The sequence below is a fragment of the Polyodon spathula genome, chromosome 4 (assembly GCF_017654505.1).
Source record: "Polyodon spathula isolate WHYD16114869_AA chromosome 4, ASM1765450v1, whole genome shotgun sequence".
NCBI lineage: Eukaryota > Metazoa > Chordata > Actinopteri > Acipenseriformes > Polyodontidae > Polyodon > Polyodon spathula.
The window spans coordinates 84,623,345-84,745,240 of record NC_054537.1 but is presented as its reverse complement, the minus strand read 5'-3'; the positions used below and the strand labels follow the sequence as shown (position 1 = coordinate 84,745,240).

The window sequence follows — 121,896 nt, the reverse complement described above, 5'->3', positions numbered from 1 at the left end:
TTCATACATTCAGCATAATGGTAGTGGTCGTGCATCAATAATGCAAATTTTAAGTGATAAAAATATGTTTATTTAAACAATTTTTTCAGAAATTGAAATTCACGGTGAACTACATATTACATGGCAATGGATACATTTTATAGAAATTGTGAAATCTATGAAAACCATGAAAGAAATACAGCTTATCCAAGAGTAACCAATGATTGCATAGCCCTTTGCAACAGAGGACTTGCTTAAGCTCAACTTGGAAACGTTAGGTTACTTACCGTACCCTGGTTCACTTTCAATTTTCATGATGACCACCAACCAATACTTCTGGGATATGCCTGCCTTAGATAGGTATTTGCTGAGCATTTTATGTCAAGAGCTGCCGATAGGCCTCTCCATGGAATGACGTCCTCGGTTCCGCCTTCTGAGGGAATAAGTAGTCACTCCGTGGAGCTCACTTCCTCTTTTGAATCGAACCCTCGAATGCGAGTGATGTGAACTCGCAAGGTTTGGTGGGCATCTTTTTTTTGACCAAGGTTCCTTTTACCATCGCAAAATAAAGAGCGGGTCAGACTGACGCAGCTCTTATGTCCTATCCACATAACCTCACAATGTCCTTACTGGGCAGAGGGAATTCAGTTTCATATCCTCCTCCGAATCAAAGGGAGGGGGATGGGAGGCCCCACTGTTGAGTACTGATTGGTTCAAGTGGAAAGCTGTAATCACCTTAGGTAGGTTGGCAAGGTTTGTGCGCAAGGATAGCCTGTTTCCATTATCCCAAAGGCGTATACAGGAATTGTGCACAGACAATGCCTGTAGCTCACTGACCCACATGTGGAGTAACCCCAGTTGGATGGCTGAAGAAGGGTTGGCCATCAAACCCAATAGTTTTTGACATAACACCAGTTGTACTGTGAACCCTTGTTGAAACAGTTGCGAATGGCAGCTATTCATCTGACAAATAGGCTTGCATCGTAAGGGAATCCAGCCAGAGACCCAAGTAGACCGTACTTTGCACCTTTATTAATTGGCTCTTGGCAATGTTGAGAGTGAGAACCAGCCTCAACAGATGCTTCGTACAATCACTGTGGGCCACTGCTCCTTTCTGCAATTGCAAACAGTTGTCCAGGTAGTTCATCACCCCGATCCCTTGCAGCTGCAAGGGAGCTAGGATGGCATCCATGCACTTTGAAAACGTGCAAGGGAAGCTAAGGAGAGGCCGAATGGCGCCACAGAAAACTCGAAGACACTCCCCTGAAAGGTGAAGCTGAGATGCTTCCTGTGTGCTGGATGAATAGAGATGTGGAAATACGTGTCCTTTTGGTCCACTGTTGTAAAACGTTTGCCCAGCCAGACTGATTCAATTCAACAGCGGGACGCAGTAGCGACGCCGGTGGAGTCACGCTTTTTTTTTTTTTTTTTTTTAACTGCAAGTTAGTAAAAGAAAAAAACACATACACACACAACAGCAAAGCTGTGAGGGTAATAGAACAGTCACCATGGCAATGTGGGTGAAATTAATTTTTAAGCGCACCAAGAGAGCATGCTGAGACAATCCAGTGAAATCAACTCAACAGTGGGTCGAGGCAGAGCCGGAGCCCGGTGGAAGATCATGCAACTCTTTTTTTATTTGTTTTGTTTTTGCTACAATAGCAGAGGAAAAAACACAAAACATCCAGTGCTGTAAGGTTAGAAAAGCAGACTACACTCGCAAAGCAATGTAAGCTGTTGAAAAGAAAAAGATAAAATGCAGCACAGTTGTGCAGCATTTATAGCTGAGTTCACAGATGCAGAATTTCTGATTCCAGGGAAGTGGCAAGCCAGCTTCCTAAAATAAATTGCAGGGGAACTCCAGAAAACCAGAGAGAGAGCTGTTCACACAGGCTCAATCGCAGCAATTGGGCAAGGGTGTCTAGCCTGGACTGCATGCAGTCACACACCCAAGGAAGCACGAAGCCTACACTACAGTGGAGCACCATATACAGGCAGAGTGCATTGAGGCACAGAGCCCCGTGTCGCGTGCACCAAGCACAGAGGCACCAAAACACCGGGGGGCAGCTCAAGCAACAGTGCCTATCCTACTCGCGTGTAGTCAGCCACTTGGTCAGCGTGCAGCGTGCACCAGGGGAGACACGCAGGCCGAAGACACAGCAGGTGAGAGCACCGAGGTGCTATGCAAGCCTAGGCACCAAAGCACCACATTCACCGAGCACCGTGCGCACTGAGCACCGAGGCACTATGCGCACCGTGTGCATTGAACACCATGCACACCAAGGCACCGAAGTACCAAGGGCTGAGCGTGCACCAAGGTACCGAAGCACCGGGGGCAGCTAATGCAACGGTGCCTACCCAACCGCTTGTAGCAACCTGGTCAGCAAGCTGAATGCACCAGGGGGAGACAGGTGCAAGGCCATGTCCAGTGAGAGCTCAGTTAGTAAGAGAAAAAAAGGAGAATGGAGAACACACTTTTTTTTTTAATGGCCTGACACATAATGGGTGGATCGAGGCAGCCGACGAGGTCTACACAACAGTAAGGCAGGTTAGAACACAACCCAGTGGAGGACACATGGCTGACTGGCTGCTGTTGCTCAGTGGCGGGGGAGGCAAGCCAAACCCTTGCGGAGGAATGGGATTCTCCCTGAAGGTGTTGAATGAAAGACAACACGCACACACCAATACTGCACAGGCAGTCACACTCATACAATGGACAGCCGAGAAAAGACGACCTGTGACACAAGACCGTAAGAAAGAAAATAAAATACTAAAATGGAGCCAGTGATTCCACGAGAGCGGCAAGCCAGCTCACAGCACGAATGGAATGGAACTGCAGTCGACTCAGAGGAGCTCTTTCAAAACACACTCAGGTTAGTGACACAGATTGTTTACCTTACCGTAGTGAGAGGCAAATGAGGAAGTAAGCTCCACGGAGCGACTACTTATTCCCTTGGCAGGTGGGACCAAGGTCGTCATTCCACAGAGGAGCCTATCAGCAGCTCTACTACCTGAGGCAGGCATATCCCAAAAGTATTGGTTGGTGGTCATCTTCAAATTGTAAGGCAATGATCTTTTACATATAGTGCTACGAAAAAGCTTATTTGAATTTGAAATTCACAATTAGGGATAGATTTATCCAATCAAGTTTCAGTCACGACAGCAATGTCAGGATTAAAATGGTTCAGCCACGATTGAATCAGATCAAATTTGGGTAACAAACTTCACATGTTTACATTGACAAATTCTACTACTGCTCTTTCTGAAGTCAGCTGGTAAAAATGAGCAATCAGGATCAGAGGGACCTGGGTTTAATTCCACATTCCCACTGAGCAGTAAAATAAATAAACATTTAGAATCATGCTATTTTGTATGTTCAACATAAAACTCTTTAGAGAAAGAAAACTGACATTTAGAGACATTCCGTCTTGCATAAAAGATGGACTGATGGACTTTTCCAATAGTGTAGTCGAGAGTATACACAGGTAAACAGCGTTTACCCACTTCTCATTTAAAGGATACAGAGTTTATTTGTTTCTACTCTCCTGTGATGTGCAAATCCTGGGTTAAAGACAAGATATTTTAACTGAGCATCTGTGTTGTGTTGCTGCGCGTGAGACTGACAGCTGAAAGCTCTGTCAGAACTGGGATGCGGGCAGGGTGGCATGGCCACTGGACTGAGCGTTCTGAGTGTGTGTGTATGTGTGTGTGTGTGTGCGTGTCAGTGTTCTGTGAATGGTTGTTCTGTGAATGGTTGTTTATATTCTGTTTAGGCACAATGGACCTACAGGGCGGTGCTAGGGGCCTTCATCCTAGGCCGTGAAAAGAAGCGCACGTCGGGGCTGTGACTGTTCAGGTGAATAGCACCTGAGAGGGGAAATAACTGATAGGGGTGGGGGCTCTGGTTGCCCAATAAAAATGTATATGTTGGAGGGTCAATAACAATGTATCTGTTAATGTTTATCTGTTCAACTCCACCCAAAGGGAGTTTACCCACGTTTTACTTACCACTACACGACTGGACTATTATAAATCTCAATGTGGGAAACTGCAGCTTTAAACTCCAGGATTGTGACACGTTTCCTTAATTTTATTATTGCTAAAAACAAATAAATAAACAAATACATAAACAAACTACTACTTTTGGGTTTATTTCCATGCAAATGTCAGCCATTTCCTAGCCAGGTGTGCCTTTTAAATTGGCATGTACTTCTAAAGTTCGCTGTGCTGCACAGAATAATCGTAGAAAGTGTACAGACGTGCTAACTTCACATCGGACACTACCTAGCTGCCTAAAAAGCAAATCTGCTTCATCTTTCTGTTTGATAATTCTTATTTGTTGTTGTTTCGCAAATATTGCATTATACTCAAAGATAAAACTAAAATATACACTTTTAGCATGAACTATGTGTTACAGGAATGTCATGCCTTTGGTATAAAATACGTTTTTTTTTTTTTTTTTTTTTTTTTTTTTTTTTTTAATCAGTGCTAAAGGTTAATAGTCTCTTGTTTGTGTCAATTAGAATATCATTTTCAACTATCTCAGGTGAACGGAAGATTTGAAAAGGGGTGCAGAGCGCACTTGAAGTTCTGAAAGCAACGCAAACTATATTTCCATAAAAGGACTTGCCCCGATGACGCGTGTTGTGTTGAGGGTTCCAGAGCTGTTGTGTGGGGATCTTTCAGTGTTCATCAGCGGAGTTAGTCACTGAGAGGTAGTTGGAGAGTTTCAGAGGTACAACGTGAATGAATGAAGCAAGCTGGACTAGTTACATAGTGCACTGTGGACAGCAGCTCAGCTAATGAGCCCCGTCGTTACCGATCTCAGGATAACTGCTTTTGACTCCAGTTTGAGTGTCTTTCTTTTCTTTTTTTGGGGGGAGGGGGTTATCTCTTGATCATGTATTCTTCATGCATCTGGATGTTATTCCGCCCCGTTTCTTATCTTTTCCTTGTTATGGCTGGAATTGCTGCTTTTAACCTGGATGTTGAGAAGCCAACAGTTTACAGTGGTCCTGAGGGAAGCTACTTCGGATACTCCGTGGATTTCCACAAACCTGTGCCGAACAAAAACACGTATGTGTGCTAAATTCATACAACATGTTAATGTAGACTTTATTAAATCAATATTTGTTACGTTTATAATATGCAGACAGTCCTTATGCAAATGTTGCAACAGTAAACACATTTTGAGGCGCAGGTAAAGCTCGCAGTAACTTGCAGATTACACCTACCTGTAGATGGTTTATCATGTAAGCAGTTATGTACCATTTTCACCTCTAGATATTTTATTATATTGTACCAACAACTCTGCCGATTTTACTAAACGTTTTCATAGTGCTGATGAGCAAGATAATAGAAATATAATGTAATGCAATTGAAACTGGAAACGTGTATAGATGTTTACTGATTGTCATTATTATACATTCCTGCACAAAAGCAATATTTTTTTTTCTTTTCGATTAACAGCATTGTTGCTGCTTTTATGACATTATGTTTTATGATTTCCTCTGTTATTTCAGAATGAGTGTCCTGGTTGGAGCTCCCAAAGCTAATACCTCTCAGCCTGGGATAGTTGAAGGAGGAGCCGTTTATTACTGTCCATGGCCCTCAACAGACTCAGATCGGTGCCGGCAGATACCTTTTGATATGACCAGTAAGTAGAAGCGTAGGCAGATTAGCGGGCTTTTAACTTGTCATTCTGATATGTTGTAAACCTTTAATACTACTTAAATTATATTATTTCTGGTGTGCCATTTTACATTATAAAACACTGAATCTATTTGTGTAGTTATCCTGGGATAGTATTTCTGTCTGAAAGAGTAAATGACAAATAACTCCTTTATTCAAAAGCTTATATATATAAAACTTTTTTCAAATAAAGATTTTGTGAATACAAAGGTAATAGATAGATAACAGGATAACTAATGTTTCCTACAAGAAAGACTATTTTACATGTCGTTATTTTTATCTGTGTGTGTGTGTGTGTGTGTGTGTGTGTGTGTGTGTGTGTGTGTGTGTGTGTGTGTGTGTGTATATATATGTATATATATATATATATATATATATATATATATATATATATATATATATATAGTTAAACGTTTTCAAATGCGTATTATGTGTGGTTAGTTCTTTAATCCTTCTCTTCAAGAAATGGTTAAACATGTTTCATATGGGTTTATTTTAGGTTTCAGGAGCAAATTGATTTCCATATGTTGCAGAAGAAAGCCAGTAATTTTACCACAATGGATATTTTGGCATCATTTAGAAGTTTGTACAAGTAATATATCATGAAAAGTAGGACCTTGCCAGTTGTCATTTGTAGTTCGTGTACTGTTGCATGTATTCTGTTGATACTGGTATAAAGCAAAGCATTTCAAAGACTGTGTACTAAACTCGATCATTTTCAAATGAGAGTAAATTCATTTTCCAGTTCAATTTTTTTTTAAATCTCTTTATGGTACTATGTAGCCCTACACTTTTCTCTGCAAAAAGAAAAAGAGATCATAAATCTGCTACATCAACACTGTGAGGCTCACAGTTGCTTCTGAACAACCACCCTATCTCATTTGAATCCAGGGTCCTCATTCATAAGCTTATCAGAATTATATTTACCTTTATTATCCACACTTAGTGATGATAAATAATTCATTCTGTTTTTGTGATACACACACGCAGACTTTTTATATACGTTTTCACTCATTTTGGTTATATAAAAAAAGATACAAGGATTGTACTGGTGTATTTATTTTCATTTAATCTTAGTGTCATTACAATATATCATTAATTCTTGTGTTATCTTTGTTTAGACACAGAGGGTTGACAGCTTGCTAAATGTCAAATACTGCACCAAGGCCTTTCAATATTATGCTCTTATCAGATTTTGATTGATCCATCAACACATATAGCATCCCCATGTGGTTTCATGAAAACGAGTGAATGAAAGACAGATGTGTAACTGCTTCTTGAGAGGGGCAGCTTTTCCTTTAGCAGGTTTATAGAAGAGACCTGCTGTAGGACATGTTGTAGTCTAATGGCACTTCTGCAAGGTGAAGCAGATAGAAGCACACTATATGAATTGGGGGTGAGGGGCAATTTGAGTTGCAATCAGTTAGAATGTCATTGCCATGAGGTGGTAGTGTGTAGTTGGGGGAGGTGGTCTTTCACTGTGAACGTGTGGGAAATCAATTTGCTCTAGAGGCTTTGGGTGAAAGAAGGGGACGTCTGCTTTTTATTAGGACCTGAATTCATCATAATTGGCCTGTGCTTTCCCCAGATGGTGTTTCCTAGATGACATATGCAAGGGCTGTGATCCACATAGTATAAAAGAGGTGTCTGTGGTGACCAGTCCGTGTGAACATGTAACTCAGTCAAAGCGTTCACTTCATAGTACTAGTAGAGATGTATAAAGCTGGGACACATGGTGCATAACAGTACATCTTGTCATTTGCTTTTTTCCTATATGCTTTGCCTAGCAGGGACAACTTCTTGCAACTAGTAATAAATTCCACCAATGACCATAACGAGTCTATCCTGGTCAGAGCTGGTAGTTTGCTGGTTTTCATCTGGTTATGCTGTTTCAAGAGAATTGGAGAAAAACAAAGGCAATTCCAAATCATTCTTAGGTTAATCAATTATTATATATGTTAGGACCCCAACCCGAAATGCACACCCCTCTAGATCGGGTCAACCCCATCTGGGTTGGGGTTAATTAACATTTTTAGAACCCCAAAATCTTTTCGTGTTAGGGGTGGGATTGCCTTGCGAATTACCCCATCGCAATGCAAAACATTCACTTAAACCGAACTCAATCTGAAGATCATTCCAAAACACAAGCAGTGAGAAGTGAAGCAGTCCGTCTTCTAATTAAAGCTACAGTACCACATTAGCTGCACAGTACACAACAGAACAGGATAAAATAGCACATCAAATAGCAACCTAAATATTCTACTTGTGTTTAAATCTAACAAATAATAACATACGTAAAATAACCTGAACAGTGCAACTGGTTAGAATGCTGCTGAATGCTGCTGCTGCAAGAATACTGAGAAGTACAAAACAAACTGATCATATTACATTATTCTGGAAACCTGCATTGGATATCTTTCAAATATCTGGTTATTTTTAAGATTCTTCTGTTGACCTTCAAGGCAGTCCGGGGAACTTGCCTTAAATATTTGTTGGACTTGCTGCATTAGTACTCTTAAACTTTGGAACTCGTTGCCACTAGTTGTGAGAGTCTCTCATTCTGTTGAGAAAAGTAAAGCACTGCTAAAGCTTTTTCCTAGCTTTTGGTAATCGGGAGATTTTCTTTAAAATGTAAATCGTATTGTAATGTTTGTAATCATGTTTTTATTTTAGTTATGACATTGTACTTTGTGTTTATTTTTATTTTTTTCCTATAGAGCACTTTGGGGTGGCATTGCCATGAAAGGCACTATATAAAAATACATTGATGGATTAACTGATTGATTGATTGATTGATTGAGTGACTGAAATATTGTAACTTGGCCAAAACAATAGAAAATACATTTCAACAATATGCAAGTTTGAAATATCCTTGGAGTAGCCCCCATGTGTCTAACTATGCTACTTTGGAAATAAAATAAATAAATAAATTGCAGACCTTTGTTTTCAAAGAAAATGATCAAACTTTCAGATTTATTTATTTATTTATTATTATATAAAAATGAAGACGATCCTGTATGAAGAGAAATAAAAACAAAACTAGCAAAAGTTCACCCACAACTTTATACACTCAATTTTAAAAGGAAAAGAAACTTCTGTACAATTCTATCCATAGATCATGTTTATTAAGTAATTATTGTTATTATTTGTTAGAATTAAACAAGTGTGGAACATTTAGGTTGATATTTGATGTGTTATTTTATTATTTTGTGTTGTATAGCATTGCTGCTCACTGCTTGTGTTTTCAAATGATCTTCAGATTGGGTTCAGGTTAAGTGAATGTTTTGCATTGCGATGGGGTCATTCGCAAGACAACAAAAAAAAATTTCGGGGCTCTAAAAATTTTAATAAACCCCAACCTGATGGGGTCCACCAAATCTAGATGGGAGCATATTTTAGGTTGGAGTTAAATGGTACAATTTTACCTTCTGTAACAGGGTCATGTGGGTGGGTTGTCTCTGAACAATACTGAGGCAGACACAGAGCATTGAGTGTTGATATGCTGCACAAGTGCGCAAATTTAATGAACACAAGTGCTGACACTAGTGTACCAGCAATGGTAGCCCTAGTGTCACATTTAAATAAAGATCAGCCTCCCCTAAACTAACCTACTTCTAGGCTCCAGGGTCCCATCATCCTGACGGTGACTCTTGCCTCTTCAGATGGCCTCAGCTGGGCAATGCCTTCACGAGCACCGTCTTGCAGTTAAAGGGTTCCGTACTAGTTAATCCTGCAGAGCAGACACTCTCCTCCTTGCTATCAACAAGTGCAACTTTTGCTCTGTGTAGCAATGGCCGTACAGTAGCCCTGAGCTGTGGCACAGATGCTCTGTGCAGCCTCCCCGGGCTCGCCCTCCAGCCAATCCAGACATCCCAATCAGCTCAGCGCCGGGTGAGCCTAACTGCGCAATTGGTTGCCCAGCAACGTCTTTCCTGTTCTGCGTCCCAGCTGCACACATTTGCGCAGGAACCAGTGATAGGGCTCTCCCTGTCACGTGTCCTGCCCTCTAGTATCAGGAAGTCGAATTACAGACCGGACCCTTCTTTGTATATCACACATACCAACTAGGTCCAGTTGGAAAACAGCTCAAAAGTAGTTGCTGGAATTTTCAGCAGGGTTGTATTGCTCTGTACTATGCAGTCATATTAATGCTAATAATAATAATAATAATAATAATAATAATAATATACTGGTTTAAAAAGATCGCGACACATGCAGATTCTGTAAAGTTTGTACAATTATTGTTTCTCCTAGGAAAATTGTTGATGCTTAAAAACAATTAATAAACTCTCAGAGCCAGAATGCCACATTTATACAGTATGTATTACTGAGTGCACGGATTTGGAAGACTGGCTCTTGGTGGTGCGCTAGGTACCGTCTATGGCTCTGTGACTGACACAGTGTCATTTCAGTGTTGTTTTATTCCCCCTTAGCAAAACTGGTACTTTGTGCACTATGTAATTGCTTTGTCATTGTGTATGCAGCTTTCCTGGGAGCCAATAGGCTTTGAGCAATACAACAGGATGATCTCAATTACATTTCCACATGCTAGGTTCTGCCTAACAGTACTTCAGTACAGTACAAGTGTTAGTAGTAATCGTATTGTAAAGCAGTTGCTTTACTTGTTGTTATATTATGGTACAGACAGCTGTTAGTCACCTCCTTTATGTGACCTTCTATGTCACAGGCAAAACATACAAAAAGGTAGAGATCTTGCAGCAGGGGAACTGAAAGATAGGCACTTTAATGGGTGTGGTTTGTGAATGCTTATGTCATGTCTGTAGTGTCTTAAAAAATAGTGTGTGCCACACTAATAAAGACAGAGTTTGTGAAACAGAAAATGAAGCTACTAAACACCACCAAAGGCTAAACTGAAACTAATTTGTGAATATACAATATCAGATTAATAAAGTTCACCCAGTACCCATTAAATGCAGATATAGATGAAATAATTTAAATCTGAGTGTACCTTGCAGTCCCCACCCTATTTCTCCAGTCTTAATAAAGTAATCCTGTTATTAAAAAAAAAAAGAAAGTATAAACAATAACTACTTGCTTCTACAGTACCCACATCACATGGTTTAACACCAACACTGCATGTTTACATCTTAGTTCTAGGATTACTGTTTAACAATATATCAGTTTAAGAAAAACATCTTGTCCACATTTAAAGGATGTGTTATTTTCAGTTTAACTGCACATAAATTATATTTCAAAGTAACCAATGACGAAACAAGCAATCTGCTGCCCTTAAATTTTGTCTGTAATATTAAATCATAGAGCTATTTTTTGAAAAGGTCCCAATAATTCAAAGGTATTTTGTTCTGTTCCCTGTGTTTGATGTTTCGAACAAGGGATTACGGATGTTCACTACCTAAAACATGATTTCCTTTTCCTTTTAGATAACAGAATGGTCCGGCTCAATGGCAGCAGGATACCCATTGAATTCAAATCCAATCAGTGGTTTGGAGCTACAGTCCGAACTCATAAAGGAAAAGTAGTGGTATGTCATTACACTAAGCATTTCACTTCTGAGTCTGTTTCACATCTGACAGTATCTACAGGAAAAACAAGCCTTTACATGCATGCTTGTTTAACTGTGTTTGTTAAAAACTGTGCCCCTGTTAAAAACAAACCTCTCAGTCAGTTATCCAAAATATGAATATCCACGTCTCTGGATTATCTGAAAATTTGCAAAACACCCAATAACCAGAACGAAGAAAGTGGCGTTGGAAGATGAAGATGGAGCTGGAGGTGGAATGTGGTCAACTGGTTATACATACACACTGATCAAGAATAATGGGATCACATGCCCTGAAAATATGGGTTAGGCATCCATCTAGGTGCTTAATTCTTTCATAATGCTCAACTAGAAATGTTTATTGCAACAACAATACAAGGGAACAGGGTATTTAAATTGTCAGGTAAAACTTAGGTCAATTACTGGACTATAATGTGCTGTCCCTTTTGTTTAATAATAATATCATAATAATATTATAATATCCCGTCAGCATCTTGTGAAACAAATCTGACAGAACATGACATAAACAACTCTGAAAATGTTTATCTTTTTTGATGAGTTGTTGTGTTTAAATTCTTAAATGTTGGAACATTGTGTCTTGTTCACTAAAAACTTAACTTGCGCTTCATTTAAAACAAATTTAAGTTTGTTTATAAAGAACCTTTTAAGTTAGAATAAACTGCAAACACACTTTAGAAACAGCCAAGAAAAATTCCAAGAATTCTAATCCCCTATCGAAATCATGTTAAATAATAAGGAATATTATAGAGGATACATCATGAACATTCGTGGAGTTATTCCATGATTAAGGAGCGCCAAATCACATGTCATTGTATGGAAAATAATGCTTAAACCTACCGTGTTTGTTCACGTATAAGTCGAGAAATTTAAACCCAAAACACAATCCTGAAGTTGGGGATGTCAACTAATACATGAGCAAACATATGAACCAATCTTTAATTTATAGTAAAAGCCTATACTTACTGATTGCGATGACCGGCAGCAGCATTAACGCTATGGAGGGGAATAATAATAATAATAATAATAATAATAATAATAATAATAATAATAATAATAATAATAATAATAATAATAATAATAATAATAATACCTTTTCTATTGCGTGACCCTGCAGTAGAGTGCTTCTATGGGAAACAGCAGCACCTCCATTGTTGTGGGAAAATCCTTGTTGCCCTCGTTGACAGAGCAAATGCTTCTAATTTCTCTCAAATCAAAACACAAACATCTCAAGATCTGGCGAAAACGATTCTGTGACATTTGTTTGTTTACATCCAGGAGCTGTCATGTAAATACAGACGCAGTTCCTTTGGATTACAGCCAGACCACACCACCCTCACATTCCACTGAAATACATACTTCTGTGCGGCTAGGAAGGAAGTGGGGGTGGGGCTTGTATACTAAAATAATACTATTGTAGGCTATACAAAAAACAAAAAAGAAACATGTGCTGTATTGTAATTCGCGTCAAAATGACGCGTCTGGCGGTTCTAGGTAGAAGTGTTTATAAAGTTGTTATTTTTGCATATCTGCTGCTCGAACAGCATCAGTCTATCTAATGCATACAGGTAGTGGACAAAAAATGGAAACACCTGGATAAATGAGGGACACCAAGTATATTGAAAGCAAGGGCTTCCACACAGGTGTGTCTCATGCGTTAATTAAGCAAATAACATCCCAGGATGCTTAGGGTCATGTATAAAAATGCTGGACAGGCCTGGTTGCCATAAATTATGGCTAGCATGGCTGCAAGAGGAGACCTCTGTGACTTTGAAAGAGGAGTGATTGTTGGGGCGTGTTTGGCAAGAGCTTCAGTGGCCAAGACAGCTCAACTTGCTGATGTTTCACAAGCAACGGTGTCTAAGGTGATGTCAGCATGGAACTCCGAGGGAAAGACATCATCAGCAGAGGGCAAAAGTGGACGGAAGCGCATACTCCAGGATTGTGATATCCTTGCATTAATTTGAAGTGCAAGACAAAACAGGTGAGCAACTGCAGATAAGTTGACTGCAAGTTTGAACCTGGGGCGCGAGCAGCCAGTTTCATCAAAAATGATCGGCCGAAACTCCAGAGCGGGATACCGTAGTCGGGTTGCAGTGCACAAACTGCTCATCACACCTGGCAATGCACGTTTGCGAGTCCTGTGGTGCAAAGAGCACAGACAATGGACTACCGAGCATTGGAGAAATGTGATACGGTCAGATGAATCATCCTTCACCATGTTCTGTGTGATGCACGTGTGGTGCCAACCTAAAGAACTTTACAGCCCTGAGTGCTTCGTTCCAACAGTGAAGGGTTCTGGTGGTTCCATAATTTTGTGGGGTGCATTTTCCTGGCATGGTTTGGGTGCACTTTGGTTTGGGGTGTGGGGGGGTTGACTTTTACACGAGGTCGACATTTACTTCAGCAAATATGGTAAATTAAATAACTGAAATTCCATTGATCAGGCTTTCCTAAGCAAGTTAAATTAAAACAGTGCAAACATTTCTGTCATTGGATTTAAATGAATGTGAGATAGGAAATATATATATATATAACTTTTTCAAATAAAGATTTTGTGAACACAAAGGTAATAGATAGATAACAGGATAACTAATGTTTCCCACAAGAAATTCCCAAACCTGGTCCTCTGGGCTCTAGTGTCTCCCGGTTTTCATTCCAACTGAGCTGTCAATTACTTAACTAAACCCTTAATTGAACTAATAATTTCCTTCATTTGACCTTTTTAATTGATCTCAGCTCCTGAAAATGTATACAATTTTATAGTTAACTTGAAACCTGCAACTCTTAATCTTAAGACAGTGGAACAGAGCAGGATCAGTTACCTCATCAGGTCAACATATGATGTTCTCCCATCACCACAGAACCTTAATCTATGGGTAGGAGAGGATCCGTGGTGTCCTTTGTGTTCATCGCCAGCTATATTAAGACACCTTTTGACAGGATGTAAGGTGGATCTTAGCCAAGGATGGTTTACTTGGCATCATGATCAGGTGCTGCGATGTTTGGCCTTAGAATTGGAAAACAAGCGCAGCATGACCAACAGGATGCCACCAATTCCAAAAATATATGACACACAAAGAACAACATAACTCTGTACAGGGGAGCAACCACCAAGAAAAAGTATTAAAACCAAAACTCATCTAGGACAACATGAAGCTTCTAGAGACTGGAAAATACTGGCAGATGTTGGACAATGCCTTATTTTCCCACCTGAGTTGGGGACAGAGGGGGTGACGCTGGGATGCCAGAAACACTATTGAACCCTCTTAAAGTGTCGTGGACTAGTCAACGAAACACCAAGGATGGAAGGTGCCCACGTGAAGACTCCAGAGAAGTACTCTACTTAGCTCAGTCCAGACGGTTGTCATGCTGATGCGCTAGGGAGGCCGCACTGTGGTTGATCCCTGGAGCCAGCATTGCAGCCGTTGTGTGTACTGATGCACCAGGATAGCAAAATAGGCTGATCCCTGGAGCCAGCATTACACTTCACCCATCAACACCAGGCAGAAGGATATTGACATCATCAGATCGAAGGAAATGTAGGTGCATCACATTAGTTCAGAGTAAAAGAAGCTATGTCTTAATTGGTGCTTATCTTGGCAAGAGCTGAGTCCAATGTCAACATGAAGTTTTAACACCTACTCTCATGTAATGGAAATTAGAGCTGAGAACAATTTAAAACAAGTAAAATTAAGCAAACTATTAGTTCAATTAAGGGTTTAGTTAAGTAACTGAGAGCTCAGTTGGAACGAAAACCAGAAGACACTATTGTTCCGAGGACTGGGTCTGAGAACCCCTGGTGTAAATGAAGCATTTTTTTTTTTTAAATATGGCCATGATCCCCACATGCTTGCAGCATTTTATCACTCTCTTTACTAGGCATGTGCTCCACTGTATCACTGGAGGACTCTTAAACAAGACAGTGAGAAGGACCCAGTGGGGACCTGTTACGTCGCAGTCCAGAACTTCAGTGCCTATGCTGAGTATTCACCATGTCGCTCCAGTGAGTAACTGTTTCAGCAGTCATATAAAAACATGCATCTCTGTGTTGTTTGTTTACCTAAACATTCATTATTTTTTATATTACTATCAATAGCATGAGCATTTAGAATGAGAAACTGTTTTATTGTTCTGAGATCACAGACTGTATACAGTGCAATGTTACTATAGTAAATTGAATCACTGTGTAATTTAAAGATGTTCTGTGTGATAAATAACAAATGTTAATGCCCAAAAGCTACCGGTATGTTCTTCATTACTGTAGTGAGGGTAATAACACTAAAGTACTGTACTTTATAACTAAAGCCTGATACGTGGTATTGAGTGTACTGATCTGGGTTATTTATAACTGGAGCCAGGTGTCTAGTTAAAGACTAAAGATGAGAACACAAATCTTTGCCTGCAAAATCCATTACATTAGATCTTGTCATTTAGTAATATTTAATTTATCCTCATCTTGATGATTTTATACTGCTTGTAGGAAAGGGAAAAACAAGTGTTTAACTGTAAGACTGCTGAGTAAAACAAAATAATCTGATCTGAACCTCGTCACATAACTCAGCAATCTTTCTGTTTGTCTATTGATTGCAGATAACCCAGACCCCGAAGGACAAGGATTTTGCCAGGCTGGTTTCAGTGTAGATTTCACGAAGGTACGCATTCATTCCATATATTCAAAATACAGGACGATAGCAGCAAAACCCTTGCTTGGAGGAGGATTTGAATCTGATTTTAGCAGTCAGAGAGAATATCAAAACCCTAATCAAATCCAGGTCAAAACTGTCACCTTTCAAACAGGTCACGCACAGGATAGAAGTCTGGATGCATTTCAACTGTTCGTCAAGGGAATAAGGCTATAGTTTGGTCTGTGGGTTCATTTTATAGCATTGCTTTATCATGCCAGCATGGGGCAGTGGGCTAATTCACAATGGCTTTCATGCCTTTCTTTTCTGGAGGCCTGAGTTAAAATCTGGCTCGAGTGATTTGTGGTATGAGTTTTAATGTCTTTACTATTCAGCACAATCAGTCTTTGTTTGAGAGAGGTCCAAGACTGGAGGACAGCACAAAAAATCTTCCGAGGCACTCAGTGCTTAATAAGTTTAAGCATAAACATAAAAAGGCATTCAACCATTCTGATAGCCAACACACATTAAAAACCGTGGTTCATAATTCTGAACATGTATAGCTTTATAAATGTTTGATTTTGTGGTGTGCTGATACTCGTAACTGCTTTTAAGAAGTATTTATCGACAGATATTAAATAAATCCATTCATTAGCAAGCTCCTTCTCTCACCTTTACAACTGATTACCAATCAACGTTAATAAACTTCCGCTTTGTGTTGTAAAAGCTGATTGGAAGCCATTGTCAGTTTACAGCCTCTGTTCGGCAGTACAGCAATAAAAATGTAAGTGACCTGGATTAGGGGAAAATAGAGTTCCAGTACTCTTATTAAATGTTTTTCATTTTTTGTCCTAGGAGGGAAACCTTGTGGTGGGAGGACCTGGGAGTTTCTATTGGCAAGGTAGAGTAGTATGGGTTTTACTTTATTCAATTTAAATACAAAGTTTACAATGAACATATGTCACATTGTTTTTAATATATGACCCTATTCACAAAACTTGAAGACACCTTCAGTAAAAGAGTAGATGTGTATCCCTGAACATGGCAGAACTGAATAAAACTGAAAAACGCTTTCCCCTGCCCTATGTCTGTGACTGGCTGTATCTCCAGAAAAGCTAGGAGAACTTAATATGTCACCACCTTACATAATGAAATTCTAAGTTTTACATGTGTAACAGGGTGGAGGCTGGGAACGAACAGCAGACCCAGCACACCATAAGCAAACGTCTTAACCACAATACAAAAGAGACTCGTTTTACATTCATGGTTTTAGAGCTTTTAACCTCATCTCATCTCACACACGGGACAGAATCTGTAATGTCAGTGGCTCACACATCACTGTCCATTACACATGCTTGTGGTCCTCTGTAAGGTATTGGTGTAGCATTGAGAACTTAATGGCGAACGTAAAAATATTCCTGTGAGTGTTCTCTTGTCAACCTAATACTTTGTTTGCACTTCAGAGAATTTTGTGCAGGCTTTTCCATAACACATACTCCCCTCTACAACCTCCTGGTTCTGGCCACTACGGGTGCACTCTACTTATAACAGATCCCGTTAGAATGGAGTTCAGTTTATAATGTACTGAGGAGGCATACCCCTGCCAAACAACATTCCATGGGACATGGACAATGGGGAATTACTCTGGTTAAAACAGACTCGTTTATAATGTATATACTGTTTAATACATACAGTACGAGCAGATGTTTTGTTTTTAATACATACTGTTGAATACATACATTGTTGGCACAGTCATTGTACAGTATGTATAACACATACAATTTTAATTAAATTTAGCAAAAATATAAATTCATATACCGGTACTACTTATTACATTCTATGGACCACAGGGGAGTGTTTCTTTGGCAGTTAAGCTTTCTTGTAGTGTTGATATTTACCTTCATTTATATATTTATTTGACAGGGACAACATTTTTTAACATTTCGGACATGTCAACAGAGAGTAAATATTTAAAGTACTTATGCTGGCAGGTTACAGACAACATTTTGAATTGAGTACAATGTACTTCATTTATAAAGTGCTGATTTCCATTGTCCCTTGGAGTCTGTTATAAGTGCACCTGTACTATAGATAAGTTAAAGCTCTGTGAATAAGCAAATGATTTATTTGTAAGAAAGCAAAAGAGCACAGTACAGTAACTCCCTCTTGCAATTAGATGAATATTCTCTATGTTTTAATGTAATGTAAAACAAAACATTTAAACATTGAGTCATTTAAGTAAATTGGGTATTTAAAAACCTAAACAAACTACATACAGTAAGGGCACTGTATTGCTAATAGCCTGGTTTTAAATATAACTGTACACATTAAATTAGACTGATAAGTGTGACACAATGAGTACTGTATATCTTAAGATTATGTGCCTAATTTAGACAAAATATATACTTTACAACCGCAGTCACTGGCTGGCACTGCATAAGGAATATTATACATTAAAATGTTAGATGATGAAGGAGTTGGGGAGCTCAGTAGGTGTCATGTCTATTTTATGATATATTCAGATTTACATTAGTAAAGCTAATCACTCCAGTCCCCCTCTTACAACAATCAACCACCTTCTTGATAACAGCCTTGGGATTTCAGTGTGGACATATCACATTTAAACTAGTGCTAGTGATGACCAAATGTAAAGCACCCATAAGTAAATCACTTTGTATTGCAACAAACAGTGGCTCTGAGTAAACTGTCTTAACGGAACTCCAATTATAAATTGTGTTAGTGACATAAAGTAGGGTAGTATTAATGGTTTTGGTCCTGGTAGACTTTTAATTATGATCAGTGTCTTCTGGCTAACTGCTGCTGGAAGCAAAGAAGAGAATTAGATATTTGCAGCTCAGAGTAAAGCTGCGCTCAAGATGGTAATGGACCTCAGAAAAAAAGTGTTTGAATTCCATACAGGGATAAATTACAACAGGAGATTTGGGAGGGCGGTTTGTCAAATTCTTATTGGCCATATTAAAATGAAATGGAACGTAATCAGACAAACCTGATGACAGGATTTTCATGCTTACATAAACAGTGTCAGGAATGATGTGAGCTTCACTGTTTAGGTTTGCTTATAATATGGCTAAGCCAATTCGCTGATCAAAATCTAAATATTTGTGGATGCGACTGTTTGGTGATTTATAACAGCTAAAACCAGGACCCTTGGTGCCCAACAAACTAATTGGGGATAGAAAAGAGGCAGAACACATGTAGGTTTACAACCTGTGCTCTCCTACATTCTACTACCAACTGAGCTCCCAGCACCATTCCTTGCAGAATTTCGCAATTAAGTTAATTAAATATTATATGAGTCATCCCAGGCATTGCGCCAGGTATCTCAGCTATCCGCCTGTCATGGGGAATGAAGGGGTGAATGGTAGCTACTATTGCTCAGTTTTCCCACAGTCATTGCATGTGACACATCATGTAACGTTTCACTTGAAATTGTAACTTAAGTAAAACAATTAGGAACCAGGATGTGTGCTGACAAAGGATATAGCTAAGTGTGCCATATGCTCAGCAATCCTTGCGCATGGCTGATTATAGGATTCTAATTGGATTTAAGGAAATTGGGAATCTCATGTGTTCAGCTGGAGACCGTTAATATACATGTGTCAATTAGGATTTGATGTCAGAAGCCCCAGCAATGACCAGCACTGGTTTGGTTAGAGCTGAGTGTGCAAGTTTTCAGCTGGTTGTTGAACAGACACAAATAGCATTTATCGTAGAGAATAATATTTGTCCCACTAGGGACATGATAGTGGTATTATGATTAAGATTAAGTTATAGTTTGGGGTAAAACCTATTAATTGCAATTAAGGTTAGTGTAGCAGGGCGGGAGCTCCCCTGTGTTATTTTGTGTTGTTTTGTTTTTATTTAGATGTGTTCTGGCAGGAGCGAGGTAGTAGCTCGTTCTCTGCCAGGAATGGTTAAAAAACTTGTGCAGAAGGTGGCCATCTCCTGAATTAATTAAGTGATTCATCTGTTGCTAAATCGGGAGAAGGTCACCTTTATATAAACCTGCAGGTCTCTGCACTCTGGGTGTGAGTGTGTGGAGGAGGAACTGGAGAGCGAGAGGAGAGAAAGAAATTTAAAACAGTCTAGGAACAGGGAAGGCAATTTGCCCAGCCTGACCTGAAGTATTTATTTTCTTTTTGTGTTTGAGACTTTGTTTTTGTTTACCTGTTTCATTTGAGCAGTGTTGTTTGTTTAAATATTTTATTTATTTTTGTGTTAAAAATAAATTGACGCAAGCACCATTGCACCATACCTGCAGTACCTGGTTTGGTTTAGGGTTGTGCTCAGAGGTTCCTGGACTCATGCATGTTACAGGAGCATTTGGCTCTTGACAAATCAACAACATGCATATTTTCATCTTATCATTGTGGAACTTAAAGTCAATCATAGCCATTTAAAAAAGGCTGATTGTAAGTAGGTTTCATAGTAGACATATTTGTCAGGATTAACTGGGATGTCTAACCATTTTGGTTGATATGCTTTTCTGTTCTCATTGCTGAACGACATACAACACATCTCAACTTTTTCATGGTTTGGGAATCAAGAGTCAAAAGTGATGTTTCATGTAAGTTAAATTCTGTTTAATGTGCTTGACAGTTAAACAGATTTCATAGACTTCAACTCTCAGAAGACAGATACTCCAGTGAAGTTTGGAAAAGTGCTTAAAACCTAGTTCTGCTCCTCCTTTTAAAACAGCAATAGAAGAAAAAGGGTTGACCTCTTGAATGAATCAGATCTTTACAGACTCATCATAGGAAGTAGCTGTCATAGCCAGTCGTTACAGGCTGCTGTGCGAGTAGTTGCAGAATTATTCTGAGATTTTAGAACTTGTCATTGTATTCTAGCCAGACAAAAGGAAACCCTGTAAAGGTAACATTACAGAAGGCACGATTGCTTGTTTACCAACAGGATCTTTAAAATGTAATCAGTGTGTAGAAAAACACGTTGGAAGATAAGGAAAGACCGATTGCTAGCCACCTCGCAAAAGCAGAAAGCAAATTGTGACAAAAATAGCTTTGAGTTTGACATCGAACAAAGAATAACAAGTGCATTTCTTTTCACCTAAATGTTAAAAAATGCTTGATTTGGGTATTTTTCATCCTTGCGCAGCTTTCTTGGCAAAATTTCTGTCTTTCTGGTTTAAGTGCTTGGCATTCATCCACCAATTAAACATGCTTTTTATACTCTTCTACTTCTTAATGTATTTTAATTATTAGCAGAAAATAGATTTCTTATCAAATATATAGTGCATACCAGGTTTATTTAGAATATGCTGTATAGTATGAACACATTTGATTGACAGTTATTGTGTCCGCCATGCAAACAGATTATAGAGATACCTTGAATAAGCAGCTACCAGTGTTGAGTCCGGTACAGTAGGTTACCAGTGAATTCAAGTAGCATTTCTTGGGCTATCTGGAGGCTGTTTGAATAAATATAACAACTGATCATTTGAAAGTGATTGAAGGGTTATGTTCTTCAGTAGATTATCTAAGGATATTCGGATGGACACTTCCACTGTATCTCCGGGTCTGATATCCCAGTAAGCATGCTGGCTATTCTGTTTACAAAAATGTATTTCTTTTTTGTGAACAAAGGACAGGTAATCACGACCAGTGTGGCTGAGATCATCAATGGGTTTTCGTTCAAAGAAATCCTGAGAAAAGTCAAAGGGGAAAAACAAACCGGAGCAGCCCCAGACAGCTATGATGACAACTACCTTGGTAAGTTGGCCTTCTGGGATATGATCCTGACATTTACGAAGCCTGACATCACTGACTTTTCCAGAAACTTTATGTGGCTTACAATGCATGAAACCCATATTCTAGCTAGAAACATTCAGCAGATGGATTCTTAGGCTCTTGTGGTACCAACAGTTACTATTGTTAAAATCGTTTCATGCTACCTTTTTTTATACAAGATACAGTAAAATTACAAAACATAATTTGTATACCAGTCCTATTTTTTTCCTGACCATTGCTTTCATAGTTGCATATAACTTTTTTTTTTTGCTCTGTTAAACACTTTGGGATCTCTTCATGAGCTACTGTATATCAAATTAAATGACGCAGTTGAAACAAATGAATTTAAACAATGTACTTCACACAAGCTAGGTGTGTATTGTACTTCATCATTTCATTATCCTCTTCAAAACTGGCCAAATGTTTGCTTTTTAACATTTCAATTTGTACTTAACTTTATTGTTTGTTTGTTTGTTTTTTAATTTATTTATTTTACTTTTAATATATATTATAGATATTGAATTGTAAGGTGCCACTGTATATAGTAGGTCAAACTACAGATAATTATAGACTGTTGAAAGTCTTTCAGCCAGAGTGCCAGGCTAGAGTATCAAAATGGTGACATCACAACAAGCCACATCTCTAATCCACTGAATAGTATCATCTTATTGAACTCTTTTCATTTCTTTACTTCTGCTTAGTCAATAGTCCCTGTTACAAAGACATGCCCTGTCCTATAATCCATTACTAATGTTTACTGTGTCCTACAGGATACTCGGTTGCCGTGGGGGAATTTACAGGAGATTCCGAGCAAGGTAAAAATCCCCTTTTACTAGGATTCCGGCCACACTCAGGATATTATGTATTCACAGAACACTTTTTCTGTACAAAGCAATTTGTAATATGTTGTACAACTATATATGCTCTTGTTATAATTGTTGGATAATTTCCTTTAGCCTTGACCAAAGAATAAAGTTACTATTCCTCAGCGGATGTGAAAGGACTGCTTGTAAATGGAAAAGTTTTCTTTTTCACTCTTGGGAGGGATCACTGAAATATTTACTATTGCATTCTGTCATCGAGTTAGATGGAACAAATTGCAAGTGCCATATCTTCAGTCAGCCTGAATATAGATTTAACTTTAACAGTTTATTTATCGACATGTAGAAATGTATAGGGAAAACACAGTTAAACAATATTAGTGCTATGTTTTATACAGTACTTTGGTTGCCATGGTTTTGGCTCCGATTTGCAACCATTTGAAGTTGTTTAGGGCTTTAAAAGTGTATTTACAAGATATATTTTTCAGCTGCTATTCAATATTGGAAGTAGTTTATTTAATACCGGTAATTGTTGAGCACAAACATAAACAAGCAAGTCAGTAAGTAAATACAGTACCGGTGTTGTTCAAACTGTAAATAACTTCTCAGTCTAACTTCAGTTTCTGTCTTCACCTTTTGATACAGTATCTGGCACTTTATAGCACAGACATCTTATTCAGCATTTGTTTTATAACTAAAGAAATATCAGGCCTATTACGTAGTTATCTTTCTAATGTATTTACTTTTTTGTTGCGAGAGGAGCTGCGGCTTTCTCTGGGAGACGAGACACTTCTTCACTTCAGCCCCGTTCCGGCAGCCGAACCAGGGGCGAGCCCATTCCCTCTTTTCCTTTCTCAACCCGCTCTCCTTCTCACACTTGGTTTGCTTGTCTGTCGCTTCGAACTGAACTCCCGACCACCGATTAGCCAGGATATTTATAATTTAAAAACTGCTAATTAAAATTATCCACAAGTGGGAATGTTACCTTTTTTTATTTATTTTTGTAAAAAATAATATAGCGTTAATAACATGGTGCTTTATGTATGGTTAATTCATGGAAAGTTACGTTTTTGCTTCACTATATGTGCATTATAGAGAGGGAGTTATTTTATTTTGTATTTTAGTCAGATGTGTGTTATTTGTCCCCCGTTTATAACGCTCTTCGGTTATTACGCTCTGAGGCAGTGTGCCCCGCCCATGTGTGGATTTTGTGTTATATGTTGCGTGTGGTGTGTTAATGTTGTTGTATAGGTATTGTTGCACGGGATATAAATGGGTCTATGTAGCTCGAGTGATTTAAAATATATACTTGTATTTAGGCACAGGGATTGCATAATCGCTTCACGTGCAGATAAAGTATGTGAGCACGGGACTGCACAAATTAGTTCATGTGCTGGGATTCAAGAGAATAATGAATTGGTAATTGAATCCCAGCGCTACAGTATATATAGATGCACGTTTTACTCACTTGGGGTTGTGTGTTTGATGAGCGGAGGACGGGTGTGGAGAGAAGAGAAAATAAAAAGTAAGAAATAACAAATGCTACTCGTGCGAGAGGACTCGCACGATACTTGTTTAGTGTTTATCCACTGCCTGTTTTGTTTGTCGATTTATTTTGGCCTCAAGTGCCTTGTGCTGTTTTTTGTTTATATCTTTTATTTGTTTCATTTAATGAAACGTACTGAGTGCTCCAGCGTCTCAGTTTTCACCTGCCAGTACTGCCTGTCTATGGACTCCTTTCTGGCCTGCCATCACCCCTACAGCCAGCCTGTTCACACGCTCTTATTGTGTGTCCCCCAAGACCCACGTTATAGCAAGGGAGCACTGTATATATATTTTTTAATAGTACAGTATAGTACATGGATGAAGGCTATATTTGCATACTGAGCCATTCTTAAAAAAGACATAATATCACAGTAGTGACGTCGAAAAGTGATAATTCCTCTAGAGGAAAATATATTTGAACTTTGACCCATTCGACTCCTCGAGACCATCACTTTCAATTCAAACACAAAATGTCTCGTTTTCAATCACTCAACAACACCCACACTACAGAAATGTGCATTAATGATCAACAAAATGAGAATGTTAAAAAAAAAAAAAGATGTAAAGCTGGTACATTCGTATCTCAGAGAAACTGGAGAAACGGATAACGACATAGAACATCTGTACAGCACTGAAACACTGTTTAAAAAAACGAACTGTTCTGCTGAACCTCGTCTTCTTTAATATTAGCATCACAAGGGTATCCATGTATTATAAAAAAAAATAAATAGATGGGCCTCTTCAGTGAGTTACAGGAAAACAATTCCATCTTGGGTTTCTGTGACAGTTTATACATAACTCAACCTTCGGTCTCGTAATTTATGACGTCACAGAAACCGTAGATGAAATTATTTTCCTGTAATTCACTGAAGACCCTCTATTATTCCATATATTATGTAAAGCTTATGTTGTGATGGTAAAAAATAAAGATGCATTTTGCAGACTGGTGCCCAGTTCCTTTAAGAAAAAAGTTGAATACAGGCATACAGTATTTAGTTTAGCCCCAACTTACATTTATTCATGACTACTGTATATGGACTTCAGAATATTAAATGAGAGTCAGTGTGTGTGTGTTTATGCATTATGTAGATTTGAATGTGTCCTGCCTTCTGATGCACTCCGAAAATGAAACAGAGACATGGTGTCTCCAAGATTGCCTGTTCTAGGAGGCTATGATAAATGTTTGGTGAAAATTTGTAAAAATTCAAGACTGTTATTTTGTCCACCATGCAAAGTGTAACGGACAGAAACAGAGAAAAACAGATGACAGATGCACCCTGAATAAGAAGCTACCAGTGTTGAGTCCAGTAGGTTAGCAGTTCATTTAAGTTTCATTGTTCTCCAACCTGCTAACAGGAAGTTACAATTGTCCATTCTGCGGGTCTTCCAACTTATTGCTGACCCTGGACATTGCCAATGTCATCATTAATTCACCATTTTTACCACTGATTTACGCTGAAGCATTTTTCCGGGCGACAGAGACAATGTGTCTCCAAGGTTTCCTGTTCAATATTTTAAACAAAACCATCATATCACAATCAGTGGTTTGTATGTATGTTGTGTGAAACTGCCGCTGTTTTCATTAATGACATCTCCTTGTATTTTGAAGAACTCATTGCTGGAGTTCCAAGAGGAGCACACAACTTTGGATATGTAAGTACATGTGTTTTAAGGGTGGTTGGGGTGGTCACTTTGTTTATTTATTCTAAACATGTTTTACCAGCCTATAACTCAACTTAGTAGTGGCCTTGTACACAGTTCTAAATTGCTATCCTTACAAAGTGGAAAGGTTTATCTTATCTACTGGAACCCTGTGTGGGTCGTAGACAGTTTCCTGAAAAATGTGGAGCATGGTTGACCCAAGGCATGACCATCACAGTAAAGAATCAGAATCAAACATTAAAGTCTAAAAAAAAATCAGCTTGACCTGACAGAGAGCTCCAATTAAATCAGAGGAGAAAGGACTGAAGGCGCTGGGATGAAAAACAGATATCCATCCCTACTGCACCGTATAGTAGCCAATTTGCAGGCTTTTTAAATAGCAGATTTCATATACAGTATTATCATTTCAGGTAGCAGTCATAAATTCTTCAGATTTGACCTTCATCCAGAATTTCACTGGTGAACAGGTATTTGATTTGATTTTAAATCTTTTTCTTAGATAGGGCTTATCTTTATGCATAACATTCCATAGCAACACTAAAGACAGTATAAATGTTTATTTATTTACATATTTTGCAGATGGCATCATACTTTGGCTACACACTGGCTGTGTCAGATCTGAATGGTGATGGGTAAGTTTAGCACCAGTTTTAGTTATTAAAACGTTCAGTGTACCAATAATAAAAACAGACAGGGAGCATCTCCTGGGACCTTAATGATTTTGAGGATGATAAGAGATCACATTCCCAGATATTGAGTGAAAAAACAGAACCGTTGCTATCTTTTAGACAGTAAAACTAAGATGAGCAATAGTACTGAGTCAACAGTTTTATTGCACTGATTTTTGTTTTGAGCTTTTGATTTTTCAGTGCAAACTTTAAAGCTCACTGTTAACTTACCATACCTTACCTTGTCTCACTTGGCGGGGGGCTGTGTGGTCCCTCCATTGGAGTTGTGTGCATTTGCCTTGAAGCCCAGTGAACAGTAAACAGTAGGAGCAGAGAGAAAAGTGTACATGTTGGAACAGTGCTATGGAGAACACTAATACACTGAAATGCAACAGCAGGGACCTCATAACCTAGTATGGAGCTACTGCAAGTGTGACTATTGTAGGATCAGGCCACTGTGTAATCCTTCCTGTCCAGCTGTTTTTAAACCCATTAGCCAGGCATGAAACCCACACGGAGAACACTTGGCTTAGATTCTGTCAAATTCTTCATGCCCAGTTCCTGCTGGGATGAAGTTGAACCAGGGACAGAACCTTTCATTAGCAGCCAGCTAATTTTGCAATAGATATGAGGATGCCTTTTAAAAGGATTTTTAATGCAGATATATCCTGTATGCTTAAAGAACTGTTTTTTATCATGCCTCTCCACTTAGGGAAGCTGGAATTAGTTCTAAGAACATATTCATGTTTCCCTGCTTTGTGGCCTTGTTTTAATAATTGAAATGCCAAGATTGCAGTTGTTTCTTTTTCCAAATGGAGCCACAAACATACCACCTGTGATGTGTATACCCTGCTTCCAATTAGTTCTCAACAGTCAAGTTTGGTTTCCATTTAGAGGAATTCTAGCATTCCTATTTTCATATACACTATCAACAAGTATTGGGACAGCAATGCATAAGATATATTATTGCACACCAAAACACTATAAAGATACATCTTTATGGACCTTTACGATCATTAGCTTATGTAGCTTGAGTTTCCTTCCCAGATAGGACTTTCTTCTCGTCATTGTGCTACAATAAAACACAATGGCTAGAACTCTGCAAGGAATTCTTTAGTTCATGAGTCTATTTTGGTATCGCCAGAAGTCCAAGTTATTCATTAAGGAAGGTCATGTTGCATTTTTTTCAGTTTGGATGACATATTAGTAGGTGCTCCGCTCTACATGGATCGTGAATTTGAGAGCAAACCCAAAGAAGTGGGACGAGTCTACATCTATCTGCAGGAAGATGCCTTATTTTTTAAGGATGCCATTATACTATCAGGGACTGAAGTATTTGGCCGATTTGGCAGCTCCATTGCCTCTCTCGGGGATGTAAACCTGGATGGATATCATGGTAGGTCATTTTTTTTTACATGTTGTAATAAGGTGTGGGAGTCCACTGCAAATGAGTGAGAGAGGCCGAGGCATGCAGTTGACCAGCACACAAAATAATGTGCCGGTATTATTGCAAGTAACCGCTGCTAGGGTACTTCAGTGCTGCTCCCACTAAAAAGGGAGGTCCTGCTGCAGGAACACCCTCCTAACACACTCTCTCCGTAACCTTATTGTGAGATTGGAAATCCCCTAACCTAGTTCCAGTTCTAAACGTGGCACTTATGACCCTGTTTCCACACATGGTTGCCGCGTACTTGGTTCCCTCACCTTGGTCGGTCACATGCAGGCATGTTCGCTTTTGTTATTTGCTTTTTATTCCAGCAAAAGCCATTTATGATGCAGCGAAATTGAAATATTCTACCTAGGCGTGTTAACAAAGAGGACATCCTAATGTACGCCCCAAGCCCAACTTCCATTATGTTTTCATCACTGGAAAGCTTAAACTCATTGTTTTGGCAAGGAGAAAAGCAAAGCAAATGTTTTAAACCACTCAGAACATTTATCTTCTTCTGTTGTTCCTAAAAGCAAGTTGTTTCTTGAAGTTAGCATTCATAACATTGCTTGTTGTTGAAATTGAGGCCCTATTTCCAGCACAACAAAAAGGCCTATTGTCATCAAGAACAAAATTATATCATAATAACATTTTAAAAAGCTCTAATCCGGACAGACCCTGCACATTTATAGATCTTGTTTTAGAATATCAGTTTTCTGTCAGATTGTTATTCATCTGGTTGTCATGCAATGCAACATACTGCCACGAATGTCATACCATGCTGTAGGGTTTTTTAGCGACTGTTTGAAAGCTCTAAGGGGCAATGCCCAATTTTTTTTTTTAATTGCCACAGTAAATTGTTAGATATCATCTTTGTTTTATGATGGAAATGTATTGAATCTATACTGGACATTCACTTGGCAGGAGCCCTGCATTTTTTAGCTTTTAATTTAGATATGTTACAGCAAGTACATTTTTGACATACTTACTGTAACACATTGTACTATATCCTCTTCTGGCCATGGGGCAGAGCAAAAGGCGTACACATGTAAATAATGTATTGTTTATATTTATAGTTTAAATAAAACACTGAACCGAAGTGTGTACTAGATAGGGCGGGGTTTCAGGGTTTTGCAGTTGTAAATAAAGTTGAAAAGTTTTGAATTTTAGTTTGGCATGGATGGGGTTAAATCCAACTTTGCCAAATCCATGTGCGGAATGTGGCTGGGGCTTAATTGACTAATTGATGATCAGTTAAGCCCAGCTTAAAGGAGCTGGAAAGCCAGTTCTTTTGGTTCTAGTTCCAGCTAGTGTACAGCCTCGCTACTGTGTGGAGAGCCAGGGTGAATGAGTTGTGCAGGGATTAATTTAAGTGATTTTGATCCCACAGCAGTTTATTTAGTGTGTCACAGAGTAGGTTCCGGACTGGGACCTCCCTTTTAGTGGATGCAGCGCTAAGGTAGTGTTTGGCAAACTTTTCTTTTTAGTTGGCAAACTTTTCATTTTTTCTTTTCTCACTGTATTTTGTTTTGCATTTTTGTAGTTAAGGTTATCATTGTTGGTACCCTAGTGGCGGCCACCTGTTAATACAGCTTTTTTTTTTTTTGTTTTTAATAAAACCTGGACGCCTCAGTGGCACTGTGAACTGCATACCTCTGTCTCTCTCTCATCATTCAGTGGACACCCACAACAAAAGTAGCATGAACTAAGACCCCCTGTTACAGGCTACTAAAATGGCCACTCAGTTTTTCACTTATGGATTTTCTCTACATACATAAAAATACTGCCGCTGGGCTGAATGAGAAGTTATTGAGGACTACTGCAGGAGAGAGGAAACCCAGAATCTCTCTAGAGGTTAAGCTTTCTGAACAAGGTATTGACAGAAAGTTGCATCCTGGGAATATGTGCAGAATTAACTAACGATAATGCAAAAAAAAAAAACTGACAAAAACAACTTGGCGTACATATTTCTGCTTAAAACTCCCTGCACCCCTTAACATGCATTATGGTTGTTAGAAAGTCTACATGTATCTACATTCATCAACAAGCCACATGATAGCAGACCCCAGTTTTAGGGGTGGGAGTATTTAGCTCACCCGGTGCTGTAAATGGCATAATACCAATGTCTTCTTATTGGCTTTGAAAAGAACCCACAACATTAACATCTGCTTTTGTGGTAACGCGTGCTAATCTGTTTTCAGACCCATGCACGTTCCAAGGACTTTTACTGGTTTGGTTTTACTGGTATGATTCCTCTCAAAATGCAGAGCCCAGCAACAGGAACTGATCTCATCAAATAACAATGCCGGCATTAACTTTAAATAACCACAGTCATCCATATCATTTTTGTCACTTTGCAGATTAATTAAAAAAAAAAAAAAAGCACCAGACATTACAACTTCAGGAATGAAGTATTAGTAAATTCTAACAGTAATAATATCTGATATTTATATATCTGAGTGTGGATTTCTGTTGGTGGTCACCAACAGCATTTTGAGATTATACATTATGGCATTAAATATGGGATGTAATATAGGTGCTAATACTGTATAAAGTAGGGGTATTAAAGGCACATGTTTTAAAGAATGAATCAGTGATGACTAGTCCATATATATATATATATATCTATATAATATATATATATATATATTATATATATATATGTATGTATGTATGTAATGCTGTTTAAAGAAACTAAAAATATTTTAAGTGATTTTTATAATTTCTAATTGTTCTACTGAAATATATAAATTAGAGATTCAGCTTTATAATAAAACAACAAATTATTACGTAACATGCATACATTGAAAAATAACATGCAAACTAATTTCATACTTTGACAGAAGTATTTGTGCAATCAACATATTTCATATGAAACCCATTCATTGGTAATTATTGTCAATTATCATGATTGAAAACCAGCATCTGATGATAATTATAGAATAAATAGATACATAATTATCAAGTGCTGAAAAATAAATTGGAAATTTGTGATTTGAAAAAGCAACAAAAATGGTTTAAACTAAACAGTCCAGCAACAATCTCAAAATGCAAGTGATACAAATAAATGAAAAAGGAGAACCTACCAGAAAAATAGCAGAAAGACTTGGTTTACAGAAAAGCATTGTGTGGCTATTATTGAAAAACACAGGAGAACAGGAACGACTGCAACTAGCTACAGGTGTGGAAGACCAAGAAAGATTTCTGCAAAATCTATAAGAATCGCTAGAGCAGCCCAGCAAAATACTCAGATTACTGCAAAATACTTGACACAAGAATTGAGAGAAGATGGTCAAGAAATTTATGAGCGAACAATTCAGCGATACCTTAACAAGATTAATGTCCATGGGTGAAAACCAAGATACAAAGCTTTGTCAAAAACAATACACAAAAGAAACCGATTGGAGTTTTCTATTGGTGAAGCCTGATGATTTCTTCAAACAAATTTTGTGGTCAGACGAATCCAAAATATATATATTTTTTTCACTGAGAAAGCAATAATATGTTTGGAGGAAGAGAGGAGAAGAATTTAAAGAAAAGTTCATCATGCCCGGTGTTAAACATGGTGGAGGTTGTGTGATGGTATGGGCTTGTTTATTTCTTCCTCAGGCGCTGGCAACCTTTATATTGTAGAAGGATCAATGAATGCTGAAAAATATCAAGAAATTTTGCACTCTCATTTGTTAACCAGTGCTAGAAGGCTTATTGGACAGAAGCTTGTATTCCAGTAGGATAATGACCCTAAGCATTTTGTAAAGTCTACAAAGTAATTTCTGAAAAAAAAAAATATTAAAGTTATAGATTGGTCATCTCAGTCCACAGACTTGAATCCCATCGAGATGTTGGGGATTGACTTGAAGACTGCTGTTGCAAAAAGCAAACCAATGTCGATTGCAGAACCCAAAGCTGTTTGTTTTAAAAAAATTGGTAAAAATATCTCCAGAAAGATGCCAGAAACTGGTTTCAAAATAAAAAAAGACCGTCAGCTGTAAAGGAAGCAAAGGGTGGGCACACAAAATATTAATGTAAGGGTGCCCAAATACTTTTGTCAAAGTATAAAATTAGTTTTTGCATGTTATTTTTCATTTTATGCATGGTATGTAAAAATGTGTTTTATTATAAAGCTAAGGTAAGAGCAAAAGATTTGTTTTCTCGCCCGTCTCAAAACGGATCAGGATGGCATTGCAAATGCTCCATGTCCACATGACAGAATTTTTTTGTTCAAGTTTGGTGAAAATACGTGTGGTAGTTTGTTGTTAAATTGGTTTTGACAAAAACTGTTTGTGCTAAAATAACTAAAAAAAGGCTGCTTGTTTAAGCACCATATCTGATGTCTTTTGGAATTGTCAGCTCTTACCATCAAGTAAAATATTGTTTTTTGTGTTTTTTTTTTTTGTTAGTCGAGGTTTTGTTTGATTTTAGCATTACCAGTTACAGGTCCTCTTTCTCATGTTGTAGATATTGCAGTTGGGGCTCCATTTGCAGGTGAGGATCGCAGAGGCAGAGTTTTTATCTACAACGGACAGAAGGATGGATTGAAACTGCCTCCTTCACAGGTTCTGAAAGGAGCCTGGGCCTCTCAGTCTATACCAGCAGGATTCGGTTTTACTCTGAGGGGAGACTCAGACGTGGACCAGAATGAATATCCAGGTAAGTAGCACAGTAAAAGAGAAATTCCATCTCCCCCTCTCTGTCTCTCGATCTCGTTCTGGAAAACACATTACACCTTTTTTAGGGTAAAGGTCAAACCCAAGAATAGGTATCAAAAGTAAAAATACAATGTAGGTCTTCCCTTTTAAAGAGCGTACAAATACACAACGTTTACAAAGATAAAAAAAGGTATTTGGTAGTAACAAGAGGTGGATCTGATGTATATTCGCCAGGAGTATCTTTATACACAGAAAATAGGTTTAGTCTGTAAATAATTTATAAAGCAGCAAACTCTATTTTAAGACAACTGAAGATACTGTAAAAAATATATTTTACTCAACCTAAGGATTTTCTGTATTTATAGTGTGCTTTTTCAAGTACATGGAGGACTAATTCATTGGAGGAGAATCCTGAATTCATAATTTAAGTATACAAATCCATTGTTGTCCATGTATTTAGGTCTACGTCAAGACACGCTCCATTTCTGTGCTTTATGGAGCGGCTTACTTTAGGACTCATCCCAACAGAATTAGATCACTGGGGATTTTAAATAGTTTTTTCATTCGTTACTGTGATCCGTTGTCTTTCAAAGGAAACGATAACATCACAGAGAGTTTCTAAAAACCATAAGTCAAGCCTTGACTGTAACCCACTTCCCGGTGAGGGAGACTCAAGATCACCTGGGTTCCTCACTTCCCTCTGTCAAGCCAATCGCATCTTCTTTATTCACCGTCACAATGTCCGTTACCAAGCTCCTGAACTCTGGAGGCAGAAACTTGCCTGCAAGCTCTTTGTCTGGACTCACTGTGCTCCTGACATGTAGGGTTAGGCAAACCTTGATCATGCAGTTCTCCTTCCTAATCCCAGCAAATGCCAATGCAGCCCAAAATCAGGAAGATGATTTTAAGCACACCTACATGCATTACCCTGCACTCAGTTTTATTTATTGCCTGTAAACATGAAAATGAAATTCCCTTATTGTAAAGTACATCATTAACTAATATCACTTTCACACCAAAAGCTTGGACACCTTATCTGCTGTTTGCTTTTGCTAGGGGGTTAATTTTCATGTAGCACTGCAGTCATGTGACTAGAAATTAGGGATTCATGACTGAACAATCAACCATGATTTTATTACATTGTGAATATTTTAAACTATTTGCACATAATGCATTTTAATTTGTAACGCATGCAGTCGCAAAACTTTGGTTTAGATTTTTTTTTCTTTTTACTGGAACTTAAACTTTATTCTTACAAACTTTTAGGTCTAGAAGAATTATAAACTAAGTGCTGGACTTGTATTACCAGAACATCAGATTTTGTTGGTCTCCAAGCAGGAAATCTTGTTTTTATAAACGTCATACCAGTCTGATTCTGATGTGTTGTATGTAAGTGTATCCAGTTGCCAGGCACCATTGGGGATCCAGGTAATTATTATAAGCCAGGGTAGAAATCACCATTTTATAAATCACTCCAACTTTATATATATTTTTCCAATGGATGATTAGAAAAACTGTAAGGTGACAAAAACTGTGAGGTAACAGTATTATAAAAAAAAAAACAAAGCATGTATAATACAGAAACAAAGTAGATTATTGTTGAGGTTCAAAGGTAGTCACATAAACAAAGTGTACTTGTTAAGAAAAGGCTGTACCTTGTTTCCCTGTCATTATACCTAGACAATCACTTATAGTATTGAGTATCAAAGAGGAGTTCATTCCTTAACCTTTATAATGGTTTACATTTCACAAAGCCCTAATCAAGTTAGTAATGCATGCCTGAGTCGTAATGGAGGAGATACCATTCTTAGAGCAAATAGGACCGAGGTTTGATCAGTTGTTTCTCAGATATTAATCTTATCCAACCTGCCTTGCTAATTTGTATTGTACAGTGCTTTGAATGTTTGTCAGACAAGTTTGTACAGCTCATTTGCTGCTAATATCCTGTCTAAATCTTTATTTATAACACCCATTGAAAATGTAATGGCCGAACCATCTTTATTCTGAGAGCATTCTAGTTCACGTTCCCAAAAATATAAATGAATGCCAGAAACTGGAATTTCCTAGACGTTGAAATGGATTAAGTTCTATTTCAAGAACATGGAGAGGTAAAATGTGAAGAAAATAATGTATTAAATATACTATTAAACAGTATTGTGTATAACTGTTACATTTTTGTTAGGATCTAAATCAATGAATTACATTTTTGAAATCTAAACTAAAATGCATAGCATTCTATGTGGTGTACAAGTAAAACATAAACAAAACAGGCCGACTACAATGTACGGTCTTGTGTAGAATCTCCAATCTGTTTACTGGGCAGGGAGTTCAAAGCTCATAAAAAGGCTGCATTTGTCATTAGGTTTTAGTGAGGGTCCTATTTGCTGTGAGCCCTGGATCATGTTATAATACCTGCACAGTTTAAAGCATCAATGTGGTAAAAGAATGTGCTTACAAGGCATGTTTGGCGAATGACTTTAACAGACGTGTTTATTAAAAGTGAACTGCTTGAGTTGCAGGCTTTTCCTTCCTCCTCAATGCAAAGCTCTCACTTAGCTGCAGGAATCTTGTTATAGCAAGTACCCAGAGGGATTTCACAAAATCGTTTTAGTCTCACTTTAGCAGAATTTCATGCCAGTCTCAATGATTTGCAGTTGTGATAACCAGATGTGACTCCCTTCAATGAAATTATCCAAATCTAATCTTGCAGTAGGTGGGGTGTGAAACACTCTGCCACTTCAGTGCCCTAGAAGTCGCGTTTAAAAAAGAGATGAAGGAAAAAGGTACTGTAAATCTGGATACTCAGGAATGGGAGACATGGCAAGCTGTCAAGAAAGTTCTTGATATACAGTATTGACTGAAAAAAAAAATCCTTTGCTGTGCCGGTAAAGGTCCACTGCAAAGGTGGTCCGCATATATTGTGCAGTTCTAGTCCCTTTAGAAATTATTAGATACAATAGATTATGATGCAGTGCAACCATTGTAATACCAATGTACAATGCATGACAGCAATGATGACTTGACTTTGCCTCTTTGCTCCCCAACTCTGGTGCTCTTGGTTCGTTCCAGTCTAGAACTTTGCTCCAAGCAAGCCCTATATTAGTTAGTTCAACCTTAGCAATTTTAATTAAAGGACCTGGTTGGAAAAATACCTGGACCGATAGATCTTGAAGAAACAACTGCTCTAGCAGCATCTTATTTAATCAAAACAATAAATGTGTATTTTATGTGCGTAATCTAAAAACTTGTGATTCATTCTTTGGAATTGTGTAGTGTGCTGTTGTAAATATGAATTTATTGTCTTTACTGAGATAAACTTTAGAAAACAATCCATAGTGTATACATTTATATGAAGGGTTTTTACTGTAAAAGCAGATGACCTAATCCTCCATAGAAATAATACTAATTTGTCTTCAATGTATTTATATAATATACTGAAATTCTGTACTTGCTGTTCTAAATTCAGTGTTACAAATATTAAGAACATAAGAAAGTTTACAAACGAGAGGAGGCCATTCGGCCCATCTTGCTCGTTTGGTTGTTAGTAGCTTATTGATCCCAGAATCTCATCAAGCAGCTTCTTGAAGGATCCCAGGGTTTCGGCTTCAACAACATTACTGGGGAGTTGATTCCAGACCCTCACAATCCTCTGTGTAAAAAAGTGCCTCCTATTTTCTGTTCTGAATGCCCCTTTGTCTAATCTCCATTTGTGACCCCTGGTCCTTGTTTCTTTTTTCAGGCTGAAAAAGTCCCTTGGGTCGACACTGTCAGTACCTTTTAGAATTTTGAATGCTTGAATTAGGTCGCCACGTAGTCAAGTAAAACAATATCAAACCAGACAAGAAATAGATAAGGTTAAATATTTTGAGTATTAGAAAATAGTTTACTGTGGATTATCTGTAGGGTTTGAACTTTTCAGTTTTGATTTTCCAAATCTCTCCCTCCCTTTAAATGTTAATTAATTGTTAAGCTGTATCTGCATCCTAATAAAGAGAAAACTACTAATTAAAAGATCGAGATCTTTGCTACAAATCAAGGAGAATTGAAACGATGCACTTGTTATCAGTGTACACTCTGTACTGGGGATTTTATGCTGAAAAGAATCTGTCAGGACAACTCTGTTGAATTAGTGAAAATAACAAAAGCACAACGACAAACTATGCGACTGCAAGAATGAAATGCAGTTAGGATCAGCGATGAGCAATTTGTCACGTCTGTTCGAAATAAAAAATAAACAAAACAGAATCAGACTCAGTCAAGATATGCAGGTAAAAACAAGTGGCATTGTTTTGTAATTAACAGCTTTCTCTGAGTTTAATTGGGAAACAGAATTGGCTCAAAATAAGATGAAAGTGACATTATGTGATCATTGTTTTATTGCATGGTCTTGGTTACTCACTAATGAAATTTAACATTTTGAGAAATCTAATTCAAAGCATCAAAGACAGTGAATCCAAACAGAACTGTGTTTATAAAACTTAGCGATTCCATTCAAGCTTATGCAAAATCACAAAAGTCTGAAAAGGCTGTATTTGATGAAAATCGGTTCAGACTCTGAAATGATTTCCAGCTGTGTATTTCTTTTGAAGCTAAAGCAATTTACTCTTTCTTTATGACAGATTTGATTGTCGGTGCTTTTGGGGCAGGAAAAGCTGTTGTTTACAGGTATGCAAGTTTGATAAAGTGGTAATTTACTGGTAAGCCCTTACATATACATGTACATAATATTTCAGTGAAAAGTGATGTGGGGGGCTCCTAGTTTGACTCCAGTCAGATTGTATCGGTACGTAGGAAGCATGCTTTTTGACTACATATTAGGCTTAACTGTTTGTAAATGCACATCCAGGGAGTGTGTGTGTTTGTGTGTGTGCACGTATGTGTTGCACTGTAATTCTTAAATGGCTAACAAAACACAGTTATTACTATATACAGTAGTGTCCGGCTAAGAGAACACCCCTCGGGAAACAAGCCAAGTGTTCTTACAGCCGAAGTGTTCTCTAAAACGGAGTTAGCCACAAGACCCAATATGAATAAATAAATACATATTTATCACTTGTCATGACACACATGCATAAACATATGGAATGAACTGAACAAGTAAAAGCAAAATAGGCAAGTGTATGTTAATAAACTATAATAACAAAGTAACAGTCAAACCAAAACAACACGGTCAAAAAGCTTAAATTGCTATTACTATGAAATTAGCTGGTGGGTGTGTTTTGGCCTGTTACAATGACAGAGGCAAAAGTAATGGGTGTTACTTAGGTACAGTTAACTTAATAAACTAACTGCCAAAGTAATAAACTAACTGACCTTAATAAACTGTCAAACTAAAGCACAAATTACAGCACCCCTACACACGTTACAAAATGCAGAGATTACTATAATCTTTTTTTCTTTTTTTTAGAACAACATACTGGTTTAATTTGAAATGAAATTAATCTTTAACAGCTTAGTCTGCTCTTCATATACCTCATTTTCTAGTATTGTCATATTAATGATAGTCATAGCTCACCACGCAACACATTACTGCAAAAGACTGACATCTTTGTTCTTTTTACACAGAGCTCGTCCTGTAGTGACAGTGGATGCTCAGCTCCTGCTGAACCCCATGATTCTAAACCCAGAGACTAAAACTTGCCAGCTGCCAAACTCTGAGACCTCTGTGACTTGGTAAGCAGGCATATTTTGGCTGGAAAGGGCGACCTGGCTGGCATAGTGCCCTGAGAATTTGCTTGTGACATTTGGATGACAGTGGGTTCACCCTTGTTTTCTTCCTTAATTTGTGACTAGTTCATGCCTGTAGGTCAATCAGGGTAGCATCGACCTAAACTGAACAAGTCAATTGGTCTTTAAATTAGATTAGGTTAGTCTGAGCATAAGATGCTTGTGCGTTAGACAATAAAATGATTGCATTTAGTTATAAGGTAAACAAGTGTGACAGCTAATGTTGTTCTTAGCTTAAAGTTTGATTAGTCTAATAAAACCTAATAGATAATCGGAATATAAATATCGTTTGTGTGCCAGTTTTTCGTAGGTCAGTTGGGATATTGAATGATTTTTTCTTTATACAGTGTTGAAATGGACCATTGATTAATTTTGCATGCAACACCCTGAGGACAAAATGCAATAAGAACACTTGATAAGCTGAATCATCACTGTAAAAGTCAGTAAGCAGTCTGGCTGAGTGTGCTTGTTTTTTTTTAATTATTATTTAGATATGGTTTAATAATGATAATGTAGCAATAGTTTCTGGGTATCCATATGGTGTTTTTCTGAGGAGAGGTTTCTTACAAATATTAAAGCCCAGCTGAAGAAAAATCAGCAACAGGCAAATGCTTTCCAAGTCCCTAGGGGTATATTTTTACAGCTTTTGGCCAGCTATGTGACTCGGGTAGAGGCTCCTGGAGCACAGTGGGGGATTAGAGGAGCTGCAAACATGGGCATGGTTTTGATGTCTAACCAGTAACATGTCATTTTGTACAGAGAAGAGCTTAATTTGAGCTAAAGCACTTAATTTGAGCTTCTTGAGTGAAATGTGTGATTTCTTGGGGATTATACAGATAAACACAAGATTAGTTTTCCACTGTGAAGAAGCCTGTTATTGTAGTTTATCTGGGACTGATCAGATAGTCTGCTTGGTTCAAAGCTATATTCAGCTATATTCGTGTCCCATGTACAGCTGCTTAACATATACAGAGGTTTTGTAGCCATACGGTTCCTTTATATTAGTGTATTAGCATATATGATGCAGTAACAAAGGTTTTAACCCACCACTGCCCTTGTCATTGTGTATGTCAGCATTTCAGTTCTAATATATTAATTATGAAACCCCCTTGAATGTAACACTATAGAGTAGACCAACCCTCCTTGCTAATCTGAAGGAGCATATATAAGATTTGCATGTATCATGTTTTTAGTAAAGCTGGATGACACATAATGTTTGTGTGGTACACTTCGCACTACACTCTTTTACACAAGTGATTACCAAGGCTTTATATAAACAGCAATACACAGTAATATGCCCTCTGAAGATGCTGAAGATCTTCTGAGCTTGGTTTCTTAGTCTAAAAGTTAGAAGATTAAACAACTGCTTCCTGAGACCCAATCACTTCCTGTGCTTTCTTTCAGTTAGCAGGTTTGATCGCAGTTTTAGCACAAGCAGTGATTAGGTGACAGGAAGCAACCATAGTTTTCCAGCTACTGTGTACCAAAGAATAAAATCAGTTCTGCATATATGTGTATTAGTACAATTTAGGAAATCCTCAATACAAGAAAAAGGGTGTTTCTAGTGCTGAGAGATAAGAACGTTGATTTTAAAGCCTTGGTTATCATCACTATTTGAATGGGTTAGCTAGTTGCCTCTGTTAGGGACCTGGTCAATAATTTGCTGACTTGTCGCGAAAGTCACATAGTGTGTTACCATCTCAAACAGAAAGTGAATGGTAGTTGCTACTACCATTTTGCAGGATTTAATAGCTAGTGCTATATAATGGCATACTGTATTTTTTTCATAGACAAAAGAGCCCTAGCATTGAACAAAACCAAGACTAGATGACTGCCAAATGGTCACCTATATCTAGTAATGCCACTCCTTACAGTACATGCCCTTAACTGTTCAATGGTGACATTACTGTTTGTGTTAGGAAGTGAAAAGGTCACTCTTGGGGATTCGCAGAGGACTGCAGAAATAAATTACTTTAATAGTCCCTTGAGCGAGTCTCAGAAGTATTTTAAATGATACATGGCAAATAAGTTATCCACAAGGAAAGAATTGAGTGAGGTCACAACATATGTGAGCCCTGCAGCAGAGCTACATTTTAAGTATATCAGACAGTGTAAAATGATTCCTGATAATAGCAGGTTTAAAAGTGGAGGTTTTTACATTGTGGAACATCCACTGGAGTGTACATTGTAAAGTACTGTATATGCATCTGCTTGCATTAAATATTCATGCTGAACAATCAATAGTGCAGTATGTGGCAGGAAAACTGCTGCCATAAACTCAGTGTCTAATGGAGAAGAGTGTCTCTGTATAGAAGGTCATTCTATAGTCTAAATTATATCCATTTACCCTACAGGCCTAATTTTGTAGCAAGTGGATTTTCCTCCGATACATATCAGACCGATCTAGCCACATCCAACGCCAGCCTGAACATGTAAAGGCATTGTATTTGGATATCTCTAAAAGATTCATATTAAACTTGTCTAACAGACTTTTACAGTTTGGCACTTTCCAAATTATTTGTCAGTTTCCCAGAAACTATTTATTGTATTTTATTTATTGTATATGGTGTACCATTGCACTTGTAAAAGTTATTAAATAATTATTGTTACTGTCTGTGTGTCAAAAATTGAAGTCCCCAGAGCACGTTGTGGGGGCTATCAAAAAGGTACAATTAAAATTACCTTTGGAAAAAATAACTTAACATTAAATATAAAGTTTGTTTTGTGTGATTTGTTCTTCACTGTTATGACTTTATATGATAACAGACTCATACTTAAAGCACATTGATTACTCATATGTTCTGCATTCTGTGCAGACTCACATCTATGTGAAATGAAATGGTCTGTAGGAAATTATTTGCTTCCCCATCTCTAGTGGCCTTCTCAGCAGGAAGTCATTTCAGCATAATGAATACTAATTGCAGCTAAAATGCCCTGGTATCCAGTAACAAGCAATTATGTACAAGTTGTGTTCATCATTTCATAAAATATTTAGGCTTTTACTTTACTGTTACACTCTTCGTTTTGATTGTTGTTTTAAATGAAAGCTGCATTCCTTTATATAGTAACTCATTTTTGATAATGTAGTAGTATTTTAATTTCAGGTCAACCCCTTGCATTTCAGTGCATTATAGTTCTGGCCCACCATTTATTGATGCATTTTGACCATGCACAGTATATCAGCAGGAATGTTAACAATCCCAAGATAATAACCCAGTGCTTACTTTTGAATATTTTAAAATCATTTACCTGGAATAAAAGTTAATTTGACAGTGATTTCTGGCTGATAGACCTACTTAATAACTCTAAAAGACCTACTTAATAAAACTATTTGAAAGAATGTAACTTTAATTGAAACGATATGTGCTCTTATGAAGGGCATTTTACTACACACATTGCTGTTGCTATTATTATGAAGAATGACTTGTGCTTGTGATATATTAGATAAAGCTACCTTTCGATTTGGTCAAAAATAATACACGCCTTTGATGTGAAGCTCTGTGAAATGGGAACCTGTATTAAAACAGCATTTTCCACTTTATTCCCAAACAGCTTGACTGTAAGAGTTTGTGCAACAGTATCAGGCCTCGGCATACCAGATACAGTAGGTAAGCAGCTGTTTTGAGTTTATTTTGTTATCAAAGACAGCGCTTTCCCAAAAATGGAAATTATGCATCTGGATGTCAAAGAAGTCAGATGCTCGCAAGCTGAAAACATAGCACTTTATCTACAGGGTAGGCGAATCAAAGCCAAGCAAAAATAGCCTCCCACGTTCAGCTGTGATACAACAAACGTACCACAAAAAACACTTTTCCATGTGTTGTCACTAATTATATGGTGATAACGCTTCACAGCTAGATCAAAGGGGAATCCATTATTATACATCTATGGTATTTCAGAACCAAATTTGTAATTCAATGACAGTTGCATATTCAGAAACTACTTAGAAGCTCAATAACCTTAACATTTCTTGGTGGAATTAAAGTAAAGTCCCTGCCGGGGCAGTAGAATGTAAATGTATCAATTTATCCTCTGCTTTTGTTTTTTTTATCTGAAGATGCACGGCTTTAAATGCTTAATTTCTGTCTCACCAGCTTTACATGCTGAGCTGCATCTGGATCGGCTGAAGCAGAAAGGAGCAATAAAAAGGGTCCTTTTCCTTGAGAATGCCCAACATCAGCACACCTTCCAGCTGCTGATTGAGAAGAGGAAGCATCAGGGATGCCAGAACTTTCTTGTGTACCTAAAAGTGAGTATAGCAGCTAGGATTCCTCGACCACCCTTAGCAGACACTTCATTGTGTACTTTTCCTGCCAAGGAGATATTCAATATAGGATGTTCATCTGCGGGAGATCTATGGGAGAACAGTAATACAGTAATGTACAGTAATACGCCTAAAAATGTTAGTAATGCCATCAACATAGAAAACACTCAACAGCATTTAATGAAGCTACAAAGAGGTGGCATGCTTTGCTTTCTAGTGCAGCACTGAATTAGCTTTGTGAAATGGGAGGTCATGTTCTTGAATCCTATACAAGTCAAATAGAATCTCAATTTGCTTATCTCTGCAAAAAGGTTACCGCATCTGCCTATTAAGGGTTCCTAACTGACTACATTTTATATCTTATATTTATAATCAGCCAAATAATCTGTAATATGTATTCCATACATAGATAGGTTTAAACACTTTCAGAGTAATGTGTTTTATGGCAATTAATCAAAGTGAATGGGTTGTTATGAGTTGGCAATGCTTCACGCTATTGATCCTACTCTCTCATGATTTCCATTGCTGTTGTTTCTGTCAGGATGAAACAGAGTTTCGGGATAAGCTGACTCCTATCAGCATTGGGTTGAATTACAGTCTGGACGAATCCAATCCTCCTGGGGGTTTGACTCTGAAACCAATATTGAATTATTATGGAAAGCCATTTATTCACGAGCAGGTATGGTTGCATTGTTTATGCTCTTCAAAGTGGGCAGTTTATTGATTTATCTGACACCGCTTATTTACGTTAATAAAATGAAGTGTTTGAAAATTTATTAACAACAGAGTAAAGGTGTGGTAAAGCTCAGGCAAGATTGATAAAAGCGTATCTTTAATAAGACATGGATTTTCACGTAAAGACAGAAATAAGTTAGAATGGCTATTCCTCTACTTGTAGTTTTTGATTTAAAAAAAAATACAATAATCAGAAAAAACGTGTATTATGAGAACAATACATGATAGAAAAGGCATTTCCAGAATCGTGTTCCTTACTGCTATTACAGCATACTTAGTAAAAATAAAAGGTTCTCATGTAATGGTGCCTTTGAATATTTCTTAGTTTTTAGTATGTATAGTACTTTGTGAAAAAACATTTCCCGGTTTCAATCATGACATCGTGTTTGTGCATAATATTAATCTTGGCTTGTAATAAATACAATTGTATGTGCATTGAAAAAAAAAATTGTATAATTGTGAAATATTTTGTTTAATTAATAACATAGGTCTACATTCTGGTGGACTGCGGAGAAGACAATATGTGTATCCCAGATCTGAAGCTTTCAGCCAGGATGTAAGTCTCTCAGCATATGTCTAGATAAAACATCTTCTGAGATTTGCTTCTATTTCTGGGGTGCCATGTGTAAAAAAAAATAAAAATAAATAAAATAAAAAAGCATTAATATTTGAACACGTCTTTTTTTTCCAGTTTTTACTTCAATCTTGTATTTTTTCCCAGATGTAACTTAAATCTTTTATTTTTTCCCCAGATTTATAAATGTTGTGAAAATATATATTTTTTTAATTGTGTACATTCAGATATAATTTATAAATCTAGTTATAAGATTTAACATTTAGCTAAATATTTAATTTAATCTAAATCGCTTAACAAGAGTTCTGAGCTCTGCCCGCTTTGTGCTTTCACATGATTTGATTGGCTCTTGTAATGCTAATCGGGAAATATACAAATTTCAGCATTTCAAGAGCCAATCAAATCGCTTGAAAGCAGGCGGGCGGAGCTCACTTGCATACAAACTCCAGATTTTAGATGGCCAGTTAAACATTTAGCTAAATGTTAAATCTTGTAGATTTATAAATTCTATCTGAATGCACACATCTAAAAAAAGATTTATTTATTTTCTCAACATTTATAAATCTGGGGCAAAATACAAGATTTAAGTTAAATCTGGGAAAAAAGTTAAAATATTAACTCTTTTTTTACACATGGCACCCCATGTATTTCTGCCTCCATACAAATCTACAGAGAGTGTAAACCTCTGAAGGGGCAGGACCTTCAGTAAAGAAAGAGCCAGCCTGACTCCCCCCTTTCCCAATATTACACAGGGCAGGTGAAGCATATTGGGATCCCATTTTATATGATGATCCCGGAATCTACATTCTAGTTTGTCGTACTTTGCTGTCTCTGTTTCAGTGATTTCACAGGCAACAGAGCATTCTTCTCTGGAAAAGCGCTACCATGCATCTATAAAGATTTTCGAACTAAAATATATATATATATATATATAAAATATATATATATATATATATATATATATATATATATATATATATATATATATATATATATATATATATATATATATATATATATATATATATATATATGGAACCAACACTATTGCATATCCAACCAGAAGATACTAACATGTCATTAATGTTAGAAGTGAATTCAATGTATCTACCTGTGCTGAGTCTGTTGTCTCAACAGCTGCATGTCATTCGTTAGTATACTGTTATCAATGCAATTTATTAAATACTGTATTTCAGGCAATTGTCACCGAAGTACAAAGTGCATACTTTAGTTAAAAAAAAATAAACAACAATTCTATGCTAACAGATACTGGTGAGAAGAAAAAGCCAAGCTATCCACCAGTTTATTCAAAACAATGGAAACAATAACAAATTAACAAATTATATATAATGTTTGTGATTCCAAACAATGCAGCAACCTTTAGAGGTCACCCTACAGTTACTCTAAGTAAGAATACTGATGGTCCATACTGTTGGTTAAAGTACAATTCAGCTCATTTCGACAGGAACAATCCAGGCATGTTTAATCATTTGGTAATTGATTATAATGGTAACCAATAAGATAGAATTGAATCTTAACTGATTTCTGTAGTTGCCTATGAAATCCACCACTGAAGACTAGCCCAGTACTTGAACCGTCAGTCTAGTGCAATGAATCTGCTGGGGACTAACAATAATTAACATTTCAGCTTTTACAAACAGAGGCTGTTTCAGACGCTGAATACAATTAAATACCAAACAATCTAACTCTTTAGACACGCTTTACAATAGGACAATGTGTAACAGCAAGTTGGAAAGATAAAGCATAATGCCATTCAGAAAAAAAAAAATCAATCTATTTATCCTTTAGACATGGTTTCTAGTGGACAGCTCTTATTTTGAGTGGATTAAGTTTTATGAATCCCCTGTGTTTTTGTTGGTAAAGGTGTACCACATCTTCTTCAAATTGTATTCACTTCTCAAAGCGCTAATAAAACTTTGATCTGCCCTACAGGGACAGAGAACAGTTAATCATCGGGGAGGAGAACCCACTGATGCTGACTATAAATGCACAGAACCAAGGGGAAGGAGCCTACGAGTCAGAGCTCCATGTGCTCATCCCCCAAGAAGCAGATTACATCGGGGTCGAGCGCAAGAATGAGGTAATCGCATCGGGGTCGAGGGCAAGAATGAGGTAATCGCATCGGGGTCGAGGGCAAGAATGAGGTAATCGCATCGGGGTCGAGCGCAAGAATGAGGTAATCGCATCGGGGTCGAGCGCAAGAATGAGGTAATCGCATCGGGGTCGAGCGCAAGAATGAGGTAATCGCATCGGGGTCGAGCGCAAGAATGAGGTAATCGCATCGGGGTCGAGCGCAAGAATGAGGTAATCGCATCGGGGTCGAGCGCAAGAATGAGGTAATCGCATCGGGGTCGAGCGCAAGAATGAGATAATCGCATCGGGGTCGAGCGCAAGAATGAAGTAATCACTTCAGGGGGTCATGGTTTTTAATTAGGGATTCAATCTATTTCAGCTGGACCCACAATAAATGTATCCTTAAACCATCAGACACGAAGATGACAGGAATTTAGTATGTTATGAGCTCAGCTCCTCAGACATCTTCGCTTTCAGGCTGCTTTTATTATTATTAGTTTTATTGTTGTCTCTGAAGACTAGTGATTGAGAGGCAGAGAAGGGGGTGGGTGAATGTTGAAGGACAGAATTGCTTTTACTGCATGGATATTTGATGAGCCATATCTAATTTAACAGAAGGACAGCACTTGATAGTTCTTGGCTTTTGTAAATGCAACGGTATATTGGTGGCATAACTAAAATAACTTCTTAGTCAAGTAGACTTCAAGTTTTAACAAACTGTTTACATTTTTAAACTCATACTGCACCCACTATATTATACAATAAAATAAACATGAGACTTTGGCTGTTATACTTTTTTCTGTCCTTGAAACTTGGCTCTTGTTCAGAAATGTAAAAGGATTCATTTTTACGTCTAGGTGTCACCAGGCACAGCATGTCTCATTTGCTTTAAGTCGCCACATTTCAAAATGGTTCAGTTTATACAACCTTTAACATGAGAAGTACAGTCAACACTTGTTATGCAAACCAGGGCATACAGAAGTAAGCATAGAAAAGCACATTCACAAGTGAGGTTGAAGCCAGCTTCCCTGAACAGAGTCAAGGGGTTGAATAATGTAGACGGATATTGTTTTGTGATCAACATGTTCTCACAGCTAACATTAACTAGTGAAGATATAGAGATTATACAGCTATTTGTCTGGATTGGGCACTGTTTTTGGATAGTGTTTACTTGAGTAAAATTGGCAAACCATACCACCAGTTGGTCTGCTTTCACAATGCTTTTTTCCCACTTTCCTTAAAGTAATTGAAGCTAACAAAATCGTTCCATAAAGTGTCTCCACAATGCTATTATAATCTGTCCATTATGTAGGTCTTAAATGTGCAGTTTTGAAAGAAACATATGTATTGTCATTTGCAAACATTATCTGGTACTACGCTAGATTCAAGAAAACTGTTTAGAAGCCACACTTTTACTGCCTGGGTACTTTCACCTTCTTTCAGCCAGTAACATGGTTTGAACTAGAAGACACTGCTGAGCTGAAACAACCCAGGGAGAACAAGTGGAAACAGATAACCCAAGAAAAAGGCATAGAAACTGACGCTATCCTTTAACCTAAAGCAGTGACCTATATAATCTGCTTTAATGTGTTTCTTATAAAACTGCACATTTGAGACATAGTAGCGAATGGAAGGGCAAAAAAAGAATTATGGAATTATGTTCTTAGCTGCAATTACTTCAAGAGCTTTATAAGAAAGTAGAAAAGGAAAATATAGCTGTAAGTGATTTAAATGTATTCCCGTGTAATTACAGATTATCATGATAGTGTGGCCTTGACTGCAACACACATTCCAAATGACTTTTTTGGCTTCCCCCACATCAAGTATGGTGTTTATTTTCTCTTGAGCAAAGTAAAAAGAATAGCAGGACTTCCCTGGGGTGCCTCGGGTTCTCTAGAACAACTGTGGCCCTTCTAATTGGGTTTTCTCTAACAATAGGCTGTTTTCATTACAGTGGTATAAAATATCTAACAGAAAGGAGCTTTTCTTGCGAAAGCGTTACTCATTCCGACTAGGTAGTATCACTTTTCTCACTATGGCTTTGGATACTGTTAAATTAGATTAGGCCCAGGCTCATCATGCTGTCCAAATGAAAGAAGACATAGTTTCAAACCAAACATGCCACAGGCTATCCTGTACACGAATGGCTGACCTTTCTCAGGTGACTGAAATCCAACAGTTTCACAGCTGCAGATGCAATCAGGCAGTGCCAAGGAAGAAGCACGCTCAGGAGTGTACATGGCTGTTAATACTGCCTGCTTGTCTTTTCTTTTTCTCCTAGGCTTTACAGCGACTGAACTGCGAGTACAGGATGGAGAATATAACCAGAATGGTGGTTTGTGATCTAGGAAACCCCATGGTAGCTGGAACGCAAGTAAGAGAAAAACCAAGATGCATTTCATTAATTCCCATGTAATTCAATTTCAGAAAGAGCACTAAAGGAGAGGTTACACTTATGGTGCTGTTTCTACACAGCCCCTGCTAATCTCCCCAGAACAGGAAATTGTTTGCGTAATAAGATACAGCTACAGCAAAGAGACTCAGTGATGGATCACTTGGGATCCACAGATCAGTATTTAACACCTGTTAAATATCAGCATTTTTTTTTCCACAGCTCCGTCTAAAAACTCTGCCGTTAAAAGGCCATCATGCAATTATCAGAATGATGGATTTAATAGATTTTATTATCCAGGCAGGTGACACTTTTCAAGTATCTGATTCTGTTGAGAGTGGGGGGGGGTCTGATCGTTCAAACCAGGGCGTTGACTCTGCAGAATCCGGTTATTAAGATCTTTCTTGTCCAATGGCAACACCTTCGGTACAAAGTGAAATTCATCCTGCATAAATTCCCTGGCAAAACAAATGCCTGAATTCAATTTATGTGCTACTTGTAAAGTATCTATTGACCCCTTTGCATTTTCACAATCTTCTGTTTGATTGTCACACAAACACAGTCCTGTGCAATTGTTGGCCCTTTATTGCAAACATGTGGAGTCACTGCTTTATAAAAAGGCTTGGAAGCTTTTACTATTTTTTTTTTAATGAACAAAACCAGTATGAAAGTTCATACAGTTGAACCTTAAATTATTAAAACTGGACAGTACATAACTCCTTCATACAAAAGGTAGTTTATGATGTCGAGTGGCTTGGAAAAATAACATACTGTAGGTACTGATCAATGGTGTGGACACATTTGGGTTTTATTTATATATATTTAGCATACTATTGCTCATTGTTAAATACTGTAATATTAATAATAATATTGTAATATTAATATTGTAATAGGCAGCTTGTGACATCTGCAATAATTATCAGACAGCTTATCTCCTCAGTTAACATATTTAACAAGTATGCGGTAAGGATTAATGGGTGATCCTATGTAAAACAATCAGTGTGGCCACTGTACTTTGTCAAAATTGAAACTCGACACCCACATTTGCTGGAACACTTTGGACAAGTGCCCACAAAATCCATCTGTCGTATGCAGTATGATTCCTGTCGTATGGTGGAATGTTACCAGAATCAACACGTGATTGATCAAACCTCAGTGTAAATTTTGAATTACAGATTTTTAAAGTTATAAATACTTACTGTCATGCTCTTAGCTCTGCTAGCGCTCCTAGTTCTTACCTGGACACTGCATGTCCACTTTCAAGCAGGCCAAACTGTGCTAAATAGTGTGGAGTAATACTAGCTAAAAATACCTAATTCCACAACAGCCTTGTATTTCTCACATATACTGTAAAGAAGAGTATTGACATCTGCATGGTCTATAATTTGATCATGTTATAAATCCATAATTCATATATATTGAGGATCAATGACAAGCAGACAGTGCTGACTCCCTGTTGGGCTCAAAATGCTACTTTTATACATTCAGTAAGACACATATATAGTGGGAATTCTGCAATGTAGTGACATTTATCTTACAGAAGCTGTAGCCACTATAAAGTAGAATGCAGCAAAATCCTAAAATAAATAAATATATATTTTTAGTGTGCATGTGTTTGCATTTGAATACATAAGCTTTACAAAACATACAGTTAATTTTGAATTAAACATTTAAAATATGATTTGAATATGGCAATCTGGCATAACCCAATCTTTCCACTATGTCTAGAGCATTTGTAATATTTTAGTCTGCTATTAAGTTGACACACACCAAATATGACAAAAAAAGCAAATACAGTAGAGTATTATTAGGTAGAATTCTATTACACAATTAAAAAGCCATTATGCTTGATTTCCCTAGCTCCACAGATCTAGAGGATACTATGAAGTACTATGAATTAAGACATGCATTTAAAATAAATACTTTTGACATAGATAGATAATTATGCTTGAGAGCAATGGTGGAACTCTGAATGACTTCTGAGTTCTGAAAGAATTCTGTGGTTAAAAAAAAAAAAAAAAAAGAAAAAGCATTAATGTGGTAATGGATTTTTGGAAAATGCTGTAGAGCAGATTGTAACCTTAGAACTAAACTTTAGAAATGGTCAGAGCCAAAAGAGAACACAAAGGGAACAGGCACGCCAGTGACATTTTTTCTCAACCTGTGTGAGACATGTTGAGATGTACTTTATAGTAATTACTCTACAAGGAATTTTACTGTAGAGTTTTGTATGTGGGATTTAGTTGCATAACAAACAGTGAAGGAAAAAACAACAAATTTTAACACTTTCCAGATTTGTTTGTGGGGGGCAGGGGGTTCTGGTTAAGGGGTTAAATACAGATGTGATAAATTAGCATGTCCCCCAGCAATAGGATGATATTACCACAGCACTGTCTCCTATTTTAAAGCTGGCGTCAGTGATTTTTTTAAAAAATAAAATGCCCATGTATTGCATAACGTGTACCACAGATGTGTAAAAAAAAATCGAATTAATTTCACAGGAAATCATCCATGTTGTGGCAGATGTTGAACAATTTTCCTTTAAATGGCAATTAATAGATCATTTTAGGTGGGTATTTATTTTAATCTAAGTAGCACAGGCCTGTAAATGTGCAATGGAAACCAACTCTAATTTCATTCACACAAAACTGTCTGTGCCAGCTCAGCATACATTATTATTAGTATTATTATTAATTAGCCATTTAGCAGACTCTTTTATCCAAAGTGACTTACAGAGACTAGGCTGCTGCAGAGTCACTTACAGTAGAACCTTGTTTTTACGTCTTATTCGAAGGACAGAGCACAAGGAGGTTAAGTGACTTGCTCAGTCACACACAGTAAGTCAGTGGCTGAACTGGGATTGAACTGGGAACCACTGGACCACCAAGTCTCCAAAATTATAGTGAGCAATGCACATAAAGACCCCCCTGCCCCCCACAAGGGACCAGAACCAAACTAAGAGCAAATAGCTTTTTGATTGCTTGAATACAGATCTTACAATACCATGAATATCCTTCAAAATTGGATTTTATTTTACCTTGTTTTTAGGATTAACATGAATTACAAAGAACATTGACCACGTGGACTGCTTATAAACCCACCCATTAGTTATCATTTGATGGTAGTTACAAGGCCATGTTTTTGTGTAACTTAATAAAAAATAAAAAATAAATCTGAAGAATGTATATAAAAAAGTATACTCAGTCCTACTGTTTAAAACTCTCTGTTCAGCCTTTCCAAACCAGCCTGACAGACAGCTACCTCTCCAGCAGATGTTGCCACTCCTGTGTGCAAGATAGGGAGCATGTTTTCATGCCAGAATTGAATTTGCTTGGATTTTCCTCTCCATCTATTATTAAGTGTTTGGCCTAGCTTTGGGACAGAGATAGGACATATCCAATACAGAGACTGGCTTTGTATCAATAAATAGTTAGCTGACTGGGAAAGTATATTGCATAGGTCCATGATGAGTCGCATGTTATTTTGCTCTTCCAATATCTATTGTGTCACACCATTAATTATTAGCATTGCAGTGTCCTTTTCTGACTCAAGACCATAAATACTTTATGGAGTAGAATGGCAGATGATTTATAGTTAGAAAGGGGCTTAAGAGTAAATAGCGGGATTCCAAAAATATAGTGTTACACGTCCCCACGTGTTGCTACAACTGTATACCTGTCATTTTTATTATCATTGTTAACATCCTGACAACTTTTTATACTTTAAAGTCTGTTTCAAAGCTCTTTTCAAAAAGGCTGCTCTAGTGCACTGATAGTGTAAGGATTATTGCCCACATTGTCAATCAGGGAACACAGCAATAACGATCCATGATGTGGTGCGGAACAGAAAAGCCAGAGCACTTGTTATGTTTTTGTATTTTTTAATTGCTTTTCCTCCAGTGATTTAGAAGACAAATCTCAAACTCCAGTGCACTAGAGGTGGCCATTGTTAAAGAAGTTTTGAAACAGACTTTAAAGTTATAAGTATAAAAAGTTCCCTGTAACAGCTGTAGCAACACATGGGGACTTATAATGCCATACTGTTTAAGGATGTAGAGTTATGCTGGTCTAATTGTAGGTAACGTCAATGTTGAATTGCTGTTAAGTATGCCTCGTAGGAGGGCATTTTTGGAACAAATTTTCTTTGATTATGTCATTACTTATATTTCAAATAGTCATACTGTAGCAGCATTGCTAGCTAGTTCTGGTTTGTGAACCAATACATTTCAGTATCTATGAGGATATCAGAAATACCACATAGAACAAACATTTCTTCCTGTACATCCACTGGGGGAAGTTTTGCAGGGGGAGAGGTTAGTGGTCACACTCTGATGTACCAGCTGAACTCAAAGAGAATACATGTTTGGGAGCCCTTTTGAAGCTATAGAGGTGCTACAAAGCTCTGAGTTTTATTCACCATGATGTGACAACTGAAACATAATGATATACTGTAAAAAGTCAACTCTAACGCCCACCCCCCCCCCCCCCCCCCCCCCCACCTCCCCCCCCCCCCCCCCCCCCACCTATGTTTCCATGTTTTTTAATCCAGTTTGCTCCCAGTTCAGACGGGAGCCCCGATCCTGTGGTCTGATTTCACTCCTTGGGCTGGCTTGAATTCTAAAGTCTGAATTCGGGGTGGGAAGAAATTACATCACTAAATGTCAATGAAAAATGTTGTAGGGGTACAAACATACCGTATAACAGGACATTTTGGTTGGTATTAAAGTCGGCGGATTTGCTACTTTGGGGGACTTTGACGATTTTTGAATTGTTGTTTTTCACTTAACAAGACCACAAAGAAAAATGCAATGCAAATTTATACTTTTAATTCCAAAAAGATTCAAATAAATGTTTACTTAATGAAATCTGTCTGTTAAAACAGTATCTTGTTTACAGTAATTCGTTATACTAGCATCTACAATGTCACTACAGCAACTTGGAGAACAACACAGAAGGCCTTCTAGTCAGTTAGACTGGCAAGCACTGGTAAAATCAGCTCTGTTTGACAGGCGTAACATAAAAAAAGAACAGTCCTACTACAGTAGCAGGTGCAATTTGCACTGCCTCTGGGTTTCTGATTGCATCCGATCAATTCCACATTTTTTTTAAATCCTTTGATGGAAATGTCCAGTCTACTTTTTATTTTTTCAAGAAAATTGGCTTCATCACTGCCATTCTCATATCCAATTTGACATCTGACACATTATTTCTCTTGTCCAGCACTTTTTTTTTTCTCCTGTTCTGCATACCAGCCTGCCAGAGGTATATGTACTACATGAAACAAATACTAAAGAATATCTACATGGATTTATTTTTTAATTATTGACGATTTGTCTGTAATACCGTCTGCAGCGAATGCACGTCTTGACCTTTAACTCGCAAGTATTGATAACTCAGGCAACTCGTTAAAGCATTGAAACACCGCCTTCTTCCATCAACTCGAGTTCTGGGAGAATGCAAACCGATTTGAGCACACTCCAGTCGACTCAAGTTGGTTGTCCATGGAAACAAGGTATTTGCGGCTAGGGGCTGTGCTGGGTAGTCTAGACAGAGATTTATGTAGGAATAAGTATTCTGACCTTTCAATTAAATAATATCTTACAGTAAGGATTTTTATGTTCTGGTAGTTTCATAGCAATTTAAAACATGTTTTGCCTAATTATGGCTAATGGGATATGAAAATGCTTGTTGATGGTTACTAGGGTACAAGATGTTTTACCTCTTAAAAATTCTATTGCGCTTGGTACTATTAACAATTTCTTATAAACTGACTTTGTAGTTGTTTAATATTTCCTCTTTCCATATGCAACACCAGTAAGCTTCAATGCAGAGTCTGAACAGTTGTTCATTAGATGTGTCTGAAAACCATTATCACTGGTACAATAATGAACTCCCCCCATATGTTCTTTGTTATAAACTCTTGTATAAATTCCTGTTTTTGGTCTGTGGTGTGTCAGATGCTTTGGATGAGAAAAAAAGGCCTAAAGGTTATGTTAATGATTCTAACATGTGTACACTTCAAGCAAGGGGGTAGTCTATCTGCTCTATTAGTTATTTTAGAAGAAACCATTTGGACGACTTGACAATAAAAGCAAAAACACTTACTTGAGGATTTATCCTGGCATGAAGTTTACAAGGCCCAGGTTCCAAAAATATCCCCCCTGGGGTTCAGTCTGAACAAGGTGAAACTGTCTGGATCAGACAGGCTTTTGAACTCAGGGACCACATTTAATAATTGAAGGTGCCCTTATTTGTGTCCAGAAGGAGTTCTGTGTTTAACATTAGCAGATGCCAATCGCTGACTCTTTGATCCACTCCTTTCCCAGCTCTCTGTAGGTCTGCGCTTTGCTGTCCAACGCCTGGAAGAGGCAGGTTCTGACATTAAGTTTGACCTTCAGATCAAAAGGTAAGATATCCTGTCCTGGGCCATACTGTACAGCTCTGGCCAAAAGTTTTGCATAACCCTATAGAATTAACTAATGTTGCTTCATAAAGTTGAATGAATCCTGCTGAATAATGTTACATTAACATATTGAGTTTCTCATATACTAAACTAAAATCTGACCACAATTAAAGTGTGGCTATATCTGTTCTTTTCTAGACCTGCAGTGTTAAAATAGTTTTAAACACAATTATGTCGATCAATGTTTTTTTAATGAAGCAATGATATAAAGAAGGAGCAGGACACTGGACCATGTGTTCCATTGCTGGCTCTCATATAGGCCAAAAACAGTAATGTATTTGTTAAATACTGTATATTTGTACATTACAGTTGAAGCTTCCTGATTTTCAATTAAATCTTGGTGTAGAATGGATTTTCCATAGTTTATGAAATGCTTCAAGTGTGGATTGAGATGTTGGTTGGTGCTGCTTCCGATGAAACGATTCCCATTAAACTGTATTATCACCGCTTTCATGGAACTGTCAACCCTCTTTGGACTTTTTAAGTACTCTGCTTTGCATGTAGCAATAATGCATTGACAGTGGCATCCTGGTAAATCAATTACAAATGTTCTAGCAACACAGCAGTATGTGTCATACTTGATGTATTCTTTGTTTCCTTTGCCAAAACTCAGGAGTATAAGAAAAGGCAAGATGGCCGAGCACAGCAGAAAACAGGAAACCCTCATTTGATAACACATCTGACAGGGAGAGAAAAAGAACATGCGTGTGGGGTGTGTCAGACATCTGTGACCGTTACATCATTTTTCTAAATGTTTAACTGCGCTACGAAAGGAAGTTGACAAATTGTGCTTACATGGACAGATGCAATTAGAACGCCGACTCCCCCTTCAGAACTGTCAGTACAGCCTTAGAAAAATTTGGTTCATGGTAATCATTTGAGTTGTGTTTTACAAAGCAATGGATTTATAGCAGTGTAGCTCAGTACTTGTGCTTACCTGTGTAGTGATTTAAAATGACTGGTTAGATGTCTGTGGTACTCTCAGCATTGGCATGTAAGGAAGATACTGTACACATCCACCTTAGATGTCAAGTGATATTAGTTGGATTTTCTGTTTTTTATTTGGGTTTGAAAAAAAGACATAATACATATCAATAATGGACATGGATCACTGGTTCTTGGGTATTAAACTGCTGTGTTACACCACCTCAGTAGGGTCTGTCATGGGTAGGGAATCTGTGGATACCTATATTGTACCCGCTCTAGGCAAATAGAGAGGCAACAGGGTTCTCAAATCATCTGCTTCGAACCTGTTTTTATATAAAAATTAAAAAAAAGTTACAAAATTTAGAAATAAATTCTTAAGGGCTGCCTATGTCCTATTGTCTTATTATCCTGCACACTTTTCATTGGAGCAACGTCTTGGTAGAACTCTGACCCTGTGTGAAGAACTGTAGCGAATTTCTAGAACATTATGTCTTGAGTTACTTAAATACAAATTGTAGAACAGGGATGATTGGGGTGGTAGTTCACTTAAGGGTAATAAAGCAGTTTGATTTCGATCTGGGTTTAGAATGACATCAATGTTTTACGTACAGTAAAGCATTCATAATGAAAAAAAAGCAAGGAGAGGCATCTGTAGGGAGAAATGTTTGTGTTGAGTCTTTAGGGATTAGAGCATTTCCAGAAAATAAATAAATCAATACCGCTGTTGTAGGGAATAAGTAGAGCGGGGAAAAAGTAGATTGCGCAGGCGCAGTAAGGCAAAAGGAAGGCGCGGCAGCAGTTTGATTAAAGGCGATGTTAACTGCATGAATCAACATTTTCTGTCTGGTCATTTTATTTGCCAGATTGTATGGTAATATGTTCACACACCACTTTCTTTTTTATTTATTTATTTTCGGTCTGTAAAATATATGTGCGATGCAAAGTGTTCAGTTATACTGTAACTTACATCTCTCTTTATCCTAGGCCTAGTGTTAAACCCTTGTCAGCTTTTTTCTGCCTGTAAAAATGTCATTGTTAAACAGATGTAACTGATGTGTGACCACAAAGATTTATTAACTGTATAGTAAAAGGTTTTACACGTCAAAATGTTGTCAACCTTTAATGAAAATTTAAACTTTTTAGTAATATATTCTAATGACATACAATCATACAATATTATTGTAGTATTGCAAGGTCTATTATTATTTTGTCAGTAGGCCTAGCGTTAACTATCACAGTTTACATAGATGAAATATTAACATCCTAGTTAAAAAAAAAAGACTAAATTAGTAAACATGTTTCATTTTTTTTGTTTGAATAGGAACAGGAGTTTTGTCATGTAGCCTATGTACCCAGGTTGAAAAATAAAAAAGAGTACTGTCTGTAAAAATAAATGAGAGAACAAAGCGCATAATAAATAATAATGCTACAAGTGCATCAGTGATTGCTGTGCATCATGGCCTAAGTTGTCCATGACTGAAAATCGTGCTTTAACCTTCTGATAATCGCTCACATACCTATCCTTACAGTACTGGATACATGTTAAATATGTAACAAAAACATCTCAAGTTGCTTTAACATTTGTTAAAAAAACAGACATATACATGACACTTACAAAGTTGATTTTAAATTATTTAATTTTAGTAAATATATCCAATAAAATTATTCCTGGGCTCGATTAACTAATTCCCCAGACTAGTACTAGTAGTAAAGCTTAGAAACGATGGAACCTCCGCTTTAAATTCTAGATAGCGATCCACTTTTTTCCCCGGTCTACTTATTCCCCAGGACACCGGTTAAAAAAAATGAAACACAAGGACAGAGACAGAGCAGAGTCCTTCTGAGTTTAATCGGCTACATGAAACACCCCTGGGATCTCACAAGACAATTTTAAAGTGTTGTTTTAACAAAGGCTATGTGCCCTTTAGTATTTGCATTGCATTTGAAGCGCATGCTTATTATGATTAATGTGCTTAAAACCTCATTCCCAGGAGCTTGGGCTCGCTGCAAGAGAGACACTGACACAAGAACATAAACAGCCTCATCCTCCTCCATAACGTATTGCAGCAAACATTTTTTTCAGCAGAGACCCTTCGCCGATACGTGGTGTACAGAAATTTGAGTTGATTCTTGCAGGCTGTCCCGTGGAATGTGGTCTGGTGGCTCACTGTAAATCGTTCCAGGTGTCTAATGCTGGCCATATGTCCTGAAGTTAGTGTTTTAAATATTGGTACCCTCGCAGACGGAATCCATGTGATTGACCATTGTGAATCTTTAGAGTCTTGCTAGGATACTTAAAACAAAACAGACCCTGCAACTGAGACAGGTAAGGATTGTAAATTGGTGGTAGGAAGAGTGACAATGTAAAAAAGGCAAAACATTAATGTGGCAGGCATAAAGTGCATCAGAAATCCCAAAGAATGTTTCAAAAACTTCCAGATGTGAGTCCAATCCACACACATTGTAGCAGCCTGTCATACCTCAAGCCCAGAGTCAAATTACACCCTCATGACAGCAGTTATCTACAACAAAACAAACTTGGGTATGCAGAAAACTCTTGGGTTGTATTAGGTGCCTATGCAATGTAAAATCCCATTAGAAATAAAGGGGAGGTGACTTTAACCACGTTTTTCTTTTTTAGGCTGTAGAGTAAGCCCAGCTGCAGGTATCTTAACAGTGTTGGAGTGCATGTTGATTAATAGTTCATGGTGAACTTAACTGACGACCAAAAACATGTTGCGCAATATCCAAACAGCATGTTTTAAAACAACTTTTAATACCCTGAATGGAGTGTTTTTGTATAGATTGCATTGTCTTCAAACTGTCATCCTACTGTATTTTTCTTCTTTTAAAATGTGTGTTTAAAGCATGGTACATCCAAAATATTAGCATAGCTTCACCTAATTATCATAAAATGAGACGACACAGCACTTTGGAGTCTGTCATAAGCACATGTTGTATAAAAAGGGAACACGGTCAAGTGATGTTTCATTGTAAACATAGTCATTCTGCTCAGTTAGTAGAACACTGTACAGTAACTTATATTTCAGAAACCATCTTGCCAGATTTTATTTTTGTCACTTGAATTACATTTGTTCCCAGTTTGTATGACTTTCCCTTTGATGGGTTTTTTGTTTTGTTTTACTGTCTGCGCTACACTGACACTTGTTTACAGTTGCTATCTTTCTGTATATTGCTGGACTTAATAGAAATTGTTTCCATTATGCCTGAGGTTTTCTGTATGGAAAATGGCAAAATGTTGTAATGTCCACAAAGCCTAAATTCAAACAGACATTTATAGGAGGGGAAAGTATGGAATGATTTCATAAGGACTGAAAGATTCAGGTCCTGAGGATGTTCTGTGGCTTCTTTAATACAAAACATTTAGTTTTAACCTAGCATGGGAGTGGAAGCCTTTTGTCATCACAAATAGAGGGCTGCATAATCATTCCTCAGTGAACAGTTCTACAATACATCCCTGACATTGGTTTCTGTCTGATCAGTACCTTGTGATTCAGGTTCCTCCCACTGTCATGCACGTTAGTTTTTTTTTTTTTTTTTTTTTTTTTTTTTTTTTTTAATAAATAAAATAAATACTGTATCTTGCCAGATAAAATGTGATGTTAAAAAAGCCAGAACTTAATAATGTCACAGTGTGTTGAGGGCTTATTTCGCTTCCTGTGAATGAACATTGTCAGAAGTGCTTGGTAATAAGGCTAGGCTTGCTAACAGCTGGCTACAAATTCCCTGATATGATATCTATAGCATCCATATTATATTTCTGTGGAAATTAAACATGACATGTGTCCCATTTTCATTCCAAAGCTCTAACAAGGACAATCCAAGGAGTAATCCAATAAGTCTGCAAATCAACATCACTGCACTGGCCCGTGTTGAAATACGAGGGTGAGCATTTTCTAGTGATTGTTCCTGTTATTTTCATTTACATTGACAACTTGTTGTTGTCAGTAAACATAATTAACATTATCTTCTACCCCACTGATATATATATATATATAATCTCCTGCAATGAATATTTCTGTGTCTCTCATACTGTCTTATTAATTTCCAAGACTATAGGTACACTTCAAAGGTGGTTTTATATTAATTAATTGTTGTTCTGTTTTGTTTTTTTCAAAATATCTGGACTGAGCCATATTTATAACATACTAGCAGTGTTGTGTTTTTACAAGAAGAAACACACCATATGAACACAAGACAAAGTAAACTGATAAATAAAGAGAAACATTACATGTCTTTGCTCACTGCAGAGTGTCCCATCCTGCCCAGATATTTCTGCCCATCCACCAATGGGAACCTAAGGAAAGGCCAGAGAAGGAGCAGGACATTGGACCATCTGTTCAGCACATTTATGAGGTAAAAAACAATTCTTTAGTCCCAAAGTTATTTGGTTTTATAATTTTCTGTGGTGTTTGACGCAAAACTATTTGAACACAGCTTTTATACAGCCCAGTAAAATATGCCTAGAGAAAGCGACCTGCAAGCTCAAATGGCACATTCAAATACACTCTATAAATTACACTAGTGGAATGAGGACGACTGGGGCTAAATAATCCCTGCTTTAGTCTCAGAACTGTGTGGATTCCACTGGCTTATCCTTTGAAATATCAACAGTTCCTTCTCATCTTTTACAACCTATTTGTACAGTCATCCTCAGACCGTTATCCTCTATTTGCTCAGATCTTTGTGACCAACACTGCAGAACTACACAGTTTAGATAAAGAAACCTTGCGCTGTGCCACCACACCTCTCAATGCACACTTAATCACAAGCCTCTTCAGAGCAAACAGCCAGTGCAAGCAAGTGCATAGTGGTTGTAAAAGCTGTTACATGATCAGCGGTGTGCTAAGCTTAATGTAGGTTCCCTTGAAGTAAGAGGCTTGTGCCACAGATCTCTATGTCTTATATGTTGCATACACTAAGAAACTCAATGTTTCCCTCTTTTTAAAATATTTATTGCTGAAGACAATGAATGGGACTTACACCTTCTCAAGTTTGTATGTGCTTGCCAAGTAAAAACCCAGATAAATCGGTCAGCAATGATCCTTTCTGGGGCCTCAGTAACATTTATTATAATCAGTAATGCATATACATATTATTAAAATGGCCCCAGAGTGTATACACAGTGCAAGTTTTGCAAAAATGACTTATTTGCTGATCCTCTTTGGCGGCTCTTGGAGAGCGGTCATAGTTGATTTTTTGTAATTGAGCTACAGCAATAAAAGGTAGTGTGGAGGAGACATCAAAGGGAAAGAAGTCTCGTGGTGTGTGGAATCACTGAGCTGCATGGTTTAATCAACCACGCTTCTATTGTACAAAAGTATTCAACATTAATGAACTCCAGAGTACCAGCAGGCCTGGACAGCCAGTGTTGTTTTAATTAGACCTGTTTTGGCTTCCGCAAAACCTTCACTGCTGTGGTGATATACAAGCATACCAGTCTTTCTTTACAATAGAACAATAGAATGTTTTAGCATTATGTATATTCTCTAGACATGTCCTGACATGAACCTTTTTGTTTTTGAAGACAATCATTTTGCGCAGTGTGATGGATGACTGTTGTTTAGATTGGTAAACAACAGCCTCCGGCATATGGGAATAATTCACAGCTTAGTGTCCAGGAAGGAGCGGAGCAGCTTCAGGGAACAAAAAAGTGAAATAAACTAAAACAAAACAGCAGAGCTCTTACTTAACTAAACTCTGACTCTTAATAAATGTATTAGGTTTTGAATGATCAAAGCAGAACACCTAGAAGTAATTATAGGCAACAAAAAAAAAAAAACAACATATAAACATAAGTTAAAATGAGACTGTTGAGAAATGTAAAGGCTTTTTATAACTTACTTGCTACAGGGCTCTAAGTGAAAGCTCTTTGATGCTTTTCCATAGTGGTCACAGCTGTCTTTGTCTTGCTGTTCTGTATTTTATCACCCTGCTTTGAATCTAAGTCATAGATCAAAGGACTATATTTTAACAAATAAGTTGTTTGTAGAGCTACAGAAGTGACATGTAGATATATAGCTATGGCCAAAGGTTTTTCATCACCCTATAGAATTAACTAATTGTGCTTCATAGTCAAATTAAACCTGCTGGATAATGTTACGTTAACATATTGAATTACACACCACTTTTCCATATACTTAACAAAAAACTGACAATTTTTAAATGTGACATTTCAACATCTAACATGAAGTACTGTACTACTATTTTGGTTTCCGGTCAACTTTTACACTATCATTTTGTAGTTTCTTTAATTGCATAATGTTAAATAAAATATCAAAGTTATGTTCATATAGGTTGTTTTTTTAATGAATTCTGGGTGCAGCAAGACTTTTGACCATAGCTGTACGCTCCATAGCAGATATGTTTTGCATTGGCTTTGGTGTGTTAGCGTGATATTTGCTCATGTGTAACATTAGCTCTTCTTTCGTAGTTGCACAACAAAGGACCCAGTGCTATCAGCAACACCTTCCTGGAGGTGGGCTGGCCCAGTCACTTTAGAGATGAATACCTTCTGTACGTCTTGGAGATTCAGACAGATGGACTCATAAACTGCAGGACAAATACTACTATAAATCAGCTGAATCTGGAGGTGGGTGGTTCTTAATGAGTGTCATCATTCATCACTACACAAAGAAGTAATCACATCCAAGATCAGAAAGAAAAGGAAATGACAGAAGTCCTGTGTGTCATTTAGGGTTAGAAGGACAGAAATAAACTTCATTTTGCAAAACCAAACGTCTTATTTGATTAGATGTTATGAGTGATTAATGCTTATTTTTAGCTTATATAGGAATGGTGTATTTCCTATGAATGAACTTACAGATTGACAAAAAAACATCAACACAGTTACTCCCAGGTGGAAATGCTTCCATCCAGTCAGATGCATTGCATTATTTGGATTTTTAAATTGTGACCCAGGCATGACTTTGGCTAATTGCATCAGATGCTTCAGGAATATGACATTTATAATTAAATTGTACATATCTAGGTTATAAATCTATGTATAGATTGAAAGTTTGTGATGTATTCCAGCAGTATGTAGTCAAGGGGCCTAAGCCTCACTCTTGTAATACCTATAAGTTCATATTGTTATTCTCCTTGACAAACTCTGTCAAACTGCCATAGAATACATTTAGGCAGATTAGTTCTTAAACATATTTTCAGCAACATATTAATATGTAAAAAAAAAAAAACGGATTAAGGGTTATAAATGAATAACTACGATTTACAAGAATAATTTGTAATTCAAAAGATACTCTCTCTGTAGGTATTGCTTTTCAGAATTGTTGGTAAAGCAGGAGGAAAATGTGTGGAGATGTACCATATTTTTGTTTCAAATATAAAACCGCTTTTGAGTATTTCTTCATAATAAAAGACTGTGGCAAAGTGGCTGCTGACTGTGAACAGGTGCAGAGGTGATGCAGTGCAAGAACAAACACAGACAGGAAACTGTAATCCATTTGGAAATGGGGGTCTTTTATTTATACTCCTGGTCTGGTGACCAAACAATAAATCTCTGGCAATACACACCAATGTGTAATGCATGGAGGGAAAAGACAAGGGATTGCAGCCCAAATTATAAGTACACACTATCCACCCCATAATTGTACTGAACACGGTCACCAGTCCAGGTGTGTGCAGCAGTGCTCCTGGTGGGTGATAACAATTTATTATTGATGGTAGTGAAGTGCTGTTCTGGCTTTGTGCTAGCCCAAGGCGACAGCTCCGGAAACGTGTTAGCTGTCTGATGACTCTCACAGAGAGTTCAAGTGTAAACCAAGTGAAGGAGTAGATTGCGATTCTCCTGCCCCTTTTATGCCGTCACGCATGACCCCTTGGTAAACGAGTGCAGCTGTCTCTATAATCTGCAGCTGCCACGTCGTTTCCCTTCCAGGTCAATACGTTCTTGCAACGGAGTCTTGCCTTCTTCCAGACTGGCTGACTTCCCGACCCTGGAAATGAACTGTCAAGCCAGCCCGTCCAAATCACTCTACTTTCGCTGTTTAGCACCCTCACAAGTCGGAAGGGAGATTTACAACCAAGGTTCATTATATTTCTGTCACAAGGACCTATGGAATCATTTCCCATCTCACAAAGTCAATCTAAGACAGATTCAACCTTGTATGATCTTAACCTTTTACTCACCTTTTTTTTTGTCTGACTAAAAGTGTTTAAGCATTCAGTCTAATTGGTATAAAATCAATTTTACTGTGTAGGTGGGGTAGAAGGCAGGATTAAGTGCCAAAGTGCAGTGGGACATCCCATGTCTGGAGTGCCTCGTAAACACTCACACATGATGATCGCTGTATTTTATACAACCTCTGCTATGGGTTTGAGCTGAGACAGCAGGAACCAATTACATAAAAGGGCTTTTTGTGTCTCTTTACATAATGTTAAAATAAATTGGCTGTTAAATTGTTACAAACATTATGATTCATTTATACATTGGGGTGAATGAGGTCCTCAGTCTCCAGGATGCCCACAACAAGGCTGGAAGGGACAATGCTTTTTTCTTCAAAATAAAAGATGTAACGATGCAACTGCTTTAGTTTTTATTCAGAGCTAGGTAGCGTTGTCAAACATTTGTTTTAATGCTGTGAACTAGGTCAGGAAATAGAAAATCTATACTAGACACCAGTCACAGTTTGTTGAATACACATTTATTTAAAGAATAAATATATAAAAAAATAGTTATAAAACACTGAAGGGTAGATGTACTAACGTATTGCGGCGTTCACAATAGTTGCAAATGAGTCGGAAGTCTAGGGTGAAATGTACTAAACAGCAGTTTTTCTTTGCGGTTCCTGCATAAATTTGCAAAAATGGGGTGGAAATGAGGGTTTGCAAATATTATAATGAGATGTACAGAAGCTACAGGCAATTGTGACACTTACAATTGCACAATTTGTTAAGAACTTTTGAAAGCATGTTTTAAACAGTGGCAGTTGTTGCTGGTATTTCAGTCTGTTTTTTCTCCTGCCTTACTAGATGTGCTCAATTGCATTTTTGAGGCGAACACCCAAATACCTATTTTTACCTACTAAAAGCAGGATGTACTTACAAGCATTGAAAACATATTTCTGGTTTCCCAGATGTGTTGGAAGCAATAAACTGCACACGTGTGACGCTAACCCCTCCAGCTCACTCTGAACATCTGTATGGAATAGGACACACCTATTCTATTACTGTGCAAGGTCATAGGCGGAGCGTGAGTCTATATATAATCATTCATTTTGTTGAGTTTGAAAAACTGACGGACACAAATAAAAGCTGTAAACCGGATTCATTCCCCTGCGTCTTTTTGAGAACTTGTACTGTATAACGATTTATAGCACAAAACAAACCTTGAAACCACTCAGGGATGCTACATATATATTTGACACGTTTTTTTTGTTTTTTATTCCAACGGAAGTTGAGTTTAACATAGCACTAGCTTGTACTTTAAAACATGTTATGCCTATTTAAACACATTAGAAAACCAGTAAAGGATAACAAGCTGCACTGTTTTTTTTTAAACCTGTAAATCCGTTAACCTGTTCTCAGTGTTACACACCAATTCCGAACACCATTTCCATCACTTCACACCGATGTAAATCAATTATTAATACTGACTGTTAAGCTTCTAAACACGCACTTACTATCGTACTTATAATCAAGGGGCATTCAATGTATTTCATAAGGTATATTTGCAAAAAAATAAATAAATGAAAACTGCACGCTTACCGTAAACTTTCGAATGTCTATACGGGGATCAATCAGATCGGCGGGAAGAATGGACGTTAAACCAGCCAAGCATTGTCTCCTCGAATTACATTGAAATGCAACTAAATCCCGTATTTTGGACCTTTGTGATACTGCAACAGGACAGTCACAGCCTTGTTTACCTGTGTATCTGAAAACTGTCTTTGGTAAACAAAACGAATTATTTTCATCAGAATATTAAAATACGTTTTCATATTAGAGTTCAGTAAGCAGGCAGATGCGGTTTTCTGCCTTCCTTGCAGACACTTTTTCAGAAAACCCCGCTTTTACTGAAAATGGAGTGAAGGACTGGAAAAATCTAAAGAAAAAACTTCAGAAACATTTGTAATCTGATACCACAAAGAGTGCTCTGAAAGGTGGCATTTGTTCAAACAGTTGAAGAAAGTGTGTTCTGATTGTAGCGTCACAGTTATCAAATTCTCACAAAACGGGGGTGCGTGAAAACAGACAGTATGCTACGGAAATATTTTGCCACAAATTCTGTAAAGTCAGATTCGGATTATTAACCCTAACCCCCCCCCCCCCCCCCCCCCCCCCCCCCCCCCCCCCCTTTATTTGTTAAATACTTTTGTGTCTCACTGAATGTGATCCTGTAAAATAGTAACTCAGACACTTAAAAGATTCAGGATCTATTTGGACTCCATATAGGACCAAAATATTAACTAAATAATTGATTGTCAGTTTATTTATATGTATGAATTCCAAATACTAGCCGGGTGTGTTTGGAAAGAGGAATCTACAACTTGAGGCTATTCCACTAGTAATAAAGAGCATGTGACAGGCACTTAATTTAGAACTTGTGCCATATCCGCAGTTCTGTACAGACTGGAACATTGTTCTGATGTCCACTTTATCATCCACATCACTTTAACAGTCTGTGAATGGCATCATCCTGCTGTGCTGACTGCTTCAGTCAGGTGGCTACTGTATGATGGGAACACGGGTCACTGCCTGTTTCAAAGATTGTTTTCAGGCAAAAAAAGAATTATGATGTTAAGGTCCTTCGAAGGTGGTATACGTTTTCATGGATAAATCCACATGGCCTATCACTTTTCTCCTTGCAGACTTCTGCTCTTCCAGACACCCCTGAACTACTGGGCTTTCTGCGGAACTCTACCGCTGTGCATTCTGTCAGGAAGCGGGAAGTCCCAGTGCCTCTGAGGCAATACAATGCAAAGACCTTGGTAAGAAATTCTAACGAGACCTTGAGCTGTCAGTCCATTTGGGAGTGGCACACAAGTGATATGGAAGCTTCTTTTTTTATGTGAATATACTTGACCAGAATAATTGCCCAAACAAGAGGGGTTCTTTTACTTCCTAGATGTATGGGACTGAAACACAGGATGACTTCCCCCTGCTTGCTCTGTGATACACCAGGATCTGTTTTTTTTTTTTTATATATATATATATATATATATATATATATATATATATATTAATATATATATATATATATATATATATATATATATATATATATATGGTACGGTTTTTAATGTACTGGCTATTCAACATGTCACTTCCTCCTCCTGCAAAACAACACAGGTCATAACAAAGATTTGAAAGATAACAACAGAAAATACAGCTGTGAAAATCAACTGGAATGGTTCCAAACAGGTTGAACACATTAGCACAAATTATCACAGTGTTTCATATAAACAAAAAAAAAGCATCTGTTTGCCTCTAATAATGTATTTATTTGCATATTTATTCAATTACTGGGTGATTTTTCTCTCATATTCTAAACTTTGCTGTCTGTTTAACACTGATTCTCTGTGATTGTGAATCCCAGCTGTGTCGTTGACTCTGGGAATAAAGCACAGCCTGGACAGCCAGTGACCCCCTTATTAAGTGGATTGTGCATGCCAGAAAGGTCACTCACATGGACAGGGAGTTGAGGTTCTTCACCCCTCCCTTTCTAGTTTAAGAAAATTAAACAGGAAATCCTTGTGAATTATTTAGTGCCATTGCTCAACTGGGTCTGATAAGAAGCAGGCATTCTCGTCCCAAGTATTCCAGCAGCTGTTATTGTTAAACTTATCTTCAGACAGTACAAATATTTAAAAGATTAGAGGTTCTTATAGAATTTAGTAAACAATGCATTAAGTGACTCATACAGGGAGCACATTTCAATACGTTTTAGGAATTGAAATTATATTCATCATTGAATTCTAATACATTCACATGCATTCCACACTGACTTGAAATAATAACCCCCACCTCAGCTGACATCAGTTGAGAGAACAGTTTTTCACCCCAGTTAGTACTACAAAAATGTCCTGCCATCCATTATCCACAACACCATATTAATAGACATAATTACAGTAGAAGTTGTGACAATATGATACACTTTTTAATTTTTTGGTTTTCTTAATTTTAAAGTTTGCATTCTCTTCACTTATTCTCAGTTGCCAAGGTTACTGGGCAGACAAGAAGTCATAGGATTCAACTTTAACTATTTACCATCGCACTGTTAAAAATATTTAACAAGAAAATTGCACTGACTAGTCATGCAAGATTGTTTTATCTTGTTTCAATATTTTAAAGAAAGTTTTCTTTTCTTAGATTATACTGTATATATAATATAAATCATAGATAATAAGAGACAACAGTACTCGCTCACCCTATAACTTTTTCCTATATTCTTCCCCAAGTTTATTTTGTGTCAACTTGTACTGCTGTTGTCTTCCAGGACACCTTTGGAAGGGGAAAAAAGTTACTGTCAAAGCATCTCTCTATTGTAAAATAAAGGATAATAAAATATGTCACTTATTAGATACAAATATACATACCACCCTGGGATCAACTTTCCTAATGAGGAGAAATGGGAATTTTGTCAAAACAATGAAATAATTAATATTGCTTGATTCCAACCACCATCACTGTCTAGCAGTGAACTTATAACATGAACTTATAACAACAGAACTTATAACAGCTCAAGCTAAAGTTGTTTCCAATGTGTATCATATACAGTATACAGAAAAAGTTACTCAACAAGATTAAATGATTGCCATTTTATCCATTATAAAAATGTACCGTTGTAAAAGCACAGAGATGTAATAAAGCACCTTAAAAACATAGCAAACCATCATGCATAGCATAACCACAGGGAAAGCAAGGTAGAACTGCAGAATTAACATGAACAGTTCAAAGGGATGTAACGCAGACACTGGAAATGCTGGAGTCGTACACAGTACAGTACTCTGGCTACAAGCTAATTAAGAACAATCCCAACCACAAGGCAAATCCGTTTGAAGTAATCTCCAAAGTCCTAACTGAGACTAATACAATAAATATGTAGAGAACAAACTGCTTCATTAACAATCCCATTCTTCTCCTTCAGAACTGCAGCACCATCAGTTGTTTAAGGATAGTGTGTCACGTTGTACGACTGGATAAAGGGCAGAGCGCTGTGGTTACAGTGAAATCCCGACTCTGGGCACACACTTTCTTACAGGTAATAACAATTCCAAGTGTTTTTCACAAAGTGATGCATTGTTTTAAAATCATTTCCATTTGTGCAAGGAATTTGAAGTTCCATTTTTTTTGCCCAACAGCTAGTATACAGTAATTAGGTTTATTGTTTTTTTGTTATGAGAATCTGTTTTGAATAAATTGCACACATTTACTTTGGATAATAGTCAAACTGCTTCTCTCCAGATCCAAATATTAGTGCACAGTTCTGCATAAAAGTGTGGCAAAGTTTAAATAGAACCATTTTCAAATACAGCGCTTGCAGGAGATTGAGATGTGTGTAGCAGCAGCCTCTATACAGTTTTAACAGAGGCAAATTTAATACATTCGGCATGATTATGTTAAATAGTGCAGGTGTTCCTGTAAGATATTACAAGTTTTATTAGACACATGTTGTAACTTCAATTGAAATGTATTATTACAATTTAAATAAATTACAAAAATAAGTAAGTAAATAAAAACATCACAAATACATAATTATCAATAGGATCAGAATTTATCTAAAAATAAATAACCTTGTTGATCCATTACCTCAGCACTACAGAGGTTTATGCTAAAATACTAAATTAAATAATGTCTGTTAAAAATCAGACCACAATGGGTTTGAAAATGTAGCTGCATTGAACTATGAATCAGATGCAAAAATTAGACACCAAGGCAGACTCATGGATTGTGTTCTGGCACCAGTGGGACACAATATGCCTTCTGGTCTCCATCATGTGTAAATAGCAGCACGAAGGGTGCAGCTTGTTCATATTTTAGCTGTGTTAAATGGCAAAACTTTGACCTCTGCTGTTGGCATGGATTTGCAGTATCCTCCATGTTGCTCAAGGTTCTTCAAAACAAAACTCTAACCAACTTATATAGATTTAAAAAAAATATATATATTATTTTTTACCAAAGACTATACCTGACAAGTGCCCAGACATGTGAACGATTTATTACCTGCTTGTCTTAAATAGATATGAGTGTCAGCGGTGTTAAAGGAAGGAGTAGGGTGTCAACAGCGGAACGAAACTAATTACAGGTACAATAGGGGATGAAGTACAGAGAAGTCAGATCAAATGTACATGTGACTCGGGTTATACGCTCTGAAGAAAAGCCCATCAAAAGAGTTCAACACTGTGGTGAATGGTGAAAGGCTTAAATTAAAATTGAAGAAGTAGCAGGGTTCTGGAATTAAATTAGCTATCCCGGGGGTCTAGTGTATGTAATAATCTGGTATTGTGATTTGATTTTGACTGATAGGTTTTGTTAATAATAAATAAATAATAAAAAAAAGGAAATTACATCCATTCAAAAGCCTGTTATCAGCAAATATAAATCCAAACATGTTTACGTGGGCTTTCTGTGGGAACGGCAGACTCCTTAACGAGGATAGGAGAGGAGAGATGTGTTCATCTGCTTTGATACCAGCTTCTAATGCAAATAGTACTGGCTGATATATTGTCTAAAGGAAGTATGTCAATATTTCAAATAAGCATTGCAGATCTAAGTTTCCTTTCACTAAATACTAGATACGAGATACTGTGCCTACCATTTCATAAAGAAGTTGAATGCCAGTTGGTTTGCATTACTTCTTAATTAACAATTGCTTTTCTGCTTATTAAACGTAATAAGCTGATTGTTTTAGTCTAGTTAAGAGTACAAACCCTACGCACATGCAGCAAGTACATTGCATTCTGTTAACTTTAGCTTGGAAATACAGCGAAGGGGTTTGGATTACTGCTGTTAGAATAGTGAATGACTTTACCACCTTCTCCTATTGATTAGTCTTGGAAATTAGTTTTGGATGCTAAATTAGCCAGTGAGTTATTTATAAATAGGATAATATTATGACAAACTAGACCACATAAGACCATTGCAAATTCCCCATGTTACCAAAATGCAACTACTATATATTATTGTGAATATAATATTTTTGTGTTTACTGTTTTTCTAGAGAAAGAATGATCCGTATGCCCTGCACTCAACTGTATCTTTCAAAGTGATGGACATGCCTTATCGAATCAAACCGGAAAAGCTTCCACATGCATCCTTAGCAGTAAGTGGTGGGAGGGGCATGGAATCTTTGGATAAATAAGGGAGTTAGCTTATCAAAATCTTCAAGATTGCTTCCTTGATTGAAGTACAAATGACAGATACACTCTCATTCTGAACCAATTGGAAACCTTCTCCTGCTGTGAGGGTGACCATTTAATATTTTCTTACACACAAAAATATGCATCTCTTACCGCAGGTTTATTTTTCCACTGAAGCCCCTGAGGCAGTTATTCTTGAAACAACAAATAGTAGAGCTGTGGAAGCATTTGAACTTGGTAACAGATACAGTCCAGTCCTCGCTGTACTGTACGTGCAACAGTATTGCAGAACAGTGTGTTTCTCTTATGTAGAACCTACACGTGTTATTAGCGTGTTTTGTGATATCTATTGAAACTATGTATCAAACATTTAAAGTGCTAAGGTTTTGGGTTGTGCAGATGATTGAGGATCCCCTTGTGTATTTTGTTGTCATTATGAATTGAATTAAACCCCCTCTGAATAACTCCTTAAAGGTGAATTGATTTCAGCCACAATCTTGTTGTAATTTAATGCAATTCTCCACACGAGCATCGCACATAAATTATGTGTATTCAGAAACAAATGTTTCCCTTTAAAAAGGCTGAAAAAAAACAAACATAATCTATTCGAGACTCTGACTTTTATCTCCTTTATGTTATTTTGTTTTCAGATAAAATCCTTGGTGTTATGGGCCACCCCTGACGTGTCATTTGCAATCCCCTTGTGGGTTATTATATTGGCCATACTGCTTGGGTTGCTGGTTCTGGCTATTTTGACTTTAGTCATGTGGAAGGTACGTTTTCCTTTCTTTTCTTAATGAGCATTACTAGATATAGGATGACAGCAATTATTTATACAATTGACTAATGGCCCGGTTTTGTGGTTTTTATGATTTTATCTATAACATAACCTTTTTGTTCCTTAATAACAGCTGTTGAATGAGAATGAACTGTCCTGTTATTCTAATCCTTATACGCTACAGTCATTAGCATCATCTGAGGTTGAATTTGGGGTTATTTTATGGGCTGTACCTTGTGTTGCTCTGCATATTGTCATCCAGCATCAAATACTCCAGGAACATCCACACCTCCACCATACACATAACCCTAATCCTAACCCTAACCCATCTACCATACACATAACACTAATCCTAACCCTAACCCATCCACACCTCCACCATACACATAACCCTAATCCTAACCCTATCCCATCCACACCTCCACCATACACATAACCCTAATCCTAACCCTAACCCATCCACCATACACATAACCCTAATCCTAACCCTAACCCATCCACACCTCCAACCATAACACTAACCCTAATCCTAATCCTACACATAACCCTAATCCTAACCCTAACCCATCTACCATACACATAACCCTAATCCTAACCCTAACCCATCCACACCTCCACCATACACATAACCCTAATCCTAACCCTAACCCATCCACACCTCCACCATACACATAACCCTAATCCTAACCCTAACCCATCTACCATACACATAACCCTAATCCTAACCCTAACCCATCCACACCTCCACCATACACATAACCCTAATCCTAATCCTAACCCTAACCCATAACCCTAATCCTCCACCATACACATAACCCTAATCCTAACCCTAACCCATCCACCATACACAACCCTAATCCTAACCCTAACCCATCCACCATACCTAACCCTAACCCTAACCCATCACCTCCACACATACACATAACCCTAATCCTAACCCTAACCCATCCACACCTCCACCATACACATAACCCTAATCCTAACCCTATCCCATCCACACCTCCACCATACACATAACCCTAATCCTAACCCTATCCCATCCACACCTCCACCATACACATAACCACCTACCCATAACCCACCATACACATCCCTAATCCTAACTATCCCATCCACACCTCCACCATACACATAACCCTAATCCTAACCCTATCCCATCCACACCTCCACCATACACATAACCCTAATCCTAACCCTAACCCATCCACACCTCCACCATACACATAACCCTAATCCTAACCCTAACCCATCCACACCTCCACTAACCCTAATCCTAACCCTACCCATAACCCTACCATACCCTAACCCTAATCCTAACCCTAACCCATCATACACACACTAAACAAATCCACACCCTACCATACACGAACCCTAATCATAACACCCCATCCAACACCTCCACCATACACATCAACCTAATCCTAACCCTATCCCATACACAACACACTGGTCCATAACACATAACCCTTGGGAACCCTAACCCATAACCCTACCATTGTTTTCACCATACACCTACACATAACCCAATCCTAACCCTATCCATCACACAGCCACCATACACATAACCCTAATCCTAACCCTATCCCATCCACACCTCCACCATACACATAACCCTAATCCTAACATAACCCTAACACCTCCTAACCCTAATCCTAACCCATCCACACCCTCCACCAATCCTAACCCTATCCCATCCACACCTCCACCATACACAACCCTAATCCTAACCCTATCCCATTCACACCTCCACCATACACATAACCCTAATCCTAACCCTAACCCATTCACACCTCCACCATACACATAACCCTAATCCTAACCCTAACCCATTCACACCTCCACCATACACATAACCCTAATCCTAACCCTATCCCATTTTGTTTGAGAAATGCCCATTCTTTATCAGCACACATTAAGCACACTGAGTTGATATTTCATCCAAATGTAAAATAGAGTATTTAAATTGTCAGCAAACAGTTGGTAAACATTTAGCAAGGGTAAAATATGTCAATGTTGCCATCAATATGGACTACAAAATGGATAAAGTATATCAAGCTTTTAAAATGTATGCAAATGTAGTACTTTTAGAACAGCCTTTACTATTAATATATTGTAAAATGTCATAAATATATGAATCATGAAAAAAATCCGTAAACACTGAAACTTTTTTTGCAGTCATTTAAAACTATTAAGTTATTATGCCCCCTTGTGGCATGCCTGGCATTGCAATTTTAAAATGTTGCATGTACACTTTACAGCGCAACATAATGCACTTTAGTAGAGATGTTTTTTACCTGAACTGTTTTATACTCAAGCTTAAATGTAATAAAATACAATTTTACCAATCATGTATTATTTGTGGGAAGGTGTAAGACTGCATAATAGGGAAGCAGGCAGTCTGCAGATTGTGCATGGAAATGCTTTGCAGGAACACCGGGCAAAACACAGATTTGATTATAGCAATTTAAACAAAATAGGTCTGATTTTTTTTTTCTACACATGTGCAAAATTTCCTCACAAAAACAATGCTACTGTAGAAAAAAATGTAACTCTAAAGTAAATGTCTCTTTTTTTTCAATTAACATGCTTCAAAGTCTGCCTCATTAAACAATACGAACATTTTGTATTTGAACGAAGGCTTAATAAATGTGACCCAATACCTTATGCTCATTCTAAATCCCTCATTTATAAAGACTAGCTATGAAACAAAATGTTAAAGGAAACACTTTAATACCAGAACAATTTCCTTATACCCCAAAAAAGAAATACTTTATTTTCCATAAAAGACTGATTAAAAAAAAATGTACAACTCAGATTTTAAACAATACTGTAAGCTCTAGCACTTAGATGAAATTTGAGTATTCTCCTTACGTAATATTTTTTCTCCAGCTACAATTCTGTCCAGTGTTATTAAAGATGTAAAGGCTCTGTGATAACTCCAGCTGGCACACTTCCATGGGATATTTTGGCTTTTTGCCAGCATTAATGTAACTAAAATAAAGCCTGTAGGATTTATAGGCAACATTTTCCACATTTTCATCACCTTCTCCTTTATAGAACTTTATCTGGCACTGCAGCCTGGTAACAACATCTGGCAGCAGTCAGAGGTGCAGTAGATACAGGCTCACTAGCTTCATCAGCACTCTCTATCAGAAGGCCTGGCTTTCCTCCACCAGAAGTGAACTGCCTTCCCAATCATCATTTTAAAGACAAGCCTCAAGCCAGTCGACTGAGATCTAGAAACTGTCTGCTTTCTCATGTTCAGGTTATCTGTCAGGACGTGAACTTTTGATACTGGAGTGCAGTGGGTGAAAACTCACATTACAGTACTGTAGTTTAGTCACTGTTCTTATTCTTTCCTGCCAGGATGAACCACCCTCTGCAATGTAAAAAAAAAAGACACGCAATGCGTACAGATGAGATGGAAAGCTGTCTTTATTTTGTCTTTTATATTATCAAAAAAAACCCACTTAATATCAGGCTTATGGTTGTGTATTTGAGGGTTTCCCTAGGAAGAAACAGAAATACAGTAACAAGCAATGAGACAATGTCACATAACAACAATTGTTAGATAGTTCATGTACTGTAGCTGATTAAGCAAAGTTTGTAGAAACCACTGGCTTCAGCTTCTACAAAAATAACTGTCTTGCTTTCCTTCTTTCCCATGTTTACAGCTCAATCATCTATCTTCATTGGTGCTTCCTGACTGGTGGATACAAGTTTGGAGGTTTCTAATAGGATTATTTACCTGTTGTTTTTTATTACAGTGTGGGTTCTTTGACCGAGCACGCCCTCCAAAAGATGACATTTCAGACCAGGAGCAGCTGACATCACAGAAATCCACAGATGAGTGATAAGAAGGCTGACAGTGAGAGAGGTAGAGGAAGAGAGAGGTGGCCTTTCAGATCATTTGGACGACCAAGAAAACTAGCTGGTTCAAAACTTACTTTTGTAATGAAGAACTGAATTCTACAAACAAGCTGCCTTAATATGCTAAGTGCCACGAGACCTGAAACTGTGCAACCTGTTTTTAAACCACACACACACCAAGTGAAACAGCCCAGCGAGGGCCCATCAGCACCTTTCTGATCTCTTATCTACACTTGGAATATGTTATTGTAAAGATTCATTGAACTGAATATGCCTTGGCGGTGTGATAGTATATGTGGATGGCGGAATGGTAAGTCCTTGTACACTTCCAAACTGTTGGCATAATAATTAATGATGTTGATGTTTGATTTTTTTTTATTAATATCATGCTACATGGAACAATGCTGTGGCTTCTCCCTGAAACAAAGTGTTTCGAGACTTCTCTTCACGTGTCAGGGAGACAGACGATTTCATTAGGTGCTGTAATCATACAGCTGCTGTGCAAGAAGAGGACCCAATAGAAATGTCAAACCCAACAAGAAGATGCAAATAGAAGACAAGAAGACACTGCCCTACAGAAACTACCACTATATTTCTTTTGAACTTTAGTGAAAAGGCTTGCAGACTTTTTCTTTTTTTCTGCCATATGGTTTATTCAGCAGTTGTTTAAGCCTGTCAATTGTTAGGGTTAGAAACGCAGCTACATGGAATCATTATGAAGCCCACTCCCACAGAATAGCTTGTCTCGTGATCGTGTCGTGCTGGGTAGAGTTGAATCATTCGTTGTTATATAGGACAGGAGCAAAATGGAAAGCATAGACCTTTGTACAGTGTAAAATATGAATCTATCGTGATGAACTTGAAAATGCAGTGTGCTTTGTCAAATAACTGTAACAGTTGCTGCACCAACAACTGTCAGTCATATTGGGGTAAAGAAGGGGAGGGATTTGTGCTGAAGTAACTCCACTGCAAGGGTACAGTACACCCAGCAATATGGTTTTATGTTCATGTGATTGTGAGATTCATTAGAAAGGTCTGTTACTGTGCCAGGACAGGTAGCATGTGCCATGGTACATTTAAATTCCAACTTGTTTCATTGCCAGGATGCCTTCTAATGGCCACTAAATGGCATGCTGTCCAGCACAATCAACATCCGTATTGCAGCTTATTTGAGAAGTGATGGTATCAACACTAAAAACTGTGTAACGTTACCTTGAGAAATTATCAAATGAAGTTGACATGATGCTTCCTGACCAAACTAAACGATTGCTAAAGTTTTACAGAATATTTACAGCAGCATGCATGGCTCACAAGATTGTCCATGAAAACATTGCTTCTATGAAGAAGTGGACAAATCCGTGTATATGTGCAATAATTTATATATTTAAGTTCCTGAAGCATGTTTACACTGGTAATAATTTGTTATTTGAACTTTTCAGGATTTGTGTATATAGTGTTTAGTAAGTAAATTAATCTGTGAGGCTCTGAACATATGTTATCCTTATTTAGCAGTAAAAGTATATGTATGGGGAGGGGGTAACAGTATTTTATTGTATTAACAGATTACATCATGAATACTTAATTCTCTTTTTCGTTTCTTTTTTTAACCAAATTGGGCAAGCCTGTAAAAACATAAATGGAAGCAGGAGAAAAGTGTCACAGAATTAAGAATTGATGATCAAGCTGTGAAAGCTTTTCTTAGCAAAGATTACAGTACATCATTCACTTTTGAAATACCATCCTGAAATATACTCATGTTCAAACCAGAAGACACAGTAATAGCCATCCAAAGAAAGACAGCTGTGCTGTTTGTTACAATATGGAGACGAATAGCAGCAATGAGTATAGCATGTAACCCGTGATTGAGTTTTGTTTTAATGTTTAACCCAAATGAACTACCCAAATCTTGATACATCACTTTCATAGCTTACTGCCTGCCAGGCTCATAATGAATTGACATGGGCAGGTAGTATTCGTGAGAATATGTGAGCAATGTATTAGCACATGAAACTGAACTTTGTCTAGAGTACTGTGTGTGTGCCTGTGGCTTGTATGAAGAACACTTTCCTTACTAGCATGTCTGAGATTGTAAGAGAGCACAGTGAGTTTTCTTTTGACCTGTTTAAAGCATTTATGTATATACATGACTGTTACACATTTTCTTTTATTATGATTGTAATGATAAATAAATACTGTAGTAAGCCAAATGTACCTTGGTTCTTAACATGCCTTCAGAAATTGTTCACAGACACTTAGTTATATACAGATAACCCTTAAACAGTGCAGTAGAGTAGACTGTATCTAATGCATTGATCAGTCACAACATAGTATTACCTCTGCATTGTGATTTATTGTTTGAAGTTATTTACAGTACTAATACACATGCAAGCTAAATGTGAAGTTTCTTCCACAGTGACCATATACAGAACATGTCTGCTCCATTAGAGGGAGCATGCTGGTTTTAATCCATTATAACAAACATTCTTTGATAGAGAAGGATTGTCTCCTCATTTTCAAAACAGAAGAGATTTACTCAGGCTCATTTACTCAGGCCACTGTGCTTGTATTATTATTCATTATTAATTTGTCATTTGACAGACACTTTTATCCACAGAGACTAGGGGGTGAATTATGTATCACAGCTGCTGCTGCAATCACTTACAATAGGACCTCAGTCTTACATCTCATCCGAAGGACGGACCACCAGGAAGTTAATAGCATGATTTTCAAAAGGGGCAAAATAAGAACTAGGTTGCAAAATCATTTTCAAAGCTTAATTAACGTAACCATATCACTTCATTTATAAAGATGAATACACAACTCATGTCATCTAAACCATTTGAAAGCCATGTTCTTACTGACCCAAATCAGGTTTTAGAAATCACTTTGCAACCTAGTTCTTAAGTTGCCCCTTTTAAAAATCATGCTGTAAGTGACTTGCTCAGTGTCACACACAGTGAGTCTGTGGCTGGTACTGAACTGGAAACTTTCTAGTAGCAAGCGCTGTCCTTTAACCACTGGCCCACCAAGCGCTCACGGAAACATATTTCAAAGGTCTTGGTGTATAGCTTTCATTTCTCTGCAATACTTTCATATTTCACTTTTTTAAATTCCCAGCAGGTGGAGCCACGTTTAGTGCACTGAGGAAACATTAAAGGATCTGTGCTTTCATCTTTCCCATATGGTGCTGTTTCATCTCCATCACATGGTGAAGTTTTGCATATTAACTAGGCTTCAGTCAATAGCACATCTGCAGGTACAAATACCTCGACATTTTAACTCTGCATTAATCCATCTGCCCCCCACCACCACTTATGAACATTAAGAATACACACAATTTTAAAATGTGACATGCAGCTGCATTAAGATGCACCACTTTCAGATCATTGACAGACACACCATAACTGATAACTGTGTGGTCCAGTGGTTAATGAAACAGGCTAATAACCAGGAGGTCCCCAGCTCAGCCACTGACTCACTGTGTGACTCTGAACAAGTCACTTAACCTCCTTATGTCTTTCATGTGAGAAGTTGTTGTTGTTGTTATAAGTGACTCTGCAGCTGATACATAGTTCACACTCCCTAGTCTTGTATCTTTTAAAGTGCTTTGTGAGGGTGGTCTACTATGAAAGGTGCAAAAGTGTTTAAATGCCTTGTTTTTCGTATTTGTTGAAAATATTCTCTGTTGATCCACCAAATTGCATCACACAGATTTAACTCAATCTTATGTTACAAAGAAAAAAAGACCTATCTGACTCAAAGAGAGAGAGAGAGAGATGTGGCAAGCAGATTTCAAAGTGAAGGAAGGAAGGGTTTGTCCCTGCAGCTGAAACAACCTTTTGGGGAATGTAAACATGCTATACAGAAAAAGGTAAGCTTTAGAAAAGTATATGGAATCAATTATACAGTACAATTGCATATTATTGTAACACGTTATGTGAGATAATAAATAAATAACGGACCATTGGTGTGAAATAAAAGCCATTACATTTACAAATATTGTTATTCATTGGGATATGCTGGGGCATCCTCTAAGCTTCAGCTGCTGTTTTTGTTTTTAAATACAGGCTTTGTAGGTTAGTGTGTTCTAACGTATTATTGTACATTGTGCAATGACCTTGATCTATTACCTATTGAAGTCCAGGGGGATTTCTACTGGTTGCAGATGGCATATAAAAGGGGTAGGATTTTACCATACGTATAGTTTTGATATGCTTTCACAGAGTGCATAATACATATGGCTCAAGATCTGCTGATACATTTATATTGATGTTCCGGCTGTCAAAAGGGGATTTGGTTATTGTGCTTCTCCACTATTCCACCGTTCATACCCCCTGTGGTAGGAATATGCTACACCAGAGAAAAAATGGCTTCTAGCTCTGTTGCAGTTCAAACATGTACTGTGGCGACATTTGAAGAAACTTATGTTTTAATTTTCAAATTAGATGTTTGATGATCAAGCGAACTGATTATCATATGCATATATAGTTTGTAAATAAACTGTTTATTTGACCTTATTACTGTTTTGTTTTTTTAAATAATATGTTTCCCTTGTCTTCAATTAATGGTTCATGAATGATTTAAAAAAATCATCTTCCAACACAACAACTTGCTTAATGGCTGTGAAGAAAATAGGGTTAGTAGGTCACTCACCTAAGCAGCCTTCTTGCTGTTTTATCCACTATTGCTTTTATTGAAGATCACAGCTTCCCTCAGGCATTGATCAAGGCCATTTCGTTTTCTGAAAGGAATTAACACTATAGAACTATATACAGTATGGGGGTGCTTTTCACAACACTTGTAGCCAGGGCCCCAGGAAATCTAATTTGGGTCAGGTGGAGGTGCACTTCAACACTGCAACCATGACTACTGAGCTATTTCAAAGTGATCTCATGCATTTTGGGCCAGTGTTGGCTCCTTTAACACCAATATAGAACACAATTTAAATTGTTCTTTATTCATAAAAACAACTGAAAAAGCTTTGTGAATAGGGCCCATATATTTATATGTCTCTATGGTATTGAAATACACATAACCTTAATCTGTATACAGACATCGAAATAAATGTGTGTTCAACAGACGAATGCAACCTTAGAAGTCTATATTTTCAATATCTCTCTGTAGACCTTTTAACATATGAATGATCCAAGCTTATATGTATTTAAGAACTAAATGTGTTGTTGAAAATAAAACTATTCTCATTCATATGAATTCTTTCTTCAACAATAATCCACCAACTTCAAGACTCCATTCTGATGCCTTATCGATTATAATCAAACCAAAATAAACAATTTTTTATATTATATTAGTATATTTTACAAAATGAACTAAACTGGGATAATAATCAGAAAATCTGGGCAGATGAAAGATCAAACATGTCAATAACAATGTAATTCACATATATCACCACATGGTGTCAGTCTAGCACATTATATAGTACAGTACTTAGTATTTTGACATTGTACATCCATCGGTGCAGGAACTCATCTGTTTTAATCTAAAACATAATTTAATCAATGAAGCCATCTTTTAATTTTATTTTTTTATGGACCACCATATTTGTAAAGTTATGTCTTAAAGCAGATTTTGGGGGAAAATAATATTGCACATATATGTTACTTAAATCAATGTTCATAAATACCTAACCTGTTTTATTTCTGAGAAAAATATATATAAACTATTGTCAATCAAGAAATTAAAGCAAATATTGGTAATACAAACTTTGTACCACCTTTTGATTGCATATCATTCATGGTTTTTATATTAGTTTCACACAACTGGTGTCGACTAGAATAGAAGGTTGAAGTCTGTCTAAACCATTACGTTATTTGAAGAACAGAGGCTGTGTGATTCAGTGGTTAAAGAAAAGGCCTTGTAATCAAGAGGTTGCCAGTTCAAATCCTCAAATTACCATGCACAAAGTGTAAAAAAATAGCATACTGAAAAAAAAGGTGTACTACAGTATTTTGTAATGACACAAGGGAAATATCATGCTTTCAGGCTTAGTTTACCTTTGATGTTATCCACTGCCTCTTAAGAGGGTTATTTTTCCTCCTAGAGATTTAATGCAAACAGACAAACTGGTCTTACTGTGATCTGAAGACAACCCATTTGTAATAATTCTAAAGCTCAGAATTGGATGCTCCGGTGTTTTGTTTGTTAATGCGAGGTATGACAGACCCCTGAGCACATTATTCAATTGAAAGACTTGTACATGCTAACACAGCGGTGAAGGTCACAGCGCCCGTAAAAGCTGCAGTAGCTGAGAAGTCTGAAGACCACGCTCATAACAAATCACACAGACACGTCAGCGTCAATAAGACATAAAGAAAAGGTCCTTTCTGCCCAAACAGAAGCAAGCTGGTCAAGCGTAGCATACAGAGAGATTCCTTTTGTCGCAGCGAGCTGGTCACAGTCAGTCACTTCAAATGCTCCAGTGGACCCATGTGTGTGATACTGTCTCTGTAAGTGCATCAAAATAACATGGCGTGACATGAAAGGGACAAGCATTCAAATCCTCCTTTTGTTGGAACCCTCATCTGCTCTACCAGACAGGCACTTACTGCCTGACAATCACATTTTAGTGAAGGCTTTTCTTACAATAATGTTCCCAATACACTAAAAAAAATATACTTCAGTGTGGAGTTATTGGATTCAATAGACAAGTGTCTGAAACATCAAATTGAATTCATCTACAAACTCCTATTGAAACAATGACATTATCAGTGTCTGTAGCAATCCACCCATACATCATATCACCACCGTATGGCAGAATCTGTGGAGAGTTGGGGTATTTTCGTTTTCTTTACCAAGATTTGATTATAAAAAAATTTAAAAAATCAAACACAGCATGCAACAAAAAAGGAATGTCACTTCAAACCCTGGATTTCATTAATCAGCTTGCAAGCACAATATCTAAAGAATATTGCTCAAATAGAACTACAAAACCAGTAAGAAGCATCAAAATAAAGAGAAAAAGAGCAAAAATTACATTAAAAAATTAAACAAAAAAAAAATTACTTGGGATGGCAATTACACCCGAGGTGAAAAAGCCTTCAAAGGATTTGTTACTTTCTAGGACCATGGAGATATAAGCTCAGAAGACCAGACAGAGAAACTGGATAGCATGGTATGACTCTGAACACAGGAAGAAAGGGTTTACTGAAGTGTGCACCGAAAAGGCTGAAATTCAATTCCTCATACAAATGAATACAGCTTGCAACATTATTGTGTTACAGTACCTAGGGTCTGTGTTTTGATCCTGAAATTGAAAAGTACCCTATATTTCTCCATATTTAGTCTGTTTTTCATGTACCTTTCCATGTCTTGCAATGATGGTTTGAGCTTGGCATACCAGTTACTGTGAAGCAAGTGGTAAACAACCTTTCAGCTTTATCGTAATATTGAACTATTCCCAGCAATATTGTATTGCTTGCACTTCAATTATTTACTGTTATAACATTGAAATAATATAATTGGAATGAAGCCTGTTTAAGAATACACTAACTATATCACCGATTCAAGTGCCTGTGAACCAGCATGTGGATTAGCTCGAAATTGTCTTCCATGTATTACACTGTATAAAGGATTATATATAGATATATGAGGTCATATATTTCACAATATGTTGGAGAGTACTAAATATATTATATTGTAGTGTTGCGTTTGAAATAAAAGTAGGCTCCACATAGGCAGGACGATTCAATCAAGAGGTTTACTTAACATGGACAAGTAAACAAATACGGACCACTGTCTGCCGTGGATCACGCCAAGGTAAAATTAAATAATCAAAACATTCTGGGCGTGCAAATGCATGTCCAAGATTGGTGAGTCCAGACAGACTGGCAACCAACATAGCCTATAGGCTGCCAATACTGTTTTTTTTTTTTGTTTGTTTGTTTTTTAATTGAATTAGTATGCAAAATGTGCTTCTTTTGTAATGTTTTTTGAAAGGAAGTTGCTTATTTGATAACTTCCTACACCTTGTAGAATGCCTACAAACATTGATTTCTCTTTAAAATATGTAGTGCTGGGACAAATATCCGAATATTCGAACGAATATATAAAGTATTCTGACATTCTGATGTGTTAGTGTTCGCTACAAATGACAAAAATACCTTGCAATTTGCGCGACAGTTTGAAAAAATGGCAAATGAAAAACAGCTGTATGTATATATATATATATATATATATATATATATATATATATATATATATATATATATATATATATATATATATATATATATATATCCCGTGGCACCGCGTGGGGGGTTTCCGCAAGGCGTATTCCCAAAGGACCTGGCACTGATATCGCCTGGGGCAGATTACTGTGAAACGAATTTCGTTTTGGTAATCCGATCGTACTTTTAATCATGATTAAATGTTGCAATTGTGTTTTTCAGAATTTAAAGAGTAGATCAGGATTACTTTGATCCAAAATACCAGGATTATTGTGATCCTACTGTGGAGGTGGATTTAGCTTTTAAATTATCATAGAACAGAAGGGCACTGGAACTAGGGGTGCTGTTGGTTGCGGCAGCACCCCCTGGCTTTTCATGGCTTCCATCATATACAAAGGTTACAGTTTAGTTCAATGGCTTTCAGCACCCCGACTTTAAAAATCCTTCCAGAGCCACTGATAGAACAGCGATATTGTTTGAATTGTCATAGCAAACACACGTTATGTGTCCAAATCGATTGTTAGAAAATAATATTTACATATTTATTTAAGTTTTGTATCCATGCAAGCAAAAAGGGAAAGCTGTATTTAGTGGTAGAGCTTTAATAAAAAATGATAGAAAGACACATACACCTTCATATATACCTCAATATTGAATTGATAATTGGGGGGGGGGGGTTGCAAACACGTTATTCTAAAATGCTTCGCTTAAACACTACCCAACTTCAAGAAAATGTGTAGTGATTTTTATATAGAGTGACTATATTGTATATTTCTTGTTGTGACTTTGTTATGTGCAATGTAATTAAAGAGAACTTAAACGGTGAGGTTTTTTTTACTTATGGAAACGTGTCTATGGCCACTGTTTACTGTGAAGAAACAGCAATGGCAAGGAATGAAAAAAATACGTGGTTGACATTCTTTTTTTTTTGTAGTTAATTCACTGGGGTAAAGTAAGTCCTGCACAACTTATTCTTTACTCCTGGGATATTTTTCTGTTTTATCGTGTTACAAATTATTAGAAGGTCTTGCTGAATATTTAAATCCTTTAAATACGAAAATCCTTTGTTTGTACCAGTACTACACAAAGTTACTATAAAATATAATTACTACATACAACCACCAGATGGCTTCAAGCACTAAGTAAAAATACCATTAAAATCAAAGGTAAATAACAGCACATTCAAGTGATATGATATTAGCCAGTGATGCACCAGACTAGAGGTATTGACAATGTCGACCCAAGGGACTTTTTTGACCTGAGAAAAGAAACAAGGACGAGGGGAGATTAGAAAGGGGCATTCAGAACAGAAAATAGGAGGCACTTTTTTACACAGAGAATCGTGAGGGTCTGGAATCAACTCCCCAGTAATGTTGTTGAAGCTGACACCCTGGGATCCTTCAAGAAGCTGCTTGATGAGATTCTGGGATCAATAAGCTACTAACAACCAAACGAGCAAGATGGGCCGAATGGCCTCCTCTCGTTTGTAAACTTTATGTTTTTATGTTCTTATGTACCATACATATGCCTCCCTACAACAACATGCTGTCAAATTGTTCTAGAAAAATGATTTTTACAAAATAAGCATAGTTTATTACATAGGACTGTCTATCTGTAAAATAAGCCATCTAAATCATTCCCAGTCTCTACGAGTAAGATAAAAATGCAAGTTTATCAGACTCTTCCCAACATATCTCTGATAAAGTATCTCAATTATAAACTGAAAGACCAGTTACACAAGGCAGCCTGTTTCACAATGTGTACTAATGTGTGTGGGTGAATACAGATGCCCAGCACATTTACATGCCATGATCAAACAATAGACAGGACAAGCAAACACAACTAACTGTGTCAAGCTGAGTGGTAGAGATGGTTTACTTATATTAATTGTTGACTGAGGATTGAGCAACAATTTGGCCCTAACCTAGGCTCCAGAAATGACTTGCTAGACGATTACCACACTTCTCCACTTATATGTTTTATTTTTTTTTAAATACTATCCATTGGAAGCTTGCTCATTACTTATTTATTTTTTAAAGCAATGTCCTTGCTTAAACAACATTTTTTTAATGAAGTAAATTCCTATAAGGAACTCCTGTGCATTTTTATTGATTGGTGTCAAATTAAGGTCACCGTAGGCTAACCAAAATAACTTGCAAAATAATTTTTTTTTGTTTTTATCCCTCCCTTCATTTAATTTAATAAATTTTATTCATAACAAGAACAAAATCAATTATGCATACTAATTAACAACAAGAGGGCAACAAGAGGACATGAAATAATGATCCAATTATCATGGATCCAGGTGAGATTGAATATATTTTATAAACTCAACAACAAATGATACAAATAAATCATACAGATGAAATAACTCATAGGTCCTTTGTGCTTTTTTACATTCCCCATGTTTTTAAGTATTAATATACTGCTTGGATTCTTCTTAGCATGGTGTATATGTAATATGATTAAAATATGTCTACTGTAAATTAAATAATTTTCAAAATGCATTACATCTTGGAAATCAAACAATATATCTATCAGTCATATTTTAAATTGTTGCTACATTTTTCAAAATAAGAAACATTCTACATCAATCCAGAATACTGTGGTATTACAGCATTCATAAAAGAGGAAGCAAAACTGTTACATCGGAAATGTGTCAAAAGAGCAACACCCTCCCTTCATGGTAAAGCCTAGAAGCAAGTGATATGAGTCAACAGAGGTGTCATATCACATGGCCATGGCAATGGAAGCAATTATTAGGGCATCAAAATGGATAGTGGGAGGAGAGCGCTTGGCTTCTGGAATGTGACTACCACCAATTCGAGCATACATGGATAACATGACAATCACGACAACAACAGTAGCCTGCACTAATCGGTTATTGGGCAAACCAATCAATAGCATTGAATGGGCATGAATGCAATTCAAGCCCACTCAATCAAGGAGCATCTCTATAATTAAATCTAAAGTAGTAGATAAAAGGTTCTACATTAATGGTGAGGCAATACCAAAAGTGTATGAGAAGCCAGTGAAAAGTCTTGGAAGATGGTATGACAGGGATCTAAAGGGCACAGTTTGTGTGGGAGAAGTTAGACAACAAGCAGTGGAAGGGTTGAAGAGCATAGACAGCAGCGTGTTACCGGGCAAACTAGAACTCTGGTGCTTTCAGTTGGGTCTACTGCCGAGGCTGCAGTGGCCACTGACTGTGTACGAGGTTTCTTTGAAAACAGTAGAGAAGCTGGAAGCTTTAATCGGTTCATACATCAGGAAATGGTTGGGAGTTCCATGCTGCCTCAGCAGAGTGGGACTTTATAGTAAAAGAATACTGCAGCTAATAATCTCCGCTCTAACTGAAGAGTTTAAGTGTGCCAAGGTCCGACTGGAAATTAGTAGAGTCACGCGACAAATGTGTAATGGAGGCAGCACCTGTGTTGATAACTGGAAGAAAGTGGGCAGCAAAGAAAGCTGTGGAAGATGCTAAGGCTGCCCTTCGAATCAGTGATATCATGGGGCAAGTTCAGCATGGAAAAGGGGGTCTTGGTCTCTGTTCAGCTCCTACATGAAACAAGGCAGCCCCAGCTCAATGGAGGAAGCTGGTAGTCAACGAGGTGCAAAAGCAGGAGAGGATGAGGTGCATAAAGGCTGTTTCCCAGGTCAAGCAGGAAGGATGGATGAGATGGTAAAGTGTGGAACAATGCAAGATTGGCTGGCAAGACCTAAAGACAGTGGAACAGAGCAGGATCAGTTTCCTCATCAGGTCAGCATATGAAGTTCTCCCATCACCAAAGAACCTAATCCTCTGGGTGGGTGAGGATCCCTCATGTCCTTTGTGTTCATCACCTGCTGCATTAATGCATATTTTGACAGGATATAAGGTGGGTCTTAGCCAAGGACAGTTTACTTGGTGCCATGACCAGGTGTTCAGATGTTTGGCCTTAGCATTGGAAGACAAGTGTAACCTGACTAGTTCCATCAAAGAATTACACACAAATGACAACATTCCTCCACCCAGGAGAGCAGCTGCCAAGAAAAGGTGTTAAAACCAAGCCTCTCCCAGGACAATTGGAAGCTGCTAGAGACTGGAAAATGCTGGCAGATGCTGGTCAACATCTTGTTTCCCACCTGAGATTGCCACCACTAACCTTCGACCAGATATTGTCTTGTGGTCTGGATCAGCACACCTTGTTCACCTGGTAAAGTTAACAGTGCCATGGGAGGATGCTGTAGATGAGGCGTATGAGAGGAAGAAACTTCGGTTCGCTCAACTAGCTGCTGAAGCAGAACAGCGTGGATGTAGAGTCCGAGTTTATCCAGTGGAGGCCGGTTGTTGAGGATTTGTGACACGCTCTACAACCCAGTTTCTCAGAGACGTCGGATTCAGTGGCCAAGAGTTGCGTCGCACAGTGAAGAACTTATTTGTAGCAGCAGAGAGGAACAGCAACTGGCTGGTTGGGGATCTCAAGCACAATAGAAAGAAAGAAACGCTGATGTACGGATAAGTAAGCTGGGTTGAGTTAAGTGGGGGATGGAGGGGGGTGATGCTGGGACACCAGAATCACCGTCGAGCCCTCTTGAGGTGTCGTGCCCACTTGAAGACCTCAGAGATGTACCCTAGTTAGCTCAATCCAGACGGTTATCATGCTGACGCGCTGGGGAGACCGCACTGGGTTGATCTCCAGCGCCAGCATCACAGCCATTGTGTGTGCTGATGTGCTGGGGATGCAAAACAAGCTGATCCCTGGATCCGACATTACACTTCAGCAATCAACACCAGACAGAAGGATATCTACATCATTTGATGGAAGGAAACGTAAATGGATGGAGATGCAGATGGATCACGTTAGTTTACTATAAAGCTACGTCTTAGTTGGTGCTTATCTTCGTGAGAGCCAAGTTCAGATCAGCATGAAGTTTTAACATCTGCTCTCATGTAATGGAAATCACCCATTCTTATACTTTACTTTGACTACTGAATGAGACTATTTAATTTTTTTTTTTTATCACCACATATATATATATATCAGGTCATATATATATATATTTTAAGTTCACCCACCCCTCGTTATATCTCCCCTCGATATATTGTGGATTCTGATATATAGTGGTCCTGGAGTTGGCTCCCCAATTGTACTGTCTAACTGTGTATGCTTTAGCTGCAATATACATAATTTCATTTAGAATTACTGTTCATTTTATTACGTAATGCACACTACAAACAAAAATATACAAAAAATTAAAAACAAAGCATTAATATTGTACTGTTATCATATACACATGCATTGCACAATAACACAAAGCAAATTAAATATCTACTTGCTGAAGCGGTTTCTATTTTAACCAACAAGGTGTTCACGTGTGGCAGCAATGCACTCGCAAAAGTCACAGGGCAGTGATGTCAGCTCCCTAGCAACAAGCCTGTTTGGAGTGGATTCTTTTATTTGAGAAAGGAGAGGAAGACTCATGAAATTAATTGAATACTGAAGTTGATGAGAAGCAATTACCCTCTGCAGCATAAATTACAACAGTGTGCTGCTTTTTATATGAAAAATCAGAAAAAGCGGGTTGCATAGAGGACTTATATTGGACCCTGATGCCCCCGATAAAACGAGGGAGTAGTACAGTATTTGTTATCAGCCTATTTGTTTTTCTATGGGTCTCTCGCTATTTCTCGGCCCTCGATATATCGCGGATTTATATTGGACCCCAACACTCGCGATATATGGAGTTGGTGGTGTATTTCATGAAAAGCTTATGATGTTACGATGAAGTGAAATTGGAGGGAAACCAGTAAAGGCCTGGTTTAGTATTTATAAATATACAGTAGATATCATGTTGCTCATAGAATTGTAACTTTAAATGGCTCCAGAGTGGGAAAAATTGCAAAGTAACAAGATTCTCCTCTGTAACCCTGCTGGGCCTCTCTCGGGATGCCTCTCATCTCCAAGTCCTGTACGAGCAATGAGATCTGCTCACCTGCAGTGCCTCCTCGCCACCAGATGGCATCACAGTGGTGTGCCATTTCATTTATTGGAACTGCATCCCCCTAATCAATGCACATCTTGAGCCAACACACACCTGGATCAAAAAGTCACTGTATAGTTTTAATTCTAGTGAGTGGATAGTTCCATTAAGTGGGTATTTGCACAAAACAAAACAGGCAACCTCCTATATTTGTATTTATTTATGCTATATGCACAAGTACACTGAAGTGGTAACTTAATTAACTAAGCTACTTTGCTCATATTTTTCATACACCACAATTAACTCAGAGCTTTTCGGTGACATCCAGACTAAGTCAAACTTGAATTTTACATCTGATACTTTTACAGACAGCCTAATAAAATGAATACAATGCATTTCTCTAACATTCAGTTTATCTCATGAACTTCAAGATCCAGCATGTTGCTGTAAATTATGCAAAATATTAGTCCTAACAGAGCACCAAATACAATTATTACAAGATTTTCAGTTCTGCATGCGGCAGTATAACAATTATTAAACCTAAAATGCTGAGATGTGTTGCACAATGGCTGTTTGTATGCCACAACCATTATAAAAGCCTTAGTGTCAACCCTTTAGTCACTTGTAGTTACTCCTGGAATTTGTTTCCCAAGGTTCTGTGCACTTTAGTTAACAAAACAAACAGGCACAAAATAAACATGGCAGGAGAGCCAAAATAAAAGGTTTGTACAAACAAAACAATACAGGCTGGCCTAGTGATGGGACTGAAGCCTCAGCTGATTTGACCCCACATGAACCAATTGAAACAAACAGTGTTAGGAGGCAAAGGTTCATGTGGTTCATTTGAACCACTAGGTCATGTGACCCGTGAACAGTGTTGAGCAGTAGCTGATAGGAAGGAAAGTAATTTGTTTACCCAATACATACTCTTTTTGTCAGCAGTGCTCACAGTGTGGTGTTTCAGTCAAGCTGAAAGGATTTTTTTTTTTAAATGAAGATGCAGCTTTTTGTTTTATATTTCATAAACATTTACATATTTTTTTCAAATTAACAACAAACAAAAAAGCATTAAGTATGTACAGTCAGAGCTCTTTAGGAACACTATTGTTAAAAAAAATTCCTCTGATATGTTAACATGCTTGTGATTATAAGTTTTGTATTATTCAGTATTTAGTATATTTTAATAAAATAATAAATAATTGGACATTTTCAACTATGAAAAGTACACATAACTTACAGCATTGCTGGTACATTACAAACCTCACCATGACATTTAACACTTTCCTGGCAGCAATAATAAAAATTGAAAATGCAATTAAATTAGGAAAAATGACAATCACCTTTTATTATTATTATTATTATTATTATTATTATTATTATTATTATTATTACTGTAATGCTAATCTAGGCTATATGAAATATAATCACAACAATATTAAAACACTGTCATTGATTTTATAAACTGTAATGCTGGCATTGTAATGGGTTGCTCTGAGGGAACTCTCAATTACATGTAATCAGTCTGCATACTGGGAAATCCTTCCAATATAACAACTCCCTGTGTCTGACTTTCATTAGCTAACTGGAGGATTTTGACCCCGGGGAGAATAATGGATAGAAATAATGGATGTTCTGAGAAACTAGCATATTCAATTACTTGACAGTGTCTTTACACACACACACACGCACATGCACGCACACACACACACACACACACACACACACACACACACACACACACACACACACACACACACACACACACACACACACACACAGGTTGTTCATAACTCTGAAAATTGGTTTTCAGTGGTTTTAATAAATGTGTACATCTGCTATCTACACCCTTAATCTGAAGAATAAATAATACAAGGATACAGTAGAGTAATGAATAATCATATTGTTATGGTTCTAGAGTCTTTAAAACAGTACTAGAAATGGAAAAAGGCTAAATTGAAGTTACCATTGAAATTGTAACTGTAGCAGAAACACAGATTTAAATGTCCAGGAAAACCTGGGATGACATTGTGCTTGTTTTTAAACAAAATGCAGCCGTGTAGCTTGCTCAGTCATTCAGCCTCCTTTGGCTTGAAAAGAAAAAAACTGTGCTTTGTTTAAAACTCAAATGTTCTCAATAAAATTGCCCATACTTGCTTTGAAACCTGCCTCACTTTTCTGGATACATTTGTTGGTACAGTAATTTTGCCTTCTCCATGACCAGCACGCTGCTTATGGGAGTGGCTATCTGGTTGCATTGCACGCATGGTTGAGTGATTGCATACTTCCGGTTGAAAGTGGGGGTTCAATAGATCGGTCAGTTCATAATTTTGGTGTGCGTAACTCTGGGGTTCTACTGAATATAGTTTAAAGAGCAGAAAAAGTGCCACCAACAGATTACAAAATGTCATCCTCTTAAGCTATCTTTTAAAGTAATTCTAATGACATTTTCCTACAAAGCTCCACAAATGCACCTCATTCCTGACCTGAAAAACTATCGCTGCCATTCAGTCCGGCCCTCTATCGAGCAAAGACTTCAGATTATGTCATTATCTTCATAAAAAATTATACAGATGAGTTGTTATGAGAATAATGAATGAACTTAACTGAGCAAGCAAAAAGATAGGCCTTGATAACGTCCTTTTACATAGTGCAGTAACTGTTTCAATAAAAAGACAAACAAAACAATGAAAGGAAGTATTCAGGATGTGGTGGGTAATTACATCAATCTGAACATATCACAAGAATAGAGGGCTTGTGTAACACTTTGGAGAAGAGGGAGCAGATAGAAACATGTACTGTAACACTGTCAGAGGTGCAGGACCACCATGGGCAGACAGAATGGTACTGGTTCAACATGATAAGTCTGCAAGGAGTCTAAATTGCTCTGGAGGGATACATTATGTCACCATATTTCTCAAAATGATCGCCTCCTACTAGGAAGTTAGGGGCGGAAATCTGCAGTGAAGCCTGTTCAAAGTTTGTCAGAACTGCCCATCTTTCTGATTTAATATATTATAAAATACCAGAGTTGCCGTATGAGGGGCAATACAACATGAAAATGTGTGCAAGATAATAATACAAACCATATATAATGAGGCTAACGCTGAAAGAGAAAAGTGATTCAGGCAACAGGAAGCAAAATGAGCCAGACGCTTTGAAGAAAGCACAGATAGCAGATAGGTGGGATTATTAATCACAGAATGGTAACCGTCAGTGACTGAGACATTGTCACAAACTTAGCATGTTGTCCTGTTTTTAACACCCAGCCGACGCTGATTCTCGAAAAACATTTATTTGTCAAAAATAAAATGTAAACACATCCAAGAAAACCTAATTTGACTTGTGGTAAAATCCAGAACAAATACCCATGTCCAAGCTTGACAAAAGTTCATTAAATACAATACTATTCTGAATTCAACACTTGTTATTGTCATTTATGCCTTAGGAAACAAGACAGCAGTGACTATGAACCCAGAAAGGTACTTTCTATTCTGAGTAGTATTGCCTGAAATCTTGAACAACAACATATTTTATCATATTTTTGAAATCCATGTAATATAAAAAAATAATATATGGGTTGCACTGCCTTTTGCAGAAAATATTTCATCTTGGGCTTCGGTCTTGCAGTTTATGGTGACACCGAAACCCTTGATGAAATATGTTCTAGTAACACAATGGAGCCCATGTAAGGTAACTCAGACCAAGGTACAGTATATCATTCAAAGCTCAGCCAATCAGGAGTCAGAACCTTGATAAAGTAGGTCACGGTGAGGAGCAATTTCTGATCACATAGGTTCTGAAGATATAACCTTAATTAGCACAAACAATGAGACACCAGATCTCATGCAGCAGTAGATCATATGACCTAGATTCTGCCCCCCAAAGATGCATATTAATGCATAAACAGTTCCCAATATATAACTAAAGTGTAAGACAGATGCTTTAGGATTCTTCCACTGTGTTGCAGATGTTCAATGGTATAACACATTTTTTGCATGGCGGGGGGGGTGTGGGGTTGGCACTGGGATTCATAGTAACATGGAAACGGAGTAGGGAAGCACTTGATATCAGCACCAGAAAAATTGAGGTGTATGAGGTCCACCATTATGAAACTGTGTTTACATGGGCAAGTGGAATGTCTTGTGTCAGCTTGAGAGGGCAGCACCAATAACATGGATCAACCAAGTGTCATACTGAATGAGCAACAGAATACAGACAGAGATGCTTAATGTGATTAGATGTGTTCACCATTTCTTCAGTGTCTTGGGACTAAGTTGGCAGATAGTACACACCTGCGTTGTGTAAATAGCCATCTTCATGCAATGCACCTTCCCGTCTGACCCTGGAAGTCCCCCCCCCATCATCATGGTACCCAGTATGCAGCACCCTCCCAACACTAATTATAAGCAAACCATGCACAATTTGTTAACCTAACTGAAGTTTCAGAACATGGAAATAACTGAGTCAGTAATCTATTTTTTCCCCAGGTATTCCAATTCTTTGACTCAGTGTCTATAATATTGTAGCTCTAGTCTTTCATGATGAATTATTAATGTGACCAAAGGATAAATAATGTAGCGCTAGTCAGATTAGAGTTGCACGGTTCGCCAGCAGGTGGCGTCTGTTCCTCGACTACAGTATTTACGATGCTGCTGTGAGAAATCCTTGGTAACGAAAGAGTTAACGGTGGTGCCTCTGCTGTGGTTCTTTACAGAAAAAGCGCCTGGGAGACAGAGGGATGCCGAGTTAGGATAGGAAATATAATACTGCAAATCACAGTGAAGGAGGGAGAGGACCCGAGGAAGGAGAAAAAAGCAATATGGAAGGCTGTGGAATGTATCGCCTCGTCGCGGTTTTTTTTTTGATGTGAATACCTGAACTAAAAAAAATCTCAATACACGTTTATTTAAAGCCAAATAATGCGGCTGGAAATGAGCAGGTCCGCAGCCCTCCTGCTCTGTTTACTGGGCTGCAATGTCTGGAAAGCGGTTACCAAAACCTTGCAAGAAGAAATCGCTGCTAAAGGTGGGTGGAGTATATTATTTTACAAACAAATACACTGATAATTGGGTATAAAGATACCAACTACTAATTTATATGAATTAGCATGTTTGAAAAAAGCACAACAGCTGCTTGTGAAAATGCATAGTAGTGAAAAAGTGTTTAGGGTCATATACAAAACCATAAAGTCTGGAAAATACACATGCCTGTTGGCAGAAAAACTAAAATTCGATATACTTTTGGTGAAAGTGGAACTAGTGTTACAAAAAAGCATCCAAAAAGCTACCGTCCTTTCTCCCAACGTACTTTAATGTTTGAAATCAGCCAATCAGTGATTTTTCCAGTCAGCCCCTTCATCAGAACGACAGTCTGAAAACACTTGTTTCTAATTATCAATACAATTGGTGAAAAAAAAAGTTAAAATTTGGATTGCACAAAACTTGGTACAGCTGATATAGATTCCAGAATTAACTCAAATGTTTAGGGGTTGAATTGGTTTTGTTTTATTAGATTTTTTTTTTTTTTTTTTTTTTTTTTGAGGGGCGCATTGCGGGAGCTATATTTGAACACGAACAGCGCGTGAAATAAAAAAACTATAATGTTTACAGGATTATAAATAATACGATATACCAGTTCATGTGCTAAGTTAAATGCGCTATGTTTACACAAATATGTATTAACGTCCGTGCGTAAAAAACATGTACTACACATGTATCCTCACAAATCTCCATTACAACATCCATATTTCTCTTTAACAAAATCCTGCCCCAACCGAAATAAATAGGATGATGTTTGTTTTGGAATATCAATTCTTATTAGCGGTAATGCATTGGGAAAAAAAAAAAAAAAAAAAAAAAAAAAAGTATTGCATTTGACGGTTCCTTCAGCACTGCAATGGTAGAGGTCATAAGGAGGTGGGGGTGTGGAAACATCCCGATTGGATTGCTTGAATATATTCAAATGAGCCTGAAATAATTGGGAAGGGCGAATTGTATATGTTATTGAATGTGACATGTTGTTAATATGTAAATGTGTGGATCGGGCTAAACCCTGTCGCTGGTTGGAGCACAGTTCAGGAAATTTTGTGATGTCTAGAAGCACGGTGGAGACCGAACAGAACTTCAACCGCTTCCTAACTTCAGCTGACTGCACCTGTGCATGCTGCATAGTCATTACTGAACCGAGCGTCATAACAAGATACTTTATTAGATTATGCATATCAACGCTCTGTGTGTAAAACCAATCAATTAAAATGTGCAGCTTATTATTTCATGAATATTTTTATTGCAGACATACAAAATAGAACATAGGGACATGGCAAAATTCTAACTGTGTAGTGAGTTCGGTTGGGGTCGGGGTACTAGCACGGGTATGGACAGACCTGCCCTGTCCAGGTAGGAAGGTGCAGGTACACTAATTATGTGTAAGAAATTTCGAATGCCTTTTAAAATGGTTGATGGCATGCATTAAATATATAGCATACATGCAGTAAGCCAGTGGCTGAGGACTAGCTGAGAAGCCAGGGGGCTGGACTCCATTTAAAAATGGTATTCATGAATCAAAAGTAAATATTTAAACGTACCATTCACGTTGGGTTTTTGAATAGATTGCCCGATTATTTCTATTAAATTACCTTTTTTTTTTTTTTTACAATATGTAAAGTTGTCCCTTGGACAACATGCTAGAATAAATCTACATGTACAAGAATATTTAACACAAACTAGCAGCTATGGTGACGTCACCAGTAAATTATGCAAATTAGTACCATCCACGGTTCTAACTTCGACGATGTGTTCCGAGCCTTCGAAGGTCAAAATGTACTCTTCGTTACAACCCTAAATAAAATAGTTACCACAACAGCATATAGTCTCCGGTTTGAATGACGAGTTGAAGAAATGAAACAGCGGGATGCTGTCTGATTACTTTTCAGCAAGCATATCACTGTAACAATACAGGACGGTGCTCTTAATTTTTTTCTGCTAATTTTACAACCTAACGGTTACTTAAATACTGAAACTTACACAAATACACATGCCTGCTCTTGAATCCGAATGAAGAATATAACTGTTAAATATTCTTTTACAAACAGTTTACAGACCGTTCACGAACCATGTTCGCTTTTCTGTACAAGGTACACGAACTGAAGAACAGCCCCATGCAAGTAGAAGATGTTGTTTTTAGTACTGACGTATTATTTAGGATATTGGAAATACTCACGGCGTTTCATAGTCCACCGCTGGGATATTGAAGCCTGAAGGCTACCAGGCCACATACAGAATTCTGAGCAAAACAGCACTGCTGGAATAATGTGGAAAACGTTCATATTCGTTAGCAACAAAAACTAGTGCTGCATAAAATCATGTAAAAAAAAAAAAACCCACAGGAACTTTTTTTTTTTTTTTTTTTTTTTTTTTTTTAACATACCCATTTTCAAATAGCAACAGAACCCTCATAAGAGGGCTTTACTGTCTGGTAAAGTCCTTCTCATTATGTTAAATGCCCTCAACTTCGGCCAGACCATAACCTCTTATTTGGGTTCTATTGCTTAATTAGAATTTCCATTTGTTTCTCAGACAGTTTGGTTCAGGGGGCCGGGAGCAGGGCGGGGAGACCTGAGGTGGCTTGACCTGTGATCTAAGATGGCTGCCACATAAGAACATAAGAAAGTTTGCAAACGAGAGGAGGCCATTCAGCCCATCTTGCTCGTTTGGTTGTTAGTAGCTTATTGATCCCAGAATCTCATCATGCAGCTTCTTGAAGGGTGTCAGCTTCAACAACATTACCAGGGAGTTGATTCCAGATTCCCACGATTCTCTGTGTAAAAAAGTGCCTCCGATTCTGTTCTAAATGTCCCTTTATCTAATCTCCACTTGTGACCCCTGGTCCTTGTTTCTTTTTTCAGGTTGAAAAAGTCCCTTGGGTCCATACCTTTTAGAATTTTGATTGCTTGAATCGGATCACCACGTATTTTTCTTTGTTCTAGACTGAATAGATACAGTTCTTTTAGCCTGTCTGCATATGACATGCCTTTTAAACCATGACTAACTCTGGTTGCCATTCTTTGCACTCTTTTTAGAGCAGCAATATCCTTTTTGTAGCAAGGTGACCAGAACTGATCACCATATTCTAGATGAGGTCTTACTAATTCAACACTGTTCACTATATATCCGAGCATTTTGTTGGCTTTTCTTTATAGCTTCCCCACATTGTCTAGATGAAGACATTTCTGAGTCAACATAAACTCCTAAGACTTTTTCATAGATTCCTTCTTCAATTTTAATATCTCCCATATGGCATTTATAATGCACATTTGTATTGCCTTACACTTTTCTCTAATAAATGTCATGTGTCTGCCCAGTTCAAAATGATCTAGACAAGATTCAGAATGACCTTTGCTGCTGCAATGGTGTTTGCCACTCCTCTTATTTTTGTGTATTCTGCAAATTGAACAAGTTTGCTTACTATACCAGAATCTAAATCATTAATGTAGATTAGGAATAGCAGAGGACCTAATACTGATCTCTGTGGTACTCCACTGGTTACCTCAACTCCATTTTGAGGGTTCTCCTCTAATCAGTACTTTCTGTTTTATACATGTTATCCACGTGCGTGCATTTGCTTGAATCCTGACTGCGTTCAGTTTGAGAATTAATCTTTTATGCAGGACTTTATCAAAAGCTTTCTGGAAATCTAAATAAACCATGTCATATGCTTTGCAATTATCCATTGTCGATGTTGCATCCTGAAAAAATCAAGCAGATTAGTCAGACACAATCTCCTTTTCCTAAAACCACACTGACTGTCTCCCAGGATACTGTTACCATACAGGTAATTTTCCAGTTTGGATCTTATTATATTTTACATATAATAGAAGTCAGGCTTCTTGGTCTGTAGTTACCTGGTTCAGTTTTGTTTCCCTTTTTGTGAATTAGTATTACGTTTGCAATTCTGTAGTCAGTTGGTACAGCCCGTGTCAAGAGGCTGTTGCATGATCTTGGTTAGCGGTGTGTAAATTACTTCTTTCATTTCTTTGAGTACTATTGGGAGGATCTCATCTGGCTCAGGGGATTTGTTTATTTTAAGAGCTCTTAGTCCCTTTAACACTTCTGCCTCTGTTATGCTAAAGTTGTTTAAAACTGGATAGGTACAGGTTGGCATGTGGGGCATGTTGTCTGTATCCTCCTTTATAAAAACTTGTGAAAAGTAATCATTTAGTATATTTTCAGTTTTCTTCTCTTTTGTCTATGATTTTGCCATTTGTATCTCTTATACATTTAACCTCCTCTTTGAATATTCTTTTGCTTTTATAATATTGGAAAAAACTTTTTGGAATTGGTTTTAGCTCCCTTAGCAATGTTCATTTCTCTCGGCCTTTCTAACTTCCTTTTTGACTTGTGTTTGCAGTTACAAATACTCCTTCTGTGTATTTTGTTTTTTTGGTCCCTTTTAAACTCTCTGTAAAGTGCCTTTTTTTTGCTGATTATTTGTTTTAATTGATCTATTAAACTGTTTTGGCTGTTTTGTTTTAGATCTATCTACTTTTGGGATGTTAGTGTTTTGCGCCTCTAGTATTACATTAGGGTCGTGTGACATTTTGGTTTCTGGATGATAAAGTAAAGGCTTCCAGAAATTGGCTTAATCTTTTGTAGAGTCGTTTTCTGTGATTCTCTGTCAAGTTGGATCATGGGTAAGTGGTGAAAAAAAAAAAATTAACCCATTTGTGACTTATTTTATAAAGCTGCTGCAGTCACGCTGTTGAATCCACATACAGTATCTCACAAATCATTTGAGGATGTGACTTCACATTTGCAGAGCTCATGTAATCTGTATGCCAAATATGTTGACCATATCATTGACCTACAATACCTATGTCATTAAATTTCTGCTGTATTAAGCCAGTTTTATTGTTTAGTACACGGCTATACTACTGCCACATTGTTTTTCCTCTGCCTGTATCGGTGATACAGACCACACACTTCAACATGCTGTCTTTATAGTTGGTAGTAGACAGCACATTTTATGATTCTCTCAGCTCTGCTACATTTACAGGTGGTGTCCAGTAAAATGAACAATTTCACTGCTACATTGCTTTAACCAGTGGACATATCTTTGATATCTTTTCACATATCCTGATTTTACTTTGTTTGTAAATCGTTTGATCCAATACTGCATGACATTCAGACGGGCATGCTTTGTTTATGTAAACAAAACTTTTTCTAAAACCATTTCTAATTTGGTGATTCAGGTGTGTTTTTTTTTTTTTTTTTGCTCTTGAAAGAACACACAGTACCTTCATGTTGCCTTTAATGGTGTGTTTGGTGCTACTGTAAGAGGGTGCAGTGTATTAAGCAGTCTGCATTATTTATGAAACTTGGTGAGAATCTGTTTAGTTGCCTTTCTTTAACTGTTATGTTTATTCTAAATAGTAAATAGTTAACCCTATAGCACATTTTACAATTTTTGTCATGTGTTGCGGTATTCTGTTTTTATTAAAGAAAATTAGTCCTCTGTCTGTTTTTGTGTTACTTATTCTGTACAGGTAAATGCCTGTTTGATTGCCTACTCTAGACTAATCCACTGAAAACTTAAGTTTATCTTACTCTGCCAAGGCTATATCAACTCCTGCACACAACAATTCTACACCACCAAGAAGTGTTTGATCTATTGCCATGAATACATCTTAAAATAGATTCTCTCTCCTTCTCTGTTGTGCAATGTGCACCATGTTTGTCTTACAGTAACATGCAATACAGCTTTCAAAACTCACTGTATTAATGGAGACCTTGTAAGTCCTAGACCTGCAAGAGAAAAGTTTGAAAACAGTTATTTGTCTTTGCCAATATAATGAAAATATTAGAACTGTCGCTGTTTTTACTACAAAATGCTGTTTTATGTCCAGTTGGGTGGTTGAGGTGAGTAATTATCTTCTATCTAGAATTGTAAAATGGCCTGTCAAATAGGTTTTAATGGGGAAGGAAGCATGTATCCCAGCAACTAAAACAACCTTTGAACTTAAAGTAATTAAAGGTTTTCCAAGGTTGCATTTTGGTTTAAACCCTAGTTTCAAACTCCTATATCAAGGACTAAAGGTAACAAGTGGCCAAAACAATGTTAATGGTCTGTTTTTAAATACCCTCAACATGGTGCCCCAGACTGTGTAATTCTGAAGAGATGACATTTCAACCCCATGTTGATATTACATGAGACGGTTGACTCTGTACAGCCAGGGCTCAAACCTGCTGTCCCGTCTGTATAACACACCCTGCGACGGTGCTTTTACCAAGCTCATTCATTCTTTTCACAGACTGTAAACCTGGGTGGTGTCGGTGCCAAAAAGAACCTGTGATCATGGTACAGGAATGGACTTGCCCTCGAGAATATGTTGCTTATATGTAATGGTATCCTACTTTTTTAAAACAGAAACAGTCTTGCCCCAGAACCTACTGGGAGCCCGACTTCCTTTGGATAAATACTTCATTATATTTCAAATTCTGCTCTATATGTTGAAGATTTAATGATGAATATTTAAACTGCTTTCTTGCATCTGATTTTGGTTGGAAGATTAGCAGCAGCGTTCGTGTTTGTTTTATTTCAGATTAATTTATTCACAGCATCTGGTGTTTAACGTTTTCTTTCTCTGCCCATGTGTTAAGATTTTTTGCAGCAGTGACTGGAGACTGGTACGCTTGGCTAAATAGCTGCTGACAGGAAGCGTTCCATGCGAATCAAGAATAATATACAACTGCAGTCCAGCTGGCAGCATGCCACGGCTCAGATAAAGTTATACTGTACAAGTTGACAAGATTTGCGAAGTCCAGTGAGTGCAGGGGGCGCTTGTGCTGTTTGAAATGTACTGTGGCTTTAAACGATGTGTTGTAGGTGTGTATTTCGTTCTGACCTGATTTATTCATTTGGTTGACGTGTTTGGTAGAATGTGTAAAACCACTTCTGGTCGATATTACATTTAGATGCATTCCTGCTATCCTACACATTGTGTTTAAGTCATAGAGACCTGTTGGTGAGTCATGTGTTTAGAGACCTGCTTATTCAATAATTTAGCACAAGTTATTTTTGTCATGACCTTGAGATACAGTCGCAGACAAAAGTATTTGGGAATTTAAAAAAAAAAAAAAAACCCACAACGTGATTTTATAATTTCTTTCTATTGAAAGATATAAATTAATGTAAATATTCATCTTTATAATAAAATGACATGCATAAAATGACAAACAACATGCAAAAACTAATTTCATACTTTGACAAGTATTTAGGCAAGCAACATATGAAACCTATGAATTATTGACAATTATGATTGAATTATAAACATCTGGTAATTTATAGAATAAATACATATAATCAAGTACTGAAAAGAGCAACAAAAATTGTTAAAACTAAAGAGTACAGCAACAATATCAAAATGGCAGTGATGCAACTAAACGAAAAAGGGGAAAGTACCAGAAAAATAGCAGAAAGACTTGGTTTGCCAAAAGGCACTGTGTGGGCTATTATTGACAAACACAGGAGAACAGGAACTACTTGTTAGGGAGCTGTATAACAGGAACAGTGTGCCCTAGACTGGATGGTTTGGAGTTCATTCCAGGGTCAGTCAGAAGCCGGCCATCAAGGAAGGGGGCGGAGTCAATACCGGCAGTCTATATTTTCTTACTGCGCTAAAACATAAGTAACCGGTGCGTCGCTCTCCAATAGGTGACAAATCACAAGCCCCCCAGATCCACACGCTGAGAAAAAACGCCAAAGTCAAATAAAAATCGACAGGTTGGATTTTATTTACCACAGGCTAAAGTGGAATACTTTAGCCTGTGGTATCTCCAAGTTAACCTGCTTGCCATTGTCTCTGCTGTGAGGGGGAGGGGGGCGGGGTGGTGTCCTGCCGGTGCCCCATTGGCAGGCACGGACCAGTGGGGGAGTTCTCCTGGGGGACTCCGACTGTCGACCAAGGTCAGCCCCGCACGCTGGTGAGTGTTGCTGTTCACTCTGTTTGCTAAATAAAAAAGCCATCTATTTTGGAAGATAAAAGTTGTACGCTTGTATTCTTACCACCAGTTGTAGTCAAAAGTTTACATACCCCAATGGAAATGTTAGAATTTCTAGAAGTTTCTGAAACATAAATGTTTAGAAAACAATCTTTTGAAGCTAAAGTTTTGCTTTTGTGAATGAGAGGGAAAAAAATTACAAGAAATAGATGTCTACAATTTATTTATTAAAGGAATATTCTTTGATTCTATGATAGTATTGTCTACAAGGTGCAGAAATTTCAATGTGATAATGCAGAGAGTATAAAAGGGTTAAGCATAGGGTTATCGCTGTCATTACCAATAAGTCAATATGGGGAAAAAGTAAAGAGCTACTGAAGACCTTTAGGCAAAACTAGAAACTAGAATGTGCATGACAGTTTTTAAAAAAAAAAGCTGAAAAAGGTCTGTGTGATATATGTATATGTGTGTATGTATGTATGTATGTGTGTGTGTATATATATATATATATACACATACATACATACATAAGACAGAATCAGCACAGCAGCTCTTGGGCCTTTATTTAAAAGTTTCAGACAGCAGAAAAGTAAACAAACCAGATTATGCATGCGCACAATGATCTCTATGGAAAGCCATCTGGAACAAAAACGCGTTGTGCTGCTTTAGAGCGAGTCAGAATCTCATGGGACAGAAAGGCAAGCACGTCATTCTGAAATGCATCACTTAAGCAGTACCCAAATTCCTGAAACTGTTGTGTAGTTATTTTTTTAATATAGATTGTATATATTATAGAATTTTTTTGCGGCTTCCTGTTAAGTGGAATGTAATAAACGAGAATCAAAAGGGGGAAAAACTCACCGTTCACTTTACAACGCCATTTCCACGTTTTGCTTTGTTTTGAAGTGTTTAAAGTTAGAATTCAGTTTTTGTTTGCTTGTTCAGCTACAAAAAGACATAAGTAAACCTCATGTTATTACTTTATGAAAATGTTTCAACAATGGCCACTTTTTACTGTGAAGAAATGGCAATGGCAAGAGATGAAAAAAAAAAAAATTGATGTCAGTTTTATGCACTGTTTTTGTTTCGTGAATAAACAAACATTTAAATTGAAATTGGTATCCTTTGTTGTTGAAGTAAATTCACTGGGGTAAAGTAAGTCCTGCACAACTTATTCTGCACTCCTGGGATATTTTTTCTATTTTAACGTGTTACATGTGGTAAGATCTTGCTGTAAAATGAAGGCGCACACACAGGGCCACGCCCCCTGCCTCTGCTGCTGTGCTGTCTCTGCCTGTAATAAAAGCAAAATAATGGCTTTTAGTACTTTTTGAAAAATGATTGAATATCCAAATATGACAATCCCATGTTCATCCAAGCACTACAATTGCTTAAAATTTGCAAAACGGCATTTGAATGATGCAAGTTCTATTTTTCGGGTTTGTGGATAAATAATTGTATGCATCCATTACTATGTGAGATGTATATGGATGAAGGCTATATTTGCATCCTGAGCCATTTAAAAAAAAAAAAAGCATAATACTGCAGTAATGACACCAAAATGGCATATTTGTCTAGATGATTATACTTGACCACAGACCCATATTTGACTCCTGTGCACCCCAACCACTTTCAAACAAATCTGTCTGTGAAAATTTACAATGATATTCCACCAACGGCAACACCAACCAAGCGAACAAGAAAAATAATCTTCAACTCTGACAGAGACTAAAAAAACAAAATAAAAAACATACCCTATTGAAACACCTTTTCCTTTAAAAATAGGTAATTTTTTGCATTTCAGTATCTACCCAGTTTAATTCACAGTTCCTGAATTATCAAAAATGCATTTATTATTATTATTATTATTATTATTATTATTCAGTTGCAGTTTACATTAACACCTGTTTTATTGTCTTTTTTTATCACAGGTAATATCCATGTATTATAAAAAATAGTGGATGGGCTTTGTGAATTAAAGGGAAATAATTCCATATTTTGGTTTCTGTGACTGTTTATAAACATAAACCTTAGATGAAATTATTTACCTGTAATTCACTGAAGCACATTTATTATTATTCTCTCTCATTTTATTTAGTCAATCGAGGACCGTTTCTGTCTGCAGTAGTATGACCTGTGTCATAATTGCAAAAGAAATTACTCCTATAGTAATCAATGTTTTTAATTTTCTTTCATGATGCAATCCTAGTTTAAGTGGAATGCAAAAAAAGATGAGCAAACATTGTTTGTTTTCATTGTACAACGCTCCCTTTTTCACATTTTATTTTATTTGATGTGTTTATTCAAGTTTAAAACGAATGCTATTACTTTATGAAAATGTGTCTATGGTCGCTTTGTTTATTGTGAAGACAACAATGGCAGGGATTATTTTAAGACAAAAATGCATTGTCTGCTTTGTTTTTACTTGAAATAAACAAACACAATTTCAACTACTGGTATTGCTTTCTTTGCTTTGTAGTTCATTCACAAGGGTAAAGTAAGGCCTTTCGTTCTTGTGGGATATTTTTCAACTTTTAATACAGTGTTACATATAAAGGCTTTGATAACATTTGAAAATGAACGAATGTTCCAAAATGAATATTCCATGTTCGTCCCAGCACTATGAATAGCTTTAACAGTCTAGTCTGGATTGTGATGCTGTTTTGAAGGATCATGCTGAGTAAACCACAATCCTTTTTTGTTAAAAAGCTATGGTAATATTACATTGGTGGTACTTATCTTTCATCCCTTAACCATATTGTGACTTGTGATTTAATAAAGCTCATAGCAAGTCATCTATGACTAGCTGAAGTTGGGTGTCAAATGATTAATTACAGTACATGTGCAATAAATTAAAACAAAACTAAATGTACAGTAACTGTTAAACCTAGTATAACAAGCCACATGCAGAGATGAAAATTTTTATCATGAGGCGTGAAAAGATTTATATACTGCCATAATGTAAGCCCTAAAATGACTTGAGGGCCACTTCATGGCTGGAAGACTGTTAGAATTAGTTTAATTTTAAATTTTGAGAAAGGAACAACTATTTTATTTGCAGCTTTCCAGTTGCAAGTTAAGTTTTCAAACGTCCTATATATAGCCTCTTCCTGTTGCAAGTAGATGTCAAATCTGCCAGAATTTGATAGAGGGCTGATAGTAAGCTCTTACAACAAAACAAATTAAATTGATTAAAAACATTAAAAGGATATGCTGTGCAAAGGAAAGCAAATACAACGGAATCTACTGTAACTTGGCACTGACCATTTAATAAACCTTCAAATAAAACCGTAACTATTTTAGCCTATCAGTTGACAACCAGCTTTCATCAACACTTTGTCAAAGGAAGCACGTTCGCGGATTCTGATAGTAGGAAAACTTTGTTAAGGTACAACAGAGTGAAGTTTACATCATTTAAGAACACAAATGTATGCCTAAATTTATTTGCTAGTTTTGTAGCAGTTAGCTTTCTGTAATAAATGTGCAAATTGCACGTTGGTGTATCTGGCCTATAGCTCATCATTACCAACACCACGCTGTGCCATCAGAAATGAACAAGTGTAAGAATGAAACAACCTGAAAAAAAATTATAAAAAATAATTTTACAATTAACACCAGGACTAGACCCTGCTCCTGAGTATCAAATATATACCTCACATTTTTCCTGACCTTATAAATAATAGCCATTAACCTAAGGAACACTGTCCCATCACAAGTTTAAGCCACCCTGCCCATACCCAGATCAACAAACATACAGTGCTTCCAAGAGTGCTATTCATACATGAAGTGCACTGCATGGGCTGTAATATCCTGGCCTACGTTATTTTGTAAAGCATTTCACAGACTGTGGCCAAGTAGGTCGCATTGTTGACAGACCTCCAGAAAATGTTCCTATTTGTTTATTGCTTGCTTCATAATTAAACGCTTGAATATTTTTGTGTCCAGTAAACAAGCAATTGATTATGCTTTCTAACTCCTGGGGTGCTTTATGATGCAGTGCAGGCCCGTGGAATCCAAATAAGATTATTTGGATCAATGTCTGAATTCGAACTATAGGGCCCAATGTGCTGGCAGCTGGCTCTGAAGTCTTGGTTGCATCTGGCTTCAATTGTTCACACTGTATGGATACAATGGACAATTATGTATACTGTTCATTTCTTGGAAAAATTGACATAATTTTATCTATTTTGTGATACCACCCTAACCATTAATTGGATCCATAACCAAGAAGCAGTTTTAATGAGCTGGGGGATGTGGGAGTGGGTGGCAATGAAGTTATTGTGATTCGCTACAGCTTTCTTGTGTCAATGGCAGGACACTGTAAGGTTAAAAAAGACTAGAACCAAAACCCAAATATAAAGAGTTTTGTTACAAAGGTTGCTTAAGGACCAGAGTAGGATTTTGGGACTATTATTTCAAGTTTTGTCACGCTCCTTCTAGCAGGTTAATACTAGATACCTTGGTATTTTAATATTTTATTTTAGTGGTAGAGATTTGTTTGAAAATGAAATATCTTGTTTTGAAATCTACCACATTGGTCAGTCTTGTTCCATATTCATTGCCTTTTTGCCTATAGTCAGTCATTATTTAGATGGGACTCCTAGAGCTTTTGCAAGCAATATCATAGGTTTTAGGACACAGCTTTTATGGGAATCTAGCATACACTTCCATATTCGTGAATGGATTAAATGGTAGACGTATTAGTCCAGAGACTAATTGTCAAAGAGTAGGAGATGTGATACCTTTTATTGGACTAACTAAACAATAATTAATTGCAAGCATTCACGACCTCAAAGGTCTCTTCTTCAGGTGAAAGTATAGAAAAGAGAGATGTACAAAATATGGGAAATGTACCAGTGTGTATTTTGTTATCCGTATTTGTTGTGTCGGCTATTGCTATAGAGAGCTTTTCCAGTTTTAGTTCATGACCCCTATGGGATACTATACTGTAAGTGCTAGGGTTCCAGGGTGCTATCAATGATGTGTGTGGAGAGACTTGTCAGAAGTAAATATAATGGGCTGACAGACTATTTCATTATGGCAAGGCTTTGTATGTTAAGGAGTGCTAATGTAATTCCAGCTAGTGGTGTTCTCCAAGATTGGAATAATTACTTTGAACAGTTTTGAAATTTGACAGGTCATTACTCGCCAAAGGCAGAACGGCGGTGATGACAGGAAGGTACTGTAGAAGTGGATGCAATGTTCAAGTGTGAGGCTTGGTGAGAAAGCCAAGTAGAATTTCAGATTTGTTTTGTAGATGTTGATTAAAAATGTGTTCAAATCAAAATTTCCTTCACTTTGTTCATAGGAACCCAGACATAGCTTTAACCGTTGTATACCAAAATTGCAATATTTATGGTGCAGCGTAATAGGTGTCAATATTGCAATGTACCTAAACGGTGCTAAACCACAAAACTGGTGTTCCTTGCGTATTTCAGAAGAAGCACATTCAGAACGACATGCATATGTAAGTAAAGTGATTTACTTTTTCAAGGTACTGATGGCTTTTATTTTGTAGGTCCATCTACTGTATGAATGTACCATCACTGAAACAATGGTTTCAGTATTCTATCCTCTAAAAGCAGTAAACCTTATTTGTAAGACTAAACTCACCAAAACTGTGTAAAAAAGGTTCATTGTCAGATTGGGTGGCTTTGTTTTATGGCCTCTTGTGGGCATGCTCTTCTGTAAACTGTGTAATTAATCAAATGGAAGTATTTTGCTCTAAAGACCTTTTTAATTGATTTTTATGCTTTCACCAAGTCTTAAGCTGATTACACGCAGTCAATAAAATGTATGGCACAGTGGACCTCTCTCGTGTTGATCGACTAGCCTCCATGTTTGTGTCAGCTACATATTCCCGATATGAACGTGCAAATTCCATCAGTGCTACACAGGCTGTAGAAAGAGGGAAGAGATCAGCAATGATGAGTCATGACTTGTTTTATTAATGGTAACCACATTCAGCTCTGCGGTGCCAATATTCTTGTGGTATGATGTAGTGACCTAGTATTTTAAGAATGATTTTAATTGTTGCTGTACTTTACAAATGACCTACAAAAACAAGCGAAACAATCAATTTTGTAAACACGGGGGGATTAACAGTAATTTTGTATGGAAGGAAAGCTTTAAATCAGTTGGCTGATTTTTTATTTTCATTTATTTGAATTGATAGCATTTTCAGGTTTTACAACTCAAAGTAATATGATTGGTTGGTCTGTAGGTACGTTCTCTTGATGATTGCTTTCTCATACATGCATCTATAAACAACCAAATGTATTATGATTTGTTGCCACTATGCTATCTGAAGCACTGATTGGCTGAACAAACTGTTTGCATTCCTATAGTATGGGTAGAGGTTTGGAATGCTATTACTTGTACAGCACTGGTATCTACATTCAGGTTGATTGGGCTTTATTTCTGATTGTATCATTGATTAACGTACTTTACTGTGCTTGGGAATGCATGTTTAATTGGCTTGCATGATAATGTAGTCTTTAAGGCAGAAGTCGTCTAAAAGCAGATATCCATCTATCGGTAAGCCTTAAATGAGGATAACATCAATCCCAGCTTAGAGCTAAACATTTAGAGTTGCATCAAGCATGTGTTCACTTGGATGTGGTTGTGGTTGTACTCTAATTATAAACATGTGTTGTGAAAGATTGAGATGGTGTTAGAACTTTAATAAACTCTGTCTCCAGAAGTACTGCATTTTAATTGCATAAAAAAAAAAAAAAAAGTATAGGCTACATAAAGTTAAACTTTATTCTACCTTTTATAGTATCTTGTTTGTTTTGTGTGTGTGTGTGTGTGTGTGTTTTTTTAAATCCTTTAGCCAAACAGTTTGCACAGCCTGTTTTGAACAACTGTATTAGGTTGGCTTAGGTTTAAACATCACCATAAACAATGTATTGATTTTCCTTCATTTTATTATTGTTAGTCTCTTTTTCCTTACGGGATTATTTGCATGTTTATTCCACTTAATCAGGATTTTTTTAGGAATCTTTTTCATTTTCTATTAAAGCTCATCCAGTCCCTCACATAAAGGCCTATAGGCCTATGTATTTAGTGATCTTAGTATATCAGTGTAACATTAAATGGATGGCACCACGAAACCAGATTTTGACAGTTTCATATAACTGGTATCAAATGTTTTTTGGGGAAAAAAAAGCAATGGTCTCTCTCCCTAGATAGTGATAACATTGGTTTAGAATACTCGAAATGTATTGCTTATATTGATGATGGATATTTCTGGAGGCTTTCTTTGCAGTCATAAAAATGGTTGCAGCTTCACTATCATGCTTGCATGGACTTGCTTCCATGCTCTTGGTAAATTGGATTCAAATTTCACACATTTTGTCTGCACGTGCTTTGTGGGATCATTTTCTCTTTCATAGAATGCTGGAAACTACAGTAATGAGGGTCATGTCAAGGTGAGTTAGCAGATAAACATACACATTGCCCAGTGTGGCAGGCTGGCGAGTGGACAGACGCCCAGAGACAGACTGCAGTTCACAAAAATATATACTTATTATAAATTAACGCAAAATAAACGTGCACAAGGGCAAAACAAAGATGTTTAAACACAAATACCTAAACAAAAAAAACAAAACTTACAAAAATAAGGTTTCCAGGCTGGGCAATGCCTTCACTGGATTCAAAATTTCAAAACCACAAAAACCCACCAACCTGCTTCCTCAGCTCCCTCCTCCTAATGGGAAGCAGAGGCCTCCTTTTATGTCAGGTGGCTGGGTGCTGATTGATCGTTAATTAACCTAATTAACTAATCAACCCCAGCCACCTGAACATAATAAACCCAGGCAGGTAGGGGAAATTAAAAAAGAAAAAAAATCCCTGCCAATTTTAATTTGATATACCAGTAAAAAAATACTTACTTGTGGTTTTGAGGTCTAATGTGCTCAGTTCCAGAATTGACTGAACAGGGCTTCATGTGGATAATGATGAAACTGCCGAGATGCAAGATAACTAGGTTCCAATCTGAACTGGGCTGTCTGCCTAGAACAATGGAAGTCTCCATGTGAGCTTATAATATGATCAACATTCACTCACGTTTTAATAAATGTCCAATAGTAAATAGAATCATGTCTTGCAGTACCTGTTGTTTTTCTCCCAATTTGAAATGCCCAATTATTATTTAGGCTCAGCTCACCGCTACCACCCCTGCGCTGACTCAGGAGCGGCGAGGACGAACACATGCTGTCCTCCAAAGCGTGTGCCATCAGCCGACCGCTTCTTTACACACTGTGGATTCACCATGTGGCCACCCAGGAGCTACAGCGTCGGAGAACAGTGCAGCTGCCGGGCAGCTAACAGGCAAGCCCGCAGGCGCCCAGCCAGACTACAGGGGGCGCTGGTGCGCGCGAGCCGAGGACACCCTGGCCGACCTAACCCCTCCCCCGCCCTTGGCCAATTGAGCACCGCCTCCTGGGAACTCCCGTCCACAGTCGGCTGTGGAATAGCCCAGACTCGAACCGGCGACATCCAGGATATAGGGCGCATCCTGCACTCGCACAGAGCGCCTTTACTGGATGTGCCACTTGTTTGAACTTACTTACAATATTTCTTCACTTACCTAAAACATTTTGAACAAAACCATTCTTGAGAATAAGTAGGACATCGGACTGCAGATATCCAAACTGTGTTGCTCATCAAAATACAGTTCACTAAATTTAAAATACACTCCCTGTATTACATCTAGTAGTGCTAAAAATAAGACAATTAAATGATGCATTACTGTAGCTTTTATTAGGCAGCATTAAAATAGTCATAATTTAATATATATATATATATATATATATATATATAATATATATATAAGTTATGACATTTTAAATATAAATAAAAATGTTGCATCACTGACAGTGAATATACTGGCCTTAAAGTTACAGAATGCTGCTAAACCTGCATGTTGTCACTGAATTTCCTTCACTTTGTTCATAGGAACCCAGACATAGCTTTAACCATTGTATACCAAAATTGCAATATTTATGGTGTAGCGTAATAGGTGTCAATATTGCAATGTACCTAAAGGGTGCTAAACCACAAAACTGGTGTTCCTTGCATATTTCAGAAGAAGCACATTCAGAATGACATGCATATATAAGTAAAGTGATTTACTTTTTCAAGGTACTGATGGCTCTTATTTTGTAGGTCCATCTACTGTATGAATGTACCATCACTGAAACAATGGTTTCAGTGTTCTAACCTCTAAAAGCAGTAAACCTTATTTGTAAGACTTAACTCACCAAAACTGTGTAAAAAGGTTCATTATCAGATTGGGTGGCTTTGTTTTATGGCCTCTTGTGGGCATGCTCTTCTGTAAACTGTGTAATTAATCAAATGGAAGTATTTTGCTCTAAAGACCTTTTTAATTGATTCTTATGCTTTCACAAAGTCTTAAGTTGATTACACCCAGTTAATAAAATGTATGGCACGTGAACCTCCCTCGTGTTGACCGACTAGCCTCCATTTTTGTGTCAGCTACGTGTTCCCGATAGGAACGTGCAAATTCCATTAGTGCTACACAGGCTGTAGAAAGAGGGAAGAGATAAGCAATGATGAGTCATGACGCCTTTACTGGATGCACAATTGTGGTTCTTGATCAGAGAACCCAGGGGAGGCTAAGTGGGAGATATATAGCTGGTTCTAACCGTGAAGTGCATAGTTTGTGTACTTGATTACAGTGTAATGCTTTAAACAACCTTTAATCAAGAATAATCACATAGACCCATTCAATTTGGAGTTTCAACTATTCAGAGCATTATTGCTACTCCTTTGGTTTGTTCAATGCTAAAAATAGATCGAATGGTTATAGACCATGTCGGATCCCAGCTAAAAGGCAATCTGGGCGGTCCAGTACCTGTACATATTTAAGTGTTAATAATTCAAACAATTCTGGTTCTAACATATTTTGCCCTTGGACAAGACGTGCGAAATGCTAATAAATGCCCACCACTAAACAATCCTAAAGCATCTAACGTGTCACTCTCTAAAGCTAAAGTATAATTCCTTTCCCTTATAGCAATGCTTCAATATAAGTGAAGTGTATACAAGTGTAAATTAAAGATTATGCTTACCTCCCAATATATGGAAGTGTTTTTGTAGAATAAAGACAAGAGCTGTCTTCGAAGGCAGATACTTCTGAATACGACCAAACAGAAGGCAGCTTTTCAGAGATCTTCAGAGAATGGACCAAACAGCTTGTGTTACCAAGTTGAATGATGCTTGACTGGAGTCTTGCCTCGACTTTTTTATAGAACTTTTTCCCCCGCTTTGTGCGTCAGGAGACTTAATTAAATCTAAACATTTGGTCTGTTCTGACAGCTTTTAAGTGAATAATGTATTTAAAAAGACCCAGCAACTAATTTTAAAATGTTGTATAATCTCATGTCCTCTGCCTTTCTAATCTCTAAAATATGTGAAAATATTATTAATATACAAGTATATATATATATATATATATATATATATATATAGAGAGAGAGATGGTTTTTAATATATATTGTTGTCGAGAAACAAACAGCTCTGTTTAATTATTCCAGCCTTGGTCTAAAATGTATTTCTTCTTAACAGTAAAAACATACTTTTCAGTTTGTTCTCAATATGCTGGTTTCTTTTTATTTATAAATGTGTTTAACAAGCTTGGCCTCTCTCTAGCTACAAATCCCCTGCTTCAGCCGTCCTTGACAACTTATAGATAAGGACTTAAGGGGCCACTTTCTAATTGGAGTTACTTTTTAACCCTTAGCGGTCCATTTATTCAGCACTTGTGAGGTCCAATTTATTTTCACACGTGCTGTTTAATTAATTTTTTTTCAGAGTAAAACAGGTTTAAAAGGCCCTGCACAGCAAAAGGGCATTAGTACTGCATCTCCAGCCAAGCCCCACCCTTTGTTCACTGTATTTTTCAGACATGACATGCATTCTTATAAATCCTCTCCTGATCACTCGTTTTTTCACCAAACTCCTCAATAATGCGATCCAAGTCATTATTTTATTACTATAACATCTCAAAAAGCTCCAAAAATGTGATATTCTTTGAGCGCTGGATGCGGAAGCAGCTGTCTCCTTTGTGTCCGTGTTATCTCTAATGCAGGGGCTATGTGTATTGCTCAGATACGCCCCTTTTTTTCGGCTTCATTTGGCCATTGAAAGGTTTTCTCAGCTTTTTCCGGGGAAAAAACAACTAGAGACCTGTGCTTGACGTCTTTTTGATGATGTCGGACAGGGTCCGACATTGGACTGGAAAGGGAAAAATGTAATGTCGGACCTAGTCCAACATAGGACTGCAAAGGGTTAATTAATAAAAAACTTGACTGTCAGCACTTTCCCAACTTCATTGCATGAAGTCATACCTTAGTTTGTCAAGAGACTGCTCATAACGATATCTCTACTGAGAAGAAGAGGCCCACATCCTAATTCTCACTACCAAGCGCTCATTCATTTTCTAGATAACTTTTCAGTAAATCTACTGATAAAGGCTTGCAGCTCCATGTGCCAAGTTTATTAAATGAAGTCATAGCTTTGTATTGAATTCTTTCGCTTTTAGATCAGTTTCCCCATAATAATACTGCTGTTTTACTACCACAGAAAAGCCTTAAAACAAGTTAAACATTTATATTCTTAATTAAAATTTTCTATTTTAATTTACCAAAGTTAGGTATTGCAATCTAGTAATAAATAAATAAATAAATAACAAAGGCTCTGTTTTAGCTTAAAAGCTGCTTATGAATTAGTTACTTCTTTTTTTATAAGTTTCACTGTGAATACATTTAAGTTAATTAAATTAGATGCTAGATTTGCCTTTCCTTCCGAGGTTACCACATGCTTCTGCACGGTAGCTCTCAGGTAAGGGAGGCCTGTGTCTTAAGTCTGGCCAGTTTCCAAGAACTAATATGTACTCCTATAACAAAGGCTCACAGACAAGCTTTCCTCTAACATTAGATAAATTATTGCAGCAGGTAATTTTCTGCTTTATATCCTTTGACACAGTGCAGAATGATTCCAGTATTTTAACCTTGTTACAGTTTCACAAATGTTCAATTTGTGTACCAAAGATCAGCCTGCTTGCAGCAGGAGTGAGAGTCTCGGTCAGACTCTGCTCTCAGTGGGTGTGTCAAAGCCACTACAGGATCCTTTATCCGTTTCTGCACATCACACGTGTGGGTGGCAGGTTTTAAAAGCCTGCTACATGCGAAAAACTTGTTAGCCGGGCTCCCATCTTTGCATTCTTATTTCCACATCATTGCAGAAAACCCAACAAATTAAGTTGGTTCTGTCAGAGGGCCATATATCTCTGCCACGTACACTTTTCACTCAGGTACTTGTACCTGGTACAAGGGAGGAAGGGTTTTACGGTCACTCGTAACAATACTTAACTTTCCTTCTGCTCTTTTTTATATATATAAATTTAGTAGTCTCCAATTGATTTCTTTTACCACATTTTTCTCCCAGTTTGAAATAGCCAATTCTATTATATTAGGCTAGGCTCGGCTCAGGCAGCCGACCACTTTTTTTCACTCTGCAGCCCCGTTATGCAGCCACCTCAGAGCTTCAGCCTCAGAGGACAACACAGCTTACAGGCAAGCCAGCAGGTGCCCGGCCAGTCTACAGGGGTCGCTGGTGTGTGGAGTACACCCAGTCTGACCTAGGCCCTCCCACAGCATCGCTGTGTCTTTGTCTTAAGCGAGGATTCTTGAAAATCTGGGTGTATGCAATTTTTTTGCCCTGCAGCTTTTTCCCCACACACTACAGTGCATCTTACCGTCTCGATAAACAAGACATGGGTACTTCATTTCCCATTCAGAATTATAAGAGCGTATTTTTTCGTTTGTGTTTTTCTTTAATTGCTACTGCTTGTAACTGCATTGGTCACTAGTACTCATACAGTCAGAAGATGCTGACTGCTTAGCTAAAAAAAAAATTCAGATTGACAACTGTATCACCGTATTATCACAAACGCTGGTTTGGCATCAGACACGTATAAAAGCAAATATCTTTCTAAATATGATGCTTATTGCTGCCACCTTGGTGGTTGGTACACTACATGCCACTGTAAGTGTTTGAAACTGTATCATTTGATTTGAGGCTATTGTCTTAAGGGTCTTGTAGAACTGAGGACATGCCAATGGATCCCGAGTGACACAGTGCAGCTGCAGTTCAGATTGAAACAAAGGAAATGATGCAAAACTGTTAGAATGTGCCCTCTGGCTATTTTTTTTATGGCAGTAATGTGAATACTTTACAGCTCAGTAATTTGTGTAGCATTTTAGTATAATCTTCCACTTGCATCTAAAACAATACAGTAACATTAATGACCTATGTGTATATGTAATTATACACACACACACCTTACGTTTGCTTACAAAAAGCATGTTACTAAAGTGAAGTGGTGGGGTTAATGTACTTCTTTGAAATAAATATTCAATCTATAGTAGTAATGTGTAATGCTAGGTTTCGAATCCTGGCAGCACTATTCCCTTAAGAGCATTTTGTAGCCTCATGGTCCTTTTAGGACATGCCCTCATCGATTTTAATTAGGTTTGTCTTATAAATAACCTAAATCAATTTCTGTCACTGCTCTAAACAGATTGCGATAGTCAGATCTCAAGGCATAGCTTATCCGTGGGCCTTCAGTGGATTGTAAGGGATGCATGTCTTTAATTGTTTAAAACCAGACCCCTCCGTCTTTAGCTACACATCTCAAACCTAATATGCCTCAACTAAGAAGCTGTAAGACTTGGTGACTATTTAAAAAACCTTCATTTTGCGCATTATGTGTGATAAGTTGTGATGTAACAAAGAAGGGTTCTTGAAAATGTAGCAAAGGTTGGTTTATTTATTTATTTAAAGGCTGCTTATTCTTGTGCATTACACCAGGCCTTTTTTCTGCAGCTGGTCTAATTAGCCCAAGTGAACTGAAGCCTTACGTAAGCAGGCAGAATATAGATACTGGTTGTGTGGGATCTAATCCTTAGCTTTCCCCAGGGATGTCCTGAAGCGAATTCTCCTGATCCCTTTGCTCCTACTCTCTTCAGCTGTTCCTGGTGCAGCTTATTTCTTACAGTAAATCTGTACTGTTGTCACTGATGTTTCTATTAGATGTTGTTTTAATAAATGTAATATAGCCTTCCTTTTTAAAAGTTCATCAATGACACGAGGACCTTTTCACCCCAGTCAACTAAGGTTGAAACAGTCAAATGTATTATCAGCGATTTTCATTGTGCTTCTGACAGTAAAGCTAGAATAAGCCCCACTGCTATCAAGATGTTTAGTTCTTCTCTCTCTCTTTCGCTTGCTTTATAAAACCAACTAGTCCTGAATTTGTCCATAAAGATAATCTTAGGGGTACGACATTGCACCCAATTTAATTGTCATGCAGTTTACCCTTGATTTTGTGAGAGTAAACACTGGCATGGTTCTATTTTAAGAGCCACCACTCAAAAGATGTATACATCATTTCAAGTTTTATACTGATCGTTTTAACCAATAAGAAATCCATAACTAAAAATGTTAGCACCCAACCTTACAGCCCAAGGCATATATTGTTTTCAGTGACCTGTCTGCAGGTGCACCCAATTTCACTGTAATCTGTGCATTCAATAGGCGTAATCAAGTCTATGTGGTCCCCCATGAGCCACATGTGGGGTCCGTAGGTGATCATTAACACATTGAATAGTGTTCACAGCGAGACAGGCTGCACCCTCTACAATTACATTATATTTTTGTCAAAAACGTGTTCTACTCATTCCAGAAAGAATTATTGTTAAACTTGTCTTCTATATTTTAGAGATATGAATTATATGCTTGATGTCAGTTATTAAATACCTTGTGCATTTTTTATTCTAGTAATTCCAAACATAACACCATACATTTCATAATTGTGAGGCGAACAAAAGCAAACAATATCAGAGTTGTATTTTTAGTAGTAAGATATGATCGTTTTTGTAAAATACTGTTTAGGTTATTTGCTTAAGCGTTGCTGGCATCACTGAGATGGGCAGAACAGTCAGGTCTGAAGTTTTCTCTCTCCTGTAACAGCCCCTGGGAGGCGTTTTCCCGAAGGTACAACTTTGTCAAAAATACATTGGGATTATAGACACCATTATAAAACATGTCTTTTAAAGTGACATAATACACCCAAAAAGGAGAACGCATTAACCAAAAAGTGATTTGCGTACATAGACCTCAGGCCTGACTATAGTTTTCCCATAGAAAATAGTGTATTTCATAATCCTGCGACTGTAAGGACTGCGAACACTGGGGGGGGTCTTCTTTTGCAATGACTCTTGTGTTTCTAACAAGACCACCCACAGTGAAAAACTCCCAGGGGTCGCAGCGTTACAGGAGAGAGAAATAGCCAAAAAGCGCCACAGTTTTTTTTTTTTTGGGGTGTAACTCTTGAAACCAAGTACCTAGAACCACCATTCAAAGTCTTCTATACGGGGTGGGGTGGGGGGGGAAATGAGGATACAAATTCCCTTTGTCGACCAGTACTGGCATCTAGAACCCCCCCTGTGCCCCCCTGCCAAAAACTAAAACGAAGTTCCTAACCCCCACAGAACTGGAGATATGCCCCATCAAAAATATCCAAAAATGGAGTCCTATCTCGAAGACCCCGGGGCCTAGAATCCTGTTCAACATCTCAGGGTGACATCTGGGGCCCCTCGGCCCCTGTTTCACAGGGAACCACCCGTTTCCAAATGTTACATTTTAAACAAATTCATAGTTTCACGCTCATGATCACAGATTTCTAATAGTTTTTCAGCTCAAAGTTGGCAAATAAGTCAAAATTGGGGCCATTCCCAACTGGTGACGTCACTTGAATTTGAAGTTAGGGGACCCCCGAAACATGAGAGCTAGCACCCAGAAATGTCTATGGCAAACCACATTGTAAACACCTTCTGAAAAACTCCTGCCATTTGGCAGTGGAGGGGCGTAGGCACTTGAGAGCGGGTTGGTTGTTTTTATTTCCTCAGGCATTTAACGAGACATCCCTAGAGTTTGTTGACCCATGGGTTGTTGAGCTATGGGGTAAAATATGAGCCCCGATCCTGAATCTCTATGAAAAAAAACATTGAAAAACAGTCCAATTTTGTGGAACTTAAATAAGTTTGGAAAAACGCTCTCCACTGTGTTTCCTTAGACCATTGTGCATCTAAAGAGAAAACCCAGTGTAAAAACTCCTCGGGGGGGGGGGGGGGTCTCTGAGTTACAGGAGAGAGAAGTAACCAAAAAGTAATTTGTTTACATAGGCCTCAAGGCCTAACCTGTAGTTTTCCATAGAAAAATCAATGTATTTTATAACTCCTTGACCAACGGGAGATTTGGAAACTCGGGGAATGTTTATAACCGAAGTGTATCTAGATAATATATCGAGAGGCTCAGGTTTGTGACTTGTTTGGTTGCCATGCAGCAACTATCTGAACTAGGGCTGTCAAATGTCCAGTTTTAGCCTGGACAGTCTGGTTTTCAAGTACTCTGAAAACCGGAAACGCATTGCCCGTTAACACTCTGTGCCAAAGTCGCCAAAGCGATGACCAGCTCTGTACCAGTGGTGCATATTTGTGACAGACTTCTGTGCCTTTAATTATAAATTGCTGTTGCTAAAATAGAGCTGGACAAATTGACGTCCTCACGATGAGCAGCACAATTTCAGCTTTTGATTGGTATATAATTTAATAAATGTTGCCATTCAATTATTTTCAGCAAATCACTGTAAAGATGTTGCTAGCAGCAAACAGAAGGAGGCGGTGCTTGCGTTCTGTAGCAAGCCCGCTGGTTCTGTAATGGTCTGTCAGCTTTATGTTCCTTAAAAACAAAAACAAAAATCAAGGTCAGTTGTTAGTATATATTTAGTTACATTTATACAGATTGACTAAAACATTTAGCTCATGGCTTAAGTGTATATATCGCTGTCAGAAAAGACTCCATGTTCAGTGAGGTAGCTTGTGATACCAATAGAACTACTTCCCACACTAAATTACTAAGTCAAAATATTTAGATGCTCCATGAAATGTAATGTATTATTATTATTATTATTATTATTATTATTATTATTATTATTATTTTTATTATTGTCTTACTGTATCAAACAAAAATTAACACATCTTTTATTTAAACGACTGATTTAATCTCTATGTTACGGTTACTACTAACCAAAGATTTTGCCAATGATGATTGGTTTTGAAAAAATGGAATATATATGGAATATATATATATATATATATATACTATATATATATATATATATTCGATAAATATCCAACATAGAGACCTTCACTAGGTGGATCTGTGAGGTCAGTTTGACAAAAGTCACTAGTTTGTCATCAGAGTAGCAGACCAGTGTACCGGCAAAAGTTAGGAAAAAAAAAAAAAAAAAAAAAATAAAAACACCACAGTTTTGGCTGCATGTCACTTTAAATAAACAAAAACGCAAGGAGTTCTGCGCTACACAAGCATAGAGGCTGGATAGCTAAGATCAGGGCTGGATTAACCCATCAGGGGCCCTGGGCAAACATGCAATTCTGGGCCCCTATCTTATAATAAATAACAACAAATATAGTGTGTACACGCTATATTTGTTGTTATTTAGTATAAGAAGATAGGGGCCCAGAATTGTATGTTGTACGTACATACACACATACATACATACGTTTACAGAAGTATTCACCTGCTACCAATAATATCACATTTTGTTGAATTACAAATAATGTGTGCACAGTTTTTCAAACAAAACTTTTTTTATTCAAAGTTACAGTGTTTAAACTGAACATTTATGAGAGGGAGGTTAAATCTCAGCAAAGCTTGCAAAGACAATGTTCAGCCCCTTAAGTCAGTACTTGGTAGAAGCACCTTTTGCAGCAATTACTGCTATGAGTTTTTTTGGATAGGTATCTACTAGCTTTGCACAGTAGTATGGTGAAATTTTTACCCATTCTTCACGGCAAAATTGCACCAGTTCTTATAAGTTTGTTGGGGATCGTCGATGGACTGCAATCTTCAAGTCTCGCCATAAATTTTCTATTGGATTCAAGTCAGGACTTTGACTGGGCCACTCAAGAACATTAATTCTCCTCTTGTTCAACCACTCCAGTGTGGCTTTGGCTTTGTGCTTCAGGTCCTTGTTCTGCTGAAATGTGAATTTCCTCCCCAGTTTCACTCTTGGCTGACTCCAACAGGTTTTCCTTGAGGATTCACCTGTACTTTGCACCATCCATTCTCCGCGTTATCCTGACAAGCTTCCCAGTCCCTGCTGAAGAGATGCATCTCCATGACATGATGCTGCCACCACCGTGCTTGACAGTTGGGATGATGTTGACTGGGTGATGTGCAGTGTTGGGCTTGTGCTTTTTAATTTAGACCGAAAAGTTCAATTTTTGTCTCGTCTGACCACAAAACCTTTTTCCACATGTCTGCAGTATCATCTACATGCTTTTTCACGAACTCCATACGTGCTTTAAGATGAGGCTTTTTGAGTAATGGCTTTTTTTTTTTTTTTTTTTTTTTTTTTTTTTTTTTTTTTTTTTTTTTTTTTTTTTTTTTTTTTTTGCCACCCGTCCATACGGACCAGCTTTGTGTAGGGACTGGCTTATTATTGATGTGTGAACACTGACTCCCATCTCAGGCACAGAACTTTGCAGATCTCTCAAGCTTGTTGGCTCCAGTTTCCTGCTTGCCCGGCTGCTCAGTTTGGGAGGGCGACCTGATCTGGGTAGTGTCTGGGTGGTATGGTGCATCTTCCACTTATTAATGATGGACTTCACTGTGCTGAGTGGCATAATCAGTGCCTTTTTAAATTGTTTGTACCCTTCTCCTGCTCTGTGCCTCTCTAACACTTTATCCCTGACTTGTTTCGAAAGCTCCTTGGTCTTCGTGGTTGCTTTGCTGGATCACTATGTGAGTTGCAGCTTGAAAGTCTTTACCTGAGGGAAATTATGTTCAAGTTAAACCATTTTGAACACACACAGGCTGAAACCATTTCACTAATTTTGTGACCTTTCAAACAAATCATTTGCACCTGAGCTGATTTTAGGGCTGCAGTAGCAAAGGGGTTGAATACTTATGCAACTGAGATTAATCTGTTTTTCTCTGTAAATCTTACTTATTTATATTCTATACGCATTTTTAAACTTTATCAATGTGGAGTAGTTTCTGTAGATTCTACATGTTAAGTCCTAATTTGAAAGTGTCATGAA

General features: G+C 37.5%; 2 protein-coding genes across 3 annotated transcripts in view; both read left to right on the top strand.

Annotated features, from left to right (window-relative positions):
• Nucleotides 1–4,639: 4,639 nt before the first annotated feature.
• LOC121315003 (integrin alpha-8-like) lies at nt 4,640–77,744 on the top strand. The gene is made up of 30 exons (XM_041248832.1): nt 4,640–5,055; nt 5,502–5,635; nt 11,073–11,173; nt 15,092–15,215; nt 15,803–15,864; nt 16,690–16,735; nt 21,456–21,581; nt 22,370–22,414; nt 25,575–25,618; nt 26,038–26,094; nt 26,207–26,259; nt 27,486–27,691; nt 32,183–32,374; nt 36,993–37,038; nt 37,939–38,046; nt 41,653–41,708; nt 42,195–42,349; nt 42,906–43,043; nt 43,588–43,655; nt 45,627–45,774; nt 48,049–48,141; nt 54,485–54,564; nt 59,374–59,454; nt 59,820–59,925; nt 62,003–62,161; nt 66,399–66,518; nt 68,678–68,791; nt 70,751–70,852; nt 71,540–71,662; nt 75,435–77,744. Exons 1-30 carry the CDS (start codon nt 4,880–4,882, stop codon nt 75,519–75,521), a joined length of 3,150 nt encoding a protein of 1,049 aa, XP_041104766.1. The 5' UTR covers nt 4,640–4,879; the 3' UTR covers nt 75,522–77,744.
• A 16,659-nt stretch (nt 77,745–94,403) lies between these two features.
• Nucleotides 94,404–121,896, top strand: part of LOC121315002 (protein FAM171A1-like) — a 67,951-nt gene continuing 40,458 nt past the window's right edge. For both annotated transcript variants that reach the window (XM_041248831.1, XM_041248830.1), the window contains exon 1: nt 94,404–94,709. In XM_041248831.1, the coding sequence (XP_041104765.1) occupies nt 94,604–94,709 (106 nt within the window). In that variant the 5' untranslated portion in view covers nt 94,404–94,603. The remainder of the gene's footprint in view (nt 94,710–121,896) is intronic.

Coding starts and splice junctions, on each gene's coding strand:
- LOC121315003 (XM_041248832.1), top strand. CDS start 4,880: ATGTATTCTTCATGCATCTGGATGTTATTCCGCCCCGTTTCTTATCTT. Junction 16,736..21,455: donor TGGGAGTTTCTATTGGCAAG/GTAGAGTAGTAT, acceptor TTGTGAACAAAG/GACAGGTAATCACGACCAGT. Junction 59,455..59,819: donor GCCCGTGTTGAAATACGAGG/GTGAGCATTTTC, acceptor TGCTCACTGCAG/AGTGTCCCATCCTGCCCAGA.